Source organism: Pipistrellus hanaki (assembly GCF_964339955.1).
Source record: "Pipistrellus hanaki genome assembly, chromosome: 6".
In the NCBI taxonomy this organism is placed as follows: domain Eukaryota; kingdom Metazoa; phylum Chordata; class Mammalia; order Chiroptera; family Vespertilionidae; genus Pipistrellus; species Pipistrellus hanaki.
The window spans coordinates 81,007,986-81,151,467 of NC_140508.1; the positions used below are offsets into that span (position 1 = coordinate 81,007,986).

Here is a 143,482-nt window from a genome sequence, read left to right on the forward strand (position 1 = left end):
ACAACTTGGGAAAACTGTCTATAAGCTCAACTAGCAAAACAATAACCAGCCATGGATTCAGTTCTCAGGGGAATTTCAGGGATTGGATTCTATGCTGGAAAGGGCTCTGAAGGACTGAATCTGCTCTGGAACCCAGCATGCATGGGATCTAACATCCCAGAGTGTCAGTGGGGTGAGAGGCCCAGGTCCTTCAGCTGGGAAGCAGGGAAACAGCAGGTCAGGGAGTCCTGCCTTCTGAGGTTTGGGAAGCTCAGATGCTCACTGCCTTGGTGAACGCACACACACACTCGAGAAACAAATACAGACCCAATTGTCTAGAACTGCAATATGGGTGCCCACTAGCCACATGTGGCCACTGAGCATTTGAAATGTGGCTAGTTCGATTTGGGCCCTAAGTGTAAGATGCACTTTATATTGAACAAAATATAATCAATAATCGTTTATATCGATATGGTGAAATGATACTATAATATTTTGGATACATTGGGCTAAATGAGTCATTAAAATAAATTTGACCTGCCCTGGCCAGTTTGGCTCAATGGACAGAGTGTCAGCCAGAGGTCTGAATGGTCGAAGGTTCAACTCAAGTCAAGGGCATGTACCTCAGGTGCAGGCTAGATCCCTGGCTCCAGTCGGGGTGTGTACAGGCAGCACCCAATAGATGTCTCTCTCTCACACCGATGTTTTTCTGATGCTTTTATCTGTGTCTCTCTCCCTCCCTTCTACTTTCTCTCAGAATCAATGGAAAAATACTTGACTACTAGAAGCCCAGTGCGGTGGGGTCCCTCAGCCTGGCCTGTGCCTTCTCGCAATGCGGGGACCCCCCGGGGGATGTCTGACAGCCTGCAAAGATCATCAGAAATCCATAGTCCGCCATCCCCCGTAGGGATGTAGTAGTGCACTAAGCGGCAGGCGGCTGCGGGAAAGCCTGTGCTACTCCACTCATCCTGGCCCCGCTGCGCCTGCCACCACCGCCACCACCACTGAGCAGTGCTCCCGCTGTGGGAGCGCACTGACCACCAGGGGGCAGCTCCTGCATTGAATGTCTGCCCCTGGTGCTCAGTGTACATCATAGCAACCCGTCAACAGGTCATTCGGTCCCTTTGGCTTTTATATATAGAGATTAAAAATTAAAATATTTTAATACTCCCTTCAAAATATCCAATGGAATAAAATATTCTTGATTCCATGTTCCAAGAGTATCAGGGCAAACCTCCACTCTCGCCTGAGTCTTCCTACTACCTCTCTTTTTTATGAACCCTCATCCGATGATATTTTTCCCATTAATTTTTAGACAAAGTGGAAGGAAGGGGAAGGGAGACGGGCGGGGGGGGGGGGGGGGGGAACATCTATGTGAAATAGATACATTGACTGGTCACCTCCTGCCCTGTATGTGCCCCTACCAGGGCTGAGGAACCTGCAACCAAGGTATGTGCCCTTGACCGGGAATCAAACCCAAGACCCTTCGTGCGCAGGCCAAGGCTTTAACCAGAGTCACACTGGCCAGGGATCACATCCCCTCTTAACATTTTCACCCAAACTTCCAATTCCTATACCCAGCTCCCAAACCTCAGCTGGCACACCCAACATTCTGTTTCTCTCACCTTCTTCCCTCTGCTCCCACTGCTCATTCTTCCTGGGGACATCTTTTACTCTCATGACTCATTTGTGACTTCTGATAAAATCAAATGATTCAGAACGTGACTTTTTAGCCCCTTCATCTATTAGACTAAGTGTTCAGATATTCTGCGGTAAGTCAAACCCTAAAAGAACCCATCTACTTTTAAAAAATGCAAGAAGTGGCTGGCTACACTTCAAGCTCCCGATGGCCTGCCAAATTCCTGGAATGGTTGGTGTGTACTGGGAAAAGGGATCAAGACCACACTTTGTGTGGTCCAATTTACAAAAACTGTTTTTAAAAAAATTGAGTAATCTGGCTTTCATCTCTTTTTTATTTTCTAAGTCCTCCCTCTGAAGAAGATGATTAATGATACGTCCCAAAGAGAGGCATGTAAAAAGAGAAATACAAGTTCAGTCATGAAGCAAGAACAGAGTTCTTATCTGAAATATATGGGTGCAGTTCTGAATCCCAGAAGGTATGGGCAAGGTCCTGAGAGTGTCTGTATATATAACAGTTTTGAGTAGAGTCTGAAGCTTTGATCAGATTTCAAAGGGTCTGTGATACAAATTAATATACTCCTATAAGACTTACAAATGAAACTCAATGAAATTATGAAGACAGATGATCCATTTACATGATTTAATGATGTTAAGACAGATTACATGCTTGTAGTCATTAAGTCCATTACAGTGCACTTCTGTTTACTTTGTATATCTTCACAGTATGATCTTCACCACAACTTGCAAAATGTAACCACTCAGGGCCTTCTGCTTCCTTCTGCTCAGTTTTTTCATTACAATTCTTCCAGCATAATTTTTTGATAGCAAGTGTATGGCTTTGACTAAAACAAAGACAGAGGAAGCATTAAATGAATGCATTCTATAACTAAAAAATATTTTACTGGGTGCTTACCTACATGTAATTTAACTAGTATACTCTTACTATTAATATTAACATAAATTAAATCAAAACCTGAAAATTACAATGTACAGGTTTTAAAATACTATCACTAATTTTTTAGTAATTTTATTCTAACCTTGGAAACATCTTTTACTTCATTACTAATCAAGGATACTACCAAAAGTGCAAGAAATAGATAATAACTTTCCATAAAATTTTGTTTTAACGATCAGTGGAATTCATGACATGGCTATTAAGATCAACCTTTCAGATAACTTTACTGAATGTGTTTCTTTAAGAATTCTAACACTGCAACATATTGTAGACTATTCTTCTGATACTGCCGGAAGCCAGTTCCAGCATGTCATAATTGCAAGTTTCATCAAAAGGTTGATGGAGCCAAAACCGGTTTGGCTCAGTGGATAGAGCGTTGGCCTGCGGACTGAAGGGTCCCAGGTTCGATTCCGGTCAAGGGCATGTGCCTTGGTTGCGGGCACATCCCCAGTGGGGGGTGTGCAGGAGGCAGCTGATTGACGTTTCTCCCTGGATGTTTCTAACTCTCTATCCCTCTCCCTTCCTCTCTGTAAAAAAAAATCAATAAAATATATTTAAAATAATAAAATAAAAAGGTTGATGGAACTTGGGGACTCAACAAGGGCTGAGTCACATACGTTATCGCCTGCTGGAGAATGGTTGGTTAAAGGCATTTCCCCAAACCTGAAAAGGACGATTATTTGCTGTCAGAATGCTCAGGTCATCTTAATATACACGTAATGCCTCCTACTGGCCAAACACCTGTACAGCGCAGGCAATTCCCCAATCTGATCCTGCTTCTGTAGAAAACCCTACCCTTTGATGTGTATTTCTCCACCTTGCCTTAGGACAAATTGTGTTAATAAAAAGCAAAGGGTCCTGAGACGAAGAGAACTTTGCTCCTTTAGCTAGGCTCCTCTGACCCCCAATGCCTTTCAAAATTATCTTTTGTCACTGGACTCTTAAGTTACACACAACCTTTCTCCAGATTGCTGAACCCTTCTTAATGCCGGAACAAGAACTCCAGCATGACACCCCTCTGACATGAATGGACTCTTACTCACATATTTACTGCTGGGTGAGGAAGGATAGTAAATGACTTAATAAACTGCCCAGTGAAAGAACCTTGGTCTTTAATGTGATCTTCAAGTGCATGACTTTGAGCAAGATGCTCATATTAATGCCCACCCCCACCCCCAAGGCAGACCTACAATGCTCCCAAACATAGATTATTAATAAATATCTATGAAAACATATCCTCTGTAATTTAACCTGCAAATTAGGCATCCAAACCAAGAAGGAATAAAGTGAAAGACTTATATTTTAAGGCAGTAAATGTGAAAATGATAGAGCACACAAATTAGACTTTCAAATAGTGAGAGTCTCTGTCACCTGATGCACTCTCAGGTTCAAAGGCAGGACTACAGGTTAATCTTGAAGCCTGAGACATTTAAGATCAGCACACCGGGAGCTATGCCACCATATGACTGAGCCCTCACAAGTGGCCCTCTGGGAGGTCACACACATCTCACAGTGCTGCTGTGCCTCAATGCTTCCGGAAATCCTTCTAACGGAAATGCTTCCACAGTCTCATATTACACAGGCTATGACTTAAGTAGAATCAGTGACAGCTCATCTTTGCATGAGGATGGATTTGATTACTAAAAACAGTTAAGTCATTTGAAGATGAGCTTTAAATGTGTAATCTGTAAAGATAATATGCAAACAAGCAATTCGGTCAAGCAAATTCTTAAAAAACAGAGTTAACAAACATCAATTACAAGAGATATATGGCACAGGGTTGCCATTCAGTGGTAAGCACTACAAATTCAGATCTGTGTCCTCCTCCATGCACAAAGGCATAAAATGTGCCACTAAAGATTTCATGGTTTCTATGTAATCTGATGGAAGCAAAAAATAGGAAGAAAATACCTTTGGCTTGTTTCCACACAGGGGGCCCAGTCATTTACTTCAGGAAATTGATTAGTCTTTTTCCAGGTGTATAAACAAATCCTTCCACACTCTAACCCTATTGCAACAATGTACCTGTTTTTGAGGGAGGAAAGGAGGACAGTTATTAATTTAGCAAGAATTTCTGTTATATGAACCATCACTCCAAGTAGCTCTCAGTGTTCCCAACCACCCCACACTACAGAGATCTCTATTTAAACCACCAGCCCAAAATAGGGGCCCTTGCTGTCCTGTGCCCTCAAGGGGCTTCCTCTCCATCGAGGGTGCCCACAGTTTTACCTCTTCCTCCCCTGGCAAAGCCCAAGAACCAATGTTTCCCTGGCCAGCTGGAGGGGCCCCATTCTGCTGAAGATACTTATGACACAGAAAGTACCACAGTCCTGAATTTGGTGAAGTAAGAACCTTTGAGCCACACTCCCAACTTCCCTTTCACCGCGTTGAATATCAGCAAGTTCTACCCATTTAAAAATTCTTATGAGAAATATAAACATTATGAAAAAAAAATCAGCTCAGAAGCTACGAGCCCATAAGTGTAGGAGGGCTACAAACTGAAACCCATGAAGCCCTGCAGAGACTCACCGCTGGGACAGGCTGAGCACCGGGCAGACGCTGACGGCCGTCACAGACCCACCCACGTCCAGCACGGAGGAGCAGGGGCCCACGCTGTGCTCGATGGCGTCATCGCTGGAGTCGCACTCACCCCAGACAACCACCTAACACAAACAGGCCAGACTCGGTAAAGCTTTCTCTCTGCGAGGTTTCCGGCAATGACATAGATATGCAGAACAACTGCTCGGGCAGTCAAAAAAATTCAGCACTTGCATGTGTGTTCCAGGACGGCGGAGACTTTAAGCACACAGGGAAGCCACAGCGTAGCAGACACAAGTTGCTGAGACCTCAATTACCTACATGTGCCACCCAAAGACAGACTGTCCCTGACAGGGGTTATCTAGCATGCTCTTCACACTCGGGAGGTCTGATCCAGCGAGATTCAATTGATCCTGTCCTCACTGAGGGGCTCAGGCACCTGCCCACGAAGTTACCACAAAATGTATAGGGACCAATACATCACCCACTCTTCCTCTACATCACCCACTGCTCAGGCATCAGCCCAGCTGCGGGGTAACCTTGAAGAGGTTTCCCTGGAAGCTTAGTCCTGAAGGGGATGTGACTGGTCAGAAAGAAGTGGAGAGGGGAGTGAAGTGGACAGTAATTGCAAAATGCAGGACAAGATTATGAGTAGAAGGCTCTGCCCAAACAAGTGGAAGAGCATTTCTGAGCATGTGCAGTGGATGATGCCCTGTCTGTTTCCGCCCTGGCGTATCCCTGAGAGCCACAGCTGGGCCATCTGCTACTGGGCGTGACTGTGGAGGGCAGGACAGCCCTGCTCCCTGGGCAGCTAGCAGAGCACAGGAAATAAATGCCAGGGAAGAATTAAATAAAGTGAAGGTCTGAGGAAAAGCATTTCAGGGGTTGACATGTCAGCGTCTCACTGCCCATGCTGTCCTGACTTCAGTAATTTGTACCATGACTAGGACTGGCGAGGGCAGGGAAACACTCCATGGTGTGCAAGGAGGACCACAGGAAAAGGAAATCAAGAGTACGAAACAGAGGAAAGACCAGGAGCCAGGAAAACAAGGGTGAGGATCCTGGTCAAGAACCCATTGCTAGCTAGCTTACTCTGGTTTCTGGAATGTTGGAACACACACACACACCACTCTCACTACTGAATAAAAGGTAATAGTCATTCACTATAGAAAACATTTCATTCATAAAAACATGAAAAGGAAAAGTAGAAACTTTTTCCCCATATGTCCCTTGCCCTGCTCCTGCTCTCCTCCTTTCTTAGTTTTGATCCACTTCATTTATTCTTTTTCTCCCACTGGGGCCACTGATGCAGGCCATGTAAGAAAGGTCTTTTCATATTTGAGATTTCAGAGAAATGTATTATATAGCATTTAACATGAAAATACTTTTTTATGCATGTATATGAAAAACACAGAGGGAATATATAAATTGGTTTTTAAAAGTTGTATCAGAAAGTCAGGATTATGTGGTTTCTATCCAAACATACCTGTAACAATATTATTTTACATTCAAAAACTATTAAGTTAAAAAAAAATTTACCTTTTTGTCTCGGCTTCCAGTGAAGAAAAACTTGCTATCAGGACTCCAATCACAAGACCAAATAATTCTACTGTGCACAGCAGTGACTTTGTTGGTGAAGGCAAAGAGACTGAAAATTGGGTCTGAAAGAAATACACAGGCACCAATCACAAAGCAGAGAATGCTGGCATTTTGGGTGTTAAAAAGCTATGTTTAAGTGCCATGTACAACATGCAATTTAGTATTCAATCTCCAAATGCTAACTTTTGCAACAGGCCATGGCTAGGCAGCTGATCCCTTGCCAGAGGCTCTAGAATACCGTTATTTTTCTAGTAGGGAATGAGTTATATTGACTAGTTACTCTCTAGTGACTGATGACAAATGTCGTCTAGGCACTTAGCTAAAGATCCAGTTTATGCCTACGGAAGAAGCCTGAAGCAATTCAACCTTATTTGGGAAGTAGCCAGATTTTATATTAAGCTATGGGGAAAAGATGAATGCACCCTTAAGTAATATTTTAAAAACACAAACTTAAAAAAATTTCCCTTTTAAGATTTAAATGTAACCTAATATTTAGTCCTTATATGGACTAAAACTAAAACATAACTCTTATGAGGAGGAAAGAAGAAGAAGGTATCTATTAATCCATAATCCATAAAAATACAGAAAATCAATGGGTATGTTTTATCACTTTAACTTTTTAAAAAGTAAAGGTTGCATGTTATACAAGTCACTAGTTATTTGCAAGAGCAATCAGTCTTTTCTCACTCGTACTGGGACTGTGACACAGACCAGCTGATCAATGCTTCTCTCTCACTGACATTCCTAACTCCCTATCCCTCTCTCTTCCTCTCTGTAAAAAAATCAATAAAATATATATATATTTAAAAAATGGATAGAACTGTCTTCCTACTCATCTTCCCAATCAGAAACTGTTTTTACCTAACTCAGGGGAGATTGTGTCCTGCCTTCGCCACAGTGACCAGGTCCGATCTCTGGAAACAGCTAGTAAGAACTTGTCATTAGGTGAGAAGGCCATCTGTGTGACGGTCAGGCTGTGGAAAATCAGATTCTGCACCTGTTTCCACGATGAGGTGTTCCAAAGAATGATGGCTGCATGCTCTTTCTTAGCTGCCTGTAGGACAGAGATGAAACGATGGTTTAAAAACATTCACTTCTAGCCGAAACCGGTTTGGCTCAGTGGATAGAGCATCGCCCTGTGGACTGAGGGGTCCCAGGTTCGATTCCGGTCAAGGGCATGTACATTAGTTGCGGGCACATCCCCAGTAGGGGGCATGCAAGAGGCAGCTGATCGATGATTCTCTTTCATCGATGTTTCTAACTCTCTATTCCTCTCTCTTCCTCTCTGTAAAAAATCAATAAAATATATATTTTTTTAAAAATTCACTTCTAGTCAATATGGAGTAGCAGGGATCAGATTTATTCTATTGTCTAAAAAACAAAAATCCAGACAAAGTATAAGAAAACTATCTCTATATATAAAAGTAAAATCATAAAAAGCAATCAATTAATCAAATATAAGTAAAATGGAACAAAAAATAGATGGATCACGCCGGGACCGGTTTGGCTCAATGGATAGAGTGTCGTCTTGGGGACTGAAGGGTCCCGGGTTCGATTCTGGTCAAGGCATGTACCTTGGTTACGGGCATATCCCCAGTGGGGGGTGTGCAAGAGGCAGCTGATCGATGACTCTCATCGATGTTTCTAACTCTCTATCTCTCTCTCCCTTCCTCTCTGTACAAAATCAATAAAAAATATATATATTTTTTAAAATAGATGGATCAAGTAGAAAACAAATAGATGACAGATTTAAATCCAACCATATAAATTAAGACATTAAATGTAAATTGTCTAATAAGATCCCTATTAAAATGAGATTATTGCCGAAACTGGTTAGAGCAGACACCAGGGCCGTTCACACAGAGTTCTGACTAAAATACTACCAATATAAAGACTCAAATACCTGTGACCAATTAGAGTAAAAAAGTAAAATTCCCCTACCTTACAAGCTGAGGCGAGCAGAGTCTTTGAATTGTTACAAGCTACACTGAACAACTCGTAACCATGTCCATATCTAAAATTTAAAACGAGAAAACACGTGACCGCCATATTAGTAAATAGCCTCATGCTGAAAAGTTTTAAAACTGTGAAAAGAATAACATCAACCTCTCTAGCTAACATACAGTTCTTTTAAGGAACATTAAATTTCTGCCCAGGCAAACATTTTGGGGGAAAAGAGAGACTGGATAAAAATGCCAACGTCCTAGAAGTAATACAACTTATTCAAACAATAAGGTTAAAATACAAGGTTTGGCTGGCCAGAGTTGGCTCAATTGGTTGAGCATCATCCCATACACTGAAAGGCTGTATGTTTGGTTCTCAGTCAAGGCATATACTTAGGTTGTAGGTTTGATCCCAGTAGATTGTATGGAAGGCGACCAATCGATGCCTCTCTCATACTGATGTTTCTCTCTCTCTAAGCATGTCCACGGGTGAGGACTTAAAAAAAAAGAAAAAAGAAAGCCCTTAGCTTGTTTGACTCAGTGGATAGAGTGTTGGCCCTCGGACTGAAGGGTTCCGGGTTTGATTCTGATAAAGGGAAAGTACCTAGGTTGCAGGCTTATCTCCAGCCCTGGGTGGGAGGCAACCAATAGATGTATCTCTCGCACATTGATGTTTCTCTCTCGGTGTCTCTCCCCCTCCCTTCCACTCTCTCTAAAAATCAATGGAAAAATATCCTCAGGTGAGGATTAACAAAAATAAAAAGGAAAAATAAAAAAACACAAGTTTTCACCACCAGCCAGCCAGCCAGTACAATAAATAATAAACCTTGGATGTAAAAAAGGTTTTGATGGGGAACCAACAAAGGAAAAAAAAGACAAACAGAATAACAAATCTAAAAGTGTTTTTTTTTAATGGAAGATACACAAATATGTTATTATGACCAATAAACAAACCTAGTAAATAAAAACATAGTAATATAAAATCTATGTGAAGTTTGATTCTCACCTATTATGAAAGCTACTAAAAAATCTTTAGAGCAGGGGAGGGAAATGTAGGTTAGAGGAAAGCCAAGGAGAAAAATCAAGTTGGAGGGGTGGAAATCAAATTGCTAACAGTTTAACTCACAGTTTTTGAACTTCAGGCCACAATGTATTCTGCAAAAGCTGATCCTCAGTGGGAGGTTCTACAATAAATTTATAGCACTGCAATCATTTTTTCTATTCCCGTGCAAATAAAAAAGCAAATGCTAGAGCACTTAGTTAGGTCAGCAGTGGCAAATATGAGTACTAATGATTCTATTAAATCATATTTTTGTGAATTCTTACCAGAAAGTATGGTGGGTTGAAAAGCCATCTGATGAGTCTCAAAACCTGCCCTAGTTAACAGCTCTTCTTCCTCAGAGGGCTGAGGAGCTATATCTCCTGGTTTAAAAGAAACACGTAACACCATGAAGATAGTCACCATCTCTATGTCTCCTATACATGTTCCAATATTTTCCAATATTAAGGCCACCAGTTAGAAAGTAGTGGTACTTCAAAGTAGTGTAATTCAAAGCCATATCCATGTGATTGCAAAGCCAACAGAAACAGACGTTTCTGTTTCTGCCACTCATGTTTTCCAATGTGCTCCTAGGAGCACTAATCAGTTCCATAAGGAACCCATAAGGAGTCCTTCCTTTTCCTTTGACCTAACATTTCCCAAGTTTGTAAAACATGGAACATTCTTTCAGCCACCCATATTAGCACCCGTGGTTGTAGTGCTCCATGACACCATTTCAGGGTCTGCATGTGTACAGAGTACTTATCATGAAATACGTAAAAAAGGAGACAGATGTGTGTACTGTGATTTTAAAATAATACCGGCTATATTATTAAGTGCATGTTATACAAGTTAGATCTATTGACTAGATCTATGAATATTAAGTGCATGTTATACAAGTGTGTAAGTAGATTTACATACCAATAATTTTTTTCAGCCTTACCTTGAAAGACAGCTTTATTTGATAATCCCAAAGCAGGGACAGTAGCGCCTTCTGGAAGATCACCGTCTTGCTGAAATAAAAAGTACGTTTAAAAGTTACTATTACATCAGGCCCTACAAAAATGTCATGCTCACAAATGCTGAAAAGCAGTTTAAAGTTCACCTGTGTGTGGATACCTGCCCAGCTTTCATTTCCTGAACCAACAGATGCAACGCTAGGAATCACTCTCCAAGAGGCAGGTTCCAGCTAACCCGAACTTCTCTACCCAGAAAGCTGGCCCTCCTCCCATCGAATCCTAACAGCTCACCATATTTTCACTGAATGTATTTAAATATTCAAATATTTTTAAAAATTCTTACAGAGTACCATCTGAAATGCCAATGATCTGTAAGTTATATCAATCAAATTATCTCATATGAAACTATGTGTTAACCATCAAACCCAAAACAGTGACGATATACAGTATTCATACCTTAATTTAATATTTAAATTTTTTACTGTCTTGGTCTAATTTGTTATAAAACTTCTGGTTTTAATGTTTAAATATTTAATATTTAAATTACTGCACACACAAGTTTGTCAAACCAATAAATTGTTTGACTTCCTTTCTACCCATTTATAGCCAGAAGCAAAAATTTTTAAAATTTAAATTAAGTGAATAGATTTAGCTAAAACATTTAGAGGGATACTCACATTACAAAGTACATGATTCAATGATTGGCCTGTAATGGCACAAAAATTTTCCACAAAATTCCGAGGTGCAGAAAATACTCGAAGAACTTTTTCATCTGCTCCAGATACAAACTGAAACCGATCAATCATTGCCAAACATTTCAGGTCATATCCATGTATCTGAGGCCGTGCAATTTCATGCCAAGTCACCTGAGTATTAACATAGGATAAACAAAAATGACATCAAGTTCTCTGAGCTCAGTCCAAGATTGAAAAGTTTCCTGGACAAAAACCACCCTCAACCACTATTTACCTAACACTATGACTTTAGAAATTAGCTTTTACTATAGACTTGCTAGTATTTCCTAATGAATTAATTACCAGGCCAAAACTTTTGAGTGGAACTGAAGCAAATACATTTAACAACATCTGAATTATGTGAATTGTAAAGAATGCATGTATGCATAAGTTTTTAAGAAAATATCATAATGTTTCCAGAATGCTTGTATCTTTTTACATTTCCTCTAGCAATGTATGAATGTTCCAGTTGCTCTGTATCCTTATCACCACCTGTTACTGTATCTCTTACTTCAGCCTTTCCAGAGGGTGTGTAGTGACATCTCATCTTGGTTTTAATTTGCATTTCCCTAATGGCTAATGATGTTGCTCCACTTTTCACATGCTCATGGATATTTTTTATTAACGGGGATCCATCAAACATGACAACATTTTACCTGTGATTGATCTTTTCTATTCCATGGAGCAAAAAGTCGAGTTGTCTGGTCAGTACCAACAGTGATGATAAATTCTCCTTCGGGATCCCACATTAGATCTTGGACACCATCAAAGTGTCCTGAAATGACAATCTCTGGAGTCCACTCTCTCTGTAATGAAAGTGCTCATGACACATCAAAATAATTAAAGACCACAGTCGCTCAAAATAAAATCTGATAATGCCTTTAGCCCTCAGGTCTTCTACTGGGAAAGACTGAAATCCCCAAGCAAGATGAAAAGCTAAGTGAAGATGGGATTTTAAAATAACAGAATCTGGGTGCTCTCCCTCCTGGAAGCATACCATGCCTTTCCCTGCCCTCGCCCTCTCCATCTCTCCCTCCCCAAGGAAAAAACAAACAGACTCTTTTTCAGTCAAGCATATTAGAGCTTACATTCAAATATGTTCTATGTCCTTCAAAAATGTAACTTTGGGCCCTTGCCGGTTTGGCTAAGTGGATAGAGCATCAGCCTGCAGAACAAAGGGTCCTGGGTTTGATTCTGGTCAAGGGCACGTACCTCGGTTGCAGGCTCCTCCCCAGCACAGGCCCTGGTCGGGGCCTGTGCAGGAGGCAACCAATCGATGTGTTTTTCTCCCATTGATGTTTCTCTCTGTCTTTCCCTCTCTCTTCCACTCTCTCTAAAGATCTATGGAAAAAATATTCTGGGTGAAGATTAACAAAAATTAAAAATTTTTTTAAAAAGTAACTTTGGGAAATTTCCCTCCATTCATCATTTATTGAATATCTCCTAGAAGCCAAATACTACTTAATCTTTCTATGCCTAAATTAACTCTTCTGTAAAATTACCTAATTCACAGAATTCCTAATTATGAGGATTAAATGAGTTTATATTTGTAAAGCACACACAACAATGTCAGCATAAAGGAGGCACTACGTGAGTATTATTTGTTAAACTAAATAATCAAAGAGTACTGTGTAAAATGAGGTATTAGATTCCAATTGTATGCCTCAATGGCTTCCTTTACTAAGTAAAGGGAATTGCAGGGTGAATCAAGCCTAGATGGTTCACTTTCTGAGGGAGCCTACACAAGCCACCATATAAATAATGATAACGAAATACGGAAAATGTCATGTAGCTGGTCACCCAAGGATATGTCTTTATTGATTTTAGGGAGAGAAACATTGATGTGAGAAAGAAACATCAATCGGTTGCCTTCCATATGCGCCCTGACCAGGGACTGAGCCACAGCCTTTTGGAGCAGGGGACGACGCTCCAACCAACTGAGTCTCCTGGCCATGGCCACCGAGCATCTTTCTTTTTTTCTTTTTTTTTAATTGATTTCAGAGAGAAAGGGATAGGAAGAGGAGATAGATACATCAATGAAGAGAGAATCCTTGATCGGCTGCCTCCTGCATGGCCACACTGGGGATTGAGCCTACAACCCAGGCATGGCATGTGACCAGGAATCAAACCGTGACCTCTAGATCCATAGGTTATGACTCAACCACTGAACCACACCAGCCAGGCTTGACAACTTCTGAATGTCTATTAGGGCAAAAACCAAGTGATGGTAAAACTTGACTTAAGAGGAAAATTAAATCTGTCTAAATACCTAAAAGGTCATTCAGAGACAAGACTGATGAATGAGGTTAGTGATTAAGTTAAACTGTACTATTTTCTGGTAAAAAATAAATAAAAAGGCTATGACAAAGAAATGCTATTAATTTCCTCTGTGGCACACAACTGATTCTAAAGTTAGCACTAATGGGGGTTTCCGGAAAGTGCTGAACAAAGGGCAGCTTTTTGGACTATCCGAACAGTCTTCCACTGCAAGTCCTAAGGCAGTTTGTTTTTAAAAACCACACTCTTGCCCTACCAGTTTGCTTCAGTAGACAGACGTCAGTCCATGTGCTGAAGGGTCCTGGGTACAATTCCCGTCAAGGCACGCACCTCAGTTGCAAGCTCAATCCCTAGCCCTGGTCTGGGCATATGTAGGAGGCAACCAATTGATGTGTCTCTCTCACATCGATGTTTCTCTCTTTCTGTCTATACCCCTCCCTTCCATTCTCTCTAAAAATCAATGGGAAAAATATTTTCGGGTGAGAATTAACAACAACAAAAAATCACTCTTGCTCATAACAAATGTAAATCTCTGGTTTAGGATGTTGACATGCATAAGGTTGGGGGTGGTGGCCAACAGGCGGGAAGGGAGGGTTTATATGGGAATCTTCTGTGCTTTCTGCTCAATTTTTCTTTGAACCTAAAACTGCTCTAAAAAATAGTCAATAAAAAAAAAATCACCGTCAATAATTGTAAGTAGCTATTATAAATGTGAAGAAGTTACAAGCACAAGTATAGTGAGATTATGTCTTCTGGTTTGAGTTTCTCCTTACTCATCTGATGCTTTTTCCTATGAAGGGTCTCAAAGACCACCCGAAATACAGCTCAAAGGAGCTCTGAGTTAAGAATGAAATTAAATTTATCCCCCCAAATATTTCTTTCTAAAAGTCATCACTAATGATTTCCTGTTTCACTTAATAGTAGAAACGAGCCCAGCCAGCATGGCTCAGTGGTTGAGCGTCAACCTATGAACCAGGAGGTCAGGGTTCGAGTCCAGATCAGGGCACATGCCCAGGTTTCAGGCTCAGTCTTAGTGTGAGGTATGCAGAAAGAAGCCAATCAATGACTCTTTCTCACCATTGATGTTTCTATCTTTCTCTCCCTCTCCATTCCTTTCTGAAATCAATAAAAATATATATTTTTTAGAAAAAAAAGTATAAATAATCATGAAGATCAACTACAAATAGAAGATATAAGGGAAAGAGCAAGTCACCCTATGTACTGAGCAGTCAAATCCTCCTAGGTAACAAACCTATTACAAAGCCCACAAATTAAACATTATGCAAATCCATAAATTTGTACTTTATAAAGGAAGCTATTATCCAGTGATTCACATTTCAGTCAATGTTCTGACTTCTTTCATTTGTTAAAATACATTTATATAGTATCCATTATATGCCAGGACCTGTTTTTTATGCTGTACAAATATTAACTCATTTAAGCATCATAAAAAACTTAAGTTTAGATGCTATTACTATTCACATTTTACAAATAAAAAACCTGAGACAGACTTAGGTAATGTCCTCAAGGACAAACAGCTGGTTAGTAAGTGCTGGTACGGAATCTGAATTCAGATGTCTTAGTCCAAAACCTGTGCTGTTAGCCACTATGCTTCTGCTACTGCATTTCCCAAACCCAAGCAGCACAGAAGCAAATTAGAAAGTAAAAGATGTAATAATGTTCAGCATGATCAGAGGAAGATTACCTATCTTTGAAAAGAGACCAAAATTATAAGAAAAAGCTAAAAGAGCCCAATACTTGTAAGGCCATGTAGAATTACACATTACAGCCCGAGAGCATCAATATAACCCATCACAAAATAACAGTATTCAGAATGCCGTTTTGTCAGTCACTTGTTCAATCATTATCTATGGAGTACCCAGTCATTCAACAAGAAAATATCAAACTATGTTACCTTCTTTAAAATAGGAAAGTTACACATTTTAGGAAAAGCAGCCATAAAAATATTTATATAGCTTAAAGGAAGAACTTAAAATGTATTTAGCTTAAAGTTCATTTATGTAGAAATTTTATATATGTGCAAATTTCAATGCCTCACCAATGCTGGAGAAATGAATACTTTCATTCTTAGAAAAATATGAATTTCTTACCTAGTAAACTATAGTATAATGCTTACAAAAAGAAGAGATGTCATTAGAACTTAAGTGTCTCTACTGGTACTACGAAGTGCTCTAAGTTAATTGGGTTTCAAGTGCTTTTCTTACTGGGTTAGCTGCATTCTGTTTCCATAGGTGCAATGCTCCATGGAAAGCATGAGCGATGATCAGAGAGCCATCTTCATTGAACTGGCAATCATAAAATCCCAGAGTATTTCCACCGACTTCCCCTACTCGAACCTAAAGCAATAACAGAAAACAATTTGTAATCAATAGAAACCACTGGTTCCAGAGATTATGGTCTCACTCATTTAACATATACAGAGAGTGAAGATCTGCAGCTCTAGGAATACAGACTTGGGAATCAAATATTCAGTCTATAAACCCAATTCCTTAAACATTTTTACCTGTTCTAGCCAAACTCCTGACTCTTCATCTGGAGCCCAGAGAATCATGCTTTTATCCATTGAGGCAGACAATAATCTCATTGGCTGCTGTAGAACACCATCTAAAAAATATAAACTAATTTCTTTAGGTTTTCACCAGGCATTGTGTTTGTAGATTACTAGAAAACACAATATGGATATTGCAAAAACATTCACTTTAGCAATGCAATAGCAAAATCTGGAAACACCACAAATGTCTACCATAAGAACAAGTAAACAAGTTATGGCATAAACAGTGTACTATTAAACTGCAATCAAAATAAACATGAATCAACATGGATACAACTCCAAATGATTAGCATGGTAAGCTAAAAAGGCAAGTTGTAAGAGGATAATGTCAGTCAGTAGCTGTGAAACTGCTGTTTGTGGCGACATCAATGTGTAGAGTATAAAAACATGCCTGGCCTGGGAATGCTAATACCCAGAATTCAGTTGCCTCCAGGGAAGGATGGAGAGGCAAGGGCTCAGAGAATACACAGGGGTCCTCAATATCTACATCTATTTTTTTTTTAAAACTGTAGCAAGTAAGGTACAATATAATTAAAGCTGAGTAGCGGTTACCTGAACAGTAATGATGGACAGTCTCTAGTTCAGCTCTGGGGAAGGAGGAGGCCGTGCCTTACTCAGCTCCACCCAGCACCAGCATGAGCATGCACACAGCCATCACTCAGAAGTGGAGGTTAAGGGCAAAAGGACGAGGGGATCTTATTTTCTCATAAATTACGCATGTCAGTATTACCATCTTTGTATTGCCAAGGGTAAAGGATCCAGTGAAGTTTGCCCGAAAGTCAATTTCTCTTCAATCCCATAATAGTCTGAAACTTTCCAGAAAAAAAGATACTGGGGTGAGGCACTTTCAGTAACTGTGGCAAGAATCACCCTTTTCCTGCTCAGGAGCGCAATATGCAGTGGAATTGAGTGTCCAGCAGAACAGGGCTGCAGTATTACACTTTGTCAACTTGAAAATGTCTTACATTTGAGATTTCTAATCACATTCAACTGCCCTCCATTTTAGTCAGCGTAACATCCTGCGTGGGAGATTTAACTGATGCGGAAGGGATATGTGTATGTTTTTTGTCCTACCTTTGTAAAATGAAGGCTGCCAATGAACTGCATTCACCCAGCTTTCGTGACCAGCCAGCACTGTCTCCAGAGTAACCGCAAACTCCATTTTAATACCTTTAACAAATACAATGAAGAAGCGCTGTTTCCTCAAAGCTCTTCCAGATAAATTTTTCTCTACCTTTTCTCTACCCGGTCAGAAATAAACATTAAAGATTATACTCTATTTTTTTTTACTCTATTTTTAATATTTTCTGGGATATATTGTTATACTACAATTTAAAAGCAAAAAGCAGACACACCAGCCTCCTAGCTATGCTTATCATTATTACAGTATAATAATCTAAAATGCCATTTAAAAAAAATTAAGATAGCCCTGGCCAGTTTTGCTTAGTGGTTATAGTGTTGGCCTGTGGATCAGTCTCGGGTTTAATTAAAATATCTTCAGGTGAAGAGTAACAAAACAAACAAAAAAGATAAATGCAGAAGTACAGGAAGACAAGTCAGTTTGAAAGTTTATGACCTTTCAAACAAAATAATTCATAAAAATATCACAAAAAAATTCAACTTTGGGAATAGCTACTTATAATATGCTGGTTATACTATTTCTTTGCCCTCTCCACCCCCTATAATACTGTTACCAAAATCTCAGCCTGGCCTGTTTGGCTCAGTGGATAGAGCCTGTGGACTGAAGGGTCCCGAGTTCGATTACCGGTCAAGGAACATGCCTGGGTGGCAGTTCGATGCCCAGTAAGGGGAGTGCAGGAGGCAGCCGATCCATGATTCTCTCTCATCATTGATGTTTCTATTTCTCTCTCTCCCTCTCTCTTCCTCTCTGAAGTCAATAAAAATATTTTTTAAAAACTGTTACCAAAATCTCAACTCTTATGGGCTTTATCATTGAGAAGAGTAATAACAAAGAAGGGAATTTGTGGGGGAACAATGCTCACTGAGAACTTCACAATTTAGATGCACATCCAAAAATACCTTCTTCAAAAAACAAACAAAAATAACTTCTTCAAATACAATTATTTCAACAGGATCAATACCCCATGCAGGGATACTGTTCTGATGCCAGACAGTGTGAAAATCAGAATTATGTATACTCCTCAAATGCAGGGATTTAGCTTGTCTTGTAGAGTATCTTCCAACTAAGGTATGGCTAATTCACATGATTTCTTTTGATCTTCATATGCTAAAATTACAAACTTAGTAACAATATACAAATTAATGTATTGAGAAAACATTTTGAAATATTTTCAGCAATTTTTAAAAATCTCACTAATTCCCCTAACCGGTTTGGCTCAGTGGATAGAGCTATCCCTCTCCCTTCTTCTCTGTAAAAAAATCAATAAAACATATATTTTTAAATTAAAAAAAAAAACCTCACTAGTATGGTTTACAACAAAAATAAGTTTCATATATGAAAAAAGACTTGTTTCATAAAAATTTTAAAAAGGAAAAATGCATAGTATCAAATTTCATGTAGGGCTCTGATATTTCTGAAAAACTAACATAGGTTTTCTAATAAAACAAAAATGATTCAGCTAGGAGCCCTAAGTATTATTACATCAAATATTTTCATTATTACTCACTTTCATTTTCTACAGTGAAAGTATTTTCCTTCAGTCGTATATTATCATCATCCTGAGTTTCTAATGATGTTGATTTTAAATACATCCTCCATACTCGTATCAGGCAATCTTGTGAACAGGTTGCTAGGAAAAGATCTTTACCTAATTAAAAAAAAAAAAAAATTATTCCTGAAAAAATAAGACTTTGTTTCCTTACCCTTCATTCATTTGACCTATATTCAGTTTTACTGACACTGACAAATATAGTGCAATGCTGATAAATGATTGTAGCATGTGATATTCTTATATACTGTCTACTAAGATCTACAGAGAACTTTTCATGAATGCCTGCATGTGGAATAGTAGGCTCTGTCCTATTTTAAACATCAACTTGTTTCATCTTCTACCACCCCAATTAATAGTTAGCAGAAAAGATAAGTATCCTCTTTTCTAATTAATAGTTAACAGAGGGATAAGTATCCTCTTTCCTAATAGTACATACAAAGAAATTTTAAAATAAAACATAGGGGCTGCTTTCTTGGAAGTTACACACACCAGTCCTCATCTCAGTAACTTAGGAAAATTTCATACTGACCAAAGGCTGCCCATTCCACGCCTCTTATCCAATCCTCATGTCCACTGAGAAAAAGCACTTTCTGAAACTATAAGATAAAAAACCATTAGGACCTGTGTAAGAATTTAATATTTTCATGTATATCTTTCATTTGGTCTCAGTCCTGCTGCATCTCTTCTAAAACACACACACACACACACACACACACACAATAAAAATAAAATAAAAAAACCTGGAAACACTACCCGATTAGACACAAGATAGACGTCTCATGAAAAATCTCAAAATCACCTGAGCAATGCTAAGTAGATTTGTAGACCTCAAATACTCTAAATGTTTACAAAATAGAATGATATACGCTATGATGTAACATAGATAAAAGGTGGGTAGTGGGACATTCACAACCATTTTAAACTGTCTTACAGAATGCAAAGAAACTATCTCCTTTATTAAATAAAAGAGGTTCTAGTTAACAACCCCCTTTCTAGAAATTCCCTCCCCTAGTTTAACTACTCAAAGTGGACATAAGGTTCAGAAGGATCAATAAACACTACCAGGGAGTGTTTTCACTGTAGGTATGATGTACTTCACTTAAAACTTTAAAGAAAAAACACTACCACAGAATCTCCCTTCCCTTCTTCCCCCACCTAGCAACATGTTTCCCTCTAACAACCCTGGACTTGTAGTCAAGGCAGCAGCAGCTTGGTGGGAAACCATCTAACAAAGAATTGTAAAAGAAATACTCCTAACGGATTATTTTGGTTTAGATGAGAACATTACAGAAATCCTATAATCTGGAAATAGTCGACATTAAGAAATGTAATTAAGCAGAAGGTAATGTCAGTCTCTTCATAAACATCATCAATTACCTGATCATTCTCTTGAACAAATAAGTGGATTTTGCAGTCATCATTGCCACATGCTAATATCGGTACTGGGGGAAAAAAGAGGCTTTGCTGTTAAGTATTCAATCAGACATTATGATTATCACCTATGATGGATTCTAAGCTCTAACTAAAGAACCGTGTATCTATTTCTCACAACACTGAACAAATTGAAAATGCTCAATAAATGTCTATAGGAATAAAGTGAACACTCTAAATGTCCTATTAAGTGGTTACTTGGCAATGAATGACTACTGATTGAGAGCCCTTTTCTCCATGACAGGGGTCCTCAAACTTTTTAAAGTGGGGGCCAGATCACGGTCCCTCAGAGAGCTGGAGGGCCGGACTATATGAACTACTAATTCCTACTGTAACACCTCGGCTGCGCTCACTGCCCAAAAAACCTGGCGGGCCGGATCAGACTCCTCTGCGGGCCGCATGTGGCCCGCGGGCCGTAGTTTGAAGACCCCTGCTCCATGATATGTATTTTATGATAGAAGCAGCAGCAAAAGGAGAAGCTCGAGAGCAGTTGGGAGCATTTTCACTGTTAGACCAAAGACTAATATGGAAAGTTAATCCAATCTATGTATATAAGAGGCTAATATGCTAAGTGTCTGACCATATGTTCAACTGTTCAACCAGTCACTATAAGTATCGACCACCAGGGGGCAGACGCTCCGATTTACCTTAAGTAGGTTAACAAAAATTTTTTGTTAATCCTCACCCAAGATATCTATAATATACCGAGCATAGCATATTGTACCACAGAGGATTAACAAAAAATAAAAACTCTAAGTAGGTTAGCTTGCTGCTGGGGTCCGGCAGATCGGGACTGGGTGAGATGGGCCAGGCATGCCCTGGAGCCCTCCCCTGGTCCCTCCCCGGCTCCAATGGGGTCCCTTGGCCTGGCCTGTACCCTCTCGCAATCCAGGACCTTTTGGGGGATGTCAGAGAGCCAGTTTCAGCCCAGTCCCCACAGGCCAGGCCGAAGGACCCCACCAGTGCACAAACTGATGCACCAGGCCTCTAGTTGAAAAATAAAATGAAGAGCTACTTTCAGCCTGGCATCATGGTTACTGCACAAAGATGCAATCATGGTATGGTTGTTACTTTGAGGGTCTTGCATTTTGAGAATCCAATAGTAAAACAAAATTCCTGAAGTGAACCAAATAAAAACACATATAATTAAATACCTGGTTAAAAAGCTATGAGAGGTGCAAATATAAAATTTTAATAGCACAAAAAAGTAATTCACATTACCAAGGGATAGCCTTCATGACTGTGGTGCAAAATAAAGTAGGAATTCTTTCTCTAGGGAAATACCTTGCTACCAGGTGAATTTTTCAAAGATTTTATCACTTTAATCACTAAAAACAAAACCAAAAATCTCCAGTCACTTGGCCTCAGTGTATGTGGGAAGACGTTAAATTCGATGTTATGAAACCAGAATGTGTGAGTTCCTCCTCCCAGGGAATCCTCACACAAAATGGAAGCAACACAGGAAACCATGAGTTTGCAGCTCCTACCCCAAAAGGCAAGAGGTGGCTTCCAGACCCGCCTCTCTCCACCTGGCCTGTCCTCCAGGCAACTGAGGAGAGAGAGAGACAGACTCACACTGGCCATCATCACTGCAAGGGACGATCAAAGGAAGTACAGATAGGTTTCATAGCAAAAGGGAAAATTTTCTGTTTGGAGATTTTAAGTGAGTGGTCTTAGGCAAAAATGTTATCATGCAGGATGGAGAGGGGCTGTCCTCTCATAAGATATGCTCACATGGTCCATCTTCAGTACTTTTCCAACTTATCCCAGACCTTCACCAACTAAAGAGCTAGACAATTTTCCCAAATTAGATCTATATACATCAGCAATATACTTCATAAATAGCAGTATCAATCTTGGTTACATTATGAAGTCATTTAAATTTTCAACAGCTACCAAATCCTAATAGCCTCTTTTAATCTTATGTTCTATATTCAGATTTTTTGAATATTGAAAACAAAGTATATTAGCCAGGTCTCAACCTGTTTCATGAAAAAATTTAGATACAAAATTGAGACCAAATGTTTCTTTTAGGTTCTGGTCATAGGGAGATATAAAAATATATTGCTCTTAAGAAGATACTCACCATCAGTATTAGGCAAAAAAGATAAGTAGAGAGCCAGAGTGAATCCATCTCCAAAGCTCAAGGTCTGAAGGCAGGTTACTAAAAATTAATGAAAAACACCATGAATGACTGACTTTGAGCTTATCTACCTAGAGATTGAGCAGCATCAACACACTAGCAGGGGTTGAGAAAAGCCAACCCTGAGCCCCACACACCATGTGAATTGAAATGGTCAATGTTTAACAAGGTTACAGAGAACAAAATTACTTATATGAAAAGGCTGGGAGGAAATTTACATCTATCTACCTTCTACATCTATCTACCTTCTAATATGCAAATAGACCGAATGGTGGAACAACCAGTCACTATGATGTGCACTGAACACTCAGGGGCGTGCATGGAACATGGTAGGTGTCGGCCATGGTGGGATGGCACTGGTCACTGTCACCGGGGTGAGCCTCTAGTGATTACTGAAAATTCTTTGCTCCCAAGCACTGAGGTCCCGCCAGGCACTTGTACCTGCTGCTGGTGCCCATGCCTGCTGCTGGCGCCCGCGCCTACTACCAGCGCCAGACCCACTTGCACCCGCTGCTGGCACAAGCCGCTGCTAGCACATACTGCCTGCCCCGATTGCCCCTCAGGGCTTCTCCACCTTCCCCTGCTCCTGAGGGGCAATCAAGGCTAGAAGCTGCCTCTTACATCCACTGCTGGAGACTGCCCCGCTCACACCCACAGCCAGTGCCAGAGCCACCGCTTGCACCCACTGCCAGTACCCAGCACAGGTCCTGATCGCTCGGTGCCAAGCGGGTGCAAGCAACAGCTGCAGGCCATAATCGCCCCTGAGGGCTTCTATACTTCCCACTGCTCTTGAGGGGTGATTGGAAAAGCAGCTGCTGTTTACACCCGCTGCCAGCACTGGCCCCAATTGCTCCGCGCCGTCAGTAGGTGTAAGCAGGGTCAGTGCCGTCAGTGCATGGGAGCGGCGGCGGTGGAAGTGGGCTTCCAGCAGACAGAGGGTCAGGGACCATGGCAGGAGGTGCCGGTGGGGGCGTGGAAGATGGGCCGAGACCCATCCCAGTGTCCACCACAGCCTCGCAGCCCACAGTTCCTTCCAAAGTGCACGAATTCATATGCTGAGCCCCTAGTTCTATATAATGAAAGGCTAATGACCAGTGGCTATGATGCACACTGATCTCCTGGGGGCAGACACTCAATGCAGGAGCTGCCCCCTGGTGGTCAGTGCGCTCCCACAGGGGGAGCGCCGCTCAGCCAGAAGCCAGGCTCACGGCTGGCCAGCACACGGCAGTGGTGGGAACCTCTCCTGCCTCCATAGCAGTGCTATGGATGTCCAACTGATGGCTTAGACCTACTCCTCCAAGGGTGCCCAGATTGCAAGAGGGCGCAGGCCAGGCTGAGGACCACCCCTCGTGAGTGCACGAATTTTACGCACCGGGCCTCTAGTTAGATTATAAAGTCTTTAAACATACCTGCTGTACCCTCTTTAGACCAGACTCGAACAGTGGAATCTGAAGCTGCAGAAACCATCAGCGTACGCAATGTAGCATCTGATACCCTTCTCTGGTAGATAGCATGCACTGCGTAAACAGGTCCTTCATGGCCGTAGAGAGGAACCGCTTTTAAAAGCTGAGTCAGAAAAAATGGCAAAAACATTGACAAAAAGGAATTACCAGTTTCACCTCTAACTGGAATCACAGGATTAATGAATGGTACTGATAAAATGTAAGACCTAGAAGTAGGTCCTTTCAGTTGAAGAGAATGTTAACTTTCAAGAAGTCTATCTGACCACATTTATGACACATAAAATGTGCATAACCTTGACACAGCAATCTCACATCTAAGAATCTATCTGAGGTGCTAACAGCAATAGTTTAACAAGTAATAAAAGCTAAAGTCATCACACTCGCTTTTTGTTTTGTTTTGTGTTTGTGTGTGTTTTGGTAGAGGATGTAGGCATTGATCACACACTTTATAATAGTGGAAACAAAAAAATTATTCATAGGGAACTGATTAATTATTCCACACATACACTATAGCCAATAAAAAGGATAATGTAGGTAAATATATGCTTATTACTATGGAAAAATGTCCATGTCATTGAGAAATTAAGAACATAGGCCAGCTTTGTGGAATGGTCCTTTCTGAATTAAGTCTGATGTTTTGTCATCAATACTATCTAAGTGCCTCACACCCATGATGTCAATCTGTCCCAATTTTAGTGAAGTTAACCTTGATATCTTAGTAAAGGTAGTGTCTGCCAGATGTTTTCACTATGAACTTAAAATTTTGGGGTTGATAGATTATACTTTGGAAGTATTCTATTCTCCATCAAACTCCTACGTGGTGATTTTAGCATCCCCACAAGACACTTGCCTAAATCAAGCATAGCTGCAAAATAGAAACATGGCAAACAGAACTGGGACATTTCTTACAACTATAAACATGCCTACCCACCTGGTTATTCTCTATTTCCCAGTGAATCACTTGATTATCTGATCCTCCAGAAACTAATTCAGTTGAAGGAGCTGAAAAAGATATCTCAGTAAATATTTCTGTTCATTTTTTTAACAGTTACTTAGAAAAATTTCAAAGCTATAGGAAAGTTATAAGAAAACTCATATGCCCTCTACATAGATTCACCAACTGTTAACATTTTGCCATAGTTGTTAATAGCTTGTTCTCTTTTTATGTACAGGGTGGGACAAAAGTAGATTTCAGTTATGAGTATGCGAAAGTTTATTCTTGTATTATTATTATTTACTAATTACTGTATTATTTTCTATACATTCCAGTCAAGGGCATATACCTTGGTTGCAGGCATATCCCCAGTAGGGAGTGTGCAGGAGGCAGCTGATCGATGTTTCTCTCTCATCGATGTTTCTTTCTATCCCTCTCCCTCTCTGTCTGCCTTCCTCTCTATAAAAAAAATCAATAAAAGCTGAAACCGGTTTGGCTCAATGGATGGAGCGTTGGCCTGCGAAATGAAAGGTCCCAGGTTCGATTCCGGTCAAGGGCATGTACCTTGGTTGCGGGCACATCCCCAGTAGGGGGTGTACAAGAGGCAGCTGATCGATGATTCACTCCCATCGATGTTTCTAACTCTCTGTCCCTCTCTCTTCCTCTCTGTAAAAAATCAATAAAGGACACATATGTAATATCTTAATCAATAAAGAAATTTAAAAAAATAAATTAAATTAAATTTAAAAATAAAAATAAATAAGTTACAGACATCAGGCCCTCTGATCCTCAAACACTTTACTATGGATCTCCTAAGAACTGGAACAATCTTCTACATAACCACAATACTATCACACCTGAGCTTTTACTCATGCTCGTTTTCCTACCAAGAATTCTCACTCCTTCAACTCCTCCCTTAAGGTTCAAACTCCCTGCCAGTAGTTTTGTAGAATGTCTCTCAATCTAGGTTTTTTAAAAAGAGAGAAATAATATATAATTTTAGTTTGGATTTTCCATTTATTTGTTTCTTCTGGCCTATGTGCTAGATAGACATTTAGGGGAAGCAGCTGGGGGACTGTCTAAAGAACATTAGACAAGGACTCAGAAGTTCCAGCTTCCTCCTAACCCTGCTCTCAGCCAGCTATGGTCTTGGGATTTAATATCTTCAAGCATCACAGAAATTAAGCCATTTAACTATGTGATTCTGAGCATCACCATAAGACACCTGATCTGTGGGTTAGAAAGAATATGGCAGAACCCTGTTCTTAGAGAAAATCAATCCAAATAGTTACAAATTAGTGATGCACAAGCAATTTATTTTACATAACCTCATTTTTAAAGGGAAGATAAAATATACAAGTCCAAATTTTTTATAGCAAATCCGTATACTGAGATTCAAGTAGTCTTTATGTCATTTGGTGGCAATTAATAAAATTACGATTATGTTTTAATATTTGCATTAAAAGCCACTTTTTCTACTATTTAATCATTTTTACTAACCTAATGTAATTAATCCTGCATTACCAACTGAAATAAGTAGCTTATTCAACTTTTTTTTTAATGTCACAGACAAAATCAAAGTAGGTCTCACTAATTCAGGAAATTCTGCATTGGTGCTTGGCTCAGAATGCTCTTAATATGTGTTTATGGAATAAAAATTAATTCAGAGTCCATAAGAAAACTCCATTAGGCATATTTAAGTCATTTGAGGAAATTGCATCGTATTTTGGAAGCAACATCTAAAAGCAGTATGCTAATTAAACACTCTGGAAATACAGAATCCTATCTAAGAAAGAGGGAATATGCTAATTGACCCTCACACCATCGCAAAGACAGCAGCACCCACAGCCAAAAGGGAGGAATATGCTAATTGACTGCCACACACTCAAAGATGGTGGCACCTATTTCCCTCAGTCCCTCAGGGGCTGCAGGCTCCATGCACCTGCCTCCGGAGTCCCCCAGCCGCCCAGGGCCGGCCTGAGATGCAGGCAAGCCTTGGATGCCTGCTGCCCAGCCACCCAGGACCGCCCAAGGCTCAGGTAACCAGGGCCGGCCAAGGCTTGCACTGTTGGCAGTGGCAGCAGCAGAGGTGTGATGGGGCATCACCTTCCCCTGATCACCAGGTCCTCCCAGACCGTGAGAAGGGGCAGACCGGGTTGAGGGACCCTTCCTCCAGAGCCTCTAGTGTTAGAGATAAGAGAGACCTGGAGATAATCTACCGTATTTTCCGGCGTATAAGACGACTTTTGAAACGAAAAAAAAAAAACCTGCTCAGATTGGCCAGAGTCAGAGAGGCGGTCTATTAAAAAAAGAACTGGTGTTGCCTCGGAAGTGGGGGGTAGTCTTATACAACGAATATAGGCCTAAACCTATGTTTTAACTGTAAAATTAGGGGGTCGTCTTATATGCCGGAAAGTACGATATTCCAGCAAATTTCAGTTTGCTGTCAGGACTCCTTTATGCTCTTAAAAATGTTTGGGGACCTCATAAAGCCCTTGTTTATATGGACTGACTCTATGTACCAATATTAAACACATTAGAAATGTAAATTAAGAAATCTGAAAACTACTTATCATTTTTCTTAAAAACTAGAGGCCCAGTGCACGAAATTCGTGCATGGGGCCAGGAGGGGGGTGTCCCTCAGCCCAACCTACACCCTCTCCAATCTGGGACCCCTCAAGGGATGTCCGACTGCCAGTCAGACATCCCTCTCACAATCCAGGACTGCTGGCTCTTAACTGCTCACCTGCCTGCCTTCCTGATTGCCCCTAACCGCTTCTGCCTGCCAGCCTGATCACCCCCTAACCACTCCCGTGCCAGCCTGATTGATGTCTAACTGCTCCCCTGCCAGCCTGTTTGTCCCCAACTTCCCTTCTCTGCAGCCTGGTCACACCTAACTGTCCTCCCCTGAAGGCTCCATGGCCCCCAACTGCCCTCCCTTGCAGGCCTGGTGCCTCCCAACTGCCCTCCCCTTCTTGCTGATTGTCCACAGCTGCCCTCCCTTGCAGGCCCGGTCCCTCCCAACTGCCCTCTCCTGCTGGCCATCTTGTGGTGGCCATCTTGTGTCCACATAGAGGCAGGATCTTTGACAACATGGGGGGCAACCATATTGTGTGTTGGAGTAATGGTCAGTCTGCATATTACTCTTTTATTAGATTATTAGATAGGATAATAAACTCCAGCCCAGACAGTGTGCTCAGTGGTTGAGCATCTATGAACCAGGAGGTCAAGGTCCAATTCCCGGTCAAGACACATGCTTGGGGTTACAGGCCTGGTCCCCAGTAGGAGGCAGCTGATCAGTGAATCCCTCTCATCATTGATGTTTCTCTCTCTCTCTCTCCCTTCCTCTCTGAAATCAATAAAAAGTATTTTTTTAAATAGTAATAAATTCCATTGCATGTTAACAAAAACATTTTTATGGTAAAGAAAACCCCTACATTTTCTATAACAAACAAAAAAAAATTAGTAAGAGGTACTGTTTTACATTTCTGCAAATCTCTTTAACATCTAACTATTAGCATACAGCTGGATTATCATATCTGCTTCTGTATTTAACCTGTTGTGTTAAATACATACACCACACAGCTGCTGAAAGGGCCACTGTAGAACTGTTATAGAATGAGGATGAAAACTGTGAATAACCTCTTGATATTATTCTGAAAGTAATTTTGATCTCATAGGTGTCACGAACCTCAAAAGTTCCCCTGATTCAGGTGTTATTAAGGTACAAACCGGGGTCAAGAAAAAATGCAATGTCCTGCCAAAAAAAAAAAAAAAAAAAAAAGCTTGTCTGTGGCAGAAACAAGCCAAATTTTTGGAATCCCAGCCTGGGTCCTACCATGGGCCTGCTTACAGGCGTTCAAGCAGCAGCTCTGGGCAATGGCGGAAGGTCTTACTACAGTTAGGGGTGCCTTTACCCTCACCCTAAGCTCTGCTGTGTTTTCCTTGCTTCAACTGCAATAAAGGAAAAATACAGGTCGGATATTTCTTTCTTTTTTTTTTTTTTTCAAGTCAGATATTTCATTGGACATACCATTGTTTTTCTTCTATTTTCCAATTGCATAATATCAGATAAGCTGATGGTAAGAGACGTGATGAAAGAAAAATGACTAATCATACTTTATTAGAAAACAATTCAGATCAGCTTTCACAGTCAGATTAATACTTACAGCCATCCTGTTTACAAATCCACTGTACGCAATTGACTCGAGCGGTGTGACCATTCAGGTTGGTAACAACAACCCTTTCCTTTAACAAAGGGGGCACCAGTTAGTAAATTAGAATCTATCCTACAGAGGAATCATTAAATTAATAAAAATCAGGTTTCAGTATTTTTTACGGTAAGTTCGGGACGACTCCAGACAAAATCACCTTCCTTTCATTTGTAAACTTGTCATTGTGGCTTAAACCATCCAGTCACTGATTTTTTCACACTCCACCTTCCCAGTGTCCCGTGCTCTCATCACACTAAGCTCTCCGGTCTCCATCTGCCTTGGTCCTGCGCACACTCACGTCCCCTTCCCACTCCCGTCCTCATCTGGGGAGCCGGTCTTGACACCCCAGGCTGGATAAGAAACGTCTTCCTGGTGCTCCCACAGGTCTCAGGGCCCTACTTCCATCATGCTTGCATCAATCTGAGGGTTTTGATAAGGGAGGGGAAAATCTCCAATAATTTGCGATTAACCGATACAAATTCATGGTTCACTTTGCATGCCATGACTAATCAGGTATTGATCCTCACCTGATGAGTGCTTAGAATACCCTTCCCCTATGACCTTTCTACCCCAATGGCACTTTCTTTTCAATGTCCAATTCCAGCCATGGCAGGATAGCTCGGGTCAGGGCACATACAAGAATCAACCAAAATGGTTGCGGGCACATCCTCGGTAGGGGGTGTGCAAGAGGCAGCTGGTCGATGTTTCTCTCTCATTGACGTTCTAGCTCTCTATCCCTCTCCCTTCCTCCTCTCTGTAAAAATATCAATAAAATATATTTTTTTTTAAAAAGAATCAACCAATGAATGCATAAATAAGTGGAACAATGAATGAATCAATCAATCTCTCTCTCTCTCTCAAATCAATAAATGAAAGAATTGCTTTAAGAAAATAAAATGTCCGAAGCTAAAATACAAGTGGCAGTTTATAACTGCGGGAAATATAGAAATGAGATAGCATCTGTGATAATGGATTTAATCCATACCTACATGGCAAATCTTTCAAAACCCAAACTAATTTTTTTTTAGCAGTTCTACTGTTTCCACAGAAGGCTTCAGAAAAGGTCGTCCTCATTCGGGGGCTAGCAGGCCACTGGGGGGTCACGGTGCCCGCGCCCGAAGCAGACCAGACAGACCGCACACCCCGCCCCCTGGCCCGGCCGCGCCCAGCAGTCGGCCGGCCCGGCCTCCGCGCTCACCCGCGGGTCGTAGAGCACCACGGAGCAGGACGTGCCGAAGGCGAGGAGTCCTCCGGGCCCGGAGTTCCAGCTCAGGGCTCCCCGCACCCGGTTGGGGCAGCAGAATACGTGAGACGCCTCCAGCACGGACGCCACCATGTTGCTGGCTGGTCCGAGGCCGAGTCCGGGGGGCGCACTTCCGCCCTCGGAGCGGAACTACGCGCGAGGCCGCCGATCCCGCCGGCGTGATCCGCACCGCGTTTTGGAAGCAGCCGGGGGGCGGGGCGGAGACGGCGGAGACGGCCACGCCCCAGGCCCCGCCCCCCGCCTCGCCGCCACCCCTGGTCTGCTGACCGTGGTGCTGCGCACACACGCGGCCTCCGTCCCGGGACAAAGCCCGGCCGGAGCAATCCGGGACCTTCCAGAAAGGCCACGGCACTGGAGCCGGGGCTGCGTCCGGAACGTCTCGCTGCCCCTCACGCCCGGACTCACAGCAGCAGCTGCAGCGGAGTTGACCCAGGAGGGAGCCTCGGCGAGCGAGTCTCGGGCCTCCGTAGCGCAGGGGCGCGGAGGGCTTCGAAGAAAGAAAGGATCCCCCGATCGGTCTCGAGGCTCACGGTGCGCTCGGCCGCCGCGCCTTCGCGCCCTCCGTCCCGCCCCTGCGTGCCCCGCGGCGCCGGCGAACAGGCGGCCACGCGGACTCGCCGGCGGGGACGGGGTTCTGGGCCGCACTGCGCATGCGCCCCGGGCGGGCCGGCGGCGGCGCTGGGTCCCGGCCGCGCGCGGCGCCGATCGGTGATTGTCCTGCTCGCGGGCGGCGAGGCCGCGTGGGGCGCGGCTTCCCGGCGGCTGTGCCGCGGTCCCCGGGCCGATGAGATCGCCGCTGCCCCGCGCCCTGTAGAGGTTTCGAGGCGGAGAGAGAAACACCGGGCCGGTTCCGAACCCTCCGGTCGGACCGCCTGTGCGGGGAACTGAACCCGCACGCGGGGCCGGACCGTGGAACGGCGAGGCCGCGGAGAGGTGAGTCCCGCGGGGCCGGGCGGGTCTGCAGGAAGGGGAGCCCCCCCAGGCCGCGGGGGTCGGATTCCCAGGGCAGGATGATGCCGAGATGGGCTGGGGAGTCCAACCGAGGACTTTCTGGGAAGCTGGGGGTGTGTATTAAAAATAGGAAACAAAACCCTTAGAAAGAGCGGTCTGTCCTCCTTCCCCTTTTTCTCCCCGGGCCTCTCCCCCGGCGCTTTCTTTGTGCCTTTTTCCAGCAGCGCTCGCGGACTTGCAGGGAAGGAGGTCAGCCCGCGGGTCCTCCGCCGCCTTGAGCATCCCCGCGGGAGAAAGGCGCGGAGTTCCCCCCTCCCCAGTGCTTCCGCCTGTGCTTGTCCCAGCCCATCGCGCCCCTGGCCTGTCCCTCCTGCGAATGGTTTCTGAATGGTTCTCGTTTGCCTGTTAAAACTTCAGGGCGAAAGATGGTTCTTGCAGGAGCCCATCCCGATGGTCCTTGGGTACTTCCATTGTCACTGCTCCCCGCTTGATCAGCCTCTGGGCAACACCGCCCACCTTGTTTGGAAACAAGCGCTTCCGTGTACCCGTTCGTGTAGTTCCCCCAGGCACCCCGTGAGTGGGTATCGCCAGCTTTCCCTGGTGCGAGGGGAAGCAGCTGGAAGTGGTAAAAAGAAAGCTAGGTTGCCCCAGGCCTTTGCTCTCTCGCTCCAGAGTTTGGTGACGACTGGTTGCCTTGAGATATCAGTTTATCCGCATCTATGGACTTGTACCTTCCTCGGCTTCACTGAATTCTGCTTTTCAGGGCTCAACTCGATTTCTGTCTCCAAACACCCCTGTCTGGATGATGATGATGTATGATAAAATGAAGTTGAACTTGCTTAAGGAGCCATTGTTAAGCCACCATTCTAAAGCATGGGGTCAGTCTATAGGTACTGACCTGGGACGATGTCATTTTTGAATAAGTGTGGTTTAATTACACACCTCCCGAGGCATAATTGGGTGACTTTGAAGAGTGCTGTAGGGGAAAGAAGCCTTAAATTGATTTGTATATAGTTCAAGAAAAATTTTAACTGTGAATAATTCTGAGGTTGCTGTATCTTCTCCTTTTGATGTTGAATAATGTTTTATGAAATGACGGTGGTAGAGGTAAGTTTTGTTTTAAATCGTTGTTCTCAACACAGTAAGGAGTTGCCAGTATAGTTGTGGCCACATGGACCTCTCCAGCGCCTCACTTAATATTGCTTTTGTAGTGCTAATTACCGAGTCTTAACACTCAACAGTTCTCCGGTTATTTCTTCTCTTATTTTGGTAATGCCTGGGTAGAGCCTAGGACTCGGCACTGGTCACAGTACATGATGTTCTGTAGACCTTGATGGTTTGATTTAGACATCACTGTTCAGCAGGAGATTTTTTAATTCAAATTACGTATTACAGAAGTGAGGACAAAGTTTCTTTTCTCTGTCTTCTCTAGGAAGGTGCAATGGCGAGGAGTTTATCCATAATCTTCATCCTGACCTTCACTCTGTCAGTCACAAATCTCCTTCATGAAGTAGAACCCGCAACTGCTCTCCCTCAGGCCACTGAGAAAATCCCAAACTGGGAATCCGGCATTGATGTGGACTTGGCAGTTACCGCCCAGCGGCATCACCTGCAGCAGCTTTTCCATCGCTATGGAGAAAATAACTCTTTGTCAGTGGAAGGGTTCAGAAAGTTACTTCAGAACATAGGCATAGATAAGATTAAAAGAGTTCATTTACACCATGACCATGACCATGACCATCACTCCGACCATGAGCATCACTCCGACCATGACCATCATTCCGACCATGACCATCACTCTGACCACGAGCATCACTCTCACCGTAATCATGCTGCTTCCAGTAAAAATAATCGGAAAGCTCTTTGCCCAGACCATGACTCCGATAGTCCCAGTAAAGATCCTAGGAACAACCAGGGGAAAGGATCGCGCCGATCAGAACATGCCAACAGCAGAAGGAATGTTGTAATCAAGGATGGTGTTGGTGCTAGTGAAGTGACCTCGACTGTGTATAATGCTGTCTCTGACGGAACTCACTCTCTTGAGACAATAGAAACTCCAAAACCTGGAAAGCTCCCTAAAGCTGTGAGCAGCTCCACTCCCCCCAGTATTACAGAAAAGAGCCGGCTGAGCCGGCCCGCCAGGAGGAAAACTAATGAGTCTGTGAGTGAGCCCAGAAAGGAGTTTATGTATTCCAGAAACACAAATGCAAACACTCAGGAGGTAAGATGAAGGCTGTTCTTATTTTAATCAATATGCCTGCTTGTCTGTTCTGTCATTGCCATTCTATCTCTAGTTGTAAGGAGTTTAAAGTAAAAATAAAATGGTGAAGTTATTGAAAAGGAAATTTCTCAGCAAGGCACTTGGCCCAAAGTGTTCCTACCATGTTGTAATCATTTCTGATTTAAAAAAGAAAAGAAGAAAAAAACAAACTTGAAGGATAGAAAGAATAGAGCTGCCTTCTAAAACTTTTTTAAAATATATTTTTATTGCTTTTAGAAAGGGAGAGAGAGAGAAACATAAATGATGAGAGAGAATTACTGATTAGCTGCCTTCTGTTCACCCCACACTGGGGGTTGAGCCATAACCTGGGCATGTGTCCTGACCAGGAATTGAGCCGTGACCTTTAGGTTGATGCTCAATCACTGAGCCATGCCAGCTGGGCTAAAACTGTTTTCTATAATATATAGAATTTAAAATAAGTATAAAAAGCAGGTATCAAAAGTTATTTTTGGAAAAGTTTTTAAAGGCGAATATTAGAAATAAAAAGTAGAAAATGGGAGGTTGAAAATGCGGGGGTTAGAATCCGTGTTTTAGGGAAAGGCGTGGTTGAAGGGGTTGAAGAACGCAAAAACCTTAATACCTCCTTGCAGATGGATGGTAATGATTTGTGGAGTCATTGGAACTGCTGCCAAGAACGACGTACTGGACAAGTGAATGCCTGGGCAATGAAGTTCTGATTTCATGTGTTTTTTCCTAAGATTAGACTTTTCTAGATTAGACTTTTAGGCTGTATTCAGTTTGCCTTGACTGAAGGATGTTAAGAACAGGGAGTTAGTTGATATACAATATGTTAATAAGCAAAACTTAAGTACTTCATGCAAGCCATCATGTGACCTGTTCTAATTCTGGGATAATACTACTAATGGTCATTGCCATAGCGACACTGGTAATAAAGTGTGTTCTGTGTAGTATTAACCAAGAATTGGTGGAATTTAAAATAATTTGCAGATGATGAGAAACAGTTGCTACCACCAATTCTGGGGGAATAGAAGGAGCTTAGGTTACTCAACAGATTCTCTTCAAACTAGTCAACTCATTAAATTGTTGAAACAGCTGCCTGCCGGTACAGGTTTGCTTTATTACCAACTTTACCCTGTGTGAGAGTAATGTGCATACTTTAATATTCTCTCGTAGAGCATTATTTTGCCAAGAATGTAGTCAGAACTGAACTAACTTTTACAAGTATGGTGACTGTGGTTAGAATGACGTGTTTTGGGCTTGTTTAGGCCAGGTAGGGTAGCGTTGGTACTAAAATAACATATGTGTCAATCTCTAATGACCCCCATCTCGAAATTAAAGCTCATTTCCTTAATAGGTTTATACAGTGAGTTAACAGGCTTGTGAATGTTCATTTATTCTCCAGCTTATTTCACTTAAGGCTTTGTCCCTAGGTGACTAGTGGTGTAACTTTCCACCTAGAAGTAAGCAGAGGTGAGATAACACTATTATGACATACTATCTCCAGGTAGTTTGAGAAATTCCAAAGTACTTAAAACAGAAGCTGATTTTAATCAGTGTTAATTTAAAATTAAGAAGCAGCTTCGGTAAGGAACGGGTGTTGTGTGATCAAACAACTTTTTTGGATTATCTAATGGGAATGCCTTTTGGTGCTTTTCACTGCTTTGTTTTCTTTAGTGTTTCAATGCGTCAAAGCTGCTCACATCACATGGCATGGGCACCCAGGTTCCGCTGAATGCAACGGAGTTCAACTATCTCTGCCCAGCCATCATCAATCAAATTGATGCTAGATCGTGTCTGATTCATACAACGAGTGAAAAGAAAGCTGAAGTCCCTCCAAAGACCTATTCTTTACAAATAGGTAGAATTGAGATTTTTTTATGTAAAAACAACTTCCAGTAGATACATTTATGTTGTAGTGTTCTTTATATTTTCAAAAACCTATTCATTTTTAGCATAATTTCAAATATACCATCTTTTTTAAAATGTATCTTTATTATTGAAAGTCTTACAGATGTCCCACCCTTTTTTTCCCCCATTGTTCCCCTCCACCCTGCACCCAACCCTCAAAGGCCTGCACCACACTGTTGTCTGTGCCCATGAGCTATGCATATAAATCCCTGGGTCATCCTCTCCTCCTCACCCCACCACTCCTGCCGTCCTTCTTAGATTCCTCAGTCTGTTCCCTGCTTCCATGTCTCTGGATCTATTTTATTCACCAGTTAATTTTGTTCATTAGATTCCACATGAGTGAGATCATTCTGCCTTCAGCAAGCATGTTAGCTTGACCCTTAAAAAAACTTAGGTTGTAACTTGCCTTAACCTTTTTTTTTTTTAACACCTCTTCACACCACCGATTGAAGCAAAACAATTCAACAGCTGCTGCTTCACCCAAAAGCGGTGTTTTTACTTGCCCTTTCTTGACAGCTCAGTGGGTCATTAGCAAAAGTGCTTTTAAAAGGGGTACTTGCCATATCTTTAAAAAAAAAAAAAAAGATAAATGAATAAAACATAGGTTGTAATTTGCCTGAGATCATGAAGTGTCAAGGGTTATCTGAAATCTGGGCTTTTTATATTGTCACCCTGATTGGGAGAAGGGTCAGAGTTAATCTCTGCTCTTTAGGAATCTAATTCTGGTCTGTTATTTATTTTTTTAATATATCTTTTTATTGATTTCAGAGATGAAGAGAAAGGGAGAGAAACATCAATAATGAGGGGGAAATCATTGATTGGCTGCCTCCTGCACGCCCCCTACTGGGGATTGAGCCTGCAACCAAGGTACATCCTCTTGACTGGAATCAAACCTACCAATCTTCTGTCCACAGTCTGACGCTCTATCCATTGAGCCAACCCGGCCAGGGCTCTGGTCTGTTATTAATAAATCAAACCAGGATAAGCTGTGCTATAGTGTAGAGCAGGATTGGGGAACCTATTTTCTGACAGGGCCATTTGGGTATTTATAAATCATTCACTGGCCATACAGAGTTATAACTTAAAAATTAGCCTGCTAGTAGTACATCTACACAATGGAATACTACGCTGCTGTAAAAAAGAAGGAATTCTTACCTTTTATAACATCACGGGTAGACATGGAGAGAGTTATGCTAAGTGAAATAAGCCAGTCGGAGAAAGATAAATATCACATGATCTCACTCATTTGTGGAATATAATGAACATAAACTGGTGAACAAAAATAGATCCAGAGACAGAGAAGCATTAAACCATTAAATAGACCATCAAACCTCAAAGGGAAGGTGGGGGAGGTCAGGGCATATGTCCGGGGTGGGAGTGGCCAGGAGAGGTCAATGAGGGGAAAAGGAGATATATGTAATACTTCAATCAGTAAAGAATAAAAAAAAGCCCTAACCAGTTTGGCTCAGTGGATAGAGCATTGGCCTGCAGACTGAAGGGTCCCAGGTTCAATTCCAGTCAAGGGCATGTACCTTGGTTACGAGCACAGCCCCAGTAGGGGGTGTGCAGGAGGCAGCTGATGGATGTTTCTCTCTGATAGATGTTTCTAACTCTCTATCCCTCTCCCTTCCTCTCTATAATACACCAATAAAATACATATTTTTTAAAGAATTTAAAAAATTGCTACGTTTGGTCATTTAACTCACCTTTAGCCTTGGCAGGACTAGACCAAATGATTTCACAAGCCTTATACGGCCTCCGGGCCAGATGTTCTAGAGACGGTCCTCACCTCTGGTGGCCTTATAAAGTCTGATGGACATTCCTTACCTCTGGCCAGACCTTATAAGGCTTGGCTGTAAGTTCCTCACCCCCGACTAGAATTTTCAGTGCTCAAAAACTATAATGAAGCTGAAACCGGTTTGGCTCAGTGGATAGAGTGTCGGCCTGCGGACTGAAAGGTCCCGGATTCGATTCCGGTCAAGGGCATGTTCCTTAGTTGCGGGCACATCCCCAGTAGGGGGTATACAAGAGGCAGCTGATGGGTGTTTCTCTCTCATGGATGTTTCTAACTCTCTATATCCCTCTCTCTTCCTCTGTGTAAAAAAATCAATGAAATATATTTTTAAAAAAAACTATAATGAAGAAATAGTTGCTTTGTTTACTGAGAAAATAATTCTGTTTCCTTTTTTTTCTTTTTTCCCTTTTTCTCCTTTAACATATTCCTCTTCTCTTTCATAATTTAGGTGTTACAGGAGTCTGAAAGCTCAGTTTCCAAAGGAGCTAGAATCCATCCTTGTTTATCATTTCTTTCCCTTTTCCCTTCTGTCACTCCCAGCTGAAGGATTTTCCTTTGGGTTATTCTCTTTACCTAGAGAGTTTACTCACATTGTTCATTTGAGCCCAATTGTTGGTTGTTGAGTTTGTATTTCTTTAAGATTGCCTACGTTTACAAGTTACTTTATGCGACTCCAGAGTCTCTCTTTTAAAGTTTGTCAATCGTATGTTTTTACCTTTGCTCTTTTCTTTGGCAGCCTGGGTTGGCGGCTTTATAGCCATTTCCATCATCAGTTTCCTGTCTTTGCTGGGTGTTATCTTAGTGCCTCTCATGAATCGGGTGTTTTTTAAGTTTCTCCTGAGTTTCCTTGTGGCATTGGCTGTTGGGACATTGAGTGGTGATGCTTTTTTACACCTTCTTCCACATGTAAGTATGATAATTTGTCCTATTAGTGTATTGTCTTATTCAGCATTGAAAATACACATACATTTTTTTTTTTTTGTACTAGAATTTTTTGTATTGATATTTATAAAGGTAAGAAATTTGGTTTAGAGGAGTTGATTTTAAAATATATTTGGTAATCAAAAGCCTCATTTTGGGGCTTGATCTTTTTATTATTGATTTGAGAGAGAAGCAGAGACAGAGACATCAATGTAAGGGAAACATTGATTGGCTGTCTCCTGTACAAGCCCTGACCGGGTATCGAACCCACAACGTTTTGGTGTATGTGATAATTTTCCAACCAACTAAGCATACCAGCCAAGGCTGTGCTTGATCTTATTACATTGTGGGCAGTTTTTACTTTCCTTTATAAAGACTAATTTAATTTTGGGGGATCCAGTTAATAAAAGGAGACAGATTCTACTGATGCTGGTATTATGACAGTCTGCGACAGTGTGAATTGTCTGCTTACATATTAGTGTAATTGCCACAATAATAAAAAATGTGGCTGTCGCCGGGACCGGTTTGGCTCAGTGGATAGAGCGTCGGCCTGCGGACTGAAAGGTCCCAGGTTCGATTCCGGTCAAGGGCATGTACGTTGGTTGCGGCATATCCCCAGTAGGGGGTGTGCAAGAGGCAGCTGATCGATGATTCTCTCTCATCGATGTTTCTAACTCTCTGTCCCTCTCAATTCCTCTCTGTGTAAAATCAATAAAATATATTTAAAAAAAAAAAAAATGTGGCTGTCGACCCAAGAAAATTGAGGGTTTTTCTTCAGAGTTGAATTAATGTGTATATTTACAGATTTTCACTTGGTGACATGAGTGAATTCTTAAGTAAAGCAAGTTTGGTAAAGTGAGTTTACTTTTCCATTAAATATTTGGGATAGGTGTGCAGGTAGAAAATATTTGGATCTCATTTTTTATTTTTCCCTTGGAGATTTGCAGGTGTGAGGTGGGGGGATTATTCCTAGACTTCTCATCATGCTTTCCCCAATAGTGAAAGGAAGCTGTTTTGATGTGACAAACTCCCTGACCATCAAAGGGCAGGTGTTCAGGAATACCTGCTGCACAGAGTGACATGTACATGGGGTGTATCCTGTAACCCCACCACCAACCCTAGTTTCTCCTCTGTGTATGTGCCACACTCAACTTCCTAACATGAAGTAACATAGTCTCTGCTGCACCCTGAAGGCCACTGGCCAGTGACCCTGGATCAGGTACTTGCCAGAGCTCATTACATAGATTGGGCTTCTTGTAAGCACATGGATGACAGTGGAATGAGCCTTTTAGCAAGGAGTGGAAGCAGTAATCTACAGACCTATTAAGTCTAGCGGTTCCCTGTTACTTAATGTCCTAAATTTCCCAAAGTATCCTTTTAATTACCTAATTCTGAATTATTTCAAATTGGACCTTAGGCAGTTTTTCTGACATGTGAAACTAATGAATTTATAAAATGTATGGTGTTTTGCTTTTAGTCTCATGCAAGTCACCACCATAGTCACAGCCATGAAGAAACAACAATGGAGATGAAGAGAGGGCCACTGTTCAGTTATCTGTCTTCTCAAAACATGGAAGAAAGTGCCTATTTTGATTCCACATGGAAGGGTCTCACAGCTCTGGGAGGCTTGTATCTCATGTTTCTTGTTGAACATGTACTCACATTGATCAAGCAATTTAAAGATAAGAAGAAAAAGGTAAGGAAAAGTATATTAAGTACTTCCTATGCATCAAACATTTATTTAGAGTAGTATTCTAACTGGACTGTTAGCAGAGCTTGTCCTGGGCATATGATCTTTGTTTGAGAGGTATTGAGCATTTCTGAGATTCTTTTAGCTCTGAGAGACATTAATGGAGAGCAAGTTTGTATCTTTATAATGCTGGAGTTCTCTACAGAATTCCCTTCAAACTCATGAGAAGAGTGAGAAAGGCAAGGATAAACATTTATATAAATGACCAAACAGGGCACAAGTCCTTGGAGATCAGAAGATTCATGATTATGGCCCTGATGGTTTCATGGGTGTATACTTATCCCCAAACTCTCTGAATTATATACATCAAATGTGTAAAGCTCTTTATATCTCAATCATACCCCAGTAAAGCGATTTAAGAAAAACCATGGATATACCATCAATATTCACTGGTAGTTATGATTATGTGATTAACTCTTAATTATTTACCTAGTAGCTAGATATTCTGCGTGTTTGCTTGTTTGTTTTTTTAAGGATATGTAGCTTTCAGATATGACCTTTGCAAATTTCCTCTAGAAAATAGTATGAAGCCAAACAGTAGACTTTATTTCTGGCAAAAATAACTTTTGGGTTGCCTGTGGTTATTTGCCTCCTCTAATCTGATGTCACCAGGGAAGTCACTAAAGACTAGAATAGCAAGGAAGATGGAGAGAAAGGAAAAATTCTAGATATATTTAATAAAACTAGGTTGAAGGGAGGGAGGTGTCATTGATGAGTCTCAGATTTCCAGCATGAGCAATAACCTTTACTGGCAGAAAGTTTGATGTTGAACTGTTCTCCGTGAGAACAGAGACTCTTTGTTTCTTATTTTACGTTGTATTGCCAGTGCTTAGCAATGGGAACATTATAGGCCCTTAATACTTAAAGAATAAAAGAATTCATTAAGATCTGTAAGTTCTAGAGAGAGTCATTGCCCAATGAGAAATGAAGCATTAAGTAAAGTTATTTAAAATACCCTGAATTGTTTATATTCACAGGTATTTAAATACTTCCTCTGTTTGAGGTATTGTGTTAAGGGTAGGTATAAAGATTTGTTTGTGTGCTTGCCTTTCAAAATTCTTACAGCCTGTTGACATAAGAACATATAAAGCTGTGAACATTTTATGAGTTTATCAGAATTTATTTGAGCCAAACAGGACATGCCTGGGAGCAGGATCTCATCAGACTGAGAACAATGCTTCCCAGAATGAGGGTTTGCAATTTCTTTAATGCATTTGGAATTAAGGAGGGAAGGAAGGAAAATTACTTTAAGTGAAAGGACAAGGCCAGGAAATATCTGTGATTCAGTACAGGATGGTTGACAAGACTATATGCTCTCCTGAAGGGGTTCTGGTTCCATCCCCAAAGTATATGAAAAAGGCATTTCAAAGGTGTGTTAGCAGATGTACGAAAACAATGGACAGGTAACCTTTCACTAGGGAAGTTCTATACCATAACCTTCCCAGTTAGACAGTTATGGTCAGATCAATTCCCCGAGAGGTTACGTTCAGTCACTGCACTTGTCAGATTTATTTTAGAGCCTCTTTTTCCTCCACAAACCTAAGAATGTTCAGATATCTTACACACTGTCAGAACTAGAATGAAATCTTAGGTATAATAGTGATTGTTTAAGTCATATTCATAGGTACTACAAATGTAATTTTTGTGTGACATTTTTAATATTTTGAATATTATCTTCTATATAAGTATTACCATTGTTTAAACCAGCAGTCGCCAACTGGTGGTCCATGAGGTCCGAAAGGTTGGCGACCACTGTTTTAAACAGTGACCTTATGCTCGGGCTCAGAGATTGGAGCAGTATCTCAAGCATAGTGGTTAAAAACCCTGGTTATAAATTCAAGGCTACCTGAGATTTATTTAAAGAGAGAAAGCTTGTTAATGGTGTTATGTTATAAGAAGAGTATTTAGGTATAATAATACAACTAACACATAGCAATGTCACAGTGTAGTTTTGGGATGTAAAAAGTATGGGAAGTATGGGTTTTCAGCATACAAAGGAGAGATGGAGGAAACCTAGCACTAGCAGATCACTAAATGCCTGAAGAAAATGCTCTCTGGCTGGTTCTACATTGATAACCTGAGACAGAACTCCTTTTTAATGTGTATGTGAGTCACGGGGATCTAGTTAAATCCCCATCTGATTCATTGGGTCTGAGATGGTGTGCAGCTTACGGAATACCGCACGTAGAATAGACGACCTCGAGGACATTCATAAAGATGAATGTGATTTTTCTGCGTTTCATATTACCGGGCACTGATTCTTCACCCTTTGAACAGTTACTGTACCTAGGACGCATTGCTGGGTGCTGTGCAAGCTAAGTGTATGCCCTGTCCTTTGGTGCCCTTTATTCCAATGAAAGTTTGTTACTCTGCAGGTTTTTTCTGTATCTTTTGCTTAAGTGTCTATTGAAAGTTGTACACATAAGCAACACAACTATTTTAAAGTATTTCTTTCCCTTGCTATGTCAGAATCAGAAAAAAACTGAAAATGATGAAGACGAGGAGATTAAGAAGCGGCTGTCGAAGTATGAATCTCAACTTTCAACAAATGAGGAAAAAGTAGACTCAGATGATCGTAAGTCCTTATGAATCTGAGAGTTGGAGGGAATTCATTGCTCTTCTCGGACTGTATGGAAGGGATGGGACTATGTCGTGTGTGTGTGTGTGTGTGTGTGTGTGTGTGTGTGTGTGTGTTGTCCCGTCTTTCCTCCCCCCTGCTTTTTTCTTTCTTTCTTTTTTGACTCATACTTTTTTGAATTGCCGGTGAGGAGGTTGTTTGTAAGGAGGCAGAAGAAATTAAGGGAGGATCTGGGGAGTGGTTATTGCAGATTAATGTTTAATATCTACTCTTAATATGTGAGACCATTTAATTTTTAAAATTCATTAAAACCTATTAATTCTCCCCCCCCCCCCCCCCCCCATCAATAACACTCTAATGGCCCTAGCTGGGTTTGGCTCAGTGGATAGAATGTTTGTTGGTCTACAGTAGGGGTGTCGAACTCAATCAGAGAAGGGGCCAAAATCTAAAATCCAGCCTAAATCGCGGGCTGAATGGTTTACTGAACAGTCATAAACTGACAATGTCATAAACTGACAGCGGAGTGCAGTGATGACAGCGCGGTGCGGGCCACATTGCAAGGCCTGGCTGGCTGGATTTGGCCCGCGGGCCTTGTGTTTGACACATGTGGTCTACAGACTGAAGGGTCCCAGGTTTGATTCCAGTCAAGGGCACATGCCCAGAGGCAGCCAATCAATGATTATCTCTCTCTCCCTCTCCCTTCCTCTCTGAAAGCAATAAAAAAAATAATATGATAAAAAATAATAATACCCTAATGTTTAGTCCTTCAGGTATATGGGAGATAGTTGCTCCATTTTAAGATCTTTTTTGCCTTTATTGTCAGTGGAACTGTTTGAAACGTGTCCTTTTTGTTAATACCCAGGACCTGAAAGCTATTTACGAGCAGACGCACAGGAGCCCTCCCATTTTGACTCTCAGCAGCCAGCAATCTTGGAAGAAGAAGAGGTCATGATAGCCCATGCACATCCACAGGAAGTCTATAATGAATACGTACCCAAAGGGTGCAAGAACAAATGCCACTCGCATTTCCACGATACCCTGGGCCAGTCAGATGACCTCATTCACCACCATCATGACTACCATCATATTCTTCATCACCACCACCACCAAAACCACCACCCCCACAGCCACAGCCAGCGATACTCTCGGGAGGAGCTGAAAGATGCTGGCATCGCCACACTGGCCTGGATGGTGATAATGGGCGATGGCCTGCACAATTTCAGCGATGGCCTAGCAATTGGTATACATCTACATATTTGCCTCTTATTGGTTGATTATCAAAATGTTGTTTCTTCTTTGGCTACTTTGACATGTACCTATATTGTAACTACCAAAAGTTGTTTTAATTTGCAAGGTCTTAAGATCAAGTTCCAATGTGTTTGGAGCATCTGTGAGCTTTTGTCCCCTATTCATTTAAGTTCACTTATCTGCAATATAAACAGTGTTTATTAAAGTAAAAGAATCTGTTCTATCACATTTTCTTTCATGCTATAAAGGACTCTATTTCTGATAAGTTCAGTTACCAATCTCTATCCAAAGAACTATAGAGTTTTTGTTATTAAATTGTTATACCACAATAGGAGGTTATAGAATACTTAAACATTTTAGTAGCTTAGTGCTGAAAGGAACCATGGAAATAGCTATAAACCAGGCAGCTGAGGCCTGGCAAGGTGAACCGCTTGCCCAAGGAGATAGTGCTGTTTGAGATGAGCCCAGGCCGTGGCTCCCTGGGAGCCTGGTGCTCTTCCCCCTCTGTGTATTGTGCACATCAGAAGCATCAAAAGAGAACACTCAAGTACTGAGTCATGATTTATACCTGACCAGCTGTAAAATAAGTTAGGTTTAAAAGGAGGAGAGCTATTTGTCTTAGACTCCTTTTATGAGGCAGTGAAAGAATGAATGTAAACAAGTCTGATTACGTAGTGAATTCCTCTGGGGCCAGTGAAATGATTTGTACTCTTTACTGATGAGTTTTTTTCTAAACCTTTTAAATCAGTTTATTTTATATTTTTAAATAAGTGTTTGGCCAAAGCCGGTTTGGCTCAGTGGTAGAGCGTCGGCCTGCGGACTGAAAGGTCCCAGGTTCTGTTCCGGTCAAGGGCATGTACATTGGTTGTGGGCACATCCCCAGTTGGGAGTGTGCAAGAGGCAGCTGGTCGGTTTCTCTCTCATCAACTTTTCTAGCTCTCTATCTCTCTCCCTTCCTCTCTGTAAAAAAAAAATAAAATAAAAATAAATCAATAAATAAGTGTTTGATGACATAGCAATTCTCAGGTTTTTGTAAGGTTATCTAATCACTGTTAATGTGTAGTGGAGCTTTCCCTTCTTAAGCATGAGCTCCGTTGGCAATTTAAACCTAATTGAATGTAATCTGAGATTATTTACAAAGATACAGAGTGCCGTTGGGAAAGTTCTATTTATTCGTAGCCAGAATACAGTTTATTTCTTTTACCTCATTTTGTATGCTGGTAAGATTTATTTGTTTGTTTGTTTGTTTGTTTGTTTTTTAGAAACACACCCATAAAATAATGTAGTCAGTCTTTTTCTGGTTGATTTTTATACAGGTGCTGCTTTCACTGAGGGTTTATCTAGCGGTTTAAGTACTTCTGTCGCTGTGTTTTGTCACGAGTTGCCTCATGAATTAGGTAAGAGAACCATATAAATGGTATTTTCCAGGTGGCTAAATTTTCTGAGTGTCACTAGCTTTTGCTTCTTCATAACTTCTATGCCTTCTCATAAGTCTGCTAACCTAGCTAGCTTTCTTTTTTTAATCAGTGTACGTTTGTTTCCAGCCAGAATTCAGACCCCATAAGTACAATTACACAATTGCCTATTTGGGGTTGCCTAAGAGGTACCTGGGCCTCCTTTCGCATTCTCTTCCCCTACTATTTCATAGGCCAGCATACTGCTGACCTCAGTGGTCATTTCTGCAAACACAATGTGAATCAGACCACGGGAATCAAATGAGTCATCTTCTCTTAACAGAATCTCTTCAGAGCTGAAGAAAAACCCCAAAGTTATTCTGGATCCCAGTCATGTCCTTGTTTTTTCCCTATAAACACCATATTTGCACACACCATGACACTGTTTTCACTCCCTTCCTTGGCTTGTGTTCTGCTACTCAGAAGGCCTCCCACTTGCCTGCTTAGTGCTTATAATCAGCATCTAGTTTCTGTTCTGTTCTGGATCCTTCATGCTCCATGAAGCCTTACCTATTCCCATTGTAATGTATCTCATTTTCTCCTTGTATGACTAGAACATTAAACTCTTTAGCTCTTAGTTATAAATTGCCTTTATCATTTGCTGATCATTTCATGTGTGTTCTCCACGCTCCTCCTCTTTATGGCCAATTATAAGCTCCTTAAAGACAGTGTAAGAGCATAGTAATAGTAGGTTTGTATCACTCATTAACAAAGTGGGAGCGTTCAGAAAAACTTCCGATAAAAAAAAAAATCTTAGTTTATGGAGCTGTTAGGGTGATTTACAACTTAAAAATTAGATAAGTTTTCCTCTTGATAATTTCTAAAAAATTTTAGGTAATTTGTTAAATCTGTGAAGTCTTTTGGGTATGTGTTGCTATTTTTGTTTTTGTTTGTTTGTTGTTGTTTTGGTTAATCCTAAACCAAGGATATTTTTTTATTTTTTATTTTTAGAGAGAGCAGAAGGGAGGAGTGAAGTGGGAGGAGAGAGATAAACAGATGTGAGACACACATTAATTGGTTGCCTCCTGCATGTGCCTGATCTGGGCCAGGATCCAACCTACAACCCAGATATGTGCCCTTGTCTGGGAATCAAACCAGAGATTCTCCAGTTCAGCGGTTACTAACTGGTCCATGAGGCCCAAAAGGTTGGCAACCGCTGGTTTAACATTTGGAACAGCGGTTGTCAACTGGTGGACCATGGACCACTGGTGGCCCATGAGGTCTGAAAGGTCGACGACCACTGTTCCAATCCATGGGCCAACGTCCTAACCACTGAGAACACTGGCCAGGCCAAAGTCTTAGGTATGTGTTTTTAAAATGATTTTTCAATTACTTAATCCCCTTTTTTTGTTTTCGTTAAAGGTGATTTTGCTGTTTTACTAAAGGCTGGCATGACTGTTAAGCAGGCTGTTCTTTATAATGCTTTGTCAGCCATGCTGGCATATCTTGGAATGGCAACAGGAATTTTCATTGGTCATTATGCTGAAAATGTTTCTATGTGGATATTTGCACTTACTGCTGGCTTATTCATGTATGTTGCTCTGGTTGATATGGTAAGTTTGTCATATTATAGTATTGACTAGCAATAAAATAGACTGTTTAGGGAAACCTTATTTTTAAAAAGTCTTTAGATGAAATGCAGTAGTGATAAGTCATCCTATACTCAGCAAGGTAGAATGTAAAATATAGTTCCTTTAGTTTAGAATTTATCTTTTTAAATTGGTGACCACAAGCACATCCTTATCCTGCTTAATGTGTCTGAGGATGCAGAGAAATATCTACCCCATTCTGATTTAAATGTTTTTATTGATTTGAGAAGGACAGAAGAAAGGAGGGGGAGAGAGAAACATTGATGAGAAAGAACCATCAATTGGCTGCCTCCTGCATGTCCTCTGCTGGAGCTCAAGCCCACAACCTAGGCACGTGCCCTGACCAGGAATCAAACCCGAGACCTCCTGGTGCATGGGACAACGCTCAACCAACCAGCCACATGGGCCAGGGCACTAAAATTTTATTTTATATAGTTTAAGGTTTCTATATATCTGAACTCGGGTAAGCCATAAGTTACAGTCTGTACAGATACAGGCATGAAGCAGGAGCAAATGGGACCAAATATAAATTTGACTTGCTAAGCAAATGGTAAATAATCATTGTTAATTAAACTGCTAGGAAATGCTATGTGACATTAGCAAGAATCAGTATGTATGTGGTCTTGTTTTAAGGAATTGACTCAGTATATCCAGCTACATATAGTACAAATAAACTATCCTACAAAGGCTTATAAAAACTAATCTGTAGTTTTATAAACTCAAAGTTGCTCTTTTTTTTCTTTTTTCTTCTTCTCTAAGGTACCTGAGATGCTGCACAACGATGCTAGCGACCATGGATGTAGCCGCTGGGGATATTTCCTTTTACAGAATGCTGGGATGCTTTTGGGATTTGGAATAATGTTGCTTATTTCCATATTTGAACATAAAATTGTGTTTCGTATAAATTTCTAATTAGGGTATAAATGGTAGAGTAGCTTAAAAAAATGCTGTCTATAGTTTGAATAGGTCATAGGAAGATGAGAGTAGTTACTGTGATATGCAGCATTTAAAGTAAGTGGATTTTGTGATTTTCGTATGGAATATTGCCACTTGTTATGCTTATAAGGTCAGTTATGGTGGTAACCTAACGGTACATTTTAATATTTAAGTTATTCTATTTTGGGAATATAATCTATATATGCAATTTACCGGTTTTACCAGTCTATTGTATAAACAAGAGATTGGGCATGACATGTTCTGTATATTTAAGAAAAATGTCTTTAATGTTTTTTCCTAGAACTAATTTAACAGTAATTCCCATGCTGGATTTTAGGCCTCCATAGAACTGCTCGTGTTCAGGAGTAAGAATATACATGAAGCCTCAGATACCAATAAAGCTTGTACTGAATTTAAGTTAAGAAATAAGGAGGAGCAAAAAATATGTGAGAATTAAAAAGGCATAAATTTATTTTTTAAAAATCACACAAGTGTTTATAAAATAAAAGGAAAATTTAGATTTAAATTAAAAAGGCAATATTGGTGTAGAGTACATGTGTACCATTTTTGTCAGGGTATTAATGTTCCCATAAAACCATAGTAAGCACTTTTTACTAATTTAGTTTAACTTAGTATCATGGAAACATCTAAATATAATTAATGAATTCAAACACACTACCACTTGACCAAGAAATTTGAATTTTAAAATACTTGTGTGGAGATATACCAGATGAGTGTGAGCAAATTTCTGTATTGCCAGAAGACTTAGACATCACCAAGCTATGTATTGCCTGAAGTTGCAATTGGATAGTTAACTGGTTTACCAAATGTCAGCATATTAGGACTTTAAGAAAAGGACATTAAAACCATCCTGAGTTTATTTTGACCTCTGTATTCAGGAAGTCCTTTGGTATCTTTCAGTGCTTCAGTGTTGTCATTATGAGCAATTCTCATGTTTGTATATGTAGAGTACTGTAGACATACTAGGGCTATCTGAAATTCTTTAGATGTTGCTTTTCTACAAAATAAAATCCTCATGATATCTTGATATTAAGTGTCTGATATTTCTTTTAACCATCTTGAACATTTTAAAATGTACTAGAGGCTTCAGTTCTTTACCCACAAGAGGAATTGCTGAGCCATATCCTATATAATAACAGGCAATTATGAAAATTGTCCACTCGACCTGGAGTTTGACTATGTATGGGGTGGGGCCAGCCAGCCAACATCCTGCAGCCTGTTCCCCCTGCCAGCCCAGCCTGATCAGCCCTGATTAGGGCAGGCCAGCCAGACCTCACCCGTGCATGAATCCGTGCACCGGGCCTCTCATATAATTATGTTTACTAGCTTGAGGAACTGCCATACCATTTGCCATAGCAACTGCATCATTTTAAATTCCCGCTGCTGTGGGGCTTTTTGAAGCCATGGATAAAGATATTTGCATTTGGGTAAGTATTATATAATTAAATTACCTCTTAAGTGTAGTTTAAATGTAAAATTCTCTAGCTAATTTAATAAAAAGCTTTTTTTTTTTTTTTTTTTTTTTAAATAAAAAGCTTTTGAACTGATCTACAAAATTAACCATCATTTGTAAAGCTGTTTCTTGGAGAAAATACTTGTAGATTTCTTGTGTTGACTTAGAAAGCTTTTTTATATTTGGGGTTACCAATACTGGGAATATCTACAATGTATTTAAATCAGTTCACTAGCCAGATATAATGGAACCAGTCTGCCGCCTTGTGGAATTTTGATGAAACTTCCAATTTTTACAGATTGAGACCATGATAGTAATTTAGAAATGATGTTCAACTATTAGTTTTTATTTATATGTCAACTTAAAAACCAGTTTTCTTTAACATACCTATGCAAGATCTATATGAGGACAACCAAAAACACTGCTAATATTTGAATAAATGTAGAGGTATTTCTGTTCTTGGCTAGGAGGAATGCACAAAAGAAAAGTTGAGCATTTATGGGAAAAGATTCAACTTGCTTTCATTATATAAAAGACTAGAGGGATACCCCCTCCCTGTGCAGGAATTTTGTGCACCAGGCCTCAAATAGTCTTCCAAAGTGCCTATACCAATTTACACGCCCACATAGAGATTTTTAATCACTTTTCTTTCCAATATATTTTATTGATTTTTTTATAGAGAGGAAGGGAGAGGGATAGAGAGTTAGAAACATCGATCAGAGAGAATCATTGATCAGCTGCCTCTTGCACACTCCGACTGGGGATGTGCCCACAATCAAGGTACATGCCCTTGACCAGAATTGAACCTGGGACCTTTCAGTCAGCAAGCCAACACTCTATCCACTCTGGCAAACCATTTAGGGCTATGACTCCTTTCCTGGTTCTGAGATTTTTCCCATAGGCCCAGGAGGATACCAGGCCGGGCAGACCCCGCCCACCAGCCCTGCTCAGACCCTCGGCACGCCCCGCCCCGCCCCTACGCTGCTTCCGCCCCGCCCATGCCTCTGAGGTCCCGCCTCTTCCTGGACGTCACATCCGGCAGGGCGCCATCTTGCTGGTTCGCGTGGGTCCCGGGCGTCCGGCCGGCGGTGGCTGGGGCGTGGGGAAGGGTGGGGTGAGGGGGCGAGGCCGCGGCGAGTGCGGCCAGACTCTCCTCCCCTCCGCCCCACCGCGTGCGGCCGGCGGCGGCATGTCCGCCTTCTCCGAGGCGGCGCTGGAGAAGAAGCTGTCGGAGTTGAGCAACTCGCAGCAGAGCGTGCAGACCTTGTCCCTGTGGCTCATCCACCACCGCAAGCACTCGCGCCCCATCGTCACCGTGTGGGAGCGGGAGCTGCGGAAAGGTGAGTCCCCGGGAGCCCCGTGCCCCGATCGGCCCCGCGCCGCCCGGCGCCCCGGCCCCCCGGCCCCCCCGGCCCTCCGGCCCCCCGGCGCCCCGGCCCCCCGGCCCCCCCGACCCCCCGGCCCCCCGGCCCCCCGGAGCCCCGGCCCCCCGGCCCCCCGCGGGCCGGAGAGCGGCGTGCACGGCGCTGCCCGCCAGGCCGGCCCTGTGTAGGTATTGCTGGATCCAGGGGCGAAGGGTTAAAAAAAGACCGATTGGTTTAACACGGAAACAGTCACTCGGGGCTCAGGACCCCGCACCTAACGGGCCAGACATTCAGGCAGCCGGGCATTTTTTTGTTTTTGTTTTTGTTTCTTTCATTCTGCACATCAGGAATGGAGGCTGGCCAGGAGAGAAGTAGGGAGGTGCAAAGGAAAAGATTGGTGTGAGGGTGGGGGTGACTGTCATCATGTCTATAGCACATCAGCACAGTCTTGTAAAATTAGTAAAGGAATCAGTTTTAGAACTGGGAAGTCTGCAAGAAGATGTGGAGTGCCAGGGAGAGAAACCTGGGTGTATAGGTTTTAGAGGACCTGGGTTGGGCCGATTTCTTTCTTTCTATTTGTTTGTTTGTTTATTTATTTATTTATTTATTTATTCTGTGTACATATCTTACCATTGCTCCCTCCCTCCTCCCATACATACCCTCCCTCCCCAGAGTTTTGTGTCCATTGGTTGTACTTATATGCATGTATACAAGTCCTGCGGTTGATCTCTTATCTCCCCCATGGGCAGATTTATTAATCTCGGTATTGGAGTTGCTTCATCTGATTATGAGGTGTTTGGATTAAGTGATCTAAGGTCATTTCTTGCTGATTGTGTGCGTCTAGGGCAACCGTCTTTGTTTTTTCGATGCTGCTTCTGTAAGGGAAGTTAACTTTTTCCAGTAGTAATTTACTCTCACTGAAATACCCAGAATCATTTTACTTCTGCACAGCACCTTCATCTGTAAGAACTGATTGCATGTTAGTGCGACTGAAAATTAAAAAAAAAAAAAAAAATACGTTTGCGTAGTCTGGATTTGTACCTCAATTCTTAATTCGTTGAGTAGAGAAAGTGGGTACTCTTCGTTGTTGATGTAGTGAAAAGATGGTTATTTATTAAGGGTTTTAATAAGTTGTTATTGATCAAAATAGATGCCTGTTTACCGACCCATGTGAAAACCATTATGCTGTATTAATTAATATGAGAGCCTTGGCTATTTAGAATGGAGACAAAACTTTTTTTTCTTTTGTGTTAATTCAGTAGAAGAAATTGATTTAGAGCTCCATTTTCAGTTCATATATAAGTGTGTGTGAATATTTGACTCTCAAGGAGGAATTTATCTTTAGTGAGTTGGTCAGAAAGGTTTGAGAAATCCATATATAAAGATCTGGAAAATAGCTGTGAATTTTGAGATGGCAGGAATGTCTTTGCTTCTATACCTTACTGGATTTCAAAATCAGCAACAGGTTTATCCTTTTTGGCGGCTGGAGCATTTAAAAACACTTACAGCCAATAGGGGGTTGATATCAGACTATTATCAAGAACGACCACAAATCAGTAGAAAAATGGTGATACTGTTAAACGTGAGAGAAAACTTGAAAGGCCAATAAATGATACTTAATCTTACTAATCAGGGAAAAATAAACCAGTGAGACGCCACTTTATATTCTTTTTAAAAAAAATAATTTTCATTCTTTTTTTAAGAAAAATTTAAAAATTGATTTTAGAGAGTAAGGGAAGGGGAGAGATAGAAACATCAATATACATCTCATGTGCGGATCGAACCCACAACCCAGGCATGTGCCCTTGACTGGAATGGAATATGGGACCTTCAGTCCGCAGGCAGACACTCTGTCCACTGAGCCAGACTAGCTAGGGCTCCACTTTATATTCTTTATTTTGCAAAATTAAAAAGAAAGACAATACCAGGAATTGGTGAGGATAAGGAGAAATGAACTTTTTTTTTGGAGGGGGTGGAGAGAAACGAACTTTCTCACCCTGTCGGTGAGAATATAAAAAGGCAATCAGTTTAGCAACCTCGAAAAAGTTGAAATATACGTTTATCCTTTGACCCATCAGTTTTCTTTCTAGGAATATATCCTAGAAACTAGTATCTATGCTCAAGGAGTTATGTTTATTGCAGCCTGTTAGTAACAAAATTAGATACAGTTTTAAACATCTCATTACTGTATGAACAACTGTACTGTGATATTTACATAATGTAGTACTGTCTAGTTTTCATGAATGAACTAGAGTTACATAAAACATGACAGATTAAAAACAACAGTAAACAAAATATTGAGCTGAGAAAGCAAGGTACAGACCAATATGCCATTTAGTAGTTTGAAAACATGCAAAGCAATACTCTAGTTTATAGATATCTGTAGTTTCAGTTACATGCATCATAAGGATTAACACCCTATTCTATAAATAGTGGTGTTGACATAAGAAACATCCAAATTGTAGAGAATTTTTACAAGAGTTTATTTGAGTCAAACTGACGACATATGCCAGAGAATGCTCTGGAGAATAACAGTTTTGCAGCTTTTGTGTATTTGAAATTCAGGAGGGGAAAGGAAGGTAGGGATTGGATTACAGGATAGTTAACAAGATTATGAGTTCTCTTGAGGATTACTATCCCCTTTGAGGGGATTCTGGTATATCAAAGGTGTGCTAACTAGATCATAAGAGCAATGCTCAGGGCTGGTTTAAAACCTTTCTCTGAAGAAGTTATAGGCCTGGGGCCTGGCTACACCTCACCTCCCAGTTAGGAATTTCTGATCAGATCTACCTGTGAGGTTATATTTGTCCATCGTCGTTAGTTCATAAAGGAGAGAGGAAATGAAAATGGGTTTGTTATCAATTTTTAAAATATTGATACAAATGTCAGAAATGATAGATGTGTTATTTATTACCTGTGTTTGGGGATGTTTCCATGTTTAAATGCTTCATAATTAGAAAATTTAAGGCATATAAATAGATGCTTTAGGAACTGAATGGTGTTGGTGATTATAATAAGGTTGGTAATAGTGATAATTCTGTATTTAATTTTTATACTGTTCACAGCGGCTGTTCCGGTTTTAGATTGCCATTTACACTACACCAAGCATGTCAAACTCAAAGGCTAACACCAGCCAAATAAACAAGGTGTAACTTTATGTTAAAAAACAAAAGCTTCCATTTTCATAGCAACGTAGGTTTATTTCCATAGAAACACGCTGAATACAAAGGGCTGGAATAAATGAGTAATCATTAAAAAAATAATAGGACATTTTAATAAAAATTAATACTTTTTCTTGAACATTAGCTTACCAGACACTGAATAACTGCACAAATTAATAAACGTAACACAAATAAACCTATTTTTCTTGTTCTCTGAAACCAAAATAATTCCTGTTGTGCACACCAAACAAGTCAGTCTAAAACTAATGACTTGACCATTGGCTGCTAAAATATTCGCTGCTACAGTATTAGTGGAGAGAGGGTGTGCCTGCGTAAGCGCCTGAGGGAAATGAATGAAATACAGTTGTAATGATCGGTAATTATTGAACATTGTAGTTCGTTATTAATAATTCTGTCTAACAGGCTATTGTAAAAATTAAGTTATGAATTTTTTATTACATTTCTTACATGCCATTATATTGGCTGGGCTGCAAAAATATTCATTGTGGGCCACATGCATGCTGCCTGTGGGCCGCAGGTTTGACATGCTTGCACTATACCATGGTCCTAGTTCCTACAGGTGCTTATTTTGAGTTTTGAAAAGAAGTCAACCTAGTGAGTGTGGAATGGAATTTGCTTGTGGCTTTATTTTGCATCATAACGATTAGTCTGACTATATAGTGAGGATTTATTTCTGGGCTCTTTATTCCATGGGCTATATGCCTCTTTTATACCACAATTGACCCTTGAACAATGCAGGGCTAGAGGGATACCAACCCCTAGTGCAGTCAAAAATCTGCAAATAACTTACCCCCAAACTTTACTAATAGCCTAGTGTTGACTGGAAGCTTATGGATAGCATGATCAATGAACACATTTTGTATGTTATATGTATTATATACTATGTTCTTAAAGTAAGGTAGAGAAAGAAATGTTATTAAGAAAAACATAATATCCCGGCCAGTGTTGCTCAGTGGTTGAGTGTCAACATATGAACCAGGAGGTTGAGGTCCGATTCCATTTCCATTCCCCATCAGGGCACAAGCCCCAGAAGGGGGGCATGCAGGAGGCAGCCAATCAGTGATTCTGATCATTGATGTTTCTATCCCTCTCTCCTCCCTTCCTCTCTCTAAAGTCAATAAAAACATTTAAAAAAAAAATCATAAGAAAGAGAAAATATATTTAGTATTTGTTTAAAAATTAGCATTTAAGTGGACCCACACAGTTCAAACCTACATCTTTCAAGGGTCAATTGTGTTCTGATTACTGTAGCTTTCTAGTAAGTCTCCCCATTATAATTTTCTTTTTTGAGGTGGTTTTGGCTATTTGGGATGAGAATATATGAATTTTAGGATGGATTTTTCTTTTTCTGCAAATATGCCCTTGGGAGTTTGAGAGACATTGCATTTAATCTATAAGTCGTTTTGAGTATTGTTATCTCAATATTTACTCTTCTAGTTCATGAATATTGGATGTATTTCAATTTATTTATGCCTTCTTTCAGCAGTGTTGTAGTTTTTGGTATATAAGTTTTATAACTCCTTAATTAAATTTATTACTATTTTATTGTTTTGATATAACTGTAAGGAATTGTATTCTTAGTTGCCTTTTGTATTGTTCAGTTGTAATTGATAAGTATAACTGATTTTTGAATGTTGATTGTGTATCTTGCAACTTTGTTAAATATGTTTATTAGTTCTAATAGTTTTTTTGGTGGAATCTGTAGGGTTTTCTACAAGTAAGATTATGTCATCTGTAAACAGAGATAATATTACCTCTTTTATTTCTTTTTCTTGAGTTGCTATGGCTAGAACTTCTAATACTATCCTATATAATAAAAGCCTAATATGCAAATCGACCAAATGGCAGAATGACCAGTTGCTATGATGTGCACTGGCCACTAGGGGGCAAACTTTCAACACAGAACTGCCCACAGGCCCCAGGCCAGCCAAGGCGGGTGCCAGCAGGGCCTTACCCCCCGCCCCCCCCCCCCCCCCATCCCGAATCGCCCTATCAGTTGCCCTGCAGAGGGAGGCGACTGGCAGTGGCAGCGGGCGGGGCCAGCCGTTGAACTAACTGGGCGCAGCTCCCGCATTGAGCATTTGTCTCCCGAGAGGGAAGCGGCTGCGGGGGGCAAGGCCAGCATGCCCCTCCCCCTTCGCCTCACCCATCACTCCACATATTGGCCCTGATTGCTGACCTGTGCACGAATTTTGTGTACCAGGCCTCTAGCGTTAAGTAAAAGTTGTGAAAGTGGACACCCTCCTCTTCCTGAATCGTAGGGAGAAAGCTTTCAGTCTTTTTCAGTTAAATATGGTGTTAGATGTGAGTGCATATCTTTTTAATGATCTGTGTGACAAGATGGGAAGTGTACATAAAGTACTATGTATAGAACATTCTGGAGGAAATATACTTGTGTGATTGAGTTATGAATGAAATCAGCTGCTTTTTTCATGGTGCACCATTTTTATTTAAAAAAAAAAAAAAAAAAAGGACAGAGAAACTGGTTATTCAGACTTGGTATTTGGCAGGTTTTTCTCATAAGTGAATGTAGTGAGCCTGTTTTGTCGAGGAAGAATACTGACAGTATTTGTTGCCATTATGAAATTCAAGGTTTCAAGCAAAAATTAGAATTTTGGAAAATTTGCATCTGCCACCCTGAGTCTATAAACTTTCCAATACTTTTTAACACTTTTCCAGTGAAATCAATAATGATATTTACAAATGTGATTTTTGATACTCCCTGATAAAATGTTTCAACGTTTGGAATATCTGTGTAACTCAGCTAAACCAACATTCTTCAAAAGACTGATGCACAATGTTACAAAATTCTGCATAAGTAAAACATCCATGGTAAACTAACGGGTTTTAATATAATAAAGTTTTTTATATGTTTTCAGATTTTATATTGTAATTGAGAATCTTAAAAATCACAACTTGTTGGGTTTTGGTGTTGTTTTAAAGAAGATACCCACAATTTATCTGTAAAGGCCATTCAAATACTTTTCTCTTATCAGCTGTATGTCTGGGGGAGGCCTGCTTTTTTTCATTATTTCCAACAAAATCATATATTGTGGTTAAGTTTTGGAAACTTATCTTTTAAACAAATGTTATTTATGTTAGCATATAATGTTTTTCTATTATTGCTCTTGGATGAATTAATACATATTTTTAAATTTCCAATAAGGTAAGTATCCGAAGCTCTTTTTTTTTTTTTTTTTAAATATATTTTATTGATTTTGTACGGAGAGAAAGGGAGAGAGATAGAGAGTTAGAAACATCGATAAGAGAGAATCATCTATCAGCTGCCTCTTGCACACCCCTACTGGGGATATGCCTGCAACCAAGGTACATGCCCTTGACCGGAATCGAACCCCGGGACTTTTCAGTCTCCAAGCCGATGCTCTATCCATTGAGCCAAACCGGTTTCGGCTCTTTAGATTTCTCAGTAATTACAAGAGCATGAGGGGTACCGAGATCAGAAAATTCGAGAACTACTCTCACATTAACAGAGACCATGAATGCTTTACATTAATTTTGTTTTATTTAATTGTAATCTTGCCTAATTCATTATAGTTGTTTTAGTTTTCAAAACTAACTTTTAAATCTGTGTAATTACTATTAATAATCCATAAAAAATATGTACAGTAATGTCTGAAGTTTCTTCCAACCACCTCTTCCTAGGAGTGCTTTAGCTCTGAAACTAGAGGCCTTAATGTGGAAATTTTTAAAAATACTATTATATGTAGATAATTATAGGTTCACATGAAGTTATAAGAAATAATACAGAGAAATCCTTTTTACCCCTTGCCAGTTTCTTCCAATGATAACACCATGCAAAAATAGTTTTCTATAAAATTTTAAAACAAGATATTGCAAAACAACACTGCAACTGTGATATTGACATTGATATAGTCAAGATACAGAGCATTTTCATTATCACAAGGAATCCTTGTGTTGACTTTTCACAGTGACATCCACTTCACTCTTGGTACACCCTCTACTTAACCCGGTTTTTCAAATTTTTATGAATCAAGTTTTCAGTGTCAGTTTTAAGAACTCTGCTTAGCCCTGGATTCTGAAGATTTTTTTGTACATTTTGTTCTAAAATGTGTCTAGTTTTATATTTAAGTCCATGATTCATTTAGAGTTAATATTTGTATAAGGTGTGAAATTTAGGGTTCACTTTTTGCATAAAGATATTTAGATGTTTCAACATCATTTGTTGAAAAGAGCATTTTTCCTTCATTCTGTTGCTTTTGTGCCTTTGTCAGAATTGACCTGGGCATAGCCCTTGGCTGGTTTTGCTCAGTGAATAGAGAGAGTGATGGCCTGATGACTGAAGGATCCTGGGGTCAATTCTGGTTAAGGGCACATACCCAGATTGCGGGCTCGATCCCCCATAGGGGGCATGCAGGAGGCAGCTGATCAATGATTCTCATCATTGATGTTTCTATCTATCTCTCCATCTCCCTCTGTGAAATCAATAAAAAATATATATTTAAAAAAAATTGACCTGGGCATATTTGTGTGAATCTATTTCTGGGTTTTCTATTATTCTAGTCTACTGATCTATGTGTATCTCCCTCCACCAATACCATACATAGTTTTGATTATGATAGCTATATAATAAGTCTTGAAAATTGATAGGTTATGTTTGCTATATATATTTTTTTCTTTTGCTATATTTTCAAAATTGTTTTAGCTATTCTAGTTTACTTGCTTTTCTATACAGACTTTAGGATAATGCAACTTTTATCAAGATCTTAACAAAATAATCTATATTACAAACAAGATTATCCTAAAGTCATTCTCAAGGAATACTTCATTGGAAGTGTTCTGCACTTTCGGTCCATCACATTAACAGATGCATAATGTGAACTTACTTTATATTTAAGGACAACTTTGATCATTTGGTGTGTTATGAATCCATTATACACTCCCCATCACCTTTTATTTACTCAGTGATTGTAGCAGCCACTGATGAGTTGGTTTAACCCTTTTTTTTAAAAATCAGGGGTTGCCAAAATGTGAATTTCTAAATTTTTTTAATGATAATACTTATTTTTATTTAACATGTACCAAATATTACATGTATATTGCACACAAATATTGGAAACTTTTATTCCTTCCTGAAAGCACTTGAGATGAAAGGCTTAGACATATTTTTGTCAAAACCTTTTAAAGTATTATTTTATTTCCCATATTTCTTGTCTGGGTACATTAATATTACCTTATACATGTATATGCTTGTAAATATATACTTATATTAATGTATGTGTAGAAGGTTGAAATGTAGCAGAAACAACAGAAAACGAGAGAAAGAAGACAAGAGACACAGAAAATAAGCAGATGTGAAGGGCAAACAGTGAATGTCTAAGGCCTACTCACTGAGGGAAAGGTCGCCAATGGCCTGGGAGAACTCTCACCTCTCTGGCAGAACCTGAGATGAAAACTGCCAGTTCTGAAACTGTCTTTGGGGGTCCAGTCATTCCGTGTTTACAATCCAGAATTCTCTGTAACCGAGATTCTCAAAAGTGTGAACCCCAGGCTGCAGCATTAGTATGTCCTGATAGTTTGTTGGATATGCAGATTCGTGGGTTCTACCCCAGATCTACATCAGAAGTTATGTGGATAGGAACCAGTAATCTATGCTTTCATAAGCCTTCTAGGTGATTCTGAGGCATACTGAAATTGTATAAGAACTTTCTTTCATCAACCATTGGTGACTCTGAAATTCTGTTCAAATGGGCACAACAGGATAAATGTTTACTTTTTCCCCTTTGTCAACTGAGTCATTTATTTAGCAACCTTTTTTTTTTTTTTTTTTTTTTGAGGTATAATGGCCATAACAGTTTTAATATAATAACCAGTCTTCACAAAATAACTTTAATATGTTGTGTCTGGGCTAGCAGCATCTCACACTGTGACATTCCTATCCTATATATTAAAAGGCTAATATGCAAATTGTCCCCTTGACCAGGAGTTCGACCAGGAGGCAGGCTGGCCAACTGCCCGTGTCCCCTCCCCCTGGCCAGGCTGGCCGGACCTACCCATGCATGAATTCATGCACCAGGCCTCTAATATATATGTGTGTGTATGCAGATACCTGCATCCCATCTTTATAATTCAAGGTTACAGTTAAATACTCCTAATTCACTTGATTACCATTGTAATAGGTGATCAGAAACTTTGTACTTTCTAAAAAAGGACATGCTTAACATTTTCTGACATTACTTCTAAATTCAGGTGAAGCACAAAAATCCCCCAAAACATATATTCTGCTCTAAAATTAAGTGGTTGAGAGTTTGTAGTAAAAGCTATCATGTTTTAACATTTCCACTACAGAGTACATACAAATAAACAAAAATAATTGCTATTTAAAACATGTAATGGATATACCATGATTTCTTTAATCATCTCTCTTTTTCTTTTTCTTTTTAAATATATTTTGATTTTTACAGAGAAGAAGGGAAAGGGATAGAGAGTTATAAACATCGATGGGAGAGAAACATCAACCAGCTACCTCCTGCACACTCCCCACTGGGGATGTGCCCTCAACCAAGGTACATGCCCTTGACCGGAATCGAACCTGAGACCCTGAGTCCGCAGGCCAACGCTCTATCCACTGAGCCAAACCGGTCAGGGCTAATCATCTTTTTTGATGTTATCACCAATATCTTTAGTGATTTCTTTGTGCAGTTATGATGAATAGTATATATTTATATTTATCAATAGTATATATTCCTAGAAGTGAAATACGTATGCAGGGTCAAGGGATTTGTGTATTTACATTTTTTATAGATATTGCCAGGTTACTTTTTAAAATATGTGTTTTTTATTTTTTAAAGGGAGAGGAAGGAAGAGGAAGAGAGAGAAACATTAATATGAGAGAGAAACATTGATCAGCTGCCTCCCTTACCCACCCCACTAGGAATTTAACGGCAACGTTTTGGTGCACAGGACAATCAACCGACTGAGCCATACCAGCCAGGCCGCTGAATTACTTTTCTAAGACATTGCACTAATTTATGTTTTAACTACCAATATCTGAAGGTATCTATTGGTGGTACTCTTTATTGGCGGTACTCTTATCCATTCTCTTGCCAATTTTAGTTAGTGTCATATTTTCATTTTGATTCATCTAAAATGTTGAAAATGATAATTGTTTTTAATTGCTTGACATTTGTGTTTTCTTTGACCTTCCCATCACGGTACTTGCCCATTTTTTAAGAGGTTATTGATTGTGAGAACTCTGGAATGGAGGGGAAGAAATGAAAATATTTTAATTCAAAACACTGAAAATAAGCAAGAGCTGCTGAACCTGTAGGAAAGTTTGTCTTTCATAATTTGAAATTGAGGTTGCTGAGAGCAGTGTAATTTTAAAAGTGTTCCCCTTTTCAGCTATGCAAGGTGAAGTTAAGATTGGACACCAAGTTCTTGGTACAAATAATTAAAGACATAGGTCTAGGCCAAAATTTATTGACATAATAAATACCGAGCAAATTCTGAGTCAGCTGCTAGGCTTGATTTTCATAGATTGGTAGTTGAGATTGACAGTTGTTGCTTTCCATGGAACTTTATTTAGTTGGAAATCATAAGATTACATAAAATAATTATTAAGTGCTTCCTAGGAAATGTATGAAGTGTTACGAGAACACATCAGGGCTGCCTAACCTGTGTGTAGATGTAGAGGAACCCAGTTAGCAGATGGGAAGGATGGGTAGGAGTTGAGGAATAGTAGTAGCAGTAGTGGTAGTGGTGGGCATGAAGAGAGTAGTGTAGAGGACAGACCTGCTAGGTTTTGGGTTCACAATGAGTTAAAATGTTATCTGGAGAACCATAGAAAATCTTTAAAGGGGTTAAAGCACAAGGGATGGATGGGCGACTAAGTCTGGGGCATCCTGGCAGCGATACCGGAATACACCAGCTCTATCCATTTTCACCCACCTCAGCTTTAAGGAGCAGTGCTTGACTGAACTCTTTGTCCAATCTGGGACAGGTAAAGCCCTTTTAAAAACTATCTGTTGATGATGCACTCTCTGTGGCAAAGAATATTACTGAGTTAAAGTAGAGTGTGCCTTAGAAGCCCCATCCATTTACCGAACATGTATTTTTGTTTCAAGATAATGGCTTTTCTTATTTCTTTCTATAAAACCTACAGTAATGCTCTTTGGGGTGTGTGTGGGTGTGTGTGTGGGTGTGTGTGTGTGTTCAAATTAAGAAAATATTTTTATTGATTTCAGAGAAGAAGGGAGAGGGAGGGAGTTACAGAAACACGAATGATGAGAGAGAATCATTGATTGGCTGCCTCCTTCACTCCCCATACTGGGGATGGAGCCTGAAACCCAGGCATGTGCCCTGACTGGTAATCCAACTGTGACCTGCTGGTCATAGGTTGGTGCTCAGTCACTGAGCCACGCCAGCCAAGTTGTTTATTCAATTTTTTTCTGCCTCTGTCCATGTAGAAAGCTTTCCCTGGAGAGAGGGTTCTGAAATTTATAGGTAGCACAATATAATTTTAGCTTTTTGTTGTATTCATCAAATCTGTGATTTTTAAATTTCAATCTCCATGGAAACATAGGTGATTAAGTTAGATTATGATATACTGCATTATATCAAAATGAGTAGGCATATGGTCTGTACAGGTTAAGAAAATAATTAATGACCCTACCACTTTCTGATTATGAATAAACAAAACTAGATTATGAACTGATTGTGAATTAGTGAAATTAGATGGCATTTCTAGAATCCTGATTAAATTGGTTTCATATTGTTTATTTAATATCCCAGATTCTGGTTTTTGATACCTTGTAATTGATTTTTCATTTGATTGTGCATTATTTTTAAAGATTGGATTTCATATAGTGCTTAATAGTATTAATAAAATTTTATACAGATAGAGTCACAGAAGTGCATTTTTGCACAGACATGAGGATTTCAGTGTATAAAAGTATTAGTTTGGGAATAGCGACAAGACTAGTCATCAATGAAAAGTAGTTTGGTTGACTTAGTAAAACAGCAATGAAACAGAAAGATTCCTACTTGAATACATAATTGATCTCCAGAAACCATAGAGTAGTTATCCTGATGAGTTGAAGAATAGTAACTTGATAAGTTTGGTTGTAGAATGAAAAACTAGGGTTTAACATGATAAGTAATGGTCAAACAGATTAATTCAGGTGTTGAGAAAGTTTGTTCAAGTTAAGTGAGGATATTTTAAGTAGATTTTAAAATTTTTTTATTTTTCAGCCAAGCCAAACAGGAAGCTTACTTTTCTCTACCTAGCCAATGATGTCATTCAGAACAGCAAAAGGAAGGGGCCGGAGTTTACAAAAGATTTTGCACCAGTTATAGTGGAGGCTTTTAAGCATGTTTCAAGGTATGATCACTATTTTGGGTACTAGGTAATCTGTTTTAAATGCATAATATGTCCTTTTGCTAAACTTGCCTTAAGCTATTAAATTAAAAACCAAGGAATGTATTTTTTTGAAGTTTTCATTTGGAAAGATTTTTATAAATGGCATTTGTAAATGTGTTACATATTTCTGTGAAGGAAATTTTTTTTTAAACTGTTGCTAAAGTGGGCATTTAGAGTACTTGAATTATAGCTTTCTTTAAAGAGAAACTGCCATATTGGAATAAACATTGTTCAGAAGAATGACGGTATTGAATTGAAAATTTGTGGCTTATAAAACTATCAATATTTCAGCTAATGTTTCTGGATAAACTTAGTATGTTTTCTCATATTACTTATAATGATTTTAAGGTTTTCTAGTGTGAGGGTGGGTATATGTCATAATATTGTTAATTGCTTTGGAAATCTAGGATATTTAAAATAATCATCAACCTGCTGAAAAATTTTGCTACAGAAAGATTCTGAGAGTAGGAGTCTCCTTCGGCTATGTCCTTTTAAAATGCTTATTTCCAAACATCATATGGATATACTTGGTCAATAACTGGGTAAACATTATTGGGATAGACTAGTAGATCAGTCTAAATTACATAGTTCAGTGGTGAATGATGATTTGTGTTGAATGAGTTAAGGATGAAAATATACTCACCCATATGCCTTTACAGATTTAGTCACATTGGATGCATTCTTTTAAAATTACAGAGTGATATACTGCTGTATGTTGTTTTCTTGAATAAATATTATTTATCTTTTAAATTAGATATTGTCTTTTATCATCTTTTTAGATGTTGGTATTTAAATCTTAGAATTCAGTCCTAGGTCCTCTTCAGGGGTCGTATTCTTCCCTTGCCCTCTGAATGATTTCATATACTGCATGTAACCAGTTATTATCCACACCCAAATAACTCACAATCTTATGTTCCAGCCCAGATATTTTTTCTTGTAGACTTGTATATCCAGTTGTTTATTAATTTTTTAGTTGTGTGCTTCCAAAGAGCTCAGACTCACCGTGACTGACAGTGAACTCAGTGTGCCCTTGCTCTATGCCATACATTGCTTCTCTAGGTTTCACTCTGTGTGAGAAATCACATGTCATCTTTCACTCTCTGTGACTTATACCATGCTGTTCTCTCCTCCTCTCCTCCTATTCCATATACTACATACAGTTCCCTCAGTTCTTTAGATTTCTCCCCATTCCGATTACCATATTGTCAATTCTGTACAAGTTCAGTAGCCTCCACTATTGTTTAATCCTTTTAGAAACTAGTCAGATTTGCAGAGCTGATCATAACACTCCCTTGCCTTGGAGTCATTCTCATTTGTCCTAGAGATCAGTTAAAATGTCCTGAGCAAGACCTAAGATGCGTCTTTATCTTTGACACATCTTATGTGGGTATCTCTCAGTTGGTCAGGGCATGGTACAAGAGTCAACCAGTGGATACATAAATAAGTGGAACAACAAACTCATGTTTCTCTTTCTCTCCCTCCTTCCCTCTTCCCTCTTCCCTCTTCTTTCTTTCTTTCTTTCTTTCTTTCTTTCTTTCTTTCTTTCTTTCTTTCTTTCTTTCTTTCTTTCTTTCTTTCTTTCCTTCCTTCCTTCCTTTTTCTTCTTCTTCTTCTTCTTCTTCTTCTTCTTCTTCTTCTTCTTCTTCTTCTTCTTCTTCTTCTTCTTCTTCTTCTTCTTCTTCCTCTCTCTCTCTCTCTCTCTCTCTCTCTCTCTCTCTCTCTCTCTCTCTCTCTCTCTCTCTCTCTCTCTCTTCTCTCTCTTCTCTCTCTCTCTCTCTCTCTCTCTCTCTCTCTCTCTCTCTCTCTCTCTCTCTCTCATTAGTAAAAAAAAAAAAAGATGTTGCTTCATGGCCCAGACTACCTCTTCAGACTCCTCTCTTTCACTTCTTCCACACTCATACTCTGTAGTGTACAGTTTAAGCTAACCAAACCTCTTTTTATTTCTTTCTGCCTTAAGGCTTTTATATGTTGTATTTCCCTAGAATTCAGTAAAATATTTATGGTCTGCCTACATGTACTAGGTCCAGAGGATACAATAATGAATAAGACAAAATTGTGTTCTAGTGGAGCTTACATTTCAGTGGATGACACAGGTAATGACTAGATAGACAAGTGAATATATATTATAATGTCAAAGATAAGAAACATAAAGCAGGGAAGGAACTAGAGATATATGACCTTGCTCAGTTATATCATGAGGTAAAATATGACTATGTTAGGGAAGTGGCATTTCAATAGAGACTAAAGAAAAGGATGAAATGAGCATCATGTGACTTGAGGAGAGAAGGATTCTAAGTAGAGAGAACACTTGACAGAAACATTGACACAGGTGTGTGCTGGGCATTTTTGAGCATCAGCAGCTAGGGGATTTTTGTTGTTAATCCTCACCCAAGGATTTTTATTTTAAGCAATATATTTTTATTGATTTCAGAGCGGGAGGGAGAAGGAGAGAAACATCAGTGAGAGAGAATCATTGATCGGCTGCCTCTTGCACGTTCCCTACTGGGGATCAAGCCCACAACCTGGGCATGTGCCCTTGACCCAAATCAAACCCGGGATCTTCAGTTTGCAGGCCGACACTCTATCCACTGAACCAAACTGGCTAGGTCCTGAGGATATTTTTCCCATTGATATTTAGAGAGAGTGGAAAGGAGCGGGAGAGACAGAGAGAGAAACATTAATGTGAGGAAGACACGTTGATTGGTTGCCTCCTGCACGTGCCCCAACTGGGTTTGGGAATCGAACCTGCAACTGAGGTACATGCCCTTGACCTGAATCAAACCTTCAGCCCTTCAGTCCTCAGGCTGACGCTCTAACTACTGAGCAAACCAGCTAGGGAAAGCAAGGAGATTTGTAGGAGAAGATATTAGAGAATGTGGACTGAGAGGTAGACAGGAAGCAGAACATGTCCACCTGGTGGCCCAGGGTAAGGATTTTGAGTTTATTCTTGGTATGATTGACAGTTCTTGGAAAAGCAGTGTGATCTATTCACATTGGAAGAGAATAGTGAGAATAAAGTCTGGGAGACCAATGAGAAGACTTAAATCCCCAGGACAGAGATAGTAGTGGCGCAGTCTACATTGGTAGTGATGCAGGCGGAGGAAGTCCCTGGGAGTAAGTCTGTTTGCCGCTTCCATGTGTGTCCAATCTTCAATCTCAAATATCACTTCCTCAGATATCATTCTTGATATCTCTAGAATTGTGCCAGGTCTCTGTTATGCCTCTCTTTAACACCTTGTTCTCTTTTGTGGCATTTATAAAAACAGCTGCCATAAATCTTCTATGTATTGCCTACGTCAAAAATAGTGCTTCGATTAAATATTTGTTGAATAAATTTCAAAATCACCCATTAGAAATCTTCCTTAGCCTCTTGTTTAGCACCCGTTAGATTAGGGGCATCTCCTTTGTAAAACCCTAGTAGCTGGCATTAACACATTTGCGTTTTTCTTTCTTTGTTTGTTTAATAATATGTCTATAAACTCTTTAAGGGAAGCAGAAGTATCTGTTTGGCTCCCTGCACCCCTGAACTGCTGGTCACGTAATGGTGCTCAGTAAGCAATTTGGAGCTCTTTTCAGGGAGTGAGTGTCTGATTGTATTTAAATTACCCTTATCTTTTCAGTAGCACTATACTTTTTACTGTTGTATTTTTTTTTTTTTCTTTAGTGAAACTGATGAAAGTTGTAAGAGGCACCTTGGAAGAGTGCTTTCTATTTGGGAAGAAAGATCTGTTTATGAAAATGATGTATTAGACCAACTTAAGCAAGCTCTGTGTAAGTATATAATCTTTTATCATGATCTCTTCATTAAAATGTATTTTTTAAACAATATCTTTTTATTGATTTCAGAGAAGGAAGGGAGAGGGAGAGAGAGAGAGAGAAACATCAATGATGAGAGAATCATTGATTGGCTGCCTCCTGCATGACCCACACTGGGGATTGAGCCACAAACCTGCATGTGCTCTGACTGGGAATGGAACTGTGACCTGCTAGTTCATAGGTCGACGCTCAACCACTGAGCCACGCTGGTCTGGCAAAATGTAACCTTTCATTAAGCTTATTGAGTAGCTCAGCTGATTAGAGCATCATCCCGATATACCAACTTTGTGGGTACAATCCCTGGTACCCACAATGTTTTGGGTACAATCCACTGAATGCGTAAGTAAGAGCATTGACAATAACAAAAATATGTTCTTTCATTGAAACCTAAATTTTCTTTCAATTCAGATGGTGATAAGAAGCCTGGGAAGCGAACTTATGAACAGATAACAGTGGATGAAAATGAAAACTGTTCTGCTCTGGGATCTCCAGGTGAACCACCACAGGTAGAAGTTTTTCTCTGTTAAGGGAGTTAACTTCATGTGGCCACAACGCTCTATTAATTTCAGTGTTTCACTTTTATAAATTGATTTTTATTATAGTTCTGGGCACAAGAAAAGCTACATGAATATCTTATATTTCTGATTAATATTTGTTATGTTTAATATAATACGTTGTGCAGTGTATATTAGGGCAATCATATATTGTATAGAAAGGATTTCTGATTGCTTAGTATGATGAGATCTGGTAAGGAACCTACTACTTAAACAGTTACCTTTTAAATAAATATTATATAAGACTATTTGTTGCATGACTAAAGTACACTAAGCATTTCATTTCTAGAGATAACACTGCCCCTTTTTAAGTATTTTTGCTTTTAAATATGTAAAAACCAGTCTTAGAAGAACAAGTTTTGTGTGGCTATACTAGGACTGTGTAGTTTCTTGATAAGATAAATTGGATTAGAATTGTTAACTTAATATTCCATGTTCTCTCAGGTTGATATAGTATAGCATTCCTTACCTACTAGATGATTCCAGAAAGACATTTTTAACTTTTAATTATGTGGGCATTGAGTCTTAAAGCTTCCTCCTTCTATGTTTCAAACATATAGGAGGGACAGATAAAATTTAAAAGGAGAAAATGAAGACATAGCCATACTCTTAAAACAAGGTAAATATCATGGTGGGCTAGAAATGGTACAAAAACATAACTCTGTGTGAGCTAGGGCCTGATTTCTGCTGAGCTGTCATCTGGAAGCAGACATGGGTTGCCAGAAATTAATATCCTAGAGGGTATCAAGAAACACAGTGTTCTGTGGGAGTTTGAGGACTGGACCCAAACTCTGCATAAAACCAGAGGCTGGTAGAGTTTTTTCTCATGACAGGCGCTTGAAAGAAAGGTACAGTTGGTTCCTTCCTAGAACTATGGATTTATGTCAGTCAGTACTAGGGAGGCAGAAAGAATCCAACCAAGGTGCTCAACTAGGGCCTTGAGCCAAGCTACCTGTTGATGCAGTGACAGAAATGCTGAAGCCAATGTGGTCTCCAAAGGATGAGAGCTAGAAAAGTAATAAGAACATAACATTTGAACCAGACAAATACTAAGGTCTATATTTCTTTCCATTCGGTAATAAGGCAGAAAATCATTTTGTTAAGAGCTTTATTATGATGTCATGAACAGTAGTTTATCTGAATTCTAGCAAGTCTGACCCCTTCCTACAGTCCCTGATGAAAGAGTAACCTCAGTTGTACTTCTTAGAAGTGTCTTTGAGTAACCATCTGCTGCTCTATTCTCTAGTATTTATATAAATATTGTTGCTTTTAGTTTTTTGTTGTTTTTTATTTTGTTGCTTTTCGTTTTATATTGACAACTTTCAGAGTAGTTGTAATTAATCTGATAAAATGGTGACTAGCTTTGTAGTCACCTTTTATTTATTTATCTCATTCTTTGTAAGAATGACTAAAATTTTTCTTTGTCAGATCCAGCGAACTCATTTCATTCTCCTCTGTTAGAAAGTCCTAGGCTAGAGTTGTTCCAGACAACTTTGCTTTATTATCTGATCCTTGACTCAGGATCGGGAATTTAGAATTAACTCGTGGGAATGTGAAGATGTGATGAGAATAAGTTGTAGTTAAAGCATGCATGTGTTGTCAAGACCAGGAAGCCAGGCTTCTTGGAACTCCAGAAAATTTTAGAAGACTGATGAAAAAATTACACACACCACCAGGGGTGGGCAAAAGTAGATTTACAGTTGTTTGTATAGGAAATAATACACTAATTAATATATAATAATACAAGAATAAACAGAACAAACTGTGTTTGCCACACTCACAACTGTAAACCTACTTTGGATCATCCTGTGTGTGTGTGAATTGGGGCACCATGAGAAACAAGCTTCCTGGTAATTGTCATTGCTCTTAAGTTCACTTTCATTGAAGGGATATAACTTATAGTGAAAAAATTTTTTAATATTGGGATTTGAAACTTAGTAATGAATTAAACGTACTTATTTCTTATTGGATTCCATTCATTCTTATGCTGTTCAGTCATTTGCTGTGTATAGATGCCAGTGATAGCTTTTTTTTGCAAGGGAATAACAAAGAAAACTCAGTATTCTATCTGTTGGTGTCATCTTAATATATACACAGAATTGGCAACTTTCTGTATTTTTCAATATGAGTATAATTAGTGCCCCAGGATCTAGTTTTAGAGATTAAGAAAAGAAAGGAGGTAGGATGGGATGAAGACAAGTAAAAAGAAAACTTGGTAATTTTTATTTGGAATCGCTGTATAGACATTATGAATTGTCAAGTCAGCAAAGATTTCACTTCGCTCCTAACTATAGCTTGCATATGAAACAATGCAACTAAAATTTCTAATAAAATAATTACTGTACTGGTTAAGCATTATGTAAGTACTAGTCAGATACGTGGAACTTCATAATATTTTAATGATCTCCTTAAACTATAGAATAATTGAAGGCACCGTATTTAAGCATGTTTCAAAACTGCATTTTTCCTATGCTTTAATTGTATCATTTAGAAATGGAGTGGCGGAGACTCTTCTGTGTTGTGATAGGTGATTTGTAGATCCTTCCCCCAATGTATACTTTCATAATGCAAAATTCTATTCAAGGATAATGATAATATAATGATTATGTCATACATAAAACTTGTTTTGTCCAGGTTTAAGTTATAGTCTCCTTCCCTTTTACCGTTGTGTGTGTTTGATATATAAATCAACCACATCAATTTAATAGTCAGATAATTCTTTTTACACTATCTGTCTCTGCCACTGGAGTATGAGTTCCTCATGGCCAAGGGCCACATCTCAGTTATATGTTTCCAATTTATATATTTCCAGTACCTAGGGTAGCTTTCTTTTTTTCCTCTTAATATACAAAAGAAATGGAGCCGAAACCGGTTTGGACTGAAAGGTCCCAGGTTCGATTCCCGTCAAGGGCATGTACCTGGGTTGCGGGCACATGCCCAGTAGGGGGTGTGCAAGAGGCAGCTGGTCGATGTTTCTCACTCATCGACGTTTTCTGGCTCTCTACCTCTCTCCCTTCCTCTCTGTGAAAAATCAATAAAATATATTAAAAAAAGAAAAAAAAAGAAAAAAAGAAATGGAGTGTCTTCTAGAGCAATTGATACTTCAAACTTTGAATTAGTAAGTAGCTCATAAGGATTAATAAATGTGAAATAAAAATTTCAAAACTATGAAATAAATTTTCTATTTGTTTAAGCTTCCTTTATTTTTGTTCTAAAGTTGTATAACTTTTTAGACTCTAGATCTCGTTAGAGCATTACAAGATTTAGAAAATGCTGCTACAGGTGATGCAGCAGTTCATCAAAGGATAGCTTCTTTGCCTGTTGAAGTCCAAGAAGTATCCCTACTAGATAAAATAACAGGTAAGATGTCGTAAATGTGATCTAAATTTTGGAGGGGGTTTGGGTGAGTGATGGCATTGTTTTTTTGTTTGTTTGTTTGTTTGTTTGTTTTGTTTTGTGTGCGTGTTTTGGCAGTAATTTTATTCTGTGCTTTTCTTAGATAAAGAATCTGGAGAAAGGCTTTCTAAAATGGTAGAGGATGCTTGTATGTTGCTGGCAGATTACAATGGCAGATTGGCGGCTGAAATAGATGATAGGAAACAACTTACTCGAATGTTAGCAGATTTCCTTCGTTGTCAAAAGGAAGCCCTTGCAGAGAAAGAGCATAAATTGGAAGTGCGTAACCTTTTCCTTCTTTAATGTTTATTTCATTAATTTATTTTTTTTGGTAGTAATTTATATCTTGATGTTCCTGTACATTTTTTTTTTAATAGACCTTTTTTAGACAGTGGCCCAGGTAAGTTATTACTTGCATTAATTGGTTTCTTTCTACTTGGATCAAATCCACCTGCCTAAGTAAATTTAGAGATTTGAATTAGCAGAATTGGTTGCATTTAAAACTTACTCATTTGAGATTCCAGTTATAGTAATTTACCTTATGAGTTTAAAATCCTTATTTTCAAGAATAAAAATAATGGGGAAATAGCAATTATTACACAGTCTGGTGTCAAATACAGTAAGTTATGTTTGGAAATATTTAATTCTTGTTCTGAATACATGAAATCTTTTGGGTATACAAAAGGTTTAAATAAAAAGACTTTGGGGCATAGAATTTGTTGTGGGTATGCTTGTTCCCAGTCTCTATTCCTGAACAATTCATCAGTTTTGCTCAGGAAAGTAATCTTTAAGTTATGCCTTTGTTTTATCCCTGATCCTGATTCTTAACATATTCCCACCTAGCTCATACATACCGTTTAAATTGAGAATTGACACTATTGATGAGAAATTTGGAGGTGTAGCAGTAAAAAAAAAAAGAAGAAGCACTCTCATATTTCCTTTGAGCAGAGTAGCAATTGTCAGAAGTGGATGAGCCAGATTTGGTTTTGTTTAAAAGAATCTTTCATTTGACTAGTTCTTGTTTAAATTGTATACTGCTCTAGTAATTTCTTATTCTATTAATACATAAGAGACTTTCTAATTTATCTGGATCCCTTTATTTAGAGATTGCTCTCTGCTAATTTGTAGTAAATTATGATATCACTTCTGTTAAGTTGCTTTCCTTTATTAGTGTTTAGTTGTCCTCCCCTCCTCTCAGGGTCAAGATCATATAATTCAAGCATTTCATAGTGTTTAGTTCTTGTTTCAGCAAACTCTAATTGTGCCATAGATGGTGCCATTTCTACCCCTGAGAGCATCTACCTGATGAAGTACCAGAAGTAGAGCTCTTATCCCCCTATGTCTTGGCTCTTAATTTAGCATTACCCCTTTTCAATTTGTTTCTCCTCTGCTCATATTCAGGGTGGGCAAAACTAGGTTTACAGTTGTGAGTATAAGAAACACAGTTTATTCTTTTCTTTTTAAATTGAATTTATTGTGATGATATGTAATAAGATTATATAGGTTTCAAGTGTAGTTCTAGAACACATCATCTGTATGTTGTATTGTGTTCACCAACCCAGTCAAGTCTCCTTCCTTCACCATTTACCCCCCCTTCACCCTTTTCTACCTCCCCTATATCTCTTTCCCTCTGGTAATTGCCATGCTGTTGTCTACCCAGAGTTTATTCTTATATTATTATTTATTCTTGTGTTATTTTCCATATGAATATCCTTAAACCTACGTTTGCCCCACCTATATATGCTCTTAGAACATAGTTGTTGACACCTTGCTCTTTCTGCCTTTAAAGAAGTTGCCCAGTTCTCCATAGAAAGTAAAAGAATTTGTTTAAAAGATAATTTTGATAGTTAACTTACTAGTTTTTGATCTTGTAATGGAACTTCAGTCTTAAACATATTATTACTTCTTTTATTAGCAGAACTAAGGGTAAGTAATGTCATACAGTTTTTGTCTTCAGCCTTTTGGTATGGTTTCTTTAACTTCTGTTGAGCTTTTGTTGCAGGTATTGGACATGGCGTATCTTCTAACGGTGTCATCATCATTAGCATATTCTTCCTGCTAAAAATAAATATCAAACTCCAAAGCCTGTATTGTCTCATGTTTTTAAAAATTGAGAATACTGAAACTGTTATTCTACTTTATATTGCTTTCTCACTTAAGTTGGTTATTTTTCACTGGTTAGGAAAATAGAATTTATGTTTTAAATGAAAATGTAGACATTAGAACAGATTCTACACTCCTACTCCCACCCCCTATTCTTAGTATGAGATGAGGTCGATGCTAGTAACAATAACACTATGTATATCAGGTACTATTCTAAGCACTTCACATATGTCAACTCATTTAATCCTATATATCAGGAAGTATTATCATCCCCATTTTACAGATAAGAAAACTTAGGCACAGGGACATTAACTAACTTGCCCAGGTCACAAAGAGGTAGTGAATTATTTAGAGCCAGGGAATCAGTTTCCAGAAAGACATATTTGCTCTTAATTTTTACTTAAAGAAATGTAAGATTAAAACAAAACTTAAGTCCCATCTCTGCAACTGTCCCTGCTTCCTCCCTCAGAGTTAATCGCTGTCTTGAAATAAAGTCTTCTAGGAACTTTTTTTGGGAGTTGTTTTTCAGCATGAAAATTTTCTATTATAAAGAAATGACCTAAATGATTTTAAACATTTTTATATGTAAAGAAATATTTAAGTTTCTAATGAACTAGGATACTATTACACAGAAATTTTTTCTAAATTTTTATTTATTTTAAAATATATTTTTATTTCAAAGAGGGAGAGGGAGAGATAGAAACATCGACGGTGAGAGAGAATCATCGATTGGCTGCCTGTTGCACGCCCCCCACTGGGCATCGAGCTCGCAACTTGGGCATATGCCCTGACCGGGAATCAAACCTGTGACCTCTTGGTTCCTGGGTCAATGCTCAACCGCTGAGTTACACCGGGCTGGGCTAAATTGTTATTTATAACTAAGTGATTCCCTTTGCCATAAGATAGAAAAATATTGAGATATTTGGACATTTTTTGTATTAAGTAGGTGGCATCACTTTAAAGTTGAGACTAAGAAAGAGGTCACGATTTATAATTACCAAATCAGCTGTGACATCAAATAGTTTTAAATTCTCATTCATTTTTGAACGACAGCTGTGATTAACCAGGCATTGATGTGTCATTAAATGCTCTTTTACTTTAATAAAACAAATTTAAAAGTTCAGGAATTAGTTATATCATATTTTGTAAGGAGGCTATTATTAAAGCAGTAGAGGCCTGATGCAGGAAATTCGTGCAAGAGTAGGCACACATTTGCTTACAACTTCATTTGAATTAGGACTGCCTCTGATACCCATGGCTCACAGTTTAATGATTTGTTGATAGCTAACCATTGCACAGAGAATGGATTGATATGGGTCTCGTAATACTTTCATTGTCTTTTTTCTCTGCTTAAAATCTTCTGCTTATGCATTTAGATTCCTCTAACTTAAGTGCATCAATGTGGTCAGAACTTGACTTGGCATCACTTCATGGGAGGAAGCCCTGGTCGTGTAGCTATTAGCATAGTGACAAAGCTGGTGTGAATAATGTTAAGCTGCACTAGATGTTCATGGGATGCTGGCTCAACCACAGCGGGATTTCTGTTCAGTTCTGGATTTCACATTAATAAAAGGAATTAACTTACACCAAGTGTGTCCAGAGGCAAGGACCAAGATGGAAAAAAGAAATGGAAATAATATCTCGAGACTTATCAGCTCAGGCTTCTGGATAGACATGAGTTATGTTAGGGCAAAAAGAACAGTGGGTGTATTATATGTGACAAAGACCATTCTGTCAGAACTGCTTAATGCGAAAGGACTTTAATAAAGGAGCTTCAGCCTCTGCCGTCTATACCTACAGCATACCCTAAACACAGTCCAATAAAGTAACACAATCCTCATAGAATAACATAAAACTCACCATCAAGGCCAATTTACCTCAGTTCCTATTACTCAATCTCAGCTTTTGGAAAAATTACAGCACATGCCAAAAGGCAAGGCACACTGCAGATTTTTTATTTTTATTTTTAGGAAACAGACTCATGTATGATACAAATTTTGGGATTACCAAACCAGGAATCTAAAATAACTGATTATTAATATGTTAACTATTTGAAAAGTAGACACTATGAAAACATTTTAGAGAGAGAGAAATGGTTAAGGAAAATCAAGTGCTAGAAACTAAAAAAACACTGACAGATGAAGAGTACCTTTGATGGTCACTTCAATGTACTGGTAAGAAAAAAACTGAGCTTGGTGGTAGATCAATAGAAACTTCCCAAACTGAAATGCAAAAATGAACAACCAAAGAGCCCAGAATATTCAAGAATTGTGGGATAATTTGGAAAGGTGTAACATGTACTTGGAATAGCAGGAGAACAAATGAAGCAGAAGAAACATTTGAAGTCATGCCAAGGATTCCAAAATTAATGCCAGACATCAAACTACTCTTCAGGAAACAACAAACTCCAAGCAGGACATATTGTAGTCAACTGCAGTAAACTAAAGACAGGGAAAACCTTGAAAGAAGCCAGAAGGATGAGAATTACAGTGGGCTTAGAACCATGCAAGCAAGAAGAGGGGGGTGAAAAGTGTTGAATGAAAACAGACCTAGCGTTCTATAACAAAAAGTGAAGATAAAATGAGTTTGCTGCTATTGGCGGTGGTCAAGAAGAGGTTCAAGGACAACATTGGGTCTGATGTTTGCCTTTATAAATGGTTAGTTCTGGGAGATGGTATTACATATTTCAGTGATTTTGAGGACTATTACAAACCAGATTCCACTCTTGAAGCTGTTCCTCTGTAAATGAGCATATTGAGGGTTGAAGCAGGAATATAGCAAAGACACTTTTGCCCCCAAAAAGCCTAGGACCTCTAATTTATGGCCTATTAAAACCTTGCTGAATATATTCCATGAGACACCCAATTTGGGAAACACCAGATTAGCTGACCTTTATGACCCAGAGATCATGTGATTCTTTAGTAACTGGATAATGTATGCTAAGGGAATGAGGTTAAAAAGTCACACAGAAAGTGAAAATAATGTTAATACAACATGAATAAGTCTAGTTCCTCACTTAAATATCAGCAAGAATTGGAACATGAATGTGATTGTTGCAGATCCCATCTAGGATATATCACATTACATTTATTTGTCATGTCTCCTTGGACTCAGCTGTGGCATGACTTTCCCTGTGTCTGATGTCCTTGATAGTTTGGGGGAATATTAAGGATTTTGTAGTATGTCCCTCAATTTAGATTTGTCTGATATGGACTAGAGTTATGTGTTGGGAAGGAAGACCACAGAGATAAAGTGCTATTTTCATCACATTTTATCAAGAGTACATTCAGTCATTGTCACCAGTACGTATTGATGTGCCCTTGATTGGCTGGGATAGTGTTTGTCAACTTCACTTCCTTTTTCCCTTTTCATATCTGGGAATAAGTTTCCATGTGCAGCTCACAAATAAGGTGTGGGAATCCATTAAACTTTTCAGATATGTAATACTTGATTTTATTTTTTTATTTTTTAAAATATATTTTATTGATTTTTTACAGAGAGGGAGAAGGATAGAGAGTTAGAAACATCGATGAGAGAATCATCAATCAGCTGCCTCTTGACACCTGTGCTTGCAACCAAGATGTGCTTGCAACCAAGATACATGCCCTTGACCAGAATCAAACATGGGACCTTTCAGTCCGCAGGCCAACGCTCTATCCATTGAGTCAAACCAGTTTCAGCAAAATATGTAATACTTTAAGTGAACCTTTTTCAAATATCAAATGGCAATCCATTTTTTAAATTAAATTCTATTATAAGAATTTGGAGAGCAGATATTCTGAGTTGGTTAAGGTGTCAGCTGAGTTCTTCAGAGAATGGGTATAAATACCTGTGTTCTCAAAGGGTTGAGCTATAGACACATCACCCAAAGCATCTGTTGCTAAAGGTGGTGTTTTCCTAAGGTAAAAAGTTCAAAATTTTCCAAATAGATGCTTACTACTTTTTTTTTTTTTTGTCTAATTCACATTTTCTACCTTTTTTTCATTTCTTCCGGACACTGGGAACATTCCTGCATTCTGCTATTAGCCTAATTCTCTTCCACATTGGAATCATGGGATGTGTGAAATGACAATTCAGAAAACCACGTTCAATGTAAATGCATTTTTCTTGAAACAAAATATAAAATTTGACAAAATCGTGGTTGATGGTGGATATACAGAAGATAAGGGTGAGGCAAAATGGTTGAAAACCATGGAAAACATTGCCATGTATGCACTCAAAAGCCTAATTGGCTCACATCTCAAGGTTTTATTTTTTTTTAATTATACTCATTTTTTTTTTTTTATCAAAAACATCTTTTAGAGGGAAAGTGGGGGGGAGAGAAAAATACCGATGGTGAGAGAGAATCATTGATTGGATGCCTCCTGCACACCCCACACCGGTGATTGAGCTGGTAACCTGTGCATGTGCCCTGACTGGGAAATGAACCATGACCTGATTCATAGGTTGAGGCCCAACCACTGAGCCATACTAGCTGGGCCATCTCAAGGTTTTAAATCGACTACTTGCTCATGATAAAGCCCAAATCTTCATTTCTATCCCAGAATGCTAGAATTGCTTTTCCAAATGCTGCCAAAGTCCCAAGGACAACTCTCCATGCTGGAACCAGCTGTTCCCAAAGGAGTTTCGGCCTCTCTTTTGCTCTGACATAATAGCACCTGCATCCAGCCACTCATGGAGCCTGAACCCTTATTCACATTGTAACCACATCCAAGTCCTGCTGAGCTTTCTCACTGTACAGTGTGTGTCTTTTGAATGAAGTTAATGTACACACAGTATGGTTTGTGAAGCTCTGTTACTCTTGGCTTGGTTTAGACCCCAAATCTTTGCTTTCGTAGACGATGAAGTAAACTGGCTGGGTTTCTTCCTCAGTTATATTCTATATTATATCACCACGAATCCTCTCACAACTGAAATATGACCGTGTGTGGTAAGGAAGTTCACATGGCACCGTGCACTATAGTAATAGTATTGTAAATTGCCATGTATATATTATACCCTTTATTCTCTGCCCTTTTATCGTGCTGTTCCATTGAACTGAGTGTTTTTACCTCCTCACTTCTCAACCCCTTCCCTGAACTCTTTAGTGGGGGGATACCCTCCACCTTGTATGTCATTGGAATCAGTTTTTGCCTCTGATGGAACCCATCATACTTTGTTTTGCTTGCCCGTTACACTGTGCTCTTCTGTATGAGGATTGTGATTCATCTTTGTGTCTCCAGCACAGTGATGGGCACATACTCTGATAGATGTTCAAATGCTTGCTGACTGAAGTGTGGTCAGTTGAGACCTTTGAGTTCAGATCAAATGACCAGGCTATGTTTGAGAAATTTAAATAATATGCAGTAATGGCCAAAAGCACAGTAGAAGACTCAAACTGACATCCAAAATGTTGGTTGTAAAGAGTTATAAACCATGTGCTTATTTTCTATAGACTTGCTTTTGACCTTCTTGCCCATCACACATGGTATTCACCTGAATACTTGCATTAACGGATATCAAATTGGTCTTTCCAGGAAGTCAGATTAGAGTTGGGTGGGAAGTATTTCTGTTTGAGCTTGGTATCTACTGCATCTGGAAAGACCAGCTCACCTTTTCCTTTATCCACGTGAGTTTTATTAAAAGTGAATTTCTTAGTAAAGGAGCAGAACTTGGAATCCATTTTCCCATTTAAAACAATACTATCTGGTACTTACTTTCTCAGACTAACAAAGCCTCCCCCACTTTCACAGTTTTATTGAGATGTAATTCACATACCATGTAACTTACCCGTGTAAAGTATAGTTTTTTAGTACATTAACAGGATCACTGCAATGTATAATTTTAGGACATTCTCGTCCTAAAGGGAACCTCTTACCTATTTTCTCACCAGCCCACCTCAAGCCCTAAGCAATGACAGACCTCCTTTCTGTCTCAATTTTTCTATTCTGGACATTTGCTATAAATGGAACAACATAGTATATATGGTCTATTTGGCTTCTTTCATTTAGCATAATGTTTTCAAGTGTCTTCCATGTTGTAGCACATATCAGTATCCATTAATATTCGTTGCTAAATGATATTATACTGTAGGGGATATACCACATTTTTTGTTAATTGATGGGTAGTTGGATTTTCCCCTACTTTTTGGCACTGACCAGTTACATTGCAATGGACATTCAGGTGTGAATTTTTGTACGGACATACAATTTCATTTTTTTTTTAAAGTAGAATTGCTAGGTTATATAATAACTCTGGATGACTGAGGAACTAACTGTTCCCCACCTTGGTTGGGCCTTTTTACATCTCCACCAGTGGTACATTTTTAGTACTGTGCCCTGGATTGTACAATCAGGTAGTTATCAGGCTAACATGAGACAGTTTACCACTGCTACTGAAATTGCCTGTCTTTAAGATGACTTGTTTCTAATGTGGGAAAGCTTTATGAAGGATGATTTCATAGAGGGGGTTAAATTAGGTTATTTTAATGCCCAGCACATAATAGATGTTCAATAGATTGCAGCTTTTGTTATGTTTACCAGTTTTTTTGTGTGTGTTTTTTTTTTTTGCGTGTGATGTATTATATACTAGTTGGCTGAGGGCTTTTAATTGCCACAAATCTTTCTGTTGTTAATCCTCACCTGAGGATATTTTTTTTTCCTATTGGTTTTTAGAGAGAAAGGCAGGGGAGGAGAGAGAGACACACATTGATTTGTTGCCTCCCTCATCCTGCCCAGGGCCGGGCATCGAACCTGCAACCTGGGTACATGCCCTTGACTAGGAATCAAACCATAACCCTTTAGTGCTCAGGCCAAGGCTCTAACTACTGCGCCCACTGGCCAGGGTGCCACATATCACTTGAAGGAAAGTATTAAGAGAAATCTTAATAACTGAAGACCATCTTGTCTGGATGCTAGAGACTATGATGGTCAGTAATGACATTTCTCAAAACATTTGGTATCTAAGTATTGTGCTGACCCCAGAGCATTTTGGGTATTGTTTATTAAAAAATGACTCAGCTAAGAACAATGAGACAGATGGACATACTCGCATGTCCTAAGGAAGAAGCATGTGCTGAGTATGGAGATGTGTGATGAGACCCAGCTGAGATGTATGCAGCTCTGATGTGAAATACCCTGGTGCCCATCTTTGGCATGCCACCGTGCTCTCTGCTGGAGCCTCCTTGGTGTTTGTGTCGCTGGTGAAGGGCGAAAGGGAGAGGAAAATCCTGTCTTGAGATTATGGCTCCCTATTAAACTTTTTAAAATTTATTCTTTGTTGCTCCTCGTGATAGATTAGAAATGCAGGGACATGTAAGACCTGGCAAGGATTTACTCCTCTCCTGTGTCCAAAGCTGTCCTTGACTTACCCAGCCTTCAACCATGTCTGCTTTGTCTGCCAGCGTGCCCAGGTCCCATCGTGTCAGAGCCTCCTTTCCCTCATTCTCTCAGAACAGTTGGTTTATGGTAATTCTGACCAGCCCCTATCCCAGTTGTAGTTATTCTTTGAAAGAGAAGGGTCAAGAGTACAAAGAAATGTTACTAGTTGATTAAATTTTAGGCAGAACAACTGCAAGGAAGTGACACAATTTTGTGTATCAGCATCATTTTGGGGAGCTTTTATAAAGTTCACAAGCTGTGGACCCACTTCCAGGGATTCTCTTGAAAAATCTGAGTTCCTTGTCGAAACCGGTTTGGCTCAGTGGATAGAGTGTCAGCCTGCGGACTGAAAGGTCCTGGGTTCGATTCTGATCAAGGGTACGTACCTTGGTTGCGGGCACATCTCCAGTAGGGGGTGTGTAAGAGGCAGCTGATCAATGATTCCTTCTCATCGATCTTTCTAACGCTCTCTCCCTCTCTCTTCCTCTCTGTACAAAATCAATATAATATATTTAAGAAAAAAAATCTGAGTTCCCTAGGTGATTCTATGTGCAATCGGGGCACACACTCAATCCCTAGTAGGAGCGCATTCCAAAGGCAGCCAATTGATGTTTCTCACATAGATGTCCTCCCCACTCGCTCCCTCTCTCCCTCTCACATTCCCCCCCCCTTCCTCTTTCTAAAATCAATAATATAAAGTTTTAAAAGATTGTGGTTGTTCATAAGAATAACCGAGTTTACCTGGTTGTGCATTTCCAAAGTCTCTTGATCCTAAATCTCACATTGTAATTGTTTTTTATTCAGCATTAACTGAGTGTATAGCACTTCCCCGAACTGCCAGAATTCTAATGAAAAGTGTTTGATGTTACAGGAATACAAGCGCAAGTTAGCCAGAGTTTCCCTGGTGCGCAAAGAACTCAGGTCCCGGATCCAGAGCCTGCCGGACTTATCTCGATTGCCCAATGTCACTGGCAGCCACATGCACCTGCCCTTTGCGGGGGACATCTACAGTGAAGATTGATGACCGGCCTCTTTCCAGGGCCCAGGACTGTGCGGGAGATGGAGACAGGTTAGGTGGATAGTCCTGTAGCGTTATTTTTGTATATTGTAGAGAGAGTGACACTAACAAAAAAAATGACAAGTAATTTATAAAATTGTTAAAAATGTTGGTTTGTTTACTATTTTATTGGTAAGTTAACATGACTTAGTTTAAACAAAGTGATCTCTGTGTATTAATAAGCTCACAAATGGTTATTTTCCAAAGCTCTTTTGTAAATTTTTTTTGATCCAGGGCCTTGTGAGAAATTCATGTTTCTATTTCTTTATGTATTTTCAAATGTTTTTCTTCAGTATATAATCACTATATAGTATGTAATTCCTGAAGGGTGAGAGCTCATTAGGACTTGGTTGAGACTTAATTATGGTATAATTAGACTTGATTGTAGAAGGGACTTAATGTTTCAACTTAATCTTCACCCTCCTCCCCGACCAAAATATCATTTGTGTGCCTCTCAATGCCTTTGATTCCTTATTCCTTAGATGTCAGTAACTTAACACTAATCATGGATTTCATTTTTAGGGTTAAATCAGAGCACCATAGGGGTTCCATTCCAGCGGCCAGTGTTTAACAAGAGGACTATAAAGTAGGGACCCCATTGATTAAACTGTTTAGAAATAGTTGATCAGAGTAATATGAAATGCTTGGGAAATGCTGTAATGTTGACGTTTTTGCTAAGAGGACAGCTTTCATTTCGCCAGGTCAGTCTTCTTTTAACATATCAATTCCTTTAACATAAAGGAATCTGTGGGACTAAAACAAATAGTGATACTTTTATTATTCCCATAGCCTTTAACTTTAAAAGCAATGGTATTTTTAGCTCTAATATCTCAAGGACACAATATTCATTAATGTTCAATGAAGTAGCCTGGAACATTTTCAATGTTTCCTTAAGATTTTTGAATGACTGTATCCTTGGAAACGAAGCAGTGCTGCACTACAGGGTAGATCTGGTAAATATTATATTTGTATATTTAGGATTTCCAAAACCAATGTACTTCTGCCTTTCATCTTAACCCTGTGTGTTAGGGCAGTTGCATGCTCTTCTGCTTTCTTCTTAAATCACATTGTTAAGCTGTGGATTTGTACTCAGTAATGACTTAGGATAAACATTTTTTTCCATTCATTACTTTACATATTAGACATTTTCCTTTTTGTTGTAAGCAGGTTCAAATTAGATAGTCAATAAAACATCTTTAAATCTGAAAGCCAATTCTGTCTCACTAGTCTGAATGGCTTCACTCTTTCTTCCTCAGTATGAGAGAGTATAAAAAGAATTTATATGTGAAGGAGAAGGCAAATGTTTATTTTTAATAGCCAGTAGTTCTGGAAACAGTGGTTCTACCAATTTAACCTTTGTTCAAAGCAGTCACATGTAAGTGGTCCCCATTCATCTGGCTTCTAGTTCAAAGCTTGTTAGTTACCTTTTGGGAGTTGGGGCCCATGTTCTCACAGGACCAATTATAATTAGGTTCCGTGTGAACACCACCACAGAAAACTCATGGGGAACCTAACCCACTTAACCATGGATGTAATTCATGTTGACATAATTAATGTAGTTGACAAATGATGTGCAGCAGCCAGACTCACACATTGGGGTGTCTGTCTTGTGTTCCCCCGTCCTTCTGTGTAGGATATATAAGGAAAAGATTCAGCTTGGTAGATGCCTGTAACAAATGCACAATTATAAAAACATAGTTATAACTGTTTTAAAAGTATATCATGTGAGTTGGTTTTTTTAATTAAAGTGAAAGCAAAACTTGTATATTAATTTATTTTAAAAATCTTGACCTTATTTATGATATGCTAAAGTGGTGATTTATTCATTCAAAATATATATTTTTTCCACTTAAAACTAATTTATAAACTGTATGCCTGGGAAGCTTTGAAATCTATTAGAAGTTTGTTGAAATATTTTCACCATTTAAGACAGACTTCTGACTTAGATACTGATTTTAATGCCAGTGTCCGCTCTAAATCTTTATTATAAAAATGCATTATTTTTTTAAAGAGCTTGATGCAATTTATGGATAGTACTCAACCTGAATCCGAACCCCAATCCCACCTTATGACCAATCCTTCTCAAACCTCTGGTTGTTGGTTAATTCACTGACTGAACACAAATGATACGGTGTGGTTTAGAAGTTACATTTTCAGCCTTATGACAGTTAAAACATAGTAAGCCTTAGTAGTAAATAGTCTTTTCTAAAAGGTAGACTACTTCTCAAGAAATGGGCTTAGATGTGAGTATTGTAATACCAAATTCTAACTCATGAGCATTTTTCCCACTATGTATGTGAGGCAAACCATGTATCTGAGTGCAGTTTGGCCTGGCGCTCAAAAGAAAAGTGTATCGCCCCACTTGCATAGGGTGCTGTAGTGTGAACAGATACCATCACTTTTCTCCACAAACAGTGAGAGCTGTCTGGAGTGGCAGTTTGAGCAGATTCCCGGGCGGAAGTTCCCTCTGCTCCTTCCATCGGGCGCTACAGTGAGTAAAGAACCACGTGGGCAGCGGGGGTCAGATGAGCTGTGCTCAGTAGCCAGCCTCCCCTCTGGGAAAGGAGCCCCGATGCAGCTGTTCTGGCACCTTCTCTCACAGGCACTCCAAACCATCAGGGTTTTTCTATAGGAACTCCTTCAGAATCAGCAAAAGCTGGGGTGACCCAGTCATCTTGATTTGCAAAAAAATTAAAAGAACAAAAACTAGGTTGTCAGTTGCCGCTGTAGATGAGCAACACTCAGTCTATGAGTGAGTGAACTGGTTCTGAGAAATCTTTAGAACAAAGAAACTCAAGTACAAATTCGTTGGGAAAGTTAGAATGTCCTTTCTGAAATTTCCATTCTAAAAATTGACATTATATGAAATAACACGTGCAACAAAACTGCTTTGTATTCTATTAAGAAATAGCTCCTAAAGGTAAAATATTCAGTTGTTGCGCTTTATGAAGCTTTTTTAAAAAGTGTAAACCCAGTGCTCTGTGTAGAAAGGGAGCATTGAGTTATCTACTGAATTTAAACGTAGCATTTGTTGCCACCTGTACTTCCAGCCATCCACATGAGTGTTCTTTTTTTTTTTTTTAAGTGAAGGCAGAGTTGAGCGATAGATGCCCTCTAGCCGGGAGGGACCCACGTGGGTTGCCCCACACATGGTGTTCTGAAGCGGCGATAGCACATGGGATGATGAAGTTTCCCTGTTTCTTTACCCCTATTTGTTTGGCTTTATCTGATGACAGTATACAATGTTCTTAATAAAGTTTTATGTTCTTTTTGAAATGTGTAGCTTATTTTTGTGAATGTGATTGATTAGATATGGGGAGGGGAGGGAGAGACTAACAGATTGGAAGGGAAGGAAAGTATTGGAGGTATGCAGCGTCGTAGGTGGAAAAACTGCCGAAGGAGATTCCTTTTGCTTGGCCATTGGTTCCCAAACCTGAGGGAACATCAGAATCACTCAGGGGGCTTATTGAACTAGAGCTTCTAGGGTAAGGTCTGATTGTTTGCATTCCTAACTACTTGGTGCTGATACCACTGGGACTGTATTTTGACAGCCCTGCTCTAGACAGACTTTTGAGGTCCGTGACTTGGTTCACAATTTAAAATTCCAGGAGATAAGATAATTAAGTATGGGTTTTACATTCATTATATAGTAAGTTCCTTATGGCCAGAGGACAAGACCACACCTTCTGTTGTGACTCCTGCTCAGTAGTGCTTAAGTGCTTTTGAATGAACAGACTCACTGTAGCTTGAACTCCTTTGGAGCACAGGCCTTCTCACCACACCTTGCATTTAGAGCAGAATAGGGGAATATTTGAAATTTGGGAATCTCTGGCAGTGTTCACCAAACTTCTTTGATAAGACTCAGGACATTTGTATACGGGCACATACCAACTGAATCAGAACTTTCTGTGATTTTTATCATTTAGACATTCTGAGAGATGTAGTCCTCTTGACTGGTACTTCAGTTCTCCATTCCTGGATGGGAGAATTACTTAGCTATATATACTGTGTATGTAATTCTAAGATATTGAAACAAAAGCCCAAAGCATGGATGCTAAACGCCATTACCCAATCTTCACATGAGCTTTGTGTGACCTTTTCCTAAGTTCAGAATAAATAATAAAACAACTGATCTGAAATGACCATGATCTAATTATCTCCCTGGAGAATTTATATTTTTAAAAGTTAAGGATTCAAAGATATGCTTTAAATATTATAAATTATATCTATATTCTATGCATATTTATATTAAAATTAGTGAGAAAGCCCTTGCCAGCTTGGCTCAGTGGATATAGTGTTTGCCTGCCAACTGAAGGGTCCCAGGTTTGATTCAGGTCAAGGACATGTACCTCGGTTGCAGCCTTGATTCCCAGACCTGGTAGGGGAGCATATTGGAGGCAACTAATCAACGTGTCTCTCTCACATAGATATTTCTCTCTGTCTCTTCTCCTCTATTTCTCCCCCTTTCTTCCAATCTCTCTAAAAATCAATGGAAAAATATCCTTGGGTGAAGATTAACAACAAAAACAATAAAAAAATTAAGAAAATATTCTCTAAAAAATGGATAGATCTGAAAAGATAAATGAAAGATTTCATATCAAAATAAGGTTTTATGTCCACGCTACAATTTTAATATTCTCTTTAGAGATGCCTAAAGACCCTTCTGGCCGAAACCGGTTCGGCTCAGTGGTAGAGCGTCGGTCTGCGGACTGAAAGGTCCCAGGTTCGATTCTGGTCAAGGGCATGTACGTTGGTTGCGGGCACATCCCCAGTAGGGGGTGTGCAAGAGGCAGCTGGTCTATGTTTCTCTCTCATCGACGTTTTCTAGCTCTCTATCTCTCTCCCTTTCTCTCTGTAAAAAAATCAATAATATATATTTAAAAAAAAAAAAAAAAAAAAAAAAGACCCTTCTGCCAAATAGAAAAGAAAGTAAAAAATACATAGTCTTCAATTTGCAACTAAGGTAAATAGCTCCCGGCCTAGGAGTTCCCACTTTCACTACTTCTTACTTTCCAGTCATGCAGTTGGAGAGGATGTTAGTTCTAAATCTAGTGTGAACAAGTGGGCTAAGGAATTTGAATTTAACTGCCATAGTTTAGGAATATTTGCAGAGCTTGTGCTGTGTGTAAATATTCTAGGTGCAAGAAATTAGGTACTGAGATCACAGGCAGTTAGGGACAGTCCGAAACAGGAAACTACAGGGCCACCAGCACTATAGGAGGAATGGCCCTCAATGCAGTGGGGTTGGAGTAGATGGCATTCTCCAGAGCCATGTGCAAAGGCCCACGGCTGGCAAGAAGATGGTACATTCTGAGAACCAGAGCTCATATGTCTGGGTAAGTGAGCAGAAGAGCAGAGAGTTCAAAAGAAACATGTTCCAGTGAGAAGTTAGCCAGAAAGGTACAATATCTACCGTGAGCAAAGTATTATGCCAGCTGCTGTAGCCTGTGGCCGGCAGTCTGAAGTTCAGAATGATGGCCCTCACCAACCCTCTTTGATGATACTAGTTAGTGTAATTTCACTTTACATGACTCTAAGACTTACTTGCTATTAACCTTGGCAACCCAGTTTACCAAGCCCTAATGGAAGAAAAATAAGTTTTAAACATGTAGTAATAGAGAGGCTTAGAAACAGATTATAGTTTAAAGTATCTACATTCTTTATTTACAGGTTTTTAAAAAGCAAACAAACAAAAACATGTTGAGCCCAGGCTGATGGCTCAGTTGGTTGAACATTGTCCTGTATACCAAAAGGTCAGTGGATACCTGGTCAGGGTATAGACCCAGGCTGAGGTTTGATCCCTGGTTGGGACATTTATGGAAGGCAACCAATCAATGTTTCTCTCTCTCTCCCTTCCTCTCTAAAATTAATAAACATTATTTTTTTAAAACTACCTACAAGGACCTTTCAAATGTTTTTGATTCTCAGAATCACCCTGAGAGATAAGCAGGCTTTAGTTATTCATTCTAATGAGGTATTTTCTCCATAAACACAGAAGACTGCCAAGAAAAGTTTGCTTTTGGACCCTAGTTTTTAAAAAGCGGTTTTTCTGGTAAGTTTGCTTTCAGAAATTGTATTTAAACATTTTTTATTTTCAGAAGTCCATCCTTTACAAAGAAGATAAGAAATTTCTGAAGTCCACCTTTGAATTCTTTTTGGATTCACTCTGGCTAAGTAACATTTTTAGTTGAGAGAAGTGTTTCTTTGTTCTGTTTACAGTTTTTGAGGAGCAGGTGGGTGTCGACTGTCCAGATGTAGGTGTTCTGAAATGACACATAAAACTACACTTAGGAATACTGACAAAGGACAATTTAATAAGTGTTCTTCCTGCTTAGCCTAAACAACTGCTATGAGACACATTTTCCACTCTTGGCTGTACCCAGCAGTCAATCCCAAAAACCTCCTCACTAAACAGGCTACAAGCAACATTTAGTTGGTATATTGGGTGGTTCTGGAAGCTTCTACCTCACCTGAAAGAGAAGGCTAAAGGTAAAGTGTCATCAGCTTTGAGTTCTCTCTAAGTCTGACATCAAGACTCATGACAAAGCTAAGCAATGACTTTGAAGGATCTCAACCTACACATAGAGGTACCGTTCCGCTGTATCTTCCCCAGAATGGAAGCTCCTCGGGGCAGGAACTCTGTACTAATTATAACAGTGCCAGGCTCTCTAAATATAGCCACTTCATAAATGACTCCCCACCTGGTACGTGTATATTCACACCTTATTCTATTTTATTCTTTCCAATTGTGTTTTATCCTGAACCTTTATTGGGGGTTTGTCAGCCTGAACCCTCTTTTGCCTCCCCATCTATAAGATAAATGTGACAAATACTTTTCTCAGTCCTGGATGTCTAAGAAGCAGTTTGGTCTAAATGCAAGTGAATTCTTTTAAATACACCAAATTTTCTTTTATCTATTTTTATCCAATAAAGTGGAAACTCCATGATGAATTCTTATCATACCAAATAACAAAACAATTAAACCAAGAATAGAGAGAAAACTGGCCTTGAAAGTTTAATACTTATCTAATAAATCCAACATTAAAAAAACTCAATTCAGAAAGCAGAGAGAATCCAGTCCTTCCTGAAGTTTGTTAGAACGTGCCCAAAGTTAACTCAGTATCGTTTGACAAATCCTTGTTTAGTTACATCTCCACAGGAATTTATTAGAGGAAATAGCAAGAACAAAGATTTAGAGCAGGAAAGTAAATGGTGAGTTGTTCAGTTTTGCTGACACACAAGATACATTAAGGCCAAGTAACACAGGCAGACAGACTGGTGCCATAGTGAGGGCTGAAGAGCTTGCTGTATGGCCCAAATGGCCCAGGGAGGTGCTTCTAATCAGAGCTGTGCTTCAGGAGATTAGAGTAGAAAGGTTGAACAGGAAGAATAAAGACCTGAACAGATAGCGGCAGTAGGGATGTAAACAACATGGAAATAGGACCATAGAAACTGGCAGCTGACTGGACAAGGACCAAGGCCATGGTTGTCAACTGAACTCGCCGTTTCGGAATGTCTAGAAGAGCATGTTTATTCACAGAATAAGGAACTTAAGGAGGACGGGCAGGTTTGAGTAGTCAGCCGGGGGAACCTGCAGGGGGTGAAGTAGATATATTTAGCGTGCAGCTGGGAACAGAGATTGCAAGTAGAGGAATATACCTGGAAGTCGTGCAGAGGTGAGAATGAAAGCTGTGGGAGGATATGAGATAGAGAAGAAAAGGGTCTGGAGGAAAATAGAGGGCCACGGCCTGGACTGGATGGCAAGTTTGGGCACTGAACGTAACAGGAAATTAGAAGAAATACTCAGGAGTTCCTGCAATTTAAATAACTCAGTGAGTTAATTACCTGAAAGTCCACGTTGGGCTCTTGCCTTTGGAACCGGACAGCCTGAGCTTTGGGTTTGCAGAGCCCAGAGACCTTCTCTCGGGAGTCTTCAGGCTGAGCTTCCTCGCAGGCGTGGCAGGGCTGCTCCTCAGGGCTGACAGGAAGCTTCTACTCTTACCAGGATGTTTAACTGTTTTGTTGCATGTTTTACAAGTAACCAACTACCATGAAACGAAGAAATACATGGCGTGATTTCTCATAAAATTTAGTCCAATAAAATTTAGTTCCTTAAATTCTTATATGCATCAGACAGGTACTGCAGGGTGAGTTACAGAGGCTGACCTTATAATCTTGCAGCAAGAATCAGACCAAACACAAATTTAAAATGAGAAAATCTCCAATAAAAAATTAATGACTAAACTTGTGTAGTTTAAAACACCTTTTAAAGATAACAAAGTCTCTATTTCCTCAATGTAAAGCCATGTTTGGGGGGAATGGAGGAGACTGGGAATAATACCCTTGAACACCTGGATGGTTTAATGTATCTTCTGCTACTCATCTCTATTAATAAACCACAAGTAACTTGCTTTCGGTTGTTTTATTCGTTTTATATCCCCAATACTTAGCATTATATAAGATAGACCCTCAATAAAGGTTTAATGAATGAACGTAAGATGTAGTTACTTTTGTTGGGCATAAACATAAATACATACTCTGACATGGAAGAAGGGATGACTGAAAAAGTGACACATGCCTGACAAATAAGCTACTGTTATTTGAAGAAAAGGACCATTAACTGAAAAGAATAATTTAGTGGTAGCTGCAGTTCAGGCAAAGTCACATTGGTCTGCTCAAGAAATCCTTCAATTTATAAAAATAATTGTGCCCAACAATGAGATCTGAGAACAATTGAGAGTTTGTGACATATGATTTTAAGTAATTGTAAAAAACAAACAAAAAAAGCTGTACTCTTACTGAAACAGTAATCACTAGAAAAGAAATATGTATATATTTTGACAATTGAAATATACTACTATAAATCTCTGAGCTCTGTTTAGTTGATTCTCTTATCCTCATTTTGAGAGAAAGTCTACAAACTGAAATCTTACCAGTACACTTTTGGAGTCTTGGTACTTTTTCACAATTTTTGCTTCTTTAAAACTAAGTGCACAATTTCTTGCTTCTCGATTAAGAAGTTTCTGTATTCTTGGTGTTAGTTTGGACTTGGGTTTGAGGCGTACTCGAGAATTATCCAGAATCAGCAACTGGAAACAGTATGGGCATGTTCCTTCAAAAGTGCCTTTAGCATCTAAAATTATACAAATGGAACCCATGATTCAATAAGTTAGAATACTTTTTTTTTTAAATCTCAAACTGCCAATTTTATAAATGAAAAAAAGAAAGGCATGTTATTATTTAATACAAGCAGATATACATTGTCCTTAAGCAAACTCAAAATATAAGAATTTATTAAAAGATAAACTGGAGATGATTTATTTTGCAAAACACTATCACTGTATCCATTCATTCCTTTTAGCAACGGACAGGAATTCCCCACTGTTGCTCCTTACTTGTACTAAGTAAAAAAGACTGCATGTCTCACCTATTTTTCTTTAAAAAAATATATTTTATTGATTTTTTACAAAGAGAAAGGGAGAGAGAGAGAGAGAGAGCTAGAAACGTCGATGAGAGAGAAACATCCACCAGCTGCCTCTTGCACACCCCCTACTGGAGATGTGCCCGCAACCAACGTACATGCCCTTGACCGGAATTGAACCCGGGACCTTTCAGTCCGCAGACCGACGCTCTACCACTGAGCCAAACTGGCTTTGGCTCACCTATTTTTCAAACATATTGATTACAAAATATGAAAGTTTACTATGACTCTTTTAAAAATAATTTTGTAGCTTGTGGGCTGGGCTTTGTCTGCAGGTAGCTCTCTCAGTATAAAGTAAAACAGACATGCCCAGACCTTTTATGCAATCAAGAAAACATTCCCTGCCCTAACCAGTTTGGCTCAGTGGATAGAGCATCAGCCTGCCGACTGAAGGGTCCCAGGTTCAATTCTGGTCAATGGCATGTACCTTGGTTGCGGGCACATCTCCAATAGGGGATGTGCAGGAGGCAGCTGATTGATGTTTCTGACTATCCCTCTCCCTTCTCTGTAAAAGTCAATAACATATGTTAAAAAAGGGGGGGGAGCAGGTCAGAGAGATGATGCCACCAGTGATGTAAGGCTTTGTCGTCCCTTTACGAGATTTTCACTTTTACTCTGAGATGGGAAGTGATCTGAGAGCTTGTAGCAGAGAAGTGACATGGCCTGGCTTAAGCTTTTCCTGGGCTCCCTTTGGCGCTGGATTGAGAGTGCCTGCGGAAATGCATGGGAGCTGCTGGCAGTAACCTGGGAGAAAGACTGGTGGCGGGCCCAGGGTGTTAGATGGCTAGAGGACGGGTATATTACAAACCCGGCAGGATTTGCTGGCACATTGGTTTGGGAAGGGAGTCCAGAATGGCTGATTATAAAGAGGAGTTGTTATTCGCTGAAATGGGAAGGCTTGTGTTGGGGGATAAAGCTTGGGTTTTGGCCTAACAGACATTCAAAAGTTGCCAGAAGGCCTGGGGATGTGTCTAGAGCTCAGGGGAGAGGCCTGGGTGGGGTGGGGGTGGGGGGATATACATTTGTAAGTGCTCAGTACACAGAATTTAAAAGCCATGAGCCTGGATGAAAAACTGTCACCAAGGAAGACAGTGCAGCTAGAAAAGAGGTCCAAGGGCTGAGTGCTCCTGCGCTCCAACATTGTGGGGACTGGGGGAACCAGGAGGACTGGCCGACGAGGTAGGAGAACGATGTCAAGTCAAGTGAGGAAACTGTTTGGAGAGGCTGATCAATGTGTCAAACCCCGCTAATGGGACAGGCCAGGTACGGCACATGGAGCCTGGGGGTGGGGGCGTGCGGGCAGTGGGGGGTCAGCTTTCTCTCGTCCATCATTCTGAGTACTGTGCGGAGCGGAGGGGCGAGCCTGACCCACCCCCGACGGGCGTTCTCCCTACCTTGTGACGAACTGAAGGCCCAGCTGAAAGAGAGAGAGAGGCCGTGAGGAACGCGGCACACCACCCGTCGCGCTCCGGCCCCCGCTCCCGCCCCGCCCCCCGCGTCCCGGCCTCACAGGAGATAGCGGGCCTGGCCCGGGCAGCGAGCCTGCAGTCTGCGCGCCGCAGCCTCGAGGTAGTGCTTCTGCCTCATCGCCACCACCGTCCCGCCGCGACACCGGGAGACTCCGGAAGTTGGACTCCCGGCGTGGCGGACTTTGACGTCGGGATCCACGCTCCGTCCGGAAACGGGCGCCCTTGAAGAGGCGTTCCGGTCTCTGGCTCGGTCCCGCTTGGTCCAGCTCCCCGGCCCCGCCCCTTTTCCGGTCCCGCCCCTCTCAGCTCCGCCCCCGCTTGGCCCCGCCCCTGTCCCGCGCAGTCCCGCTCTCTCCTCGGCCCCGCCCCAGTCCCCGCCCCCGCCCCCGCTCCGCCCCACATCGGGGCGCCGCCACTTCCGCCTGGCCCCGCCCCTGTCCCGTGTGGTCCTCCAGGACCCGCTGCGGGCCCAACGACGGTTCTCCGCAGACCGGGGCCTGGGCGGAGCCGCCTAACCCGGCAGTGGTAGCGACGTGAGGAGCAGAGTCCCACGGGTTCCTGGGTCTCTCCCTCCGACACTGTCCTTTCTGATAGCCCAGCTGTCATCTCCTCAGCCCTCGTCGCCCTCTGATTCGCGAGCCCGGGTGTTGGCTCTGGCCGAGGCGGGCGGATGCGGGGACGCGAGGGGACCAGCAGACGTAGGCACCTACACCAAAGAGCTTACCTGTTTTGTTTTCTTTTTCTGCTTTTAATTGAAGTGAAGCTCACCGAAGCTAAAGTTAACCGTTGTAAGGTGAACATTTGGTGGCGTTTAGGACATTTACAATGTTTTGCAAATGTCACTGTTATCTGTGCGGAAACTTTTCTATCGCCCAAAAGGAAACCCCATGCCCATTCAGCAGTGGCTCCTATTTCCCCCTCTTTCCCAGCCCCTAGCAACCATGAGTCGGCTTTGTCTCTATGGGTTTACCTACTATGTACATTTCACATCTAGGAGTCATACTTGTGATCTTTTGTATCTGGGCTCTTCTAATATCCCTGAGGTTCTTCAGCTTGTAGCATAGATTAGAACTTCGGTCCTTTTTGTGGCTGAGTAATATTACATTGTACACAACACGTGTTGTTTATCCATTCATTTGTTGATGAACATTTGCTTGTTTCTACCCATTGGCTATCGTGAATAGTGCTGCTATGAACACAAACGTGTATTTGTTTGAGTACTTCTTTTCTTTTGGACACATACCTAGGAGAGAAATTGCTAGGTCATATGGTAAGTCCGTGTTTAACAAGAGTGGTTCCCACCCTAGCTGGTTTGGCTTGGTGGATAGAGAATGGCCTACAGACTGAAGGGTCCTGTGTTCCATTCCAGTCAAGGGTACATGCCAAGGTTGCTAGCTCGATTCCCAGTAGGGGGCGTGCAGGAAGCAGCCGATCAATGATTCTCTCTCATCATTGATGTTTCTCTCTCTCTCTCTCTCTCTCTCTCTCTCTCTCTCTCTCTCTCTCTCTCCCTCTCCCTCTCCCTCTCCCTCTCCCTCTCCCTCTCCCTCTCCCTCTCTGAAATCAATAAAAATATATTCTTTAAATAGTGGTTCCCATTTTCTCCATATTCTCACCAACATTCATTATATATATATAAACTCGATTTCAGAGAGAAGGGAAAGAGAGAGAAACATCCATTGGCTGCCTCCCTCACACCCCCTACTGGAAACCATCTCACAACCCTGCATGTACCCTGACTAGGAATAGAGCTAGTGACCTCCTGGTGCATGGGCCAAAGCTGAGAGACACAGGCCAGGTTTGTTTTGTTTTTTAATTCCAGCTGTATTGATTTTGGTCCAGAAAGACCTTTACAGAACTTCTGACCTCCAGAACTGAAAGACAGTAAGTCTGTGTTGCTTTACGTCACTCAGTTCATGGTAATTTGTTATGGTGGTAATAGAAAACTAATACAACACATATTTGGAGGTTCTTTCTTTCCATAGATTTGTCCCTGGATTACCCCCCACCCACTTATCCACCCAATTTTTCAATTCTAGTGGCCTCAAACTTCTCTCTTCCCTGCAAGCCAGTGAGGCTGTGGTTCTCTGCAGTTAGAGCTGCCCATGGAGTGCGGCTGCCCTCAGCTGAAGAGCCTCAAAGTCACAAATCTCATAAATGTCCAGTCATCTTTCAAGGGTGGCCCTCCAGTTTTCTGCCTTCTTTTGGTAAATCTCCAAGGCCTTCAAATAATTTTTAAAATATTCTTTCAGGATTTAAATATATATAGTTTTATTGATTTCAGAGAGGAAGGGAGAAGAAGGGGGGAGAGAGAGAGGGAGAAGGAGAAACATCAGTGATAAGAGAGAATCACTGATCAGCTGCCTCTTTCATGCCTCCCACCAGGGATTGAGCCTGCAACTTGGGCATGAGCCCTTGACTGGAATCGAACCCAGGACCCTTCAGTCCAGAGGCCAATGCTCTGTCCACTGAACCAAAGCAGCTAGGGCTTGATCAGATTTTTAAATTATTATCCAAAGGAAGGTTAGTCCACCGTTTCCAAAAGCTAGAAACTCATTTTACTCTTCTGCCTGCTCAGATATTTGCAATTTTCCACCATCATTTTAAACAGAAGAATGAGGGGGGAAATGGTTGTATGCATGCTTAATTTCTCTCATCTCATTTACCCAGAGGCTGAAAATGAGTTTCCTTCTCTTGACATGACACTTTAAAAATAAAATGAATAAAAAGGAAAGTTGTCAAAAACGTTTGATGTGGGGGGCGGGGAGAAACCACCGCCCTCGCTGCTAGGAAGGAAGGAAGCCTTAGTGACAGGTTTGCTCCACCACATGCAGTTCCCGAAAGTCACCAGCAGGGGGGGAGCGTTCTGTCTCCGATGGTCCCGGCGCATCGCCGCGAATTCGTTAACCCAGGAAAGCAGGCGAGAGCAGCGCCGGGCGGATCTCGGTGGGTGGAAGGTAGGAACTGGCTTGGAGGGGCCACTCGGACCGCAAAGGCCCCGCGAGACAGAGTCCACCTATTCCCAGAAGCCGCCCCTTTCGAGGCGCCCGGGAAACTTGGCTGGAACTCCCGGCTGACCTCTCCGCCCCGCACTCAGGACTGCAGCAGCAGCAGCAGCTCCGAGCCGCCTCCGAAGCGGCGCCGGCTGCAGGGGCAAACCCTCGTCCGGTTCCCAGGTGGTGAGCCCGTGCCCGGGTCCGAGCGGGATCCAGGGGAGCGTGCGCCCCGAGTCCAAGTCCGCGAGGGACCAGGTGAGCCCGCGTCCGGGTCCGCAGTGGAGCCAGGTGAGCCCGCGTCCAGCCGCTCCAGCATCTCGGTCGGAGCCGGGTCGCAGGACTCGAGCAGTCGGTGGACAAAATGGGTTGAAGCCGAGAACGAAGGCAGCTGGTGGGGGATGCAGGGCACGGGCCTGGGCACAGCTGTGCGGTCCAGGACTGGGGGGCAGGAGGTCGGAAAGGACCGCTCCTTCCCCCCAGTGCGTCCACAGGATGACCCTCCACAATCATCCCCGCTGGGGAGGTGCTGGGTGCGGGAGGGGCGGGCGGGTGGCTGTTTTACTGGTGCTGAACGCGAGCCACTCTCTCGCGGACCTTGGCTGCACCGTTATTTGGAAGCAGCAGCGGCGGAGCCTGGTCTGCGCCCCTGAGCGTGTGAATGAGTGGCTGCATGGGCAAATGACAAGCGACAGACGGGAGGAAATACCACCACTCCAGGGGGATATTTTAAGATGGGAAGTCAGTGGCTACTGAAGCAGCGAGAGAGAGACTGGAGAAGGAAAGCAAGAACAGAGAGAGAGAAGAAAAGATGCAGGAAGTCTGAAAAAGGAGCCGAGTGGACACAGAGCCCCGTGGACCCCAGAGCTCGGTGGGGGCGCGCAGGTCAGGGGCAGGCGCTGTCCTGTTGACATATCAGAAGAGGGGGGAACTGGGGGTGGGGTGGGGGGAGAGAAGGCTGGGGGAGGAGCCTTACCCTGAATAGGTCATTGGAATTGAGGAGGTCTTTTTGGTTAAGAATCCATGGGTTATGGCTGGAATGTTAAGGTTATCAGGGTAGGAATAAAAACGTATGCAATTGGATAGGCAACAAGTTTTCTTTTGGCAAATGACCAAGTGAGACACAAACATTTAACTGGATTAGGAGAGAAGTTGTAAGGAGTTTGTGATTCTTCTATACCCTCATGATCATTCACAGAAGATCTCTAGAAAAGCATTTGTTGTACAGAATTAGACTTTGAAATTGGAAGTGTTGCAAAATAGCACAATGATTACCCTGTCTTAATAATACTGTATATACCATCAGTAGTATGTCCGTTACACAGGGGTGGGCAAAAGGGGAGGAGCCTGCAACCGAGGTGGGTGTCCTTGGCCAGAACTGAACCAGAGACCCTTTGGTCCACAGGCCCACGCTCTATCCATTGAGCTAAACTGGCTAGGGTCTTATTCTTGTGTTTTAAAACTTGCCTTTTTACTTGGTATTTTAACATTTTGGAATGGGGAGGAAAAGGCAGGCTGCATGCCCATGAATCAGATATGGCAATAAAGCCTCAGTTATTGGAGAGGGGTCCTTCACCGAATGGGAAATAAGAAGCCGAGGGGGAAGATGTGGTGACTCCATTGGCACTGTATGTACCTTTTCTTCCTAATGGCGGGGCGTTCAGAATAGGCAGTCAAGCTTAGTTTTGGCTAAAATTGAAGTATTTTTTTTTCAGGAAGTGTTTATATGGAAGTATTAAGTAGCTTCTTAATACCTTCTCATAAGGCCCCGGGGACTGACTGACTCCTAGCATCTTCGAAGCAAAGTACTTGTCACTAAACCTTTTACCTTAAATCTTGCTTTAGTATATGCCATATGGCTCTAATAGAACTTACCAATTAATCAGGATATGTGCTATTAGTTATATATTTTTTAAATATATTTTATTGATTTATACAGAGAGGAAGGGAGAGAGATAGAGAGTTAGAAACATCGATGAGAGAAAAACATCCATCAGCTGCCCGCAACCAAGGTACATGCCCTTGACTGGAATCGAACCTGGGACCCTTCAGTCCGCAGGCCGATGCTCTATCCACTGAGCCAAACCGGTTTCGGTTAGTTATATTTTTTAAAAACAGGAAATGTCACATTGTAGGCTAAGGGATTCCTTCTGTTAGTTGTTCACACTTGAGCCTATGGACACTGGGAAAACCAACTAATTGTTTTAAGTAAGACAGAGGTCTATGGTTTTGTTTGTGTGTGTTTTTAACATAAACACTCTGGAAGTAGACAGTCCCCTGCTGGTGCAGCAGCTACTCTATTTCCCCAGGAACCTAATTTTTCTCTTTTTTTTCCTGCTACTATTGCAACTGGAACTAAGGTTTGGCTGCCTGCTGCCACAAAAGGCAAACTTGTGAGACAAGTGCTGGTGAAAAAGGAAGGAGGTTTATTCAAGTGTCAGCACCTCAAGAAGATGAGGGACTCTTTTCCAAAGCCCATCTCACCATCTCAGTCAAGCAGAGGTTTTTATAAGGAGGCAGAGGGGAAGGGAACAAAGAGATCAGGGGGAGGGGTTGAAAAGTTCTCTACGTGCAGGCCAGCACAGTACCTCCATCCTGATGAAGATCTTGAAACTGGGCAAGTAGCCGAAACCGGTTTGGCTCAATGGATAGAGCATCGGCCTGCGGACTATAAGGTCCCGGGTTCGATTCCGGTCAAGGGCCTGTACCTTGGTTGCAGGCACATCCCCAGTGAAGGGTGTGCAGGAGGCAGCTGATCGATGTTTCTCTTTCATCGATGTTTCTAACTCTCTATCCCTCTCTTTTCCTCTCTGTGAAAAATCAATAAAATATATTTAAAAGAAAAGAAAAAAAAAGGAACTGGACAAGTGATGTGTGACATCCTGGTCTTCATTATCCTGGTTCTATGTCATCATGGTTCTACAGTTGAAGGTCAGCACATCTCCTGGAGCTGGGATGATTGAAGGTCAGAGAGAGTGCTTGTGAATACTATTAGCATGTGCTCAGTAAATGGTAGCCATAACTGCTACTGTTTTATTTTAAGGTGCATAAGCAACTGTGTGCTTTCTTTGTGGATTTATGATAATGAAAACTTACACTATCAAGTGATACTTTCCTCTAGAGTCTGTCATAAAATGAGAATTCTTTTCCACTGAAAACTTTATTTTCACCGATGTTATTACATTTAAAAGCTTTTTTAAAAAAATACTGTAAAACTTGTTTCAAAATCATGAATGGAGAGAAACATTATCTGATAATGTTGGCAGCAAAACAGCACCAGAATGTTACCGGCAATTGGACCTGAGTTCAGCAACCTCAATACTTGAGTTCTGGCTAAGAAAGAATTCAAATGCAAGCCTCAAATAAAAGTAAAAGATATATGAAACGAGCTCTGGAAGAAGTGAGCCAGCTGGGCTGTGCGGGCTCAGGAAGCAAGTTGAAGAGGCAAAAGAAGGGCCCTTGTAACTTAGGAGAAAGGAAACTAGGATGTAAGGGCCTGGGGGAAGAAGAAGGGGAGACACTCTAGTGTGCTTCAGAGAGCATGCACACATGCACACTGGGGAAAAGAAGATGTTGGGAAAGGCAGAGAGAGAGAGAGAGAGAGAGAGAGAGAGAGAGAGAGAGAGAGGGAGGGAGGGAGGGAGGAAGAAGAAGAAGAAGAAGGAGGAGGAGGAGGAGGAGGAGGAGGAGGAGGAGGAGGGGGAGGGGGAGGGGGAGGGGGAGGGGGAGAGGGGGAGGGGGAGGGGGAGGAGGAGGGGGAGGAGAGGGGGAAGAAAGGAGGAGGAGGAAGGGAGGAGGAGGAGGAAAAGGAAGAGGAGGAAGAGAAAGAAGAGAGGAGAGGAGAAGAGAAAGTGAAAGGGAGAGTGTGCTGCACTGAGGCCTCAAGGACTTTTATTTTATTTTATTTTATTTTATTTTATTTTTAAAAATATATATTTTATTGATTTTTTACAGAGAGGAAGGGAGAGAGATAGAGAGTCAGAAACATCTGATGAGAGAGAAACTTCGATCAGCCGCCTCCTGTCTCCCCCCAACCCCCCTCCCCACTGGGGATGTGCCCACAACCAAGACACATGCCCTTGACTGGAACCCAACCTGGGACCCTTCAGTCCGCAGGCAGGCAGATGCTCTATCCACTGAGCCAAACCGGTTTGGGCCTCAAGGACTTTTAAGGGCAGGGATTTTAAGGGTGGTCCCAGGGGAGTATCTCCATAGCATATTCATCAGCTTTTCTGGGGTGTTCTTTCAGGGTCATGGTCTGGTCTCAGATTGGTCAGTGCCAGGTCAGGGGGTCATTAGTCATTGCAGTTGGTCCTGATGTCTGCCATGGCACCACCCCCACCTGGCCTTGCTGCTTTTCTGGGCCTGGAGCTGAAACACAACTGAGACCTAGATGTTATCTCTGATTTGCCAAAACTCTGTCTCTGGGGTCAAAAGACTGGAGGCTTTGGTCCTAAAATTATCTGATGCAGATCAGAACTCATTGTTCTAGGGGTCTAATGCTTAAGGGAGTGGTTGTGCAAGAGCCTGTATGGGAGTCTATGAGCTGTTCTCTGGAGCCCTTGTGGAGTCTACCCCACCACTAGTGATATGAAAGGTCAGGGAATCTAAACCGCATGACCAGCAATCTGATAGGGCAGGAAAGGTCACCCTGGGGGTGAGGTCCCACCCTAAAATTGTCTGTTGCTAGGCACTCAGGGCTTCTGCCCTGGTGACCTTCTGTGTCTGGCCTCTGGGTCCTCCTCTGCTCATGTCTATCTAACTGCCTACTACAACGACATGCCAAGAGCAACCCAAAGTCTCCCCATGTTGCATGTATCTGGGGTAAGCGGGAGGTTGTGAGTGTGGGCATTTCTCTATGTTCCATGTCACAGGATCCCCCAATGCTGCTTTTGGGTAAGATTTAGACTGCTTTCCTGGGGCAAAGGCAGCTTAGAGAGAAAACAGTGACATTTGGGTGCTTTTGAAGGCACACTTGTAATTTTAACTGTTCCATTGCATCCCTTTGAATGCTTAACCAAAGGTGTGTGTGTGTGTGTGTGTGTGTGTGTGTGTGTGTGAATATTTCATGTGGGAGGGTCCTTACACTTTTATAAAGTGGATTCTCTCATAATTGCTTATTTAATAGCTATGGGTAGAGATGTTACAAGTTGTTGACGCATCTATTTGGTACTTTTTGTAGGTGTTTATAGTGAGGACAGGTTTGCCATTCTGCCTATGATGTACCTTTAAAAGTACTGCTTGATTATATGTTACTTCCATAAAGATACATTTTTCACAGAAGACTTTTTGCCCTTTCTAGACGATAAAGCATCATGTAAATATAGGCATCACAATAATTCTTTAAGCTGAACACACCCTTACTTGGTTATGACTTATCTTTTATTTATTTCTTCTTATTATTTTTATCCTCACCTGAGGACATATTCATGGATTTTCAGAGAGAGGGGAAGGGTGAGAAAGAGAAAAACATTGATTGGCTGCCTCCTGCACACATCCCAACTGGGGATCAAACCCGCAACCTGGGTATGTGCTCTGACTGGGAATTGAACCTGTGACTTTTCGGTGCATGGGACGACACTCAAAACCAACTGAGCCATGGGGGCCAGGGCTATTTTTTATTTTTGTAAGTTTATTTGAGCCAAACTGATGACATATGCCAGAGGGGCAAGATCTCAAATGCTCTCGACATATCTTTTTATAATACCTAAGGGGCAGGAGGTACTGCATGTAGAAATTAAGGATTGACTTTGTGAGCCTGAGGCTGCCCCAGGCTTTATAACCATTGGCCTGAGTACATATTCACATCCCAGGGCAGTCTGTTGATATGAGGCAAGGGAAAAAATTGCTTTAAAAAAAAAACCAAACAGCTAGTTTTTACTAATTTATGAACTCATCCCCTCTCAAGGTTCAGACGGGAATGGAGGATATGTGACCCCTCCCTGCATCCCAGAATGTAGGCACCCACTGCTCAGAGGCTCTCACCCAACTCACAGCCATTTTCTGTACATGAGCAAATGCATAATTTGCTTCTATTTTAATTCAAATGATGTAATGCTGTGTATATTGTTATGGAATTTAAAAAAACACATCTTTACGTCTAGGATGTGCTCTCATGATAGCATAGAGAGCTCCATTTTATTCTTTCCCAGTTCTTTTATTGATTGTTTTTTTTTTAAATTTTTATTTTTAGAGAGAGGAGGAGAGGGTGAGAAAGAAACATTAAATTATTGTTCCACTTATTTATACATTCATTGGTTGATTCTTGTCTGTGCCCTGACTGGGGATCAAATTCATAGCCTTGGTGGGGAAAATATGTGGCGAATATGCTCTAACCAACTGAGCTACCTGGCCAGGTAACTGCTCCGCAGCATCCCTTTGAATGGCAGACCATGACTGACTACCTCCATATGACCATCATTTCCAAATAGACAATATCTAAAATGAAAAATTCTACTAGAATTTGTGAGTTACTAAAGCATTTTTATTATCATTTTTTTCATTTTTTTTATTAAGGTATTATATGTGTACATGCCTTACCAATCCCCAATAAAGCATTTTTTTTAATTGACCCTCATCGGATGATATTTTTTTCATTTTCATATTTTTATTTTTCTTAGAAAGAGAGAGTGGAAGAGAGAGGGAGAGACAGCAAAATATCACTGTGTGAGAGACATGGGCCCTGACCAACCAGGGCAGGGGATTGAATCTGAAACTGAGATACATGCCCTTGACTGGAATCGAACCCGTGACCCTTCAGTACACAGGCAGACGATCTACCCCCTGAGCCAAACTGGCTAGGGCAATGTGGTGGCCTTTAAAAGGCTAGAGTAGGGATAGTGCAGGCACCAGGTTTACTGGAGGTGGACATGGTGTAGGGTCCCATCCTGCCGTCATCGCAATAGAATGGTGATGGCCACCACTGGCACATCCTCCACCCTCCGGGCGGCACAACTCCAGGGGCGGAGTGAGGTTCCCACAGCCCCACCGCCGCACCCAGAGCTCTGCGCTGCCAGGACCTGGTCCCGCTGTGGTGATAGTCCCTGTCGGACTGCCCCACAACCTGCACAGCCCTGACTGTGTGCCGTCTTTCCAGACTCCACGCTTACTGAACTCTGATCCTCAACGCCTAGGACAGTGCCTGGCACACAACTGGGTCTCCAAAGTGCCGGCTAATGGGATGAGTAAACCTGCCTGCAGGAGCTGGTGAGCCTCAGGAGGCGGCGGCAGCGTGCGTCTGTGTGTGAGCGTCAGGCGTTGGGGCTGGCCTTGGGTGGGGCTGCTGTCCGAAGGCCCAGCTGGGCAGGCGGAGAGGTGCCCAGCAGGCAGACCTCCTGTCTTCTCTCCTCCACCTGCTGCCTCCTCAGGCCTCGCTCTGCTGCGCCCTCTCTCTCTGACTTTACGGAGGACTCACTGTCCTTTCCTGAACTCCCTCCCACTGGGGGCAGCGTGGCGGGCTTTCCCCACAGATCCTGGGGAACGGCTGTCTCCATCCCACACAAGGGCGAGGGGACTGTGTGACCTGGAGACAGCCATTCCCCAGAAAGTCCCTCCCAGGGAATGTGGCACCTGCAGATCCACCATCGACGGTGTGTGGTTCCAAAAGGTCTGGCCGAACTCCAAAGTGATAGTTTATTTATTTTATTTTATTATTAAATTATTATCTGTGTACACATCTTACCATTGCAAAGTGATAGTTTAGAAAAATGGCGACCGGCTATTAATGATGAAAGAAACTAATTGTGTGTGTGTGTGTGTGTGTGTAGGGGGAGGGGTGGGGTGCAAGGTGAATGGGGTGGGGAAAAGAAAGCAAATGGACAACAAAAGCCAGATAGAATAACGTTTTATTAATTTGTTAATTTTCTTCCGTTTATTTACGTAGTAACCGATTTTAGACAGGCTCGGGGCTCGCAGCCTCTGTGAGGTGAAGAAATGCTCTGAGACGCCGGGGGAAGCAGCAGGCTCCTCTCCCAGAAGCACCTATGGGCGCACAGAAGTCGTGCGTGCCATTTGGGGCTTCTCCCGTTGCCTGGGACATCCAGGTCCCTTGGCTCTTTGTCTGCAGGGGCGGAGGAGGGAGGGTATCCTGAAGGTATCTGACTTCTTGAAAGACTCGTCCCACATTATAATTACCGTTCCCCTCCAAAGCTAATTAAAGCGCCCACAAAGCATTGAAATTTACTGGGTCGGGCTGAGCCACAATGCATGGAGGAAGCTGTTGCCAGAGGCACATGACTGCCAGGTGAAGATTAGAAAAACCTCATAAGAAAGATAAAGGCACAGTTCTCACTTTGAACTTGGAAAATATCCATCCTGCTCTGAAGCAAGTGGCCAAAGCTACACGTGACAAAAACAGGGGTCAGAACTGGAATCACAGGCCGCTGGAGCTGGGGGTGCAGGCGGGGGTTAGAAGTGTGACGCATTTACCCTGTGGCATTTTTGCCCATTTCTGCCATATTTTCTTATTCCAAACCTAAATGCCCTCTTTATCATCACTTGGCAGGGAAGGGCCGTGCACAGGACCCAGGCCAGAGGCCACGAACTCCGTGTGACTGCAGGGGAGGCAGAGGTGAGTGCAACCGCCAGGTGGGGAGGGAGGAGGATAGGGAAGCTGAGATTTCTCTCTGGGCAGAGGATTCTGAGGAGCCGGGTTTCCATCCTGAAGTGTCAGGCTCCTCGCCCTCCCAGGCCCTGGCTGTGAGCGAGCACCTTCTCACAGAGGCCGGTTCCTCAGGATCTGCCGACTTGCTTTTCTCAACCCTCAGTCACCCCTGGACTCACCAGGGATTTTGCATGCAAATACTCTGGATTCATAAACGTCCGTCCTTTACATCCCCGTGTCCCGTGCCTCTGAACAGAAATTCCAAAGTTTCCTCTGTGTGGGACCTTACTCACCCGAAAGGACTCTTCTGTTTGGGGGCCTGGGCAGTGGCCCCAGGTCCAAGGCCATTATCACTCAGGGAGAGGGCGCTGGCGGGCTCAGAGCGGTTCCCGGCACAGGCCTGCTTTCCCGTTTGCCTCCTCCTTCACAGATCCCAGAGGACAGGGTGTACCTGCAGACCCGAGGCAGGTTAACGTGGCTGCTTTCTTCAAAATGGACATGTTCCGTGCAGAAGCCATCTTTTCATAGGATCACAACCCCTCCTTTAAATAAAAAAAAAAAATTATATATATATATTTTATTGATTTTTTACAGAGAGGAAGAGAGAGGGATAGAGAGCTAGAAACATCGATGTGAGAGAAACATCGACCAGCTGCCTCCTGCACACCCCCCACTGGGGATGTGCCCGCAACCAAGGTACATGCCCTTGACCGGAATCGAACCCGGGACCCTTCAGTCCGCAGACCGACGCTCTATCCACTGAGCCAAACCTTTTTTTGTCTGTGTTTTTATTGGCGTGTTTTATTGCTGACACTATTGCAGATGTCCCCCATCGCCAACCTCCCCGCTTTGCCCACTCCCCCCCAGCCCCACCCCCTTCCCGTGGCCCTCCCCACACTATTGTCTGTGTCCATGGGCTGTGCATATATGTTCCTTAGCAAACCCCTTCCTCCTCTTTATCTAGTTTCCCCCATTCCCCTCCCCTCTGACATTTGTCAGTCTTTTCCATGTATCCATGCCTCCGGTTCTTTTATTATTTATTTGTTTATTTGTTTATTTATTTATTTTAATATATTTCATTGATTTTTTTTCAGAGAGGAAGGGAGAGAGGTAGAGAGCTAGAAACATCGATGAGAGAGAAACATCGACCAGCTGCCTCTTGCACACCCCCTACCGGGGATGTGCCCACAACCAACGTACATGCCCCTGATCGGAATCGAACCCGGGACCTTTCAGTCCGCAGACCGACGCTCTACCACTGAGCCAAACCGGTTTTGGCAATTTATTTATTTATTTTTTAATTTGAGAGAGGAAGAGAGAGAGATAGAAACATCGGTGAGAGAGAAACATCATTGATGGGCTGCCTCCTGCAGGCCCCACACTGGGGATCCAGCCCAGTACCCCAGGCGTATGTCCTGACCAGGAATTGAACCCTGAGCTCTTGGTTCCTGGACTTGATGCTCAACTACTGAGTGACACCGGCTGGGTGCCGATTGTGTTTTGTCCATCAGTTTATTTTGTTCATTAGATCACATAGAAGTGAGATCATGTGATATTTATCTTTCTCTTGTTTCGTTTAGCATAATACTCTCCAGTTCCCTCCATGTTGTCTCAAAGGGTCAGAGACCCTTGGTTTTTTTGTTTGTTCGTTTGTTTTTGTTTTTTTACAGCTGCACAGTATTCCATCGTGTAAACGTACGACAGTTTTTATTCTCTCCTCTACTGATGGGCACTTGGGCTGTTTCCAGATCTTAGCTTTTGTAAATAATGCTACTGTGAACATAGGAGTGCCAACATTTTCTTAAATGGCAGAAAAACTTTACCCTTTCCTTCCTTTCTGCATTATCCGTGTCCTTTTATTTTTTAAGTATTTATTGTTGAAAGTATCACATATGTTCCTCTCCCCCCTTTCGCCCCTTCTAGCCCGTGCCCTTTCATTTTCCAGCGGCATTCACACAGGGCCCATTGCGCGCGCACCGCTAGCACAATGCAGTTCTCCAGCCTGCCCTTCCATCGGGTTGGTACTGAAGTTGTAAAATACAGAGGCGCTGCATCCCTCACCATCTCCAGCTTTTAATCCAAAGCCCACCTGTGAGCGGAGCGCACTTTTGGCGACGTAATTCAAGACAACTGCTCCTCCGCAGCTTCCGTGATATTTTACTTTTTCACGGAGTTGCTGGCACAGGAGATACTTGCAAATGAGAGCTTTAGTATTCTGAGGACGGTAGTCCTGGAAAGCGCTGTGTCGGTTTCTGAGCGGCTGTCTCAGCGGCAGGCCCATCCTGTGCTCTGTGTGATGCGGGGCCGGGACCCTGCAAACCTCCTTTCTGCTTTTCAAGCTGACACCCGTTAGGCTCCCCAATAGGGGGCGCTGGATGGAAACAGCAAAAAGGGCAGGAGGAAGGGACTTGCTCAGCCCCCCCGCCCCGCCCCTGCTTGCTGTTCCTAGGGAAGCCACTCCAACCCCGGCTCCTCAGGCTGGCCCTGGAAGCAGCTGGGTCCTCTTTGTAGTTTGCCCAACACCTGCCAAGCCAGTCTCCTCCTGCCCTCTGAGCGACTCCAGCACCAGCTCCCCAGTACCTCCTCCTGGAGCTCTGAGTCCCAGCCCCTCCGGGCATCCGGCCAAGCTCAGAGACCCCGGCACCGACTGGCCAGCGACCCTCCTCAGGACTCGGGGTCTCGGGTCTGGATCCCCGCTTTCTCTGGGCAGCTCAGAAACCACCTGCCTCCGCGGCCACTCTCACCCCCTGTGCCTGAGGAGACGGGCCTTCCCTTGCTGGAGAACATTCTCATTAAATGTCCCATGAAATGAAATTCTCTAATAGCATATTATTTTCTGAATAATGTCTTGGGCCATAAGTCGAATCACTGAGGTAAGCATGATGGATAGGAAATAATCTCAGCCGCTCCCTGCTCAGGGGGAGCCCCACCTCTTGTCTGGCAGGGGAGCCATTGCTGTCCTCAGGTGCCCCTGGCCCCGGAGGGACGGCTGGAACAGGTGCACGGACAGGGTGCAGCCGCGAAAGGCCCCATTCTCAGCCTTTGGCGCACACCTCGCCAGCAGCTGGTGGGCAGGGTGGCCCCTCTGGGAACGTGGAGAAGATTCGATTTCTTCTCGGGCAGCAAAGCTTCTATTTTCTTTCTTCCTTTTTTGAAAACAAAACAAAACATTTTAATGATTTTTTACAGGGAGGAAGAGAGAGGGATAGAGAGTCAGAAACATCGATGAGAGAGATCAGCTGCCTCCTGCACACCCCCTACTGGGGATGTGCCCGCAACCAAGGTACATGCCCTTAACCGGACTCGAACCCGGGACCCTTCAGTCCTCAGGCCGACGCTCTATCCACTGAGCCAAACCGGCTTCGGCTCTATTTTCTTTCTTCCTTTTTAAATGGGTGCTGGTAGCCTCAGAAGACGCAAGAGAGTCAACGTGTTATTTATTTTATTTTTTTCTTGCTTCACAACTAGGACCTGTGCTCCACTTAGGAGAACCGGCAAGCAGCCCTACAAAGACCCGCTTCCTCAGCCTTGTGTGTACAGCTGCCCCGGAGAAGGAGGAGGACTCTGAAAGGCCTTTACTGGAAACTCCACGCACAGTCCGACACTCCACGGTCTGGTGATTCCTGTCATGGCTTCTTCGGAAATGAGTAAGTCGACCTTCAGGAAAGACGCAGTCCAGCCTGTTGTGTTTGCTCATTGAAATCTTCTGCCTCTGCCTGAGCAGCTCCTTCTCCCCTGAGCATCGCTTCCTCCTCTGGCCTCTCCCTCGGCCACCGCGGGCAGCGGGCAGTGGCTTTGGCAATGAGAGTCTGAATCTGCTAAGAATCTGACGAGCTGTCCTTTCTGATCTCCAATGTCGCTCGCAGATGCCTTCCCTTGGCTAAGTCTGTTTGCACCAGAGCTCTGGACAGGCTTGCTGTGGGCAGTGTATCTGGGAGGTGATTCCAGGAGGGGAGAGGGAGACGGGACGGGAGTGGAAAGGGGTGGGGTAGAAAACTCGGGTGTGAGGCTCCCTTCTGTCGGGACCTGGGGAAGCAGGAGGAGGCCTCACAGAGCCGTCTGTCAGAGACCTGAGCCTGCACCCCCTCCGCCAGCTTCTGCTGCGTTTAGTGGGAGGCTCTGCCCTGCTCCCGGCCACAGGTAGCGTGAGAATATTGTGGGAACCAGGAAAGGCGCAGCAAAAGCTGGCGGGGCCGTCACAGCTCACGGGACGGTCTGCCCCTGCACCTGCCTGGGGTGGACATGGTCACGGAGGTGAGCAGTGGGCTTTGCAACCACCTCACATCAGACCCCGAGCTCCCTCGTGAATCAGCGTCACTCTCCTCACGGGATGTTATTCTTATGGGGATAACCACAGTACTTTACCTCCTGGAGTGTTGGGCTCCATCAAGATTAGCTATTGTTGCCCGGCCAGCGTGGCTCAGTGGTTGAGTGTTGACCTATGAACCATGAGGTCACCGTGTGATTCCCGGTCAGGACTCATGCCTGGATTGCGGGCTTGATCCCCAGTGTGAGGTGTGCAGGAGGCAGCCGATCAGTAATTCTCTTGATGTTTCTATCTCCCTCTCCCTTTCTGCTTTCTCTCTGAAATCAAATATATATATTAAAATTTATTTTTTTAAAAGGATTAGCTATGGTCACCCAACAGCAGTCTCCTAGTCCAAATTGAGTTCAGAGCTCCTTTTCTCTTCCAGGAGAACACCACTCTGAGTCTGTAGATTTCTCTCGGGGAACGTGGAGCCCTGAGTGAGCACACACTGATGGAGCATGCCTCCTCTCTCCAGCTGCAGGCGTCAGGGTCCTGCCCCGGAGCTGCCCTCTGGGGGCTCCTGCGCGGTCTCCCTCCTCATTTTTCATTCCTCTGCTTCTGTGCCTTCCGGCCCCGCCTGTCCTCGAGGCGCAGAGGGGCTGCGGAGAGCAAGCCCTCAGAGTGCCCTCCTGGATCTGCTGGCTGCAGCCCTGAGCTGCTGGTGCCACACTGCACGCTCTTCAAAAATTTACTGCAGCCCATTGTGCTTCCTTAGAAATGCTGACCTCATGTTTCTCTGACAGATTCTGTAACGTTCACATACCCGCAATGCTTAGATTAATGCTGACACTTTTGTTGACCCTCGAAATACAGATAAGCTGAAGTGGTTCAGCTAATGTCAGCATTCAGGGGCCTAAACTTTCCAAATTGACTGCAGCCACTCTAGAGCATCCTTACTGCTAGGAAAAGGGTCATATCTTCTGGCAAACAGGGGTGTTTTTCTTCTTCAGATAAGAGGTATATAAAAATTAAGCTACTTTTTTTTTTTCTTTTAAAAACAACCTTGGCTGCTCAGATGCTCTGAGCCAAATTGTATGTTCCAGTGTGAGAATTTATTTCACTGCTGTTTCCTGTTCTGTTCATCTCCTCCCCTGCATATTTGATTCTTGTTTTAATTATCCTAAAACATAGGTCTTTTTATTATAATCCAACTCTAATCCTCTTAGAAGCATTAAGTAGAAAATGATGCATGAATTATTAGAAGTGTCATCGCCCCATGAAAAATACATGGTCACTGCTGGTTGTTCTGTCTCGCTGGGTATAACGCCTTACTTTTCTTTCTTTAAAAAATATATATATTTATTTATTTCAGAAAAGAAGGGAGAGGGAGAGAGAGATAGAAACATTAACGATGAGAATCATTGATGGGCTGTCTCCTGTTCACTTCACACTAGGGATCGAGTCTGCAACCCAGGCATGTGCTCTGACTGGGAATCAAACTGTGACCTTTTGGTTCCCAGGTCAATGCTCAACCACTGAGCCACACTGGCCAGATCTGAATAGAACACCTTTCGAAGCCAGGATTCCAAAGCCTATTCTATAAGACACTGGTAGTTTCCATTCTATAAATTGTTTAATCATTTCGAAGGCATAGGGTATTTTAGTTGGGATGTGCTTGGTTGCAGGGGACTGAAAAGCCCATCTACTGCACAGGCTTGAGCATTCAAGGAGACTCCCTGGGTTTTATGACCCGAGGGTCTCATGAGCTGGGAGGGGATTTGACCGAGGTGCTGCCTCTGGCTCTATTTTTTTTTTAAATATATATTTTATTGATTTTTTACAGAGAGGAAGGGAGAAGGAGAGAGAGTTAGAAACGTCAATGAGAAAGAAACATCGACCAGCTGCCTCTTGCACACCCCCTACCGGCGATGTGCCCGCAACCAATGTACATACCCTTGACCGGAATCGAACCTGGGACCTTTCAGTCCACAGACCGACGCTCTACCACTGAGCCAAACCGGTTTCGACATGGCTCTATTTCTTAGTCTCTCCTCACTTGGCCCTCCTCTGAGTGGTGTTTTTCTTGGGGCCCGCTCCCCTCAGCAGGGGCGGAGACTGCCAGCTGCCTCTGAAAAGCCTATCCCTGACCCAGAGGCCACAGCAAGGGACCGGGAGCACTCTGAATGCCGGCCTGCGACCCCACCCAACATCCTCATCCTCGGGGCCCCAATGAGGGTGGGAGTGGAGGGGAAGATGGAGGGAGGTTTAGTGCTCCATCTGACAAATGAAAAGGGAACACAGGAAAGACTTTGACCTACCATGAGCAGAGCTACTTGTCAGACTGGGGATGTGCATTTGTGTGGGATGGACAATGCCAGATTTTGTCTTGTTGGGCCTGGTTATTTCTATCAAAACACTCATCAGGGGTTCTGGACACCTTTTCCTTTTAACCAGCCAAGAAATAGTCCAATTCTTTTAAAGAAAATATGCTTTTATTCCATTTTTATATTTTCCTGTATCTGGCTGACACTTACGTCTAAAGTAAACAAGTATTAGAAGGCTGTCAGAATTTATGGAAAAGAAGAAAGCTCGTGAGTCTCTTCTTGTTGGCCTCCAGAAGGATTTGCCTTGGGTTGTCTCCAGAATGGCAGGTGGGAAGCTTCCTATAATACAACAATATTTCTTTAAAACAATATTTTAAAATTGATTTTAGAGACAAAGGGAGCTGGAGAGAGAGATAGAAACATTAATGATGTGAGAGTCATTGATTTGTTGCTTCCTGCATGCCCCCTACTGAGGATTAAGCCCACAATCCAGGCATGTGCCCTTGACCGGAATAGAACCCAGGACCCTTCAGTCCACAGGCTGACACTCTATCCACTGAGCCAAACCAGCTAGAGCCCTAAAACAATATTCCTTAATGTAACATGTCTCTACTGCAAGTTTGTAGCTGTGTGTGTATTTTTTAAACATATATATTTTTTTATTGATTTCAGAGAGGAAGAGAGAATGAGAAAGAGAAACATCAATGATGAGAGAATCATCAATCATCTACCTTCTGCTGGCCCCACACTGGGGATCAAGCTCAAAATCCAGGCATGTGCCTTGACTGGGAATTGAATCATATGTCGATGATCAACCACTGAGCCATATAGGCTGGGTGCAATCAGTCAATCAATCAATCAATCAATCAATATCTGGTTGCGTCTGAGTGTAGTGCATCAGAGGGGAGGTTGGATCCACATGCCCAGGAAGCAGACTGGCGCTGGATTCAGTGCGCCCACTAATTGCTTTCCTCCAGAAAGACCCTAAGGGTCTGAACACGCTCCTGCAGAGAATGCTCATAAGGGGTTCTGGACACCTTTTCCTCTTAATCAGCCAAGAAATAGTCCAATTCTTTTAAGAAAATATGCTTTCCTTCCGTTTTCATATTTTCCTATATCGGGCTGACACTTAGGTCTGAAGTAAGCAATTATTAGAAGGCTGTCAGAATTTATGGAAAAGAAGAAACCCCGTGAGTGCAGGTGCACACACCCAGACACACAGATGTCTCTCCTTACCTCAGCAGCTTTTCCCGGCTGGACTGACGGTGGGACAATGGCCTCCGTCAAATGCCTTTTCCCGAGGAGCCCTGTGGCCTTGCGTCCCCCTGCTATGAGCTTGGCCGTATGCCACGACCCAGACAGCGTAGGGTTTGCAAGTAACGTAACCAGGGTGGAAGAATGGGCATATTAGCTGGTGAGGATGGGCCATGCCCCTGGAGATAATCTTTGCCATTTCCAAACCCAGATGCAGATGTCTTAAGAGACTGTCTGCTGCCCGGTGAGGCCGGGGCCCCTGCCTCTCGCTAGGCTTTGGAGCACAGTAAGAACTTTGGTGGCTTTGTCCTCAGCGAGGAGAACCAGACCAAGGTGGCCTGAGGCACGCTGTCGCAGGTGCTCCAGGAGCGATCATTTCGTAATTACTGTCCACTGCTTACCACCTCCCCCCACCTGTCTTCACTTCCACCTCAAAAAGCAGGAACCAGGACATCACAGGCCATTTGTTGAATCCTGTATGTTTTTTAAAAATATGTATATTTTTAAAATTTATTTCAGAGAGGAAGGGAGAGGGAGAGAGAAACATCAATGATGAAAGAGAATCATGGATCTGCTGTCTTCCACACGCCCCACACTGGGGATCGAACCTGCAACCCAGGCATGTGCCCTGACTGGGAATCAAACCATGACCTCCTGGTTCATAGGTTGGCACTCGACCACTGAGCCATGCCAGCTGGGCAAATCCTATATATTTTTTGTGATGGTACAAGACAACCGAGTGACCAAGGACTGTTTCTTGCCCTGAGAAACACCGCTGCATGCCCATGCCAATAAATGCAAGCCCTTCACCCCCCAAATGGAGCCAGTTGGTGGAGGTGTGTGCTGTGCTTCTGTGAGCTTAGCCATAGGGCTGCCAAGGATGCCAAGGGGAGGACTGGGAAGGGCAGGTGGTGGCTGGGAACCAGACCAATGAGGGGCTCTCCCTCCAAGGGAGTGGTCAACCATTCAAAGGACAAGGTTCAAAGGGTGGTGAGTTGATTGGTTCCAAGGCTCTGGATTGACCTGGCCGGGACAGGAACGGACTTGAGGTTGAAGCTGTGGCTCTTGGGCCCCAGCGTGTTGATCAGGGCCCTGGGGCAGAAGCCCCATCCTACGAATGTTGTGAACCCTGGGATTTCTAGAAAGACCCTCCAGGAGGCAGATCTGCCTGGAAGAGCAATTTCAAACTTACCACGGTCTGGTCTTTAGCAAAAGCCGGGAAGATTACGTACTCAAAGGCTGTGGACTCCATCCACAGCTCACCTGCCGGATGGGACTGGCTGGGCCCAGCATCCTGCAGAGTTGCTTTCACCTCCCTGCAGTCTCGAGGTCAGGCCACCCCCTGACGTTGATGAGGACATTCACCATGTGACACGGTCTTTGCTTCCCAGGCACCCTCAGGAGAAACGTGACCTACTTGAGGAACAGGAAAGTGGCACTTCTCATCATGGGACTTACTTTCATCTCCTCTCAGTGCTGCAAGGTTCTTAAAGCCAACTGTCAGTAGTGAACCTGTGTTTCGGTTTTCTAATTCGCATTTTTATATTTATGAACTCCTCACTCCATTTTACACCTCTGTCTTTGTTTCATTCTTTCTTTTCACCTCCTTTTTGTTTGTTACCTTGACGCATTCGATGAATCCTTTATGTTACCCACCCAGTGATATGCTAGCAAATATTCGTTAAATATTCAGGAATTTTGTGTGTTCCTTGCTAGACAGTTGATAGCTTGAGATCAGCCACAGCGGGAGTATTTACATCATGGATATAGGCAGACCCTACAAAATAGGTCTTTAAAAAAATTTTTTTTTTCCTTCCAAAGAGCTAGTTTGCCAGCAAACCACTGTTTAATCCTTTCTGGAAAAGGTGGAGTCTTAATCAATATGTCAAAGTATTTTGAAATTATCTACCTTATTTAAGTGATGTATAATTTTAAACATTGAGACCAGTGGCACTGTTTTGGGTTGATACATGTTTCCAGAGTAAATAAATTTATGAGGCTGGGTTTCATCGCTGGCGAGGGAAGAACAGGATTCATCTAGAAAGTGCCTTCTAGGCAGCCCGGCTGTCGGCAGCTGTTCAGTAAAGGAGGGTATTCATGCATATGGATGCGGCGACAACTGTTTACGTTTCTGTTGATCACACTTTCAGCTGTGCTCAGCGAGAGCGAAGATTTGGGTAAATCTAGCAGTAATGGAAGCAGGTTGATATCCCATCCAACGTGGGATGGTTGCTAAGGGAGCAGTCAATGCAAATTAGAAGTAATAATAGCTCTGGTTTAAAAGGGCAAAGAATTAGGGCTGGGAAGGGGAAATGACTCCCTGCGGAGGACAGGAGTTTTGCGGGGACAAATGTGATGCCTGCTGTACAGCCCGTCCTTCTGCTTTCGCCCCGGACAGAGCCCAGGAGGCGTGGACGGAGCAGAGGACAGGGGAGCTGCCGTCACCGCAGGCAGGGCCTGGCCGCTCCGGCCTCCGCTGGCCGTGGAATAGGTTCAGATAGACACGGATGCATGCTTGTGACCCAGAGTTGGCAGCCTTGCCATCATAAACGTTGGCAACAACAGAAAAGAGAAGAGAAAAGAGAAATCTGAAACAATGTTTTGTTTTGTAAAACAACAATACCTAGGCCACAAACAATGATGGGGAAGACGGCTGGAACGTGCCCAAACCTGGAGATCCCCTAAAGGCATTGCAATGGATGGCTCATCAACCACAGGAGAGCTCATGGTGATTGCATCTACTGCCTAGAAATAAAGGGCTAATAAGCCATTTAATTCTCACGACAGGCCCAGACACGGAAGCTCGGATAGATGACGTCTCTGCCCAAGGTGCTCCGTGAAGGGGAGAAGGAGCCAGGATTTGAGGCTCTGCTCTCGACAGCTCAGGTCAGACAGAGAGAAGGATTTGTGTGATGGTGATGGTGTGAAATGCAATCGTCGGGCCCAGGAAACAGGTAAGTGAAGCATCAAAATGTAAGTACCGTGAGAACAGTGAAAGAGAGGCCAATGGCAGATTGAGGGCTGGGGACAGGACAGGGCCCAGTTCAGGAGACATACAGCCTTGAGCCAGAGGGAGACAAAACCCACCTAGATAACCTAAACAATCTGCTGTATACTGACCAAACAGCACCATATAGTCAGGCCATTGCTGAGCCTCCACACAGTTAACGGCAGCTGTGCGTGGGGACTTGAGGGGCTGGAGATTAGTGAAGAGTCTGGCCCTCATCTTCCCTTTCATAGCTCTGTGTTCAGAGAGAGCCCACGCCGGGTTAGGGCAGTTTCTTTAGGGGACCATGCTGAGCTGTATGTTGGGAGTAGTGACCTGTAATCCAAGGGGTGGATTATCCTACAGGGCAGCGGGCCGGGACAGGCAGGAGCAGATCCATCAGAGCACGGAGCTGAATCTTAAAGGAGAAAGGGGAGTGTCTGTGTCACTAGCACAGGATGAGTGTGGAAACGTGGTTGGCTGAGCACAGCCTTGGTCCTTCCTTGTGAACTCCATCTACTTACTCCTGTAGACGGCAACTAATGACCACAGAGCAGCAGCTGGTCAAAACCTTGGTGGGTACAGGGGGAGAGTAGGGAGATCTGGGGGAGATAAGAGATCAACCAAAGGACTTGTATACATGCATATAAGTACAACCAATGGACACAAAACTCTGGGGAGGGAGGGTATGTATGGGGGGGGGGGCAATGTTAAAATATGTACACAGATAATAATTTAATAAAAAAAAATAAAAAAAAATAAAAAAATAAAAATAAAAAAACAACAACAAAAAAGTAAAATAAAATAAAAAATAAAATAAAATAAAACCAATGATGATTGCCGAAACCGGTTTGGCTCAGTGGATAGAGCATAGGCCTGCGGACTGGAGGGTCCTGGGTTTGATTCCAGTCAAGGGCATGTACCTTGGCTGCGGGCACATCCCCAGTAGGGGGTGTGCAGGAGGCAGCTGGTTGATGTTTCTCTCTCAGCGGTGTTTCTAGCTCTCTATCCCTCTCCCTTCCTCTCTGTAAAAAAAAAAATCAATAAAATATGTTAAAAAAAAAAAAAAAAAAAAAAAAAACCTTGGTGGGTTGATGGTCAAGTGCAGCAGGTCCTTGATTAACATTGTTTCACTCAATGCCATTTGTAATAGTAAAAGCATAATATGCTCATTAGACTGGAGGAAGCCGTGGCAGTGGGGGCCGAGCCCCTTGCACAAATTTCGTGCATTGGGCCTCTAGTTTTGTTAGAATGTCAATGAGATGCCTTGGGGACTTAATTCTTGTTTATAACGATCAGCCTATGGTAAATTGTTTCATTATAGTCATCATTGAGCTTAAAGTCACAGAAGCTGTTGATGACGTTAAGTGAGGACTTTCTATAATTCTTGATTAAACCATCACACAAACACGCCAGGGCCCAGACCTTGTTTTGTTGGAGGAGCTCACCGGACGGAGCCCTGACTTCTCCTAGGTGACTTGGTGTTTCCAGATCCAACAGCACCGAAGGCGAACTCTGGCTTCTGTGGAGTGAGCTGGAGGGCGGCAGCATCGCCTCCCAGCTTCCTCCCAGGTGGCCCATGTCTTCACTGAACACTTTCCTCGCTCGGTTTTAAGAACCAGCTTTATGAGATATCATTTCCACTCCATAAAACTCACCCCTTTTAAGTGTATATGCAATTCAATATTTTTTGTACATTTAAAGAGTTGCATATATACAACAAGTGTAATTTCAGAATATTTCCATCACCCCAAAAAGAAAGCTCTGTGCCCATTTGTATTCAGACCCCAATCTTACCCCCAGACCCAGGCTATCACTAATCTACTTTGTGTCTGAACAGATTTAAGTGCTGGTGAAAGAGGGGATTATTTTGCAAACACAGTATCTGCCCTGAAGGTGGGGTGGAGCAAACACAGACAAGTTGAGGCTCAGTCCCATAAAATAATAAATTTGGTAACTTGACAAAGTTAATGTGCTAAAAGATAGAATTAATTATCTATTGCTTAACATCTTTGAATATATTCTATGAAAGATAAAGAATCCTTGGCTGATTTATAGGTCCAGACTTTTTTGTTGCTAGAGGATTGTAGAGCTGCTCATGAAAAGTAGGACAAGTACCTATTTTTTGTTCACTTTTTGTTGTTGTTGTTGTTATTAATCCTCACTCAAGGGTATTTTTTCCATTGATTTTTAGAGAGAGTAGAAAGGAGGGGAAAGGAAGGGGAGAGAGAGAACCATCGATATGAAAGAGACACATCAACTGGGGCCAGGGGTCGAGACTACAACTAAGGTACATGCCCTTGATTGGAATTGAACCCACGACCCTTCAGACCAACACTTTAACCACTGAGCCAAACCAGCTAGGGCTATATTCTTTCTTATATGAATGCCCAGTGTTGGCTTTATTATTATAATGCTACTTAAATACATAAAAGCTTATTTGCAGCTATAAAGCCAAAACAAATTTCCAACTGAATATAATAAAATCTGCAAAACCAATAAAATTCAAATTAGTGGCATCAATTTAGTGCTATGAATGATGCTGTTGTGCTGACACTTCAGTGGCTGCTCACAAAGCAGAGATGATACACTGCCACTGAGCTTGCCTCCCGCCTTCGTTTGGAACTGGGATTTCTTTACTTACAGCTCGAACTTTCTAGGGAGCCAGGGAGCAAGTGGGCAGAGGCCCGAGACCCTCTTTAAGGACCCCTAAGCTCTGTATCTTAGTAGCACACATCTTTCTGGGACAGGGCCCTGACCAGCGTGGTTAGCTAGTTTTCTGTTCTTTGCAAATAGGTGGGGGTGGGCGGGGGACACTTCTGCAGACCTAATGAGAGGACCACAGAGAATCTGAGCTTCAGAGAGAGACTGGAAAATTATGAAAAGCAGATACAGAAACTCAATATTTTAGCAAAAGAGGAAAAGGCACATCACTTGTGAGAAAACCACAGGATGACTGCACAGCACAATAAATAATGTTCGTGATCATGACCCTGAGCAATGAATGGGATGCTGAATTGGGCTGAGAGTCTCATGTTTAGGAGGACCAGGCAGTCCATCTGGGTCCTCATTTGGCTTTGTGTTCTGGCCCTTGAACGAGCAAGCAGACTTCTGTTAGCTCTAGATTTGTGCATTTGGGGACCCTTCCTCCCAGCAGGGAGTGTGTGTGTGTATGTGCTGGGATGGGGGAGGGAGGCTGAATTCTATGACATTCAGAACAAATGACTTCACGCATGATTAATTGTGCCCCCCACACACCCTGCACTCAGGGCTGCGGTAATTGCCCCGTTTCAGGATTTGGAGGCGGCACATCTGACCTTCTAGTTCTCATCTCCACACCTCTTCATGCCTCTTCTGACAGATAATTACGGCTGAGTGCGAGCATCAACAGGAAGGCAGACATCTTACCTTCATGTCAGCCACTTAATGAGCATTTTAAGGCAAATTATTAATAACAGTGCTCAAGAAAATGAGATCAGCCAAAGCTTCTGAGATATTGACTGTGGAAGAAAAAGGCCATTTCCATGACAAATAGGGGAACTTTTATGAAGTAATTAAATATTAATATATCCAGCAAATATGTATTACATACCCTCAATATTCAACATATCTTATTGGGAACCACAGCGTACACCATACCATACATGATTCAGGTTCTAATCTAATGGTATTTACAACCAGGGAGTTTTTAAAAGATATATTGTTCCAAAGACATGCAGTGTAAAGAAGTGTCAAAAATGTAGTCCCCCTCCCCTCGTGGGATTCTGTGCTGTGAGATTCTTTCTTCTTCCCCATGTGGGAGTCTGTACTTGTTCAATAAATTTCCACCTTTGCTATAAAAAAACAACAATGTAGTTCAATCTTAGCACCTGAGGAGGTGAGGAAGAGGGTGTCTCAGGAGAAAGGACCCCTGAGCTGCCCCGGGAGGGTGGGTGGTGTGTGATGGGCAGGAGCAGGAAGGGGCATGCCCCGTGGAGCGATGGTCTGGGCAAAGTCATGGACTATGAGATACTGATGGGGCAGTAGCTGGAGGTGGGGCAGAGACCAGACTATAAAACATTTTTAATTGTTTTTATTGATTGAGAGAGAGAGAGAAAGAGAGAGTGAGAGAGGTTTGTTCTACTTATTTATACATTCATTGGTTGCTTCTTGTATGTGCTCTGACTAAAGATCAAACCTACAACCTTGGTGTATCAGTACAACACTCGAACTAACTAAGCTACCTGGCCAGAGCAGGTTGTATTTTTTTTAAAAATATGTATTTTATTGATTTTTTTATAGAGAGGAAGGGAGAGGGATAGAGAGCCAGAAACATCAATTAGAGAGAAACATCGATCAGCCGCCTCCTGCACACTCCCCACTGGGTATGTGCCCTCAGCCAAGGTATATGTCCCTGATTGGAATCGAACTCTGGACCTCTGAGTCCACAGACCGACGCTCTACCCACTGAGCCAAACAGGTCAGAGCCAGACTGTATTTTTAAAATATATTTTTATTGATTTCAGAGAGGAAGGGAGAGAGAGACAGAAACATCAATGATGAGAGAATCATTGATTGGCTGCCTCCTACACATCCCACATCGGGGATGGAGTCCCCAACCCCATGCCCTGACCGGGAATTGAACTGTGGCCTCCTGGTTCATAGGTCAACGCTCAACCACTGAGCTACCAGCTGGGCTGTAAAGGATTTTTAAATGTCAGGCCAAGGAGTTAAGCTTTACTCTTTGTAAAGTGAGTGACTAAGAGAGGTGGTGTGAGGGGAGTGACTAGAAGGCGGAGGCAGGGGTCCGGGTGAAAGGCCTGGAGAGGGGGAGTGGGAATCCTTAGTTTCACGGAGCCTGACAAGTTTCTGCCAGGCAAGGTCAGGAGGACAGCGAGCTTCCTTTTTGGTCAGAAGATAGCAGGGCAAGAAGTAGTGGTTGGTAGAGCTTGATGGGTTACAGCAAGGAGGGGGACTCAGCCTGCAAGACACTCTGCCCCAGCCGAAACCGGTTTGGCTCAATGGATAGAGCATCGGCTTGGGGACTGAAGGGTCCCAGGTTCGATTCTGGTCAGGGGCATGTACCTTGGTTGCGGGCACATCTCCAGTAGGGGGTGTGCAAGAGGCAGCTGATCGATGACTCTCTCTCGTCGATGTTTCTAACTCGCTATCTCTCCCCCTTCCTCTCTGTACAAAATCAATAAAATATAAAAAAAAAATAAAAAAAAAAGACACTCTGCCCCAAAGGGCTTCCCCAAGGTCAATGTTCTGAAATCTACAAAATCTATCTCATCTGCAGGTTGACATTTTGCAACTTTGAACTGATCCCATAATCATATGAGGCCATAAGAGGTGCCTTGAGTCTCCCCTGAAGGTAACCCACGCCTGGCGGTGAGTCCCAAACCTGTTGCTAGAGTTGGCCAAGACCCTTCTTTCTCACACTCTCCGAGTGTGCCTGGCACCCGGTCCAGGCACAGCACACGCAGCAGTTTGTAACTGTGGTTTCTGTGAAAGCCTCGCTCAGGTCGGGCCTTCATTTCCTGGTCTGTTCATCTGGCCGAGGATGCTGGGCCAGGCCAGGTCTGTGGCCACCAGCCACAGTGACCTTCCTCTTCTCTGGAATCCTGCTCTGAGGAGCATGCGTGGTACATCCTTGGTTTGCCTCACTGGCCAGTCCGTCCTTCCGGGGGGTGAAGGCAGCAGAGGTTCACCAGTGGGTACGATCCAGACACACCTCCAGGGAGGAGTGGATTGAGGGTCCCCTTTGTGGGGAGCCTGGGGAGTGAGCCATCATGTCACTTCTAAACGTGTCACCGCAAAGAAAACAGCATGGCTGGTGCCTGTGGCACCTGGTACCCGCGGGCTCTCCATCGGGGCCAGCCGCTGAGGCCCAGCCTCTGAAAGGACAGAGACATTTGTCTCTGCAGGGACTATGGGATGTTTCCCAGACGGTAAACTTGGTTTGAACCCACAACCAATTGGGCTCCAAAGCTTAGGCCCTACGGGTGTGAAATGGGATTGCGATTGGCGGCAGGTAACAACCCAAGCACTGTGTCCAGGACAGGTGCGGGGCTCGCTGCCTTATTTCCAGTGCGTAGCACAGGGCCAGGCACACGCTGAATGATGGCAAATGAATAATAATGTGATATGAGTTCAATAAATGTTAAAAGAACACAGGAGCGAGTAATTCCTTATATAAAACTTCCACGAATACCTTGCATCGGTGTAGGCAACTTTATTGTTAGTGCTCCCTCGCGGGTCAGGGTAACGGAGAAGACCCCGTGCTGCTCTGTCTGTGAACGCATTTTCTGCGGGGGTGGGGAGGGGGGGCGGCGGGACAGGCTTTCACATTCCCATTTTGCAGAGGAGGAAAACTGAGGCACAGGCAGTTCAAGTAACTCATCTGAAGTCCACAGTAAGGTAAGGTGACCAGACATCCCACTTTTGGCGGGTCAGTCCTGATTTTTAACAATTTGTCCCGCGTCCCGTGGCGTTTTAAAAGTCCCAATTGTTAAAAATTGGGATGTCTGGTCACCTTACAGTAAGGGCTGTGTGCCAGGAGGTCACAGTTCAATCACTGTGTCGAATTCAAAAGCTCTTCCTTTCAGGAACATGGTGGAAGCTAAGGGGCCTGGCCTTTTCTCACCAGCATTCTTTCCAAAACCGGGGTAGAGGCTTTACCCATGGGCCGTCCTATAAAGGCCACAAACCAGGAGCTCTGAGCCTGCGAAGGCTTCCCCTGTGGGCCTCCGCCCTGCTTTGGAAAGCAGCCGAGAGCCTCGAGTTCTGAGAGCAAGGGGAGAAAACCCATTAGGTTCTCTAATATGATAATAACATAAAGGAAATATATGGCACCCCAGAGGGAGAGAATTACAAACGGATGACAGGTGCCTCTGTGATGGAGAGGCTTCTGTGGTGGGATATAAAAGTGAATCGCAGGAAGGAGTGCAAATAGGACCGGGAGGGGACCGGCCTATTTCACCGGCGCATGCGCTGCAGGGCGATGCCTTTTTATTTATTATTTTTTTGTTGTTGTTAATCCTCACCTGAAGATATTTTTTCATTGATTTTTCAGGGAGAGTGGGAGAGAAAGGGAAAGACAGAGAGAAACATTGATGTGAGTGAAACACACCCTGCCTTAACCAGGGCCCTGGCTGGGGAGGAGCCTGTAACCTAGGTACGTGCCTTGAGCAGAATCGAACCCGGGACACTCTATCCACTGAGCCACCCCGGCCAGGGAGGGTGATGCCATGTTTAACATTTCCTGCCTTGTCGTTTTCCAGGCACCCCCGCCGTCTCCTGCCTGCTCGCCAGCCTTCCGGGCTCTCCGGAGAGTCCGGGGGACGGGAGTGCCTTTGGCCAGGCCTTGGCTGCCTTTACTTCTGCAGGCCTCGGCTCACTCTCTCCCCCAGGGTTCTGGGTTGTTCCCTGAAGCCAGACCCTGGCAGGCAGCGATGGCTGATGGTTGAGGCTTGCTTCTCAGTGTTCCCTTCGCCGAGACCGCCTGCCTGCCGTGCCAGGTCAGGTCCGTGTGCTCTGCTGCGGGCGTGCAAGGAGCAGCTGTGGTGAGGGACAGGGGTCGGGGAAGCCAGGACTTGCAGACAAGGTCAGGCTCCTTGGGGGGCTCAGGTCCCCCGCACAGCCCCTTTCCCTCCCAAACTCCCAGGCAGGCGTCCTGAGGACCCCCCAAAGGGGAGCACCCAGGGGCCTGCACCCCAGAGGCATACTCCGTGGCCGGGTTCTGTGCACTGCCCTCTGCTGCAGGCCTAGGTCCGCCTTGCTTGCTCCATCCCAGCCCTGCCCAGTGGGAAGCTACCAGGATGCTCCCAGCAGCACATTCCTGCCCCGAAGCCCAGCTGCGCTTCGCCAAGGCCACTGGCCACCCAGGAAGTAAATCCTCCTTTGGTTTCTCCCGAGTCCTACCCCTTCCAGGCTTCTCTGACCTCGCAGAGGCTCCTACAACAGTCTCCACCTGGTACCGATGCTCGTTGGCTTAATTGCTGAGCCTCTTTTTTGTTGTTAATCCTCACCAGCGGATATTTTTTCCATCGATTTTTTGGAAAGAGTGGAGGGACAGGCGAGGGGGGGAGAAACACGGATGTGGGTGGGAGAGACACGTTGATTGGTTGCCTCTAGCACGTACCCCCGACTTGGGCCTGGGATCAAACCTGCCCTTGACTGGGAATCGAACCTGTGAGCCTTTGGTGTGTGGGCTGACGCTCCAGCCGCTGAACCAGGCTGGCCAGGGCCTGAGCAGCTTTTCTCCTTTGTCCTCAGACGGTGGCTCGCCTGTCCTGCAGGTAAGCGTTGCGTTTTATGCTAAGCTTTTCTTCCTGATTCCCGTTCTCTTTGCTCCGGCCTGTTGTTGGCACACACACAAGCCAGGCCGCCCGTTCCGCATGGGCCTGGAGGAGACAGTGGGTTCCCTCCCGGGCCCTGAGGGCTGGGGCTGGGGTGAAAGGCCCAGGCAGTGAGGGGGCAGGAGGCTTGTCTGGTCCTCCTCCTCCTGCAGCACTGCCCTCTGTCCGGTGCTCAGCCCCCCCGTCCCACTGTCCTGGGCTCCCCTGCCAGCCTGGCTGGGCCCAGAGCTTCCCGCTGGGCCCCACCTCCTCTGGGGCCCACCTCTTCCTTCTGCTCAGGAGGGGGGATAGGGGAGGGTGCAGACCACCATGCCTGCCCCTCTGCTGTTCCAGCCAAATGCCTCCTGTGGGCCAGGCTTCTGACTGGAGGGTACAAGGCCCAGCCTCAGTACCCAGAGGATGCGCCACATGGCACAGGTGCGGGAGGGCTCCCGGGGCTGAGGCCCAGCCCTGCCTGGCCGACACCTCCTGGCTCCTCAGAATACACCACGGGGAGCCACACACGTTCACGTGCTGGTAAGAGCCCTGGCTGGTTTGGCTCAGTGGCTAGAGCGCCGGCCTGGGGACTGAAGGGTCCCAGGTTTGATTCTACCCGCGTGTGCAGGAGGCAGCCAATCCATGTGTTCCTCTCTCCTTGATGCTTCTCTCTGTCTTTCCCTCTCTCTTCTGCTTGCTCCCTCTAAAAATTAATGGGAAAATATCCTCGGGTGAGGATTAACACCAACAACAATAAAAAAACAAAAAACAAAAGTGCTGATCACAGTGGGATACCGTCACTCTCCTCAACCAGAACTCAGTGCTGATTTTCAAAGGTGAGGTCATCGCGTGCAGATTTCCTTCTGAGTGTACACACCCACGGAGCTGGCCCTCAGCCTGGCTGCCCGGGACGCAGCCGCCACCGGGCTTTCTACGCAGAGGTCCCAGGGAGCGGGGTCCTCGCCCCGCAGCCAGCAGCGGCCATGCCCAGCGGCTCTGTGACAGGCTCTCCTTCCTCAGAGGGCCTGTCCTTGGCCCCTCGGAGGCAACCATGTCTCTGACGAGACAGAAAAGCCCGGAAAGTCCTAGAAAGCGCTTACCTCAGCTAGAGGCTGCCACCCGCGTGCTCGGAGCTACGGGAGGGCAGGCTCCTGGAGCCAGAGCTTCCTGGGGACGTGAGCAGAGAGCAGAGAGAGCCTGCCCGGGGCTCCGGGTGTGAGGGGAGGAGGCCCAGCCCGCGGAGCCACAGGCCGGTGCTCTGCTCCTCGCGATCACAGGCAGTTTCATGCAACGCACGGGGGCAGGAAAGAAGACACGAATCCTTTTTGTCTCTGCCGCCATCCGCTGATTTCCCCCCCAAACTTGCAATATTGATGCGATCGCCGTTCTCCCCGCCTCCCTCTCCCCCTCCCGGTGGCAGGTGTCACAGGGTCTGAGCCCCGTCTTCCTTCAGATCTTCCCGGGGCACCTCCTGGCGATGCTCCTCACAGCGGCACGCCTGCTCTGCACGTTCCAGCCCCCTTGTTCTGCTTTGCTCTCCTCCCGAGCCCTCCTCTCCTCCCATCGTATCTCTGCCTTTTCATTCATATTTCATCTGTCTGTCTCCCCCAGAGTGTGACCTTTCTGAGGTTGGGGGTCTTCGTTTGCCTCGCTCCTGCCGTAGCCTCCGTCCAGAAGCTGCTGCGGCAATATTCCCCGAACGAATGCTTGCGTGGAACTAATGAGCAGCCGGAGGCGGGCGGTCAGGGCTGGCGAGAGGCCCATCAAGGACACGGGCTCCTTCTTCCTCACGCTCACAATAAGGCTTCCGGCAGCACATTGATATTCCGGGCAGACGGAGGTGCAGGCCGGAGGCTCAAATTCACGGGCTTCCTGTTGTCAGCCCCCACGACAACAGAAAAAGAATAGCTTACATTTGTCATGGTTACAACTGTGTCACAGGCCCCCGGCTGCAAGGGATGCTGGGACAGACCCCTGGAAACCCACCAGGCGCTGGAGAGGAAGAGGCATCCCAGAGGTGGGACGACAGCCAGCGGGGCCCATACCACCCCGGGCCTCCTCTTGCTCCCCCGAGACCTGCTGTGGTCCTGGGCGAGGACCGCCCGGCTTGCAGAAGGACCTGAGGGGCAATCACCTTATGTGGGGATGCGTGCCTCCCGGGCACTGCACACGCTGGGATGCCACGGTGAGTATCCAGCTCACCTGGGAAGAACCCTCATCAATCTGTTCAAACATTCAGGCAAGAGAAGGACTGTTCCCCCTTTCTGAAACGGTTCCATTTTCAGTTTCCGGACGAACGTGGGCACGATACAGACACCCCTCATCTTACCGTGCTCCGGGTCACTGCCCTCTGCAGATGCTGCCTTTTTACAAATGGAAGGCAAGGCCCTTCGCCAGCTAACAGGTTTCACCCGGCTCTCAGAGGGAGCCCCACCTCTGAGCTCAGCCTGTGGGGCCGGCCCTCCACCTCCTTCTCGGTGAGTCCGGGAAGGCTGTCTGCTTTCATTGGTAAAGAGCCACGTTATAATTTAATGTCTACACGCTGACATAGTGTCTCCTCTGTACTCACAGTCTGCCACTTTCTCCAAAGACGGGCTGAACAAAATTCTTTTTCTTTTAAAACAATTTTTTTTTTATTGTGGCTGAACAAGATCGATGGGAGGGAGAAGTCGGTCCTGAAGCCCATGATTTCGCACCAGGCTGAGCCCAGCGGGATTCTGGAGGAGACATTTCAGTAGCTCCCCTTTTCTTTTTGTTGTTGGTTTGTTTATTCTCATTTCATTTTGTAAGAAAAACCAGAAATGTCCCACCAAAAAGAATCTTCCTAAAATGATATGTAGGAGTTTTTGAATAAAAATCAGCCACAGTTGCCGAAACCGGTTTGGCTCAGTGGTAGAGCGTCGGTCTGCAGACTGAAAGGTCCCAGGTTTGATTCCGGTCAAGGGCATGTACCTTGGTTGCGGCACATCCCCGGTAGGGGGTGTGCAAGAGGCAGCTGGTCGATGTTTCTCTGTCATCGATGTTTCTAGCTCTCTATCTCTCTCCCTTCCTCTCTGTAAAAAATCAATAAAATATATTTTAAAAAAAATCAGCCACAGCCTCACTGGTTTGGCTCGGTGGATAGAGCGTCAGCCTGCGGACTCAAGGGTCCCAGGTTCGATTCTGGTCTAGGGCATATACCTTGGTTGCGGGCACATCCCCAGTGGGGGGGTGTGCAGGAGGCAGCTGATCGATGTTTCTCTCTCATCGATGTTTCTAACTCCCTATCCCTCTCCCTTTCTCTCTGTGAAAAATCAATAAAATATGTATTTTTTTAAAAAAAAAAAATCAGCCACAAACAAGCAATAAATCCTCCATAGGCCAGTAGGAAATGGATAGCAATAATATGTTTCCTGCCTCACTCCCAAAGTACAGATATTTTCTTATAATTCAGGGCAATTCATTGTGCTAGTCTGGCATTTATAAAATTCTCATCAGAGTATTAGAGTGAGAACCCATTTCCTGGGAAGTGATTGTTGCATTAAACTGTAATTAGTGGCTTGTGGAGAGCTGTAATCCGTTTTTAATATTAAGGCACGAGGACTGTCTGGGCGCTCCCAGCAGGCCTGGCAGCTCACCTGGGCACGGGGTACCCACGGGGCACACCCGCTGCTGGGCAGGGATCAGGGCTGGACGCCCAGGCTGCCCCTCAGGGTACCGCTGGTTTTCCTCTGTGGCCCAGCACAGCCCAGTCCAGGCACCCAACCCCAACGCCAGCCTCTGTTGTTTTGCAGATTGCCGGTCCGGAGGCTCAGCACATCGTCGGATCCCCACGCCGCTCCGGGCGCCCACCTGGAAGCGGGGGAGGCGCCCCGGGCCGGGCTCACTTGACTCGGTGTGAGACCTCGGGCTACAACACGGGACCCGGGCGCTGCTCCGACCCCTCGTGTCTTGTGTTGCAGCCGGAGGGACGCAGGTCCGCAGCAGAGCCTGCTCCTTCCCCCGGAATCGACCACCACAGGGACAGCGCGAACGCCCGGCCGGGTACCAGGTGGGTGAGGTGCCCCAGGAGGGGCCGCGGGCATCCTGCCACGTGGGCTTCTCTTGGAGCGCGATCAGCCTGGGGGCGGGGGCCCGCCGCACCCCTAGTTTGCTCTGAGGATGCTCTCTATTGCTCACCCCCTCTGCTCCCAGACCAGGAGGCTGAGGCTCCACAGAGCGTCTTGAAAGGCAGCAAGGGAGGCAGTTGCTCCCCAAACACCTCTCCCCCCCACTGGCCTGTGTTGGTGGCTACACGCACCGCACTTTTAGCCGCTGTCCATGGCAGAGTGTTTTCTGCAATCACTACAGGCATCAGCTGGGTTTCCTCGATCCAATTACTGTCCACCGGGCCAGGGACTCAGAGGGAAACGAAATCAGATGTGAGTTTCAGCAGGGAGGCAGTGCCAGAGGAGGGATTGACACGGGAGGAGGGAGGCCCTAGAGGCAAGCTGCCTCCCCCGTTCCTCAGCCAGGCCCCCGGGGCGGAGCTGGGCACACGGCACACGGGGTGACCCCAGCCTTCGCCGCTGGGATCTGTGGGTCACATCTGCAGCGTCCTTCTGCCCAGACCCAGGTGGACCTCCTGGCCCCACCACCACCCGGGGGTGACTCCATACACCTGCCCTGAGTGGTTTGTCCCCTCTCTTTCCACCTGCCTCTGCGGTGCTCACAGACCCTCCTCTCTTAGGAGGGATTTGCTAGATTTTACTACTAAATGTAATCAGCTTAGCATTTCCCCTCTTTTTGGATGATTTGGAGGGGAGTAGAGTAAAATGAGATTTATACCAACCTTTAAAAATGGAAATGACTGGGAAGCAGGTGTGGAGAGGATTGAGATGAAGGGGAGGCCTGCAGCTGGAGCTGGGATTCTTAGGCAGTTGTCTTTCTTTAGAAAGATACCTCCCTCCCATGGAAAGTGAGATCCTGGAAGTGTGGTTTGGTAGATGTCATGGAATCGATAGAAACATCTAGATTGGTTTTGATTGGAAGTGAATAAGAACTCTGGGGTAGGGGAGAACAGAAAAGAAAGGGAGGGAGGAGAGGGTGGATCACAATGGCAGGCGTTTTAGCCGCAATTCCAAGTTGTTTGTGTTGCTGAGAAAGAACCATCTGTCTCCCTCGGCGTTCGCTGGAGCCTGCTACACCCACGCAGGCCATGCGAACCGGGTTCTGGGGCTTCCTGGTTTCGGAGGAGCGTGGTGGAAGGGGCTGAGTCTCTCATGAACAGCCTGGGAGGTGGCCTGATGATTCATAAACCAAACTGATTTAGGAGAAATCATGGCGGAGAGATGTGGTGGCTAACTCAGCGGGGTGCAGTGCCAAATATTTGGTCAACCTCTTCTGGATGTTTCTGTGAAAGCATCGTTTTGGGTGAGATTAACATTCACAAATGAGGAGGAAAGCTTGCAAAGAGGCAATCTTAAGAACATTGTTTATGATACCAGAAGTGGGGAACAGCCCAAATGCCTATCAGTAGGTGACTGGTTAAATACATGTTATGAGTTCTGTACAACAGAATGCTGTACACACAGCATATTTATACTTAAGGGCATAGGAAATGTGTTCATCATGTACTAACTGAGAAAAGGTAAAGAGAATATATAATATGATCCACTTTATAGTAACAAAAATCTTAGGTTGTATAGAAATAGTCCTTATGTATGTGTGTGTGTGCATATAGGTATGTACTTTATCTAATATCTATATCTATCTAACATACATGTATATATATTAGGTAACACTAGAATTAGGACAATGAATAACTTTTGTTTTATTTTTTTGTATTTGCATTGAGCATCCCCAAGATCATCCATTATGTCCAATGATTTACTAGTGGGACTCACGGGACTCAGAAAAGCTGTTATACTCACAGTTACAGCGTATTACCACAAAAGAACACATATTAATATCTGCCAAGGGACAGACCAGGGCAAGCTCCCATTTGTCCTTGCCCAGTGGAGTCACAGAGACAGAAGTCCATTCTTCCAGCAACATGAGTGACCACACCTGTGAAGTGTTGCCAGCCAGGGAAGCTCATAACTGGCGAAGCGCGCTGAGCCTTGGTGTCCGCAGGTCAGTCGCACAGGTATGCAGACCCCACAATCCAGAGTTCAAAGGGATACAGTGTGGCCCAGAGCTTCAGGCATCCTTACAAGCAGGGTTCCCCCTAAATCACATTGCTAGCAGACTATCCGGTGTCTATCAGACATACACTCGGCAGGCAGGATACTCCAAAGGCTCAGAGGTCATCTCCAAGGCAGGGGCCAAGGGCAAGTCCTGAAGATCTTGCAAAGGTGCAGGTTCAAGCAACCCAAGCCTACTGAGGTAACTCTTTACTGCACGATGCTTTTCTTATTTTTAACTAAAGGCCCGGAGCACGAATTCGTGCACAGTGGGGTCCCTCAGCCTGGCCTGCGATAGGGGCTGATTGGGGCCAGCCGGCCAGGGGAGAGGGGCTGCGGGAGGTTGGCTGGCCAAAGGGGGTTGGCTGTGGAAGCGCACTGACCACCAGGGGGTAACTCCTGCATTGAGCATCTGTCCCCCCGTGGTCAGTGCACGTCATAGCGACCAGCCAACCTGTCGTTTGGTAACCAGTTTTAAAGGTTGCTTAAACTTATATATATATATATATATATATATATATATATATATATATATATATATATATGCTTTGCAATAAGACATGTTGCTCTTATCATCACAAACAGTACTGAAACTATTTCCATTTGCAGAAAATGGAATGCATCAGCAATGTTTGTGTGTTCTCCTTCTAACATCCTTAGATGGCATCAAAGCAAAATGACAACTTTCCCAGCTGCCAGAGGGGACAGCTCAGTAACTATAGGTGAAATATATCCTTAAGAAGTAACTTCTTGCCAGGAATTCTCTGAACTTTATAAATAGCCTCATGGATTTATAATCCAGAGAAGGCCAGGCGCCGACTTCATGATGAAGAAGAAAATCTGAGTCCCTTATCCAGAGCAGTGGATAAGAAAGCACCTGGGAGAAGTATCTGTCACCCCAGCCGCTTGAGGTTCAAATAATTGCAAATCATTTCGTTCTGGCGCCTGTGCTGAGAATTGAGGAGGGAGGATTTCGGAAGTCTGGCCTGCTCTGAGGCTGTTACCCATACTGCTCAGTTGCAGGCAGTTCCCATCCTGGACTCAGAGACCAGCCACAGTAAAAACACGTGGCTCTCTCACCACTTGGGTCCTTTCTAGGCTGCCTTTCTGGGCAGGCAGAAAGTAAGAGCAGGAACTGCTTTCTGTAGGCACGGCCTGTGCCGAATGCTCAGAGGATGCTCGCTCTTTACAGACACTTTATGGGCTGTAGAACATCATCCCCACTTCCCAGATAAGGAAACCGAGGGCCAGTACGAGCCTCAGCGCAGTGACAGTGGCCTAACATGAGAAAGGGGCCTCTCCATGGTGACGTTTGATCGAATGCCAGTAAAGCCACAGGGTTCAAAATCCTCACAATCGGGGACGGGTGGCGGCATCTGAGAGCCGTCCCGACGCCCAGCCGTCACATGCCGCGACATCACAGGGGAGGCATAAATATATTGACATTTTAGGAGCAAATCGTTCTCTCTCTCAATTAGAGCAAATGGCACAACCTGAGGAAAAATTCTTAAGAGAAAGGAGAGAAAATCACTGAGCATTCAGCCCAAAGCTGACAGCGCTCCCATAACGTTTGGAATTTAGATTTGATTGCAAGTCAAGTTGCGAGGGGTGACACATTCTGAACGAGTGGCTTGGAAACGAAATAAACAGTTGTTTCATCCTACTCCTCAGCAGTTAATTATAGCAAGAACTCTGCTTCCTGGGAAGTATTGTTATAATAAATTATAATTAGTGGTTTGAAGCAGATCCTTTTTTCCGTTAAAAAAAAAAAGAAAGAAAAAGGCTGAGAGTAAAAAGCTTTGTTGGCGCCGTTCTGTTTGCATTAGAAAAGCTACAGCAGAAAATTGGTTATTCTTTTGGCGGCTGAGGAAAGGTGTCTGTCAGTCAAGACCACGAGGCAAGAGCACATTATTCAGACGGGAAGAATGGGCCCTGTAGGATGCTCAGGTGCGGAGAGGCCCTCTGAGCCTTGGCGAATGTTCTGCGCGGCTTAATGTCGGATGCTAATTGATGGATCTCTGCTGATTGCTGTTGGTTTTAAAGCTGCATCCAGATTAGGCTTTCTCTGCCTCGGAAAATGTGGCAATTAAAAAGCGCTTTAATCGAACCACGCATGGGCCCGGGAGCTCATCCCAAAAGGACGGCAGCTGTGGGCTGTGGAGGCGCTCGGGGTGTTAGACAAGCAGCTTCATGCTCCGATTTCTAAGCAAAGGTGCAGGCCGGCTTTGACAGCCGAGCGCTTCCCCCACTCCGCTCCTGCTTCCTCCCAGCGCCGCCTGTCCTCTCTCCGCTGCCTTTCTTCTTCCCTTCGCTCGGCAGCTTCCTTCTGTCGCTGTCAGAGCCCTGGGTTCCAGTTATGGTGACGGAACCGTGTGTGTCTGCCATCCCTGCAAGAGCCTCCCATCTCCGGGTATTTCTAGAACTGCCGGGGACAGGGCGCGGCAGAGTGGGGAGGGCCGGGTACGGTGAGGCTCCATGCCTCCGTGCTGTGCCTCCAGAGGCCGAGTCTGTGGGCTGCATCAGCCTCGAGTTCTTGCCCCTGGATTCTGAGGGCAACCGCCGTGGGAGGCACCAGCAATAGATCGGAGGGAGCGTAAGGGAGGAGGTGGGGACACCTACGCTCCACCCCTGCACCCAGCTCTGCACAGCCCTCATCAGCAGGCCCTTTCCTGCAGCTCTCCCGGGTCCCAGCCACAGCTCCCGCCCTTCCCTTCCAGGCTTAGGGCTTAATGACTTCTGTATTCGCTGGTGCTTCTCCCTGCGTCTCAGTCCCCTTCGTCTCCCCCTCCCTCTGTAAACAGTGTCTTCTTTAAACTCTCCTCGGTGGCCCTTTTGAGCGGCTGGGACCCTCACCGACACATGCAGCAATGTAAGTCTTTCTGCAGAGGGATGCATGCGAGCATCAGGTGTGGGAGAGCCACGTGTCCCCTGGGCGGTCAGGGAGCTGTCCTCCCTGCCATGCTTGGGTTCCAGTGAGCCTGTCACCCAATCGCGTTCCCAGGTGCCCAGCTCATAGGCGGCGGGGTCACGATGTTGGGAAAGTCGGAAGGAACAGACAGGTGGCCGAAAGGCTCCTGAGGCAGCCGTTTCTTCATGCTTTCCTTTGTTAACCGTCTGACTGACAGGCGCCCGCCAGACCTGCTTCTCCGGCCTCCCTCTCAGTCCTTATCTCTGTCCATTATGTCACCATCAGCCTGGCTCTGCTGCAAGTGCTTTCTTAAAGTCACCAAGTCCCAGGTCCCAGGTTCAGGCAAAACAGGCCCCTCAGCGCTCCTCTGCTCTCCCCCTCCTGGCGCTCTGGATAACATATCCTACACCCTGGCCCCTGGCCTGCTATCTGTGTGTGAGTGAGTGTGTGTGTGTACATAAGTGTGTGCATGTCTCTTGTAAAGATGTGTGTCATATGTGACCTCTGTGCTCAGTTTTCACTTCCTCTGGGCACAGGAGGGGCCCAGCACAGGTCAGACACAGTGAGAGCCTCACTCAGTGTCAGCTGAGCTCTGTGCTAGGCAAAATAATGGGCCCCCAAAGACGGGCACATTCTAATCCCAGGAACCTGTGAAGACGCTATGTTATACGGCAAAGGAGAGCTAAGGTTGATGGAATTAAGGTGGCAAATGAGCTGACCTTACCATTGGGAGAGAGCTGCGAACTATCCTAGCGGGCCCAGGTAATCACGGGCCCTTCAGAGTGGGAGAGAGGCCAGAGCGATGTGATATAAGAAGGCATCGGCTTCTCTTACTGGCTTTGAAGACGGGGAAGGTGGGGACAAGCCAAGGGCTGCAGCAGCCTCTGGAAGGACACGGTGCTCCCTGGGGCTCCCAGGAGGGAACACAGCCCTGCTGACACCTTGACTTTGGCCCAGGGTGGCCTGCGTTGGCCTCACAGCTCACAGCTTATTTATTAATACCAATTTGTATTAAGTCACTGGGTGTGTGATGATCGGTTGCAGTAGCAACAGAAACTAAGACAGGCTCCATGCAGATCTACCCACAGGACGGGACCTCGCGAGGGAGCTGGAATCGGAATGAGTCAGCGGTGGGCTGGGGTTAGGGTGGGCTGTACAGCCACGGGACTCAGCTTGCCCAGGGGTTATGGCCAGAAAGCCCAAGAGATGCACAGGGCAGGGGTTTACATCTCTCACCCTAGTTATTCACCCTGAGGGGAGCATCATGGTGGGTAAAGTGTGTGTGCATGCCTCTGGTTGATGTAAAGATTTGTGTCATACATTATCTCTGCACTCAGTTTTTACTTCCTCTGAGGCTGTGTATGTATGTGGTAAGGTGAGTGCCTTGTACAGTATGTGAATTATATTTAATAAAGCTGTTATACAAACTTAAAAAGATATGTAAAGAGAAATTGATAAAATTCAGATAAAAAACAATTGCAGTGCAGTTCAATCGTGTCTGCACAGTAGATCACTCTGCGGAGCACTGAGAAGGCCCATCGATGGTCACTAGCGCCGGGTGGGGCCTGGCCCTGCCGCTGCCGCTGTGACATAGCTCCGCTGGCGCAGCGCGCAGGCCCTGCTTCCATCCCAGAGCCTCAGACCCACTTACTCTGGGCCTGGGAGAGCCCCTCGACCTCTCTAGGTGTCAGTGTCTTCACCTGTGAAATGGGAAGGAAAGAGGCCGTGTGATCACCAGGAACCTCCTGCTCTGACAGCCCCTGAAGGCCCGGGGTTTCCCTCACTGTGCTGTTTCTGTGAGCTCCGTGACACCGAGAGTCCTGGCACCGCCTCCCAGGCGGGCCTTAGCATCCCACCCACTCAGCGGCAGGTGCCTGAACTGTGGCTGTGCAAAGAGAAGGGACCGGGTGTATGTCGGTTTTACTCTGTGGAGGCCTCTGCCAGTCCGAACCTGAGTCTGTTTCGGTTTTTGAGGAATATATTTTTCCCTAGCCGGCGTGGGTCCGTGGATAGAGCATCAGCCTGCGTACTGAAGAGTTCCAGATTTGATTCCAGTCAAGGGCACATGCTTGGGGTTGTGAGCTCAATCCCCAGTAGGGGGTGTGCAGGAGGCAGTCGAACAATAATTCCCATCATTGATGTTTCTCTCTCTCTCTCCCTCTCCCTTCCTCTCTGAGATCAATAAAAATATATTTAAAAATAAGAAATATATGTTGTTTTCTACTTAAGGCATTGTGTATGTATTTCTATTCAAGAAATTTAACTCATGAATATTTCTTTCTTTGCATTTTCCTTTCTAGGGGTCCTATGAGTTTCTTTGGTCCTTTTAATTGATTTTTTTTTTTTTTTTTTTTTTTTAGATAGAGGAAGGGAGAAGGAGAGGGAGAGGGACAGGGACAGGGACAGGGAGAAGGAGGGAGAGAAAGAGAGAGAGAGAGAGAGAGAGAGAGAGAGAGAGAGAGAGACAGACAGATATCAGTGCAAAAGCAACACATTGATTGGCTACCTCCTGCATGCCCTCTACCAGGGATTGAGCCCAAAAACCCAGGTATGTGCCCTAACCAGTAATTAAACTGGCAACCTTTTGGTGCACAGGACAACACTCAACCAACAGAGCCACACTGTCCAGAGCCTACAAATTCTTTCAAAAAATGTAAGCAACATTGATCAGAGGTGAAAAAGCAATGAGGGACTTTGCTACTGTGCATTGAGTTCTGACTAATCAGGTGGAAGCAGGGTGACAGGTGGAAATGGGGGGACATGAACTGGAAAGCCAGCATCACGGCCTCATGGAATGAATGTGCAATTCAGAATCGGATCTGCATTGGAATCTTGGTTCATCTAGTTTACAATAGATGTATGACCTTGAGCTTGCAGCTAACTTCTTAGAGCCTCTGTTTTCTTGACTGTAAAATGAAGACAATCTGTCTTACCTTAAAGAATCCTTGTAAGAATTAGAGATAGCAACGGTAAATATTATCATTTCCAACTACTAAATGCAAGAGCCCTTTTACAACAGCTCAAGCTCTCCGTGTGGGGGAACTCCCTGGACAGCGGGGACAACTGTGATTGCTGGAAGTGTCATCCTCGTATGGAGGTGAAATGGCCATCCCTTTAGCTTCCATCTGCTGCCCGGGTTTTCCTGTTTGAATTGCTGTCATCCTCATGACACACTTGGTGCACTGCCTCGTATCCCACCCAGGCGTCAGGCATCCTCGGGCTGAGTACTCCCCGCTGCCTCAGGTTCCCCTCGAAGGCAAGGTTTCAGATTCCCCGCATCCTGGATGTCAGCTTCGTAACAGCACTTGATTTGCAGTTGGGACCAATGGTCCAAGCATGGTCTGATTAACGCAAACACACACACACACACACACACACACACACACAAAACCACCGAGGCTGCTTCCTCTCTTGATAATTCTAATGGAGCCTGGAGTGCCATTAGCTTGTTTAGCATCCTGGTCACATCTTTAGATCCCGAGGGATTTGTACTCAGCCAAAACCTGCAGGGTTTTTGTAAAGGACTGTTTTCAAAGTCCAGATCCTTGGTCCTTTTCATCCAATAGTTGTATGTATACATTTCAAAACTATATAAATGTTATATGCACACACACACTGGCTTTGTACTGCATTCTCAGGCAAGGAAACACATTAAATAGCTTGTGAAAAAAAAAATATTTCTAAACTTACATCTATGTTTGTTGGCATGAAGAGTTCCAGAAAGTACTAAACCCAGCATACAAATAATATCTAACATTTATTGAAAACTTGCTGTGATCCGTCACTGACTTTTTTTTTTTTTACCCGATTTTCAGATGATGAAACAGGATAATAATAGCTTGTGCACATTTCATGGCGTGTGAGTGACAGAACTGGGGCCACCACTGTGCTCTCAGCCCCTGCTGTGAGCTGGTGCCAGACCTGGCCCCAGACACGCACCTCCTGCGGCACCACGCCCGTCAGGCTTGGGGAAGGCTGAATTTCAAGTCTCAATCAGGCCACAGTCTCTCTGGGCCCTGGGCCCTTATCTAAGCAGTGACTGGTTGGGCTAGATCATTTCTATGTTTTGTCCAGCTCCCAGATTCTGCACAAGTCCACCAAGACTAGCCAAAGTGAAGAAGAGAAGTTAAATTTCAGACTGTCTTTCTCAGGGATTCGGCTTGCCCTTGAGCTCACATACAGACCTCGCATTTGCCCCTGTTGAATTCCATCTTCTCAGGTCTATTGGGGTGATAAGAGCTTCCGCATGCAGCCACTCTGCTGGCCCTCCTCCTGGGCGCAGCATCTGCTGGCTGCTGCCCGCTGCCCAGATCCTTTGGGTCTTTTTCCAGGTCACTGGTCACAAGCAGCAGCTCACACGGGCCTGCAGGGTCCTGGCACAGCCACTGAAAATGTTTCTAGGACACTGGGACAAATTTGCATATTGTTGTTGCCAGAACTCTTTAAAACATGGGCCCAAATTGATCTTTCCTGGAATAGCCATCTATGGGGCAAGCCAAGATGGATGGTGACCACAGTCTCTGGCACTATTTAGGGAAACCTTGGGGGAGAAATCTGCTTTTTGGGGATGGAGATGTTTCCTGTTCATTGACAGCAGGGGGGATGAATAAACAATTGTCTTTTTCTTAAGTGGCTGTATGATGAGGGATGCATTCCTTTCCCAAGGCATGTACTGTGTATCTGCAACAAGGAAAAGCACATGTAATTTTGCACGTTTCCGGTTTATTTTCATCTTTGTTTGGAAATTAAGCTTGCTTGTTGAAAAACATTTGTAGTCAAGACTATGGAGAAGTGAGTCTGTCTGCCCGACAAGGGGGAAGAGCATTCTGACTAAATGTCACCTGTCAGCTGAAACCGGTTTGGCTCAGTGGATAGAGCATCGGCCTGCAGACCGAGAGGTCCCAGGTTCAATTTCGGTCAAGGGCATGTACATTGGTTGCGGGCAGTAGGGGGTGTGCAGGAGGCAGCTGGTCGATGTTCCTCTCTCATCGATGCTTCTAGCTCTCTATCCCTCTCCCTTCCTCTCTGTAAAAAAATCAATAAAATATATATTAAAAAAAAAGTCACCGTCACCCAGAATTTCGGCCTTGAAGAAAGAGCTAGAAGTAAGTTGGGATCCTTTGCCCCAGGAAAGGTGGCCGAGGCACAGCCTCAGGGGTAGCCCTCTCTCTTTTTCTGTCCCTGGAGATAAGCCAGGGCAATTGGCCACGTGTAGAATTTCCCATTTAGACAGAGGAAGTTGTAACCAGATGCTGTGTGGGTTTTCTCGGACTTGCCTTTCCTAGGATGGGGGATGGGAGCCCCTGGTCTGTTGTCTGTCTCTCCGAGTCCCAGCTTCCTATCACATCGCGTTAAAAAGAACTAGTGGGCGACCTGGCTCAGCCACGTGTCATCCCCCTTGGACAGGTTCTAAAACACCAAGAGCTTAAGTGCCTTAGCCAGGGTCACCCAACACCCAGGCCAACTGCTGACTAGACCTAAAGACCTTCCCACTTCGTCTCAAGGGCCCGGTTTCCGTCAGCTGCCGAGCAGACGCATGCCATAGGACAGGGTTTCTGGGATGGGCCGCACTGACCTCCCCTCTCCCCTCTTGCCTGGGAGCCCAGCGCCAGGGCCGCAGGGAAGGAGGTACATGAGAAAGATATTTCTGCCAAACACGCCAGTTTTGGAGTGTAAGAAAAGCAAGAGCATTTCTCCGCGTGAGGAAGGACCGCGGTTCCTTTGGACAGTCTGTCTCTCTGGGCGGCTGGGAGCAGCTGCTGCAGGGCCCTCCTTCCACCCCCCACTGTATTGCTCTGAGCTGCCTGAGCCTTCCCACCCAGTGAACTGTGGTGACAGCAGTTATTCCGCTTTTCTTGCTCTCCTTGGTCCACTTCTTCCGTTGATTGATCTGTCTTTCATCGCCGGACCTTCTCGGAGCTCTGTCTCCCTCATGGCGTGGTCATGGGACCATCGGGAGCGGGTCAGCTTTCAGCCCCGTCGCTCCCACCCCTCCAGCCCACCCCATCACGCAGGCATCTCCCGCTCTCCTGGCTCTGACCAGGGAACAGGCATTCCCCCCCCAATGTGCTGTCTGAGGAGAGGGCCCCTAAGGAAGCCTCTGGATGCCACGGGGCGGCTCCAGCAGCCAGCCGCCCGCAGACCCTTGGACACCAGCGCAGTCACCCAGCCTGTCCCACTGCACAGCGGCAGGCGGCCCAACCGAGGAGCCTGTCTTCCCGTGACTGTGGTCTGGGGGCCCTGGCTCCGGGGCGCGGCTTCATGGGTAATAAATAATAGGTGGCCCTAACGTTAACCTAACAGCAAAAGGCCTTTCAAAGTGAGAGGCAGACAAGGATTTATTTGAGATCCATAAGAGCAGCTGTTTGGGAATCATTAATCCAAGTAGAAGCCCAAGTAATGCTAACAAAGGGTCTTTATGAGAGAGGGGAGGGGGCCATTACATCTGTAGACATCAGGCATTTCTATTGGTGCAGATGAGCTAACATCGTGAACATGGTTAATTCCGAACAATGCCTTTAATTATCAGCCCCGTAGTCATCAGCCCTGCTGTCTTTTTTTTCTAATATATATATTTTATTGATTTTTTTACAGAGAGGAAGGGAGAAGGATAGAGAGTTAGAAGCAGCGATGAGAGAGAATCATTGATCAGCTGCCTCCTGCACCCCCCCCACCCCCCCGGGGATGTGCCCACAACCAAGGTACATGCCCTTGACCGGAATCGAACCTGGGACCCTTGAGTCTGCAGGCCGACGCTCTTTCCACTGAGCCGAGCCGGTTAGGGCAGCCCTGTTGTCTTAATAACTGCTTTCTCATCTTTGCAACCAGCTCTTTGGGAAATTAGGTTGCCCAGGCCTAGTCCAAAGGTCACTGTGCCCAGTGTTTGCCATCCTAAGGCTGAGGTGTAAGATACGTAAGGCGAGGCAGTTCCTCCAGCGTGGCAGCTCCGCTCCATTTTGAAGGGCTCCGTTTATAGTCTTGTTTACACAGAACCGGGTGCTGGTTGTGCTCCAGGTTTGCAGGGGCTCTTACCTTGGTCCAAAACAAATCGTTTCCTCTGCTTGATCTTGGTTGTTATGATAAACTCAGCTAGATGGGGGCTGGATTGGGAGGGGGAGGAGACCGACACAGACAGGCCATGGCCAGCCCTATGGGACAGTGCAACGGACCTACTCCCTCTGCAGCAACCAGTCCTGCAGGGCAGCGCTTGGACGTCTAAGGAAGCTTTCCTTCTGTTTTATTTTATTTTTACCCCCCACCCCTACCCCAACTCAGGGCCAACCGGAGGAAGCCAAAACAAGCTCCCCAGACATTCCCACAGGACGCCCCACTTCTAGTCAGCCCCCTCCAGCGTCCCCATGTCAACCACTTCCAGCCACAGCACCCCAGGTCCTTCCTTTTCCCACTACAACACCGTTCCACTCCCCTGCCCGCCTCTGAGTCTCTGCCAAACCCCAAGTGACAGAGGCTGCCTGGCTCCCTCCCCCGCCCCGAGCAAATCCTGAATAAATAGCCTGTGCGTTCTCCTCCGGGAAGTCTGTTTGTTTCCACGCCGGGTAAGTCATAACAGCTCCGCGCCTCCCGCCGCCGCCTGCCCTGAACCGCTCAGAGGGAAAATATCCCCGCGAACGGAAGGGGAGTGATGTTATGGGCTCTGCTTCCTTTAAAAGAACACAATACAGTGACAGCAGAGAAACAGATGCGTCTGTTTTTCTCTCCGCATCCGGTGTTGTCTCTGCATCACCTGCCCAGATGTCAAGAGGACGTGGCCGCCCGGGGCCGGGCTCCCTGGTGGATGGAAAACCCGAGTTCTGCGAGGGGGCCGAGCTGTAAAGAGTGTGAGATCAGTGCCCTTTTGTATTTACGGCTGAAGCATCACCCCACCCCCGAGTTTTCTCTTTGGACACGATTTTTCTCGCAGGGGATTTACACCCAAGAATACCTCCGTGGTCCCAGCGGGAACCTCTGATTAGCAGCAATTAAAAAGAGGTCTGCCAGCAACTTGACACATTTTGAAATGCTAATGGATGCTCCACAGAGCCATCTGCGGGGCTGTCTTCCTCAGTCCCTGCCCCGAGCTGTTTTGCATATTTGAGTCAATATGTTTCTAAACCCAGGCAGGGTGAGGTGTGGAGATCTCTCCCCGCTGTCCTTGCCGAGGTGGGGACCTGTGGGCCCAGGGCATTCTCACGGCGCCCTGGGCAGGCAGTGTTTCTGACTGTGTTTTAACTTCCGCAGGCAGATGCTCAGATCACCACGGGGAGAGGCTGTTATTAGAGCTTTGTTGGAGTATTTGCATAAACTGGTTGGCAAACACTTGTTCGGATCTGTTGCCTAAGCAATGAAATGTTTTAAAACGAAGCCAGTGGGTATAACCAGTGAAAGGAGGAATTGCAGAGATGAGGTTGCTAAAGAGGTCCAGAAATAAATGGTGTCCACAGGCAAGAAAAACCCATAACCACTGGATAATAGCCATTTACAACATACACATCCATGTCTGCTGTCACAATATGATCAGTGTTTGACAGCCTGTCAATAATGTAGCAAACCAGGTGACATTTCTGTGGAGCCGCCGATAACCTGATGCTCGCCAGACAGTGATCCCACGTGAGCTTAAAGGGTCACGCAGTCATCTTATGCGTTTGAATACTCAGTTTTCCCCTGAAGGGGAGCAGAATGTCACCCCAAAAATAGGCCTTTGGCGTAAGGATTATTTTGAGCTGAGAATGTAACCAACCATGCCAAGTGGGCCCGCTGCCTGCTGTACAGCAGAGAGACCAAATAACAAGGCAACGGTCTTTTGTAGAGAAAAGCACATATTGCAAGGCCGCCAGACAAGGAGACAGGAAACAGAACTCAAGTTTGCCTCCCTGACAAATTGAGATGAGTGTTAAGAGGTGACGTTAAGAAAAGGTTGTACATATTCATAAATTCTAATTTGTACATATTCATAAAGTCTGATCGGATGGTTCTGGAATGTAGCCAGTGAAGGTAAGGTATGGGAAGACCAGGAGAGAGCGTGAAGGAATCCCAGTCTGGCCGGGTTTGATGGGTTGGAATCATGCATTCCCTGTGGTGTTGGTTTTCCTCCTGGCTGGGCACCCGTCCCTTTGGCAGAGGGTTCTCGGGGACCTCGTTCCTGCCGGTTCCCAGGAGTGTGACCTTTGGTTCTGCTGAACTCTCAAAGCCACATCAGCCGTTCCATTGCTAACTGCGCAGACACGGTTGGACGAGACTGGCTTCAGCTCTTGGCATAAGAAAACTCCAGAGCTGTGAAGAATGTTCCTGAGAGTTTATTTGAGCTGCACTGATGAGGTGCTGGGGAGCAAGGTCTCAAATGCTCCCCAGGATGACAGTTTCTCTTACGCATTTGAAATTCAAGAGGGAGCGTAAGGAAGATTACGTTTTTGTCTATGTCATAAACAAGAGGGTTAAGACAGTTTCCCTTAATCATATTAAAACAATACACAACAAGAAAAAATCCTATTAGATCAGCTTAGCAAGGATCTTCCTACCTTGACGGCCCCTCACAGTAATTTCCGTCCACTGGCCCCTCATCTGCTCCTCTAAGGAAATCCCACTGCCTGCTGTATTCGGAGGCGAGCCTGATCTCTTCCTCCTATTGCGATAGTCTTGAATAAAGACTTCCTTACCATTTCAACAAGTGTCAGAATAACTTTTCTGTAACTTCCACAGGGCATCACTCCTGTCAACACCTGGGATTTCTGAGGTCTTGAGCTTAAGGAAACACTGGGCAGCAGGCACACTGAGATGGAGGATGGGGCTGTTGTTTTTGGCCAGTGGTTCCCCTCCATCCCCCTTTGGTAGTGCCAGCCCCTCTCCTTGGCCATAGGTAGGCACAGGATTCAAGCTGGGACCCTTCCGTGGACACAGGCTGGTCCACATGTGCTAGGCCAGGTAAAGAGAGTGACGTAAAAAAAAAAAAAAAAAAAAAAAAGAGTCTTCAACTGGGGGTCCCGATATGGAAAGATGTTAAATTGGGGCTTTGTCCCCAGGCCCAATGGAAAGATGCAGGGGGGAGTAGAGCACAAGAGAGAAGCATCCTGAGGACAGCCCAGAGACTCTAGTTGGCCTAGGCCCCTCTCAGAGCCAGGACATGCCCTTTGGGTCTGAGCTGAGATTTCTGTCAATTGCAGCGAAGAGCTACCAGTACTTCAGGGCGATGGCACAGTCACCTCCTTAAACATTCCCAGAATGGTGTCTGTTCGGGTTCCTCTGCTGGACTGGCACTTACACAGTGCATGCCTGATCCAGGCCTGGCTTTCCTTTTCTCTTTACAGCTACTCTCCAAAGTCTGTCCTACGATACCTTTAAAGCAGTGTTTCTGGAGGGGGTGGGGGTACAATGCCCTCAGCTCAGACTGTAAAAGAATAAATAAAAGGCAGTATTTCTCAACTTTGAGTGAAGAACAGACCCCCTTCAAAGAAAAAAAAAAATGAGTTGACCCCTTATGTCCATTTAAATTATTATTTTTAAAAAATATATTTTATTGATTTTTCACAGAGAGGAAGAGAGAGACAGAGAGTTAGAAACATCGGTGAGAGAGAATCATCAATCAGCTGCCTCTTGCACACCCCCTACTGGGGATGTGCCCGCAACCAAGGTACATGCCCTTGTCCGGAATCGAACCCGGGACCTTTCAGTCCGCAGGCCGACGCTCTATCCACTGAGCCAAACCGGTCCCGGCAATTTAAATTATTTTTATATTAAGTGCAAACATATAACATATGCCCTAGGCTAAATAAAATGAAAATAAATGCTCAACAATAAAACCAACAAAAATCAAATAAAAAACCAATAATTGATTTATTTTTTAAATAAGCACCTCAAGGATAGAAACAATAATTTAATGACATTCTATTTTGCTAAAGCCACATTGCTAAACTGAGTTTATTGTTAGAAAACTAGAGGCCCGGTACATGAAAATGCATGTGCTGGAGGGGGAAGTCCCTCAGCCTGGCCTGCCCCCTCTCACAGTCCAGGAACCCTCAGGGGCAGGAGACGACCTGGCAATCAGGGAAGGCGACACTCTATCACACCTTTGCTGCTGCTACTGCTGGCAGCGCAAGCCTCAGCTGGCCCTGGTTACCTGAGGTGGCCCTGGGCAGCTGGGCAGCCACCATCCGAGGCTTTTCTGTCCCTCGGGCTGGCCCTGGGCAGCTGGGGGCTGAGGGTGGGTCTGGCCGCACCATGTGCCTGCTACACCCTTCCCCCAGTGGGGCTGAAAGAACTGGGGAACTTCAGTGGGGGGAGGGGAGGGGACTGGCTGCTGCCATCTTGTGG

At 43.5% G+C, this 143,482-nt stretch overlaps 4 protein-coding genes and 1 long non-coding RNA gene across 6 annotated transcripts; 3 read left to right on the plus strand and 2 right to left on the minus strand.

Moving 5' to 3' along the window:
- Positions 1-2,246: 2,246 nt before the first annotated feature.
- ELP2 (elongator acetyltransferase complex subunit 2) lies at positions 2,247-30,639 on the minus strand. Its single transcript, XM_084887986.1, has 22 exons — positions 30,313-30,639; positions 29,070-29,148; positions 24,898-24,968; positions 23,913-24,069; positions 22,447-22,524; positions 20,307-20,371; positions 19,459-19,525; positions 18,885-19,025; positions 17,311-17,406; positions 16,189-16,289; positions 15,890-16,021; positions 12,044-12,193; positions 11,331-11,519; positions 10,638-10,707; positions 9,982-10,077; positions 9,782-9,839; positions 8,654-8,726; positions 7,574-7,766; positions 6,653-6,774; positions 5,105-5,238; positions 4,487-4,600; positions 2,247-2,462 (listed from the first exon to the last, which is right to left on the minus strand). Exons 1-22 carry the CDS (start codon positions 30,448-30,450, stop codon positions 2,306-2,308), a joined length of 2,481 nt encoding a protein of 826 aa, XP_084744112.1. The 5' UTR covers positions 30,451-30,639; the 3' UTR covers positions 2,247-2,305.
- Positions 30,640-31,010: 371 nt separating this feature from the next.
- SLC39A6 (solute carrier family 39 member 6) lies at positions 31,011-48,798 on the plus strand. The gene is made up of 10 exons (XM_084887987.1): positions 31,011-31,311; positions 32,762-33,550; positions 35,246-35,429; positions 38,011-38,180; positions 39,673-39,891; positions 42,415-42,520; positions 43,386-43,763; positions 45,088-45,168; positions 46,588-46,778; positions 47,574-48,798. Exons 2-10 carry the CDS (start codon positions 32,771-32,773, stop codon positions 47,724-47,726), a joined length of 2,262 nt encoding a protein of 753 aa, XP_084744113.1. The 5' UTR covers positions 31,011-31,311; positions 32,762-32,770; the 3' UTR covers positions 47,727-48,798.
- A 1,463-nt stretch (positions 48,799-50,261) lies between these two features.
- On the plus strand, positions 50,262-82,667 carry RPRD1A (regulation of nuclear pre-mRNA domain containing 1A). Its single transcript, XM_084887421.1, has 7 exons — positions 50,262-50,564; positions 63,002-63,131; positions 66,835-66,941; positions 67,395-67,492; positions 70,774-70,900; positions 71,040-71,215; positions 81,269-82,667. The coding sequence occupies exons 1-7, from the start codon at positions 50,414-50,416 to the stop codon at positions 81,416-81,418; spliced, it is 939 nt and encodes a 312-aa protein (XP_084743547.1). The 5' UTR covers positions 50,262-50,413; the 3' UTR covers positions 81,419-82,667.
- Positions 82,668-87,091: 4,424 nt separating this feature from the next.
- On the minus strand, positions 87,092-92,684 carry RMP24 (ribonuclease MRP subunit p24). 2 transcript variants are annotated; one of them, XM_084887779.1, is made up of 5 exons: positions 92,446-92,684; positions 92,330-92,352; positions 90,388-90,587; positions 89,300-89,499; positions 87,092-87,717 (listed from the first exon to the last, which is right to left on the minus strand). In XM_084887779.1, exons 1-5 carry the CDS (start codon positions 92,520-92,522, stop codon positions 87,564-87,566), a joined length of 654 nt encoding a protein of 217 aa, XP_084743905.1. In that variant the 5' UTR covers positions 92,523-92,684; the 3' UTR covers positions 87,092-87,563. The 2 variants fall into 2 exon arrangements, with proteins under 2 accessions (XP_084743905.1, XP_084743906.1); XM_084887780.1 differs by lacking the exon at positions 89,300-89,499 and having other exon boundaries at positions 87,493-87,717; positions 92,446-92,620.
- An 11,209-nt stretch (positions 92,685-103,893) lies between these two features.
- Positions 103,894-120,183, plus strand: LOC311625073. Its single transcript, XR_014795428.1, has 4 exons — positions 103,894-103,983; positions 107,489-107,646; positions 114,614-114,780; positions 120,091-120,183. It is a non-coding gene; the product is annotated as an uncharacterized lncRNA (long non-coding RNA).
- The last annotated feature ends 23,299 nt before the right edge of the window (positions 120,184-143,482 follow it).

Bases quoted from the DNA above. Each gene is read 5' to 3' on its own strand.
- RMP24 (XM_084887779.1), bottom strand. From the start codon at position 92,522: ATGAGGCAGAAGCACTACCTCGAGGCTGCGGCGCGCAGACTGCAGGCT. The intron at 90,588-92,329 runs GTAGGGAGAACG...GTATAATTTTAG, and splicing joins GGCCTTCAGTTCGTCACAAG to ATGCTAAAGGCACTTTTGAA. The intron at 87,718-89,299 runs GTAATTAACTCA...GTGTCATTTCAG, and splicing joins AGCCCAACGTGGACTTTCAG to AACACCTACATCTGGACAGT.
- SLC39A6 (XM_084887987.1), top strand. From the start codon at position 32,771: ATGGCGAGGAGTTTATCCATAATCTTCATCCTGACCTTCACTCTGTCA. The intron at 42,521-43,385 runs GTAAGTCCTTAT...GTTAATACCCAG, and splicing joins AAAAGTAGACTCAGATGATC to GACCTGAAAGCTATTTACGA. The intron at 46,779-47,573 runs GTAAGTTTGTCA...TTCTTCTCTAAG, and splicing joins ATGTTGCTCTGGTTGATATG to GTACCTGAGATGCTGCACAA.
- ELP2 (XM_084887986.1), bottom strand. From the start codon at position 30,450: ATGGTGGCGTCCGTGCTGGAGGCGTCTCACGTATTCTGCTGCCCCAAC. The intron at 29,149-30,312 runs GTGAGCGCGGAG...CCTTTGTTAAAG, and splicing joins TGGTGCTCTACGACCCGCGG to GAAAGGGTTGTTGTTACCAA. The intron at 24,969-29,069 runs GTAAGTATTAAT...TATCTTTTTCAG, and splicing joins GATTTGTAAACAGGATGGCT to CTCCTTCAACTGAATTAGTT.
- RPRD1A (XM_084887421.1), top strand. From the start codon at position 50,414: ATGTCCGCCTTCTCCGAGGCGGCGCTGGAGAAGAAGCTGTCGGAGTTG. The intron at 63,132-66,834 runs GTATGATCACTA...TTTTTTCTTTAG, and splicing joins GCTTTTAAGCATGTTTCAAG to TGAAACTGATGAAAGTTGTA. The intron at 71,216-81,268 runs GTGCGTAACCTT...TTGATGTTACAG, and splicing joins AGAAAGAGCATAAATTGGAA to GAATACAAGCGCAAGTTAGC.